The 121,896-nt window shown below is 39.8% G+C and overlaps 2 protein-coding genes across 9 annotated transcripts; one reads left to right on the top strand and one right to left on the bottom strand.

The window, feature by feature from the left end:
* Positions 1–43,776: 43,776 nt before the first annotated feature.
* METTL4 (methyltransferase 4, N6-adenosine) lies at positions 43,777–102,014 on the bottom strand. Of its 7 annotated transcripts, XM_054815922.1 has the most exons (10): positions 101,943–101,982; positions 101,384–101,462; positions 100,787–101,295; positions 99,946–100,008; positions 97,200–97,566; positions 94,960–95,029; positions 92,886–93,060; positions 92,569–92,675; positions 91,867–91,955; positions 69,116–69,434 (listed from the first exon to the last, which is right to left on the bottom strand). In XM_054815922.1, exons 3-10 carry the CDS (start codon positions 101,216–101,218, stop codon positions 69,151–69,153), a joined length of 1,587 nt encoding a protein of 528 aa, XP_054671897.1. In that variant the 5' UTR covers positions 101,219–101,295; positions 101,384–101,462; positions 101,943–101,982; the 3' UTR covers positions 69,116–69,150. The 7 variants fall into 7 exon arrangements, with proteins under 7 accessions (XP_054671900.1, XP_054671901.1, XP_054671897.1 ...); XM_054815925.1 differs by lacking the exons at positions 69,116–69,434; positions 101,384–101,462 and adding an exon at positions 43,777–46,087 and having other exon boundaries at positions 101,943–102,014; XM_054815921.1 differs by lacking the exon at positions 101,943–101,982 and having other exon boundaries at positions 101,384–101,918.
* A 71-nt stretch (positions 102,015–102,085) lies between these two features.
* NDC80 (NDC80 kinetochore complex component) lies at positions 102,086–121,473 on the top strand. Of its 2 annotated transcripts, XM_054815918.1 has the most exons (17): positions 102,086–102,196; positions 103,397–103,507; positions 103,976–104,062; positions 104,821–104,944; positions 105,070–105,242; positions 107,630–107,732; positions 108,573–108,662; positions 109,874–109,967; positions 111,113–111,219; positions 112,070–112,214; positions 112,495–112,700; positions 113,926–114,078; positions 114,349–114,438; positions 115,242–115,334; positions 118,044–118,174; positions 118,720–118,822; positions 119,188–121,473. In XM_054815918.1, exons 2-17 carry the CDS (start codon positions 103,407–103,409, stop codon positions 119,308–119,310), a joined length of 1,923 nt encoding a protein of 640 aa, XP_054671893.1. In that variant the 5' UTR covers positions 102,086–102,196; positions 103,397–103,406; the 3' UTR covers positions 119,311–121,473. The 2 variants fall into 2 exon arrangements, with proteins under 2 accessions (XP_054671893.1, XP_054671894.1); XM_054815919.1 differs by lacking the exon at positions 107,630–107,732 and having other exon boundaries at positions 105,070–105,129.
* The last annotated feature ends 423 nt before the right edge of the window (positions 121,474–121,896 follow it).

Consider the following 121,896-nt stretch of genomic DNA (forward strand, 5'->3'; position numbering starts at 1 on the left):
CAACAAAGGAGGATGTAAAAGCATTGTTCCAACAGTTAAAGACAACATCAGAAAGGCCAGTGCTCAGACAAAGCTAAAAATAGGTACATATTAGGTAACAGGCAGAGATTCCATGGGAGTGCTCAGAACAAAAGTTTGGAGAAGATGTTGGTCCATTGACAAACAGGAAAAAACAACCTCATGATGGCTGATACAGAAACGACTAAAACATTTAATGCCTTTTTTTGCTTCAGTGTTCACAAGCAAAGCCTGCTCCCAAACATCTCATATACCAGTCCAGTCTGGGAAATGGAGGGGCAGCCAGTAGTGGAGGGCAACATGGTTAGGGATGGCGTAAGTAGGTTGGATGTATTCAAATCCATGGGGCCAAGTGAGATCCAACCAAAGGTGCTGAAAGACATGACTGGTACACTGTCTACCATCTCTGAAAAAAAGTGGCTTTTGGGTGAGGTCTCTGATGATTGGAAGAAAGGTAACAATACGCCCGTCTTTAAGAAATAAGAGAATCCAGAAAACTGTAGACTGATCAGCCTTACCCACAGCCCCGCAAACACACAGAGGACGAAAAAGTCAGAAATGATCAGGGTGGGTTCACCAAAGGCAAATCATGGCTGGTCTGCCTGATTGCCTTCTACAATTAAATGGCTGGCTCTGTGGGCACAGGGAGAGTGGTGCATGTCATATGGCTCAGCTTTCATAATGCTCTTAATATTGTCTTCGACATCCTTCTGAGCAGGAAGCCGAGTAATCTTGGGCTGGACAGACTGCTAGATGGGCTACAAATTTGGCCAGACCATCAAGCACAGAGAGGGCAATATCTATTTGGTGACTGGTGACAAACAATCTACTTCAGATATCAAAACTGGGGCCAGTGTTGTTCAATATATTCATTGATTATGTATATGATGAGGTAGAAAGGAGGTCCCAGAAAATGCCATCCTTAATGAGAGGGAGCGGCTGACACCCCAAAGCACAGAGCTGCAGTCCAGAGGGACCTTGCAAGGCAACAGAACCTCACAAAGTTGTGCTGTCATTTTGTGATAGAATTCATACACTTATTTTTGTAATGTTAGGAATCGGATTTACTATTGGTATTGTTTGAATTCTGCTGGAATATGTTACCAACTTTAATATAAGTGATCATTTCCTTTATTCTTCTCTTTCTATTTCAGCCTGCAATTTGTCTTTATCAATTTTGTCACCCTTTAACCATTTCTGATGAAAATTAGACAGTCTTTTCTGAGTTTTAATGTGTTTGCTTCTGCACCAAAATGTGTTTTGTGAGTACGTTTTAACTTGGTCATAGTAGCATTGTGAAAAACAGCGGGTTTAGATTCTATGCATCAAGCTTGCTCTTTTCAGAAACAGCCAGTTTAGTCTGTCTCTTCATGTAGCTGTCTATTGCCACACACCTAATTGGCTTCCAGTTTGTCAAGGTGAACTTTTACAATGTCAAACTAATTTCTGAAAATGTGTATTGTTTTCTTTAAGAGTTTCTGCAGCCTGAAGAGACTGGAGTGAATTCTGTATCAGCTGCCAACGTTTTTCTGCATAAAAGAATAATCAAGTCCAATACTTTGAATGGATTGGTTTCCTGACCACATGAACTTGCCTCGTGGCGTGAAGCCAGCAAAGCATTTAAGCATGTATATAAATTTAAATGTATAAGAAGACTCATTCAGTAAGAGCTCTAATCACATACTTATATGTTTTGCCTTTATGCCTTTAATGCCTTTAAGTATGCTCCGTGAGCAAAGAAACAAGTCTAGGATTAAAACTAACCAAATATATGGGAGATAAAAACATTATCAAACAGACACTGTACAGAGTTTTTAAGTGTTTTGTTATCAGCAATGGACAGAGTTCCCTAATTTTCTTTCAGCACATCTCTGTCTAAGATGACTGAAATTTTCTGAGTAGCATACCATGTCTGAAGCATTAATTTCAGTGTCAACATCAATTACAGAATGTTACCCAAAGTGTTGTGGTATCACTATTATGCTCTAATTAGGTCTCTCAATCCTCCTTCTTGTTTTTATGTTATAACAACCGACTCTTAATGGATTTTCAATGGTTTTACCACAGATTTCTTGGAAAACATTATATCCCAATCAAACCGTTAAGGAATTTCTTTCATGTTGGTTTCAATCAGTTCCTTTTCACCCTTGTTACAGGATCAAACCCACCTTGCCTGTACCTGATTTTACAACAGCTGTAACTAATGACATTTTTAGACTTCTGAGAGGAGCAGTCATTATTCCTCAGAGATTTGTTTGTACTCTCAAAGAGTTTTCTTGGTTATGGTTTTTGCTATAAATACCATTTCTACTTCCTCCCGGTGCTGGTTCAACTATTGTGAAATAAAGTTGCTCAAGAGGAGCCCAGCCTAACATTTTCAGTCAAGAGGAATTCATCACGCCATAAAATAGACTGGCAGAAGGAAAAAAATGCCATTATGCTTCTGTAATGGTATTCTGTATTCTGTTAGAGGGACTAGCCTTTTTTTTTTTTCGTGTTTGAAATGTCTGTCATGTGTGTGCACGCGCGTGCACAGAAACAGAGAAATACTGTGAGATTTAAAAATGTAACTTAGTCTTCTCATGACATAAGCATGTCTGTCATCATTTTACTATTTAAAAATTTTAAGAAAGCACTCCAGGGAATATCTTTACAGAAATCAAATTTTTATGTGGATCTAAATAGCACCAGAATTTTATCTTAAGCATAAAATCAAATTTTACGTAAAATATACAGGCAGCATATCAACACTAGCATTGACTCACTGGAACTATATACAATCTAAAAACATCAGAAAGGTCAAAGAAGGTTGGGAAAAAACATGGACAGCCTTGTAGGGCAAGCACTTTTCTCCCCTTCTGAATAGAAAAAGCTGGGAAATTTCCCTAAAATAACCTTTCACTGCTCCCAGCATCAACCTTGGCAGAAACTCTCCAAAAATTATGTACTGTTATCAAAATTGTAACGCTACCTCTTTAGAAGTTTGTATTTATAATGTGAAAATCCTTGTTACGAACAAGAAGCAATATATTAAATATTCAGGAATATTGACTAACCGTGGCAATGAATTTAGTTACCTCCAGGAGAACCTAGGCTGTTTGATACAGTAAGGTTTCTTCAGTGGCAGTTCAGTCATATCAAGCAAATAGGGCTAGGTCTTTGATATAGCTTCTTTCCCAAACTCTGCCGTAGCATAAGCAGCATAATGAATATGAAATATATCTTTCCTGCGGCTGCAAGACAAAACTGATCTCTGCTTTTGCTGTTGCAGAAGTATGACACTCACATACAGTAAGCGAACTCGGGAGGTGTCTCAGAAATACCTACCTAAGAATTTTACTTCTTAGACACTACTAGGATTATAATAGGTATTATTATGTATTTGAAGCAGTATAAAAATCAAGGGAGGTACAGCTCCTGCCCTACACACTGAATAATCTCAGAAAAGCCCAGGGCTCTACACATATCAAGATGCTGTCACATCAGGATGCCCTGCTTTACCTCTGGCTGTAGAGCGGGCTGAGAAGACAGAGGATGCCCTCCTGAGCCGCAGCCTGCGCCGCTGGGGAATTCTTGGGATTATATAGCAAATACTCAGGTGCAACAAGCTCCCAGGGAGGTTCTCTGCTCGAAAGAGATAATTTGATAAACATTGGAATACAAAATATATTTGGAAGTTATACAAACTCTGAGGACTTTCCTGCAGCTCTTACTGGAAAACTGAGTTGTTTCCACACTTTAAGAGGCATGCTAAAAAACCAGATGCCACTCAGTAGCACAAAAGTCCAAAATCCCTCTTTATTAGTCTTTTGAAGAGAATGATTAGGTTATGCCTCAGACTGACCAAAAATGGCACATTCAAAAGCAGAAGTTTCAAGATAAAAGGCCCAAGGCAGGATGTGTCATACTGTTGCCAGAGGTCTAGCTGCTGGGTATCAGAAAATCTGATAGATCACTTCTCAGAGGGGTAGGTGACACACTTCTATAGATAAGCCAAACGGTAGTATTAAATGCTGTGTTAAGATGGATCCGTTTCTATCGAGCCAGTTTTCAGAATAGTACTGTACTGGATGTCATGTTCATCAGCAATTACAGGATGTGTGCATTTCACCTGTCAGTTCTGCTAACAGGTTGTGAATATATATTCGGTGTCCCCGCGTGCTCCCTCTGTGTATGACATGATAGTAGCAGGACCACAAAAGCCCTGGGAGGTTAGAAGTCTCATGACTTCTATTGCCAGAACATACTTTGCAAGTGTTTTCAGCAGTACGTATATCTCATCTTCTGGAAGTCCTGACACCTATTTCTACCAGTTAGCGCTGTGGCCCTACTTCTATAACTGTTGCACAACGTGTGTTTGTCAACTGACTGCCAGCTCTGCAGGCAATTAAAACTAGGACCTGAAAAATATTTCTAATACGATCATAAGCAGCTAGAGAGAGGCTAGGCATTCATGATAGCAGACTGTGGCAGATCTATTTAAGTTTTGCAGACACCTCAGCTGAAAAGATGTACACATGGGTGTTCACTTCAAGGCATGGATTGATCTGTTTTGTGGCAGCATAACAAACCAGCACCTCTCTCAAGCTGTTAGCTTGTTCTCTGATTTCTCAGCTTTTGATATTTTTCTGATTTTTTTTTCTTTTTTTTTTTCTCTTTTTTTCAATATATAGTCCTAGTAGTTACGGTTGTTAAAGAAAATGTTCGAAATTTTTCCCATGCAAGGATTTCTGTGTGAGTTTTCAGGTATTTCAGAAGAACACTGACAAGCAAAACTTAGAGAATGCAGGGGAACCAGAGGAGCCCATGCCACCATTCCTTCACAGTTAGTCCCATCTGTTTTGAGTGATGCCTTACTGGGATAAAAACCAGAGTGTATTCTGATTTAAGGTTGAGACTGTACCTCTCTTTGCTCTTCCTTGACTTGGCTTCTGGTTCACTGTGGATCATATTCAACCCTGGTTGAAGCCAAAGACAAAATTCTGTTCACTGCTGAGCTGGGGTCTTATTACCTGGAAACAGGATAAATCTTTTGCAGTACAGTGGTTACTGATTTCCCTGTGATGTCTTCACAGACTTTTTATAGCAGCATACCAGAGCAGACACAGATGTATTCATAACTCTGACTTATAAGATGCTATAGCATTGGATATTCTAGTACTCTCCAGGTTCCCTGTTATAGGACCAAGCAGCTGAATCTGGATTTGAGAGACACTCCAGACCCCTGGAAAATCCAGAGTTACCAGACCTGGGACCATTGTGCTGACAACTCAACCTCAGAGCCACAGAAATTGGAACCCTGGACATTCCTGGGACAAAACTAATCAGAATTCTCACCAGGTTTGTAAAACAGAGGGACTTCCTTGAAACACTCCCTTTTTGACGAATAAGCACTTTCTAGGGAAAATTCCTGAGCAGCTCTCACCTCACCTGCTTCCAGGATCAGTTTTAACACCAAAAATACCACTAGAAAAGGGATTTTCTCATGCCTATTCTAGCATATTGTCTATTCCAATGGAAAATATCATTTAACAAACCTAACAAAACACACATCAGGCATGCATGAATCCAAGCCAGTAGACCCCTTTCCAATTTAAAACTGCATTGGTTCCCACTGTGAGCTTATGGAGGACATAGAACTTGAATGGATGGAATATAAAAAGTATCATCCATTTCTTTTGCCCAGAATGTGAGCTGTTAAAGAAATTAACTGTACTCGAGCTGTAAATCATATTTGCCTGTTTTCCAAGCATGTGCTTTCCAAGGCACAGATGATGCACAGAAACACATCCTTTCTTTTATAATTCATGTTGTGCTGAAACATGGCTGCATAGTACATTAATTAGTGTTTTTAATTCTCTTTTTTTAACCCTTCATGACACGCTCAGTTCCAGCAATTGAGACAACCAATTAAACTGAAGCTGAAAGAATTTTCCCTTACTGAAGGTTGTCTTATTAAACTGTAGTCATGAAGTTGTTGAATAGGTGCCTGAATTTCCACATTGCAAGTGAAGGATGAATTATTATTCTGTTCAGCAAATCATACGCATGTGGTGCATTGGTAACCAAGGTCAACAGTTTGTTCTCAGGATGACAAAGTCATAAGACATAAACAGTAAAATTTCAGTATTGCCATGCAAAGGGAAATTTAAGAGATATTTATCTTACTATGCCTGTTGTGGTTTTCCTTGAATATTTGGAAAAACATGGAAATAACCAGAAAGACTAACTTCTGATTTGGTGAAAATTGGAAGAGCAGAATCCTGGCTAAATCTCTTCTCAGTCAGACTTTTGCTATCCCTGAGCTGCAGGTGAAAGATGTATTTAATGTAGCATTTCAAAATATGCCTTATATGTAACCTGACATCCAGTGCAAACTGAAATTGAGTGTCCACTGAGATTTTTTTCCTTTCTCACAACATAACACTAGGAAGCCGTTCCGTAAAGTGAAAGGTAATAAATGTGTGTATATCACAAAGAAACACTCCCGTTAAAATGCGTGACTGGACTGTCAAACTCATTTACCACAAAATTTTACTTAGCTCAGGCGCAGCAGCCTTCTAAAAGATTTAGAAAGCGCAGGCTATTTTGGTGATGTATAACACACGTTGTTACAGTGAAAGAATAACAAATAATATAATGGAGAGAAACATTTTTATTTTCAGTGCATGAAATAAGGAGTTTCAGGAAAGGTGCCCTGAATAACGTTCCCTTATGATTCATTTTATATTGTCTTCTGAAAATCTTGGCACTCGCCACAGGTAGGAAGAAGCCACTGAATTAAAGACCACTCACGCAGATCAGGCTGGTGGTTCCTGCGTTGCTGCTATCTGACTTTTTATGTCTTTCTTGTCAATTCATTCATCACTGTTAGCGGTATTTCTGTCTGTCTTTGTGGTTTTCAGCTTGTGGTAGATGGACCCCTGGGGTCCATATACTGCTTCTAAGGGACCTCAGAAGTTACCCACCGCAGCAGGCTTACCCTTCTTGTGCCTCCTGCGGCAAGTTCTTAGGAGGCTGCAAGTAATCACAAAGCTTAAAATTGCTAATTTAAACTAATAGATAGCTATGATATGCTTTAAAATTCCCACATCTGTATGGGTTAGCCAAGGGAGCAGCAACTCTATTTTATCATCTCTGAAATAGTATTGCTTATATAGTGGCTAGGACATTAAATGTCCTTTAATATAATTATATTAAACATATTACAGTGGGGTTAAATTTTGTAGGTTTTATTCCTGTAAAATTCCAATGCCTGAAGCAGTTTTATCCACACATTTCTAGCAACACAGGTATTAACTGCACATTAGCCAATTTAATCTACTCACTTTTAAAAATACCTAGGAGAAATGTTTAAGGATGTTTTATGAACAAGAAAAAAAAGAATTGATATTTCCTTTTTTTTTTTTCCCCTGCTTGTTACATTTTGATTTATTTATATTACTGCTGAAAATCTACACATTTGACTACTTGACAGATGGGAACCTATTCCAGAGCTGAGGAAGCTAGAAAACAAAGCCCTCTGTATTTCAGGAAATAATATAGTAACAAGAAGCCCGGCAGCCTTGGAATGGCATAACTTGGGAGAGGAAGGCCCTGGACAGATACAATTGGCCTAAGCTTGTGTAAGTAGCAATAGAGAGGGAGTTTTGGGGGAAGTCTTGTGCATTTGGCTCGTGCCATTTCCTGTGTCTGTGAAAAACTGCTAGACTCTACAGTCTTTGGATGGAAGAACATAATTCACGTGGAGAAAATAAATAACTATTGTCAATGAAGAATGGGCACAAGTGGACTAGGAAGACACTTAGTCTGAATAATGACAGAATTGTAATTTTTAACCCAGTCACATTGAAGGCAGAGTCAATATTTACATTGTCTGTGTGTAGGAGACAGTCTTAGATAGACTGGCAGCTGCTTTATCTGAGATGCAGAACCTGCACTCCCTTCAACACGGGCGTTTTAATTTAGGCACTAGCGGCAGTTTAGGACTCAGGAAGAGACACACAGCCAGAAGAGAAAGGAAACAGACCAGGCTGGAGTTCAGCTGACCAGCTCAAGGGTTCAGAAACTACTTCTTTACCTTTTTTTCAGTGTTCAGAATTTTTTTGGTTTTTTACCTTTTCTATATTCTTCCTCTGATTTCCCTATGGAATAAAGATCATCAATCTGCAAGTAATCAAAGTTACTGAAATGGAAAAATATTTTTGCTTTTTCTTGAAAATGTGCAGGGCTATCAGTTAGCATACCAAACTGATTTTCACCCCCTTTCACCATTAGTCGTGTTACAACTAATTGATATTTCTCATTTGCGCCAATGACTGAAAATAGTCAGGCCTACACGGTTCTGATGCCCTAAGTTATTTCAGTGGATCATCTGATGGGCTTATGAAAATTAATAACCATTGCAATAAAAGAATTCAGAGCTCTACTCCATGTAACTCAGCAAGGCTCAAATTAAATCATTGCAACTATATGTATTTACTCCTGGGGATTTGGTGCAAGATTATAGTTCTAACGTGCTAATACAACATTTTTAGAGCTTTTTCTCTAATCTGATCTTTATTCTAAACTGAATAAGGGAATTATACACAGATTAAATGGCACCGTGCACTGCATTGCTCTCTCTAATGATTCTCAGTATTACCCCAACCTGCAGGGAGTTAGGTCCTTCACAATCAAGGAGACAATGTGGTGACACTCCAAGCTTTAGAGGTCGTTCTCCTTTACCAGCAGTAGTGAGATACAACACTGAAAATGAATGGCAATTAAATATATCTGTCTCTCCAGACACTGAGGATGTTAGAAAGAAGAAAATGAGACCTTACACAGAATTTTGAGGGTAAAAACGTTTTCCGTTTAGAAGGGAAATTATATGGCAGTGTTGCCCAAGACGACTGGATTTAATGAAAAAGCCAGAGAAATTTTGGTTTTCCAGGGCCTCTTTTTTTCCTAGGCAATGAGTGCCTATGTATTCTTTGCAGACATGTCTATTAGCTTCAGAAATGCTTGAAACCTATACTCGTTTCTACTTACTTCACCTTTGATGGATCTTCAGTGGCTATAATAAGAAGGTATTGATTAATAGATATCATATGTACATAAACATAGGTTGAAAAAAGTTGATCTTATCACAGTTTCAGAAAAGTTATTGTATTCACTCTGCTGTCAGAAAGGAAAGAAGTGCACACAAGTATAAATATTTTATTCTTCTGGTGCACCTGTAATTAAAATAAAATTCAGAATGCTAATGTGTTCTTTAAATTATCATCATTATGAAAACATGCGCTGGGGTTTTGGGAAGGTTTTCATTTGTTTTTCATTTGTTTGTTGGGTTGGGTTTTTTTTTTCAATTTGTTGGACTAAAAGGGAAAAAATTAGATTGTTAAGTAAATGAGATACTTTCCTACCAGGCTGTGACTTCAGGTGCAAAAGATCATGAACTCACAGAAGCAGCTCTAAACACACGAATCAGTCACGGGGAGTGGGGAAGAGAGCAAATAAGCTTGTTAGTTTAGGGATCTCATTAATGACGACCTCACATAAAGCTGGTGATGAGAGCCCCAGGTTCAAGTGGGTAGTCTGAATCAGGTCTAGTGATGAACTAGCTGCTTCACCTGAGATGTTTTTTTCAAAAAGAAAATGTTGTGTCAAGATGATCTAATGAACTTTACATTGCAGGATATCGGTGGACTTCTACTCAGCTTCCCAGCTGATACAAGTATCTACAGACTGTCATGGGGGTTACAGAGGGGTCTGGGCAGGGTGCTGGGAGCATTATATTGGAATTGGCAGCAGAGATCTATTGGATTCATGCCGCAGGTTATGAGGATGTGCTGATATTGTACCCAAAACATAAGTTAACTGTTCTTACACTGTGCAGTGGGGAGGTCATGATTTATTTTTCCTCAAAAGGATCTTTAGCTTGCTTTCCAACTAGTCCTCCCTAGACACTCAGAGACTTTCTATGAAATAAATGCCCTTGAGGTTCTGTTCCTAAGCTGCTTCACAGAAAGTGTTCTGAATCTACCACAGTTCAGCATGACACCCTGAGGAACTGGGGCTCAGGGACATGCATGCACTAATAACACAGTCAAACCAACCAGCTGCCAAGCAGACAAATCCTCCATGCAATGTGTTGCAAGGAGCAGCCTCAGCATCAGCATCTCAGGCAATGACAGTGACCCTGCCGCGCTCAGGCCTGCGCAAGCCTCTCTCCCTTCCTGCCCCACAGAAGAAGTAAAAGTTCTCATGGCACTCAGGCTATGAGCCAAGTGAGACTTCTGCAAGCCAGAGAAGAGCCATGCATGGGAGCAGTGGCCGAGCGGTGTGCTCACCCTCACACTCCATGCACAGGATCCGCCCTCCTGACACCCAGGACGGGGCACTGGTGGTGTGATTGTCTGTCACACCTGCCCCAGTGAGGACAAAACTAGTGGCAAGCCCTCCAGAGAGTCACCCCGGATGTAGTTCGGTACATTCTCCCTGCTGGCAACCAGATTCAGTGGAAACCTTGGTCACTTATGCATCTTCTGCTTATGCATCCTGTCAAGATGCACAGTTTCTTCAACCCACTCCTATCTAGAAATTTCTGTGTCTTAAACCTCCAGGAAGAATCAACTGGCAGGAGATTGCACCAAAATTGCAAAAGTGGGGGTAAAATACCTGTCTTGAGGAACTGCTATACCACAGTTGTGACACGTTCATATTTCCTTCCTCCACCAGAGAAAAGCCATTGAGCTCCATCCCTTTCGGTAGGACTGATGTGTAGAAAATGTTCAGAAATGCCACTTAGGCAGCAATCACTGAAGTCACAGCCTGGAACAAGCCTAGGACTCAGCGTGAGCTCTCAGCACTCACGTATTCATCATCTTCTTGTCTTACGTAAGTGCCCAGACTGGCCTCTCCAAATGGCCCAAGACTGACCCTTCAAAAATTCCTTATTTAACCTTGCTGAAGTCTTTGTCTGCCTGTAAAATGTTATAGCCTGATTCATTAATGCCCATGAGATGCATTTTGATGGAAGGGATAATGGAAATATATAAGGGTTCTTGTCCTTTATTAGCTGCTTTTACTCTCAGTCTTCAGCAAGGCTGGTTGTACCTTACTATGACTGAGCAGCTTCATCAGCTCAGACTGCAGGAGAGTCTGCCACTAAGTGAAGATTCAGATACAGCAAGGACATGCATTTCAGGTTCAGCCAAGACCAGACAGATTTTATCAGCTTGTGCAATAATATTTTATGGTGACTGTTGTTCCCCCACCCTGTCTAGAGGCTCTTTAGTGGTGTTTTCTCCTGGACATGCTGGAGACGAGGCTGGAGCAGCCATCAATTCCTGCCTGGCCTCGGCCTCCCTTTGACGTCAGCAGTGCTGAGGTAGTGGCTGTCGTGCCTCGTGAGTTAAATTCAGATTTCCCACCACATCACTCTTCTCGACAAAGAGGATGACCATCGTCTCCACAAAGCAATTATAAAAATTCACTGCAGCCTCATAGCGTGTTTGGACTCAGAGCTAAAGTAGCAGAGCAAAAGCATGGACAAGAGGCAAGACCACAGAGAGAATTTCTCCGAAATATAAACCAAACTCACCCAGCCATGGAGACTGCTGACCCTACTGCAACAGCACCAAAACATGGGGTGTTTCGAGGCATGGTAAATGTCCTGAATGACATAAAGAAGTCTCCTGTGCCTTATCCCTTCCCCTTGGAGCACCCACCGGAGTGATTCCTAAACAGGCAGGAATTGCTTCCACGCATGTCCTTTGGTCCTCAGAGCTCTCTGCCACCATAAGCAGACAGCAGAAGAGGCCTGATACCTATCAAGGAACTAGAGCTAATGCATGTCAGATATGGGAGATCACACACAAAATAGAAGATATATCCCTTCACTTGCACGATTTCTACAGTTTTTCAAGAAGTAGTAATGATCCCAGACAAGATCTCATTGGAAAGTCCCAGAAGGGAGTGCATGTGCTCCCCACTGCAAAGCCTCCCCGATATCTACACTGCCCATATGATGGGCCAGTGGATATGGTCAAGCAACGCAAGATACAAGCCCACACTGTAGTCTGAACACTTGTCATCCAAAACCTTGATTAAGACCATCAAATTAACTCCAGGTGAACCATCAAACTGCCTTCAGCCTTGTCAGAGCTCAGCCCATGCCATGCCATGGATTTCAGTGGGCTTTGGAACTGGACCAAGAAGAGTAATTACAGGCTGGACTGGCTTTGAAGTAACAGCCTAGCAGTGAAACAGATCTCCAGAGCAGTTTTTTTCTCCATTTCTGTATGTCAGAATACCAAGGGATGCATTTTTCTTTGTTTTATTTCTTTGTACTAAAATTTTAGACTTACACCACCAAGGAAAAAACATTAAGGAGCACATGAAAGTAATTTGAAAGAAAGCAGCATCAGGAGGAAACAACTTCCAGAGAATAACAGCAGACTGTTTTAGTCCTTTTTCTTCAGAGTTTTTATGAATCTATAATTTCCTGATTTACTTTATATTACAGAGTGACATTTTATGCTAGTGTATTGTGTCCTTTTAATGGCCTCATTATGATTTGCTGTGACTTTTGCACAGAGATTTTGCCATTAGGAATTTGTTATTCGCACCTCAGCAACAGTGACTTTAGTTATCTGCTGTAGCATTCCGATTCACAGCTAAATGCTTCTAAAAGGACTGCTAAGACAGATACGTCCACACGGTTCAGCATCGCTCGAGACGGAAAGGTGAAAGACCACAGCAGCCTAAGCGACTTTGCTGCAGCCGTGCAGCGCCGTGCCCCACCAGAAGCCCTGCTCAGAGAACCCCACTGGCGTGACTGCAATGTGCTCAGCTACGAGCCAGCTTTTCTACGGGGTGGTGCACTGTGCCGTGGGGTACTGCAGCCTGGATGAACAGCGATAGCGCTGGCCGGGACTGCAGGTTTCATTGCGTGGCCAAGCCGTGCCCAGTGGCTGTTGGAACCTGCTTCTGGCTGTCGTACAGCCCCTCCAAGGGCTGCCTTCCTGAAACTGCCTTAACCTGCAGGTGCATGTCTCATGGGACTGTTATTTTTAATAAAGGCTTCTACAACATTAACATTGACTTTGACACTGTCAAAACGTGCTATTTTCTTATTCCAACAAACACTTTGGAGTGCTCAGAGGAACAGCACAGAAAGCTGTGCAGAAAAAGTGGCTGTCAGCCTTTTTCGCAATGTAAATCCAAGTTTCATCAGAAAACTGTCGACTAGATTACATTTAGCCGTAAAGACAGGTAGTTGCCACTTTCCTTAGACAGCAATTGCAAACCCACTACGTTGTCATACCTGTGACCCTGAACAACATGAAACACGTGCATAATGACCACAACACTCATCACCCGCATCAGCTCTGCTGCTTGGGGTCATGGGCGAGACTGCTATCCACAATAAAAAAAGAAATGTAAGCACACTACCCTTGTTATCATACTAAAGGGAAACATACACTAATAATGCCAAAACCAACTCAGAGGCTCCTGGTGAGGTGCCAGTGTTCCCCAGCACCTGGTTCCTCAACAAGCTTCACCTTTTGCCGGTGTCTTTTGGGAGTTGAGTCTTTTAAGGCCCAACTCTCCCAGGCTGGCCCAGAGTGTCAGAGGAAATTATATTTTAATGCTATAGTACAGGCTAGCCTTAGGAAGATGAAACGTGGCATCCTTTTCTCCAGGCCTTCATATATGAATTAACTAAAGGCAAAATTTTCCTTTCTTACCTTTCGTGCCTGTGGCTGACTGAATTTGATATTATTTCATTGTTAGCAAAGTTATATATATTTTATGTGGGCAGAAAGACAAAGATGATAGAAAACATGGGATTTATAGTATTTGCAGTCTGATAGTGCACAGGCATCCAAACATGGGTCATAAAACAGAATTGCCCAAGGCGAGCTCCTGTACCACTTGAGCTCTCTCAATTTCCATTTCTCTTTTTTTAAACTGGAATACTACACATCTGTCCCAGGGCACCAGCTATGTTACTGTCATTATTTAGTAGGAACCATGAAGACACTTGAAAAAGACCTGTGTTCAAAAAAGATTTTTTTCCCAGTCTGGTTCTTTGTTCCATGTGACATACAGCAAATATGGAGTTAACTCCATTTATCTTTGGTCCCAGAGAGTACCTCTCACTCATCCATACTTTCTTGAGTCTATGGCACCATGTGGTATTTCCCAAAAAACATGGTTCTAAGTCAGTAGGATAAACACCAGCCTTAAAATTTTTACATCAGAGGGATTTTGCATCCTGTTTGATTCAAAGAGCACAGATGTATGAAACATTCGGGCACAAGCTCGACCTCATGGGCAGGTATAAAATTGAGCCAGAGCTGAGTTCAAACAACGTTGATGCTTGAGTCACGTATGCCATACAAACCTGCTCTTAATCAGAGGCTTCCTGCCCTTATGTTTGTTCCCTTGTACTTAATAATGTAGCAGCAGAAATATTTTAAACAGCTGCAGCTCTCTCTTTATTTGCATTTTGGGGATCGTTAAGTGCTACCGAAAGCAGGAACATGGTTGTCTCCCTAATTAACTCTTCAGGTGAGCACTGGAAATGGAAGAGGCTTTTATGGAAACCTGCAGCAACACACAGAGGAGACCTGCCTGCCCCTGCTGCAAGGGGAGCAGCCCAGTCCCTGGCTGACTCACTAATGGCTCGCCCCTGATTAGAGGCAGCCATCAGGAAAAAATGCCTCTCCTGGTTTTGCTTCGTCCTCCTGGTCAGTGAACACACACCCCGCTTCCAGGACCACGGCTTTCTGGGGTGACATGAAAGAGCCCTTGCTCACTCCAGCCCACCCAAAGGGGACACTCTGCCCCTCTCTCTCCATCCCACCCTCCATGTGCGGTGACAAATAACTCGGGCCATCGCCGCTGCCAACGCAGGTCCCACCGACCCCGGGAGTTAAGCCTCGCTGCAGAGCTCAGGCATCGCCTGCAATCTGTCTGTGTTTGTCACCAAAATTGGTTCCACAAGGTGTTTTTCTTTTCTTGTGCGTTGCTCTGCATTTTCATATTGATGATGGTTTGAAAAAAACTTAGCAGAAAAACCCCTAAAACACAAAAACAAAAATACAAAAGGAAACCCCTTAAGTTGTCAGAGTTACTTTTAAATTTGTGTAACATCCATAAGGGCATTTCCCCACAACGATGACAAACCCAAAATCTCTGGACTTGTAAAAGATTGATTCATTACTTATAGATTACTTCACTGTTAAAGTCTTTTGTGTGTGTGTGTGTCAGGATTATATTATAGCCTTTACATTAGGGTAGAAGCAACCCTTAAGTCTTACCTTACTACCACTTTGCTTTTTTGTATTCCTTCACCTGTAACTGCAACATCTGCTGTTAAAAGAGGAAAATTTTGCTTCTAGCTTTTGAGCTGAGGTTAAATTGTTTTGGGTTGCTTCTTTTGGTGTCTCTGTGTGGCTCTTTTCTTTTTGTTTTTTAAGTAGGTTACCTACCTGTCTCAGTATCCACGGCAACAAATCTCTGGTTAATGATTCTCTAGAAATTCACTGCAGAAGGTTTATTAGTTTTATCAGTTTTTCCAAGAACTTGTGAAAGAAGCTTCCCTAAAATAAAAAAGATCCACCCCACCAAGTTGGGCGGGAGTGTTGATCTGCTGGAGGGCAGGAAGGCTCTACAGAGGGATCTGGCCAGGTTGGATCAATGGGCCAAGGCCAACTGTCTGAGGTTCAACAAGGCTCAGTGCCAGGTCCTGCACTTGGATCACAACACCCCCAGGCAACGCTACAGGCTTGGGGAAGAGTGGCTGGAAAGCTGTCCAGAGGAAAAAGACCTGGGGGCGTTGGTTGACAGACGGCTGAGTATGAGCCAGCAGTGTGCCCAGGTGGCCAAGAAGGCCAACAGCATCCTGGCTTGTATCAGGAATAGTGTGGCCAGCAGGACTAGGGAAGTGATTGTCCCCCTGTACTCGGCACTGGTGAGGCTGCACCTCGAGTCCTGTGTTCAGATTTGGGCCCCTCACTACAAGAAAGACATTGAGGTGCTGGAGCATGTCAAGAGAAGAGCAATGAAGCTGGTGAAGGGTCTGGAGCATGAGTCTTATGAGGAGCGGCTGAGGGACCTGGGATTGTTTAGCCTGGAGAAAAGGAGGCTGAGGGGAGACCTTATTGCTCTCTACAACTCCCTGAAAGGAGGTTGTAGCCAGGTGGGTGTTGGTCTCTTCTCCCAAGTAACAAGTGATAAGACAAGAGGAAATAGCCTCAAGTTGCACCGGGGACATTTAGATTGGATATATGGAAAAATTTCTTCACCGAAAGGGTTGTCAAGCCTTGGAACAGGCTGCCCATGGAAGTGGTTGAGTCACTGCCCCTGGAGGTATTTAAAAGACGTGTAGATGTGGTGCTTAGGGACGTGGTTTAGTGGTGGACTTGGCAGTGCTGGGTTAATGGTTGGACTTGATGATCTTCAAGGTCTTTTCCAGTCTAAACGATTCTATGATTCTTAACTTATGAGCCAAGTAACCCAAGGAAAGCCAACAACCAAATTTTCTGAAGTGAAAGTTCAGTGAGGTTTGGTTTGGGCTTTGTTTCTGGTTTTTAGGAAAGAGTACCCAAAATTGAATGTCAGAAAAAGAAATTTCAGTACTTGTGTGGTGGGTTGACCCTGGCTGGAGGCCAGGTGCCCACCAGAGCCACTCTCTCACTCCCCTCATTCACTAGACAGGGGAGAAAAGGCATAACGAAATGCTTGCAGGTCGAGATAAGGACAGGGAGAGATCACTCACTAATTATCGTCACGAGCAAAACAGACTGAACTTAGAGAGGGAATTCATCTAATTTATTACTAGGCAAAACAGAGTAGAGGAATGAGAAAATAAAATCAACTCTTAAAACACTTTTCCCCACCCCTCCCATCTTCCCGGGCTCAACCTCACTCCCGGCTTCAACCTTCCCCCCCTCAGCGGCACAGGGGGACGGGGAGTGGGGGTTACGGTCAGTTCATCTCACGGTGTTTCTGCTGCTTCTTCATCCTCAGGGGGAGGACTCCTCTCATTGTTCCCCTGCTCCAACATGGAGTCCCTCTCACGGGGTGCAGACCTTCAGGAGCAAACTGCTCCAGCGTGGGGTCCCCCACGGGGTCACAAGTCCTGCCAGCAAACCTGCCCTGGCATGGGCTCCCCTCTGCACGGGTCCACCGGTCCGGCCAGGAACTTGCTCCAGCGTGGGCTTCCCACGGGCCACAGCCTCCTTCAGGTGCCTCCACCTGCTCCGGCGTGGGGTCCTCCACGGGCTGCAGGTGGAATCTCTACACCCCCTCATTCTTCCTTCATGGGCTGCAGGGGGACAGCCTGCTTCACCATGGTCTTCACCACGGGCTGCAGGGGGATCTCTGCTCCGGCACCTGGAGCACCTCCTCCCCCTCCATCTGCACTGACCTTGGTGTCTGCAGAGTTTCTTACATCTTCCCACTCCTCTCTCCGGCTGCAAAAGCTCTCCCTCTAAGTGTTTTTCTTCTTCTTAAATATGTTATCACAGAGGCGCTGATTGGCTTGGCCTTGGCCAGCGGCGGGCCCGTCTTAGAGCCGGCTGGCATTGGCTCTATCAGACACAGGGGGAGCTTCTAGCAGCTTCTCATAGAAGCCACCCCTGTAGTCCCCCCTGCTACCAAAACCTTGCCACGCAAACCCAACACAACTTGCTAGAATTGGTTTAGAATTTGACCAGCTAGCAGAAGATAAAGAGTAAGAAAAAATAGACAGCTCTTCATAAGAGGAGATTGTGTCTCAAGATTTTGTATTAATATTGTTTTTATTTAATATATTTACAGTGCTCCAGGAAGAAAAAAAAAATAGAGTTGTCACTGCAGCACTAAAATTTTACAGGATTATTTAGGTTAACCATGCCAAAGTACCTCCATCTACATTTCCCCACCCAGCACAGGCAGTTCCCCTCCATAGGGCCCAAGGAAGCAGGAGGACCAGGTCATAAGAACACCAGACAGTCTGGTCTCTGCAATAATTAGTACTCACATCTTTTCCCTCAGAGAGCTATAATTTTTCCAAAATTGAGCAATTCTGGACCAACGAGAAGCCTCCACCAAAACAAGTTGTAATTACTGATGCCAAAGCACAGGGCCTCTAGAACTTTACAGGACAGAGGACACTAAAAATTAAAGAAAGGTTGTATTTTTTTCCTCATCTCTTCTTTCAACAAAAAAACTGCTCAAGTTTTCCAAAACATTTTTACTGGGGTACATAATCAGCATGAAAAAATCAGTTCAGACAGGTAGAGTTTAGCTAAGATAAAAACAGCTGTACATATAGTTTGATAATTGAAAGTATGATAATTGCAAGTATTGCAAGTAATTACAGGATAGGTGTAATAAATTTCCCTAATGTAACAGGGATGCACTGCAATTATACCAGAGGAAGGGAGAAAGCTCCTTTAGCTGATAGAAGTTGCTTCTCTTCTGGTTAGCATTGACTGTTATAACTCTTGCTTTAGTTTTTCTCCAAAAGTTCCCTTAAATTTCAACAACTCAGTAGAAGTACTTAATCCAGCAGGAAAACTTTGCATCTCACCTTATGCATAATTAGTGTCTTTAATGACGTCTTATGAAAGCCTTTGCCCAAGGATTTTTGAAAGCTTAATTCTCCATTCTTCATTATTTTTCTGAGCAGTCCAAAGAATTAAAAGAGGTTATCCAGGCATAGATTTCTACTGTGGAAATCCTATGGATATCCTCCAAGATATCATGTTCTTTAGTTGTTTTATTCTTAATTAACATTTCTCCTTATTTACTTGGTATTGTATAAGACTCACCAACATATTATTCCTAGGATATTTTGAAAGGAAATATGACATTTGATTCCCTTGCCCTTTCTGCTAGTATTAGCTCATTTAATGACCATTTCCTTGGTCACTAAGACAGCTGCACAGTCTGACATAGCTCAACCTTCACAAAATAAATAATCTTTTGCATTTAAGTCAGAATTTCAGCTGTGGCTTATTCCAGATTTAATTACTCCTTCAATTCCAGAAGCTAGGGAGATATTGTTCTATGTTTATTATAATTCATTAGAACTAATTACAGAAGCCTGTTTTCCCCCACCGCCAAACTAACCCTCAGCCTGGACTTCTCTCTGCTCACTTCCAAAGCTGTTTTCTTTTAGAGCCTCTCTCAGCTTGATCACTGCAAAACTCGTTGTCCTTATTATCGTCACTGGAGTTTATTCCACTTGTGTCTGAAGGCAGGTGAAGAACAAACACTAACATGATAGGCACTGATCTACCACTAGTGTGTTAAAAACAAACTAGTGCTCAGACAACTTAAAACTCATACAGACTTGGCAGACGCAGGATGGGTGAAAAGAAAAACACAGTTGTAGTGAATTCTACCTGATGGCAGCAAATGGGGGTAATGAGCACTGCCTGCTGCCAGCACACCTGGGTGAAGCAGGCTCTCCAAGGAGACCTGCTCTTGCAGATCAGGTTCAAGCACTTACCACCTCCTGCTGCTGGTTGCAGCTCTTCATGGAAGCTGTTCCTCCATGCTGATGTGAGTACTCGTGGGTCAATTTGGTGCAGGGAAGTTTAAACCACTGCTGAATAATACCATTCTCATTATTCACAGCAGTACATCTGCAGTTCAGACCTCTTCCTGGCTTTGCTTTTTTTAAGTCTTCTTTACTATGAATCGAAGTGGGATGTTGGGAGCTTTGTTTTCCTATCTACATGACATTCTCCTTGTCAGAGCTCTTTAGGTGTGCATGCACCTTGATTATATTTTTTTTCCTTGGCAATGACAAGCCTTGCAGAGATACCTACAAATTTGAAATTAGCTTGAATATTTTTTCTGTTGCAACAACATGCATATTCAGGACAGTGTCAACTTGTTTTCTCCCTGACTCTGGTTTTAGTACTACTTCTTTCAGCTCTACTGAGAATATTGCTATGTTCTGTAAAGGTGCTGAAAGCAGTAAACAAACCATTTCCCTGAGATTTTTGTTTGTGCAATGAATGTTACCTAGCTCATGATTGCTTTACTTCATGTGATCAGCGAACTGAAGCTGCTAAAAAAATTGCCATTAGTGTCTGAAGGGATAATAAAGGCTATCGCTATCCATTTACACTTTTAACGTTCATAGTTTTCTCTCTTACTTTAATGTCATATTTCTATAGCTGCTTAATGTGGTGAAAAACCTTTCTGCTATTAAGCAAGGATCCCTGAAACAGCCATTATTCACTTATCAGCAAAGTCAGACGTATATTGTGTGGTAAAGGGAATAAAACAGCCCAAAAGGTCTCACCAGATATCCAAGCCCCAGCAAACCATCCCACTCCAAGGTTGTCAAAGAAACCAAACTCCTGAGGGTTTGATGGGGCGCAAAGCAGCCCTGAGGAGACGGAGGTGTTTGCTTCCCAGCGCTGTCACAGCTCCATGGAGTCACTGCTGGATCTGAAAACACAGCAGAATGACAGAGACAGCTCTTCTGCACTCAATAAACTTTCCACACCTCTGGTTTCGCACAGGGCAGTTGCAGTACCCTCTGCATCATGCTGGGGCGCAATGTATGTTCATAACCATAGAGCAATCAATGCCAGCTTGAGGCTGCTGAAAAATTCTGATGGCTCCACATTTCTAGAGATTTGACAGTATAATATATTAAAATAACACCTATTTCTTTAGATGGGGGGGGGGGGGTTCAGCAGCAGAGCACAAGCATCCACTTCCCTACTTCCACTTCCCTACTTATAAAACACAGGTTTTATTTGAAGCAAAAGAAATATTTATTTTATATAACACAGAGCATTTTCATCCCCTGCAGCTGTGTCCATAGCTGGTTTTAGATCACTTGGACCCGAGTGGAGCTAATAAAATTTCTCTGGACTTGGATGTAAAGCACTAGCAGCCCAACCGGCAGCAATTTCCACCCGGGTTGCCCAGCCATGGGTGGCTTCTCAAGGCACAGTACAACACGGACCGACAAACTTTCCCCTCTGCCCATCATGACCAGATCCCTCCAGGTGGAAGTCATATTGTCAAAGAAATACTAGCCAATATACTCTTCAGCTTGCCTTTCACAATACTGCTGATTCAGCAATGCTATTGCCTTATAAAGTAGTAGTAGCTGTGATGATGTGATTAATATAATTCACGATAAGCACAGATAGCTGAGCTTCATTTGAAATTATCTCATTTCTAGACAATCAGGTTTTTGATAGTAGCTATGCCTGAAGCTGTCTATTCTCTTTTCTCTGGATGCTTGGCTACCCAAAACAATTGTTTACTCTTGATCATCTTGCAGTTGCTAAACAAACACCAGTCTGGTGTTTAATTTATGAGCAAAAATGCTGCAGGACGTGAAAATGCATGACATAGAAACATGAAAATCAACAAGGTATAATTTCCTAGATAATTTGTAGTGCTGCAGGTAAAAACTTGCAACAAGTAGGTCCAAACTTCAGCTGCACAAACTTGTCTCTCAGCATCATTTCATAATTCTGCACTGCAAAAAATTAACAGGAAAATTGGTTTTTCTAGTGTCTCACATTCCATAATTAAAGCATATTTTTTCTGTTCTCTGTGTTCCAGAACATTAACAGTCTTTCAGCAGGTCATACAAAAATTTTTCTGCAAGTTCTTGAAAAAAAAAAAAAACCCCACAATTAGATCTTCTAAAAAGTTACAAAATTGTAACTTCTCCACTCTTCCTATAAAACCCTTACACATCCTCTAGTCAAGCCCTTAGTAAAACATGCAATAATTATTGAACACACATGAGGAGAAGTGGTTGAAATCTTTAAAAAATAGCAAAAGGAAAACCCTCTGGGAATTCATGAGGGCACACCTCAAGGGTAACAAAATTTGAGGGGTGTATTGGATTTTCATCCTAAAGTTTATATCTGTATCTTGAAAGTAGAAGTAATGGATAAGAAAGGAAGTTGAAATCAGCAAAGGGCCCCAGGGTATATGTTGTTCCATTTGCAGCCAAGCTCTAGAAGTTCTACTATGTAATAACCTTTCTCCTACAAAAGGAAAGGTTAAAACAAAAGGCAGAGACTTTGTCTCTTCATTTCCCAAATGCCAGTTCCTGACTTTACACAAACAATGCCAGAGAGGAGTTACTCCATCAGGTGCTTTTCCCCCCCGTGCAACTTTCCAGCGTTAGACGTGGTGGCTCTAGTTTCTCCATACTACTGCTGCAAATACTGGCTTGACAAAAGCACTCACCCTAGACGCTCCTTAGAAATATTGTGCAAAAAGCAATAAAGACAGAAGTTTCAGAAGGGAAATAGGATTTCAGACACAAGTTTCCCAGACCAAACCTGGGCATGGTGGAAGCTGGAAAAGAAGTATCCATTTTTATTTTTAAGAATAAAAGAAGGTGCTAGTAAGGTCATGAAATACTGTGTCAGTTATTGTCTCTCCTGAACCATTCATCCTTCCCCCAGTCAACATACATGTTTTCTTTGTCTCCCACCATTGTCATTTAAAATAATATATTGTAACAGTTTGTTTCTTGTGCTTTATTACCTCTGGTATCAAATAACCTGGCCTAAGCTGTTCTTTTAAAACCTTTGCCTCCTACATTGACATTTCCTTCTTTTTTTCCCTTTAAGATATTATCCTATGTACAGTTTCAATTTTGCATTCAAGTCTCCTTCTAAGTACATTTCATCAGATCAAACAGACGTGCCTCTTAAACCAAATAGTAAAATATATTAACACTTGGGCAATACAGAGCCATTTTATCTGATACGTAAACCTGCGTAGATTGATTTCCCAAGTTAAAAAAAAATATTGGAGGATATCAGAAGCCTCCTTTCTTGTGATCAAGTCAGAAGAAATTAACCTTTTGGGACTCCCTTTCTTCTGTTTTCAGACTAATATTTACTGTGAGGTTTTTCCATCAGAAAGCTCTAAAAACCCAGATCTTCAATCTAGGTCTCTTACTTGATACCATGCAGAATAACTTAGAAGCACAAGTATAAAAAAACATTCCATAAAGATCATGTTGGCCACTTTATAAAATCTCTTCTACCAGCCCCAGACCTTAAACCCGGCTCCTACAGCTCAAATGAATGAGTATGATGTGTGTGAACCGCAAAACTAGTTGTGAACAACTCATTTCCAGTAGCATTCACGGTATCTATTCACATGCAGAAGCAACTCCTTCTCATACTTGCAATGCCCCTTTGCGTTTAATTACCCTTTCAAAATACATTTGAATATATTTGAGAAGGATTTGGTGCAAACACTATACAATGTTTACTATAATGTTAACCACTTATGCTATGGCGGCACTGTGACCTACAGGAACACAGTAATCAAAGCCCTGGACTTTCCCAAAAGAGAGGCAGAGTCCAAAGAAGAAACTAATCTATGAGTAATAACTACTGCTGGTATTAGTTGTCTGCACATACTGCACAAAAATCTCTCTTTAGCAAAGAATTATGAGCAACTTTAACTGAAGTAATGTTGTCTTTGACAGGCTGATGGCCTTGGTGCAGTGCTCCCCTAGGCAATAGCATATATTAGCAGCGATTTTTTTTTAGTGAGCCCCAAGAGTGATTTTTTTTTTTCCCCTCTTATGGTTTAGCTTGACATCTCCAAAGCTTTTCACAGGATTGTAAATTTTATCTTAACAGAGCTATATAAAGAAATTGTACCAGCCCACTTTCATGTGTGGCCAGCCTTTGTTGTCTAGAGGTTACACAAAAAACACTGGTGAAAGATCTGTGTAAAGATAGTGTCAATCAATTATGTTACCGTGATCGATTTCCACTTGCCTTTGATCCCATGTATAAGTAGCTTACACTTATTCACACGGGTTTCTGTGAAAGAAATGCCAAATGCTACTACCTCTTCCTCTGTGTGATTATTGTTACATTAGAGTGTATTGGGTTTGTGTGACAAAGTTTTGGTAGCGCAGGGGCTAGAGACATAGGACATAGAGATTTCACATTGCAAGTAGTCAGTGTTACTAACATTCCCTGTTTTGTCAAGCAGCGAGCTGGTGCAGTCACCTCTTCCAGCGCTGAACATCAGTTTCCCAACGTGGTGCTGCTGAAGGATGTACTGAAACAAAAGACTTACCTGTCTTTACTGACTTTACTGTATTGCAGATTAGTCACTGGAGGAAAGAAAAAAGTCATGTGGAATTAAGCATATAGACTGAACAGACATCGGTTTTGGTATCTGATAAACCTTGATCTTTGATAAATGCAGATATTTTTAATCCTGGAGCTCAAAACAGACCTAGAACTCCCATAGATTAAAGCATTCAATTGAAACGAATGCACAATACGCAATGTATTTCCCTTTGCCTCAGATGAAAGGTCTCAGTCTATCCTTTGTACAGTGCTCGGGGTAGTTCAGGGTCTTTGAAAGTTCTCCATCAATCTTCTCTGACAGGTCCCATGGCTGCTGGTGAATCATCCCTGTTAGATAAGACCAGAATCTTTATATGAATTTTAATCACTGCTTTTGGCATTTAGGCACTGCACAAATACCTAAAACAGGAATACAGTCAGATTACCTACATGCTGGAGTACCAAACTCATTCTGTTATGTCACATACATTTTCATTTAACCTTCAAGAAATCTGGGGAATCATTTAAATTATATTTCCATACCCTCTCTCTGGATACTTCCTGATCATTCACCCATCCCTCCCCTCTACTCCCTGCCTCACTGTCAAAGCTTCACTGAAGTTCTTCCAGGCAGAAGTAGAGTAGCAAGTGCTACAGTGGTAAGAGAGGTAGTTTTCTCAGTAGTTCACACTGTGATCACACACAGTGCAAAGGTGTGATTCGTGGCAACTCAAAAGCAACTCATCAACTTCATTGTAAACTAATGCACTACTGTGGCTTGAAATATCTGTTTCTTTCTTTTGTTACTTTTCTGTCTGCAGAAAAATACCATAAAAATAGAGAGAGGTTTTCATAGTTGTTCATTTTGATTAATATCGGGGGGGGGGGGGAGGAATCATTTGTCTCACTTTATATTATTTTCAGACTGACTTCCTACGAAAGGGAGGTTTAAGCACTCACACTTACTGTCCATCTGCCTGTTCATCTGTTGAGCTGTCTGTCAGTCCCTCCTCCTCAATAGTTTTTTGAGCCCACTAGCCACTTTCAGTCAAATTTGACAAATAGCATCATAAAATCAGTAGTGGGTACCAAATTAGAGCACTCACTGAGGGGATGGCAGCAGTCAGCTGGTCAACCAGCATGTGAATGCTGCCTGGCCAGTCAGTGTGCTCCAAACTAGCCAGAGAGGAGTCAGGAGAGGTTGGGGACATTGCGTAGGTGATGTGTAAGACATCTGTGCCATTTCAGCCACTAATGGAATACTTGTTATTGCAACATGTCAAATCTGTAACTGTTTACTTGGTACATAGCTGTACACCAACGTCTGTCTTGCTATGAGCACGAGATATTTGCGGCTGGATAGGATAGACAGTATCTGCTCCATGTCCTGCCCTCATTCAAGCTTAGGAGAGCATTTGCTCTGCATCCATTCTGCCAAAATGCCATGCACAGCAGCAGGGAGGAAAGCTTCCTCTGCCTTGCCAGAGAGGAGGGATTCCTCTTTTCCTGGAAGCAACCGAGCTCCCTTTGGTGGAGAAACCCTCTACTCTCAAGCAAAGATGAGGCAGGCAGGAAGAGCGAGCAGGAGAGGCAGAGGCAGGGACTGGAAGGCTCCTCGGCAGAGCAGGGAGTTGGCACACATGCAGGTCCTGGGTATGGGAGGAAAGGCTTGTCCTTGTGACCCAGAGCAAGAGCTCTGTGGGATTTGTATCAACTGTTGCTGCATTGCAGACAGACGTGGTCACCAGCATGGGAACAAGCTGGAGGTGAGGATCTATCTCACAAAGGCATAGGGGTAGTTTTCTGTGCAGCCCCCTCTTATTTCTAGTCTGATTCAGTCTGAGCTTTCTCTGGTTTAAAATGTTCAGTGTTCTAGTGTGTGCTCCAGTAAAACCCTTTTGCTGTTGTTCAAAAGCCATCTGGTGCTGCTAACATGCTTGTTTTAAATAAATTGTTAGGGCAGAGTCACCTCAAGGCTCTGGCTGGCTCTGGGACCCACGACATTGGCCAACTTTTCCTGACGTTAGTTTCCACCTTCCATATGCATCACCTTACCTGCTGGTCAGGGATTGAAAATTCAGATAAGGTGCTTGCTATTGGATGTAGTGGGAGATACAGGGAGAGGAATGAGTGGCAGGAGCAGTCTTCAAGGATTGCTGACATTGATTTCTCTCAGTTTTGATGTCATCTCACCCTTTGCATGCCTGTTGAGTCCCAACCGCCTTCCAAGTACAAAAATCCAAATTAAAATGCCAATCTGCACAACGATTCCAGCTATTCCAACCTGGTCATCAAAACTCCCAGAAATGTCTGGAAATACCTACAAAATACATGCATATTGTCAGCAGAGACCCTTGTACCACACAGAATTTAGAAGATGAAAGAAAAGAAAGTAAAATTTTAAGGCAGAAATGAGCAGGGTCAAAACTACACATAGATTTATAGGTGTGGGGGTTTTTAATAGGCTAGTATTGTTCTTGGAGAAATAAGAACTTGTTTTTGTTGCTGCTACTCTTTTGGTACAGTAATTATTGACAAGCCGTTGCAAGCAGCCGGAGCGGGGGGCATAGGGGGTTGCTTTCTGTCAAAAGGCTAAATATGGGGAGAAGCCAGAATAGGAAACTAAAAGGATGGTCTTACAAAAAAGCAGACTTCATTAACTGAGGGAGCAGGAAGAGATGGAAAGATGACCTGAGAGATATGACACATCAAGAAAACTGGAAAATTGAAATTTAAAAAGCCCAAACAAACAAACAAACCCAAAACCAACAAAAGACTATGATACAAGTAGGGTATGAATGCCATCTAGAAGGACCTGGACAAGCTTGAGTAGTGGGCCCATGTGGACCTCATGAGGTTCAACAAGACCAAGTGCAAGGTCCTGCACCTGGGTGAGGGCAACCCCCATATCAATACAGGCTGGGGGATGAAGAGATTGAGAGCAGCCCTGAGGAGAAGGACTGGGGGTCCTAGTGGATGAAAAGCTACACATGAGCTGGCCATGTGTACTCACAGCCCAGAAAGCCAACCGTATCCAGGGATGCATCAAAAGAAGTGTGACCAGCAGGTCAAGGGAGGTGATCCTGCCCCTCTACTCTGCTCTCATGAGACCCCACCTGGACTACTACATCCAGGTCTGGTGTCCCCAGTACAGGAAAGACATGAACCTGTTGGAACAAGTCCAGAGAAGGGCCACAAAAATGATCAGAGAGCTGAAACACCACTCCTATGAAGACAGGCTGAGAGAGTTGGAGTTGTTCATCCTGGAGAAGAGAAGGCTCCAGGGAGACCTTTCAATACTTAAAGGGGGCTTATAAGAAAGAGGAAGATGGACTTTGTAGTAGGGCCCATTGCAACAGAACAAGGGGTAATGGTTTTAAACTGAAAGAGGGTAGGCTTAGATTAGCTATAAGGAAGAAATCTTTTACAACGAGGGTAGTGAAACACTGGCACGGGTTTCCCAGAGAGGTGGTAGATACCCCATTCAAGGTCAGGCTGGACGGAGCTCTGAGCAACCTGATCTGGTTGAAGATGTCCCTGATCATTGCAGGGGGTTGGACTAGATGACCTTTAAAGGTCCCTTCCGACACAAACTATTCTATGATTCTGTGTTGATTTCTATTATTCTAAGTATAAGGGTAAATCATTCCAATGTGGAGAAAAGATGGAAATCATCATAGGAAACCAAAATGGCTGTATTAGGAACTTTCTAAGCACCTGCAGATGTTAATGGACTCATACAAAAGGGCAAATGAGAATAAATAACTTGCTGAAAAGCTTAAAGATACATAGATTGTGTCTTCTTTGCTTCTGTACTCACAACAAATATAAATTGTGAATGCACTTAATTTGGATAAGGGATTAGGCATACAGAATAAACCGGATTTTGAAACGGTTTTGAAAGCATTAAAAAGAAACTAGACATGTTCAACATGGCACAGGCTGTTCAGATTCACTCCTGTTTAAAATGCTACCCAAACCGACATTAGCAAATATCATTAGGTGTTTGACTAAAACAGGGACTGATCAGAGAACTGGAGACAGGCAAGCACAACATACACGTAAAAAGAACAAGAGAGAAATAATACGCTAGTCAGCCTATCTCAAAGTTACTAGATACAGGATACTAGAAACTGCAACAACTGAAAGCCTTTAGACAATAATAAAGTTACAAAAATCTGCCAGTCAGGGGTTGTCAAGAACCAAATGAGTCGAGCTGACTCAGTTTTGTCCTGAGACCAATTGCCCAAGCACAGAGCGTGGTGTGGCCAGGCAGGCAGCGGATCTGCAGAAGATGTGGGAGCTGCAGTAAGCAACGATTTTGTCCCTTCCTCCACAGCACGACGGTCCTATCAAACCATCAGATGCCCTGTTGTATTAACAGGGCTGGCACATCCGAAACGTGGTGGAAGTCATCGTTTTGCTCTAGTTGGTGCTATTTAGGACCCATCTCTAGGGCCTGTTATCTAGGAGAAAAGGAAGAATGGATTGACTTGAAAAATACAGCTTAGGAGAAAAGGTTGAAGGAGCTGGGCTTGCTCAGCCTAGGAAAGAGAAGGGGAGGGAAAGCACACTAATTTCCTTCCACTGTTGTAAAAGCTTCTGTGAAGAAAACTGTTACAGTTTTTTTCAAATTTACTGGGGATGTGACAGGAAGAAACTAATTGGATTTAAAACAAAGCAGATTTAGGTTAGCTGCTGCAAAACAGTTTTTAATGATAAGTACAGTTATATACTGCAATACACACACACACATATATATAAGCAACAGTACTGAGAAATTTTCTCTTTTGGAGATTTTAAGAATTATTAGACTGACATTTGTTAGGGACATTCTCTGTATTTTTTATCATCTTTTTACAGGGCATGGACTAAGTGACCTCTTGAAGCCTTTCAGCCCCATAATTTTTTTATTTCCATGCAATGATTAAGCACAGAATTTTTCTTGATAATCAAAGTGGCATTTTCACCGAGTTTGTTTAAACTGGGATTGGTTTATACACTGTATGACAACCACACTTCAAGGACTCTCTCAATAGGTGAAATTAAGCAGGTTATGCTAACAAAGCATCCATCCCAATCACTGAGATGAGATTTTCTTCAGAATCAGCCTACAAGGTCTTGACATCTGCCAATACTCAGCAGAAAGGCAGGCAAAGCTTTGAAGAAGACCAGCTTTAAGGTGAGGTTCAGCTACTGAGAAGTACTTTGTGGCTTGGTTTAGGCACGCATCCCCCTGGAAATGAGACTTTGGACTCAATTCAGAAATTGCAAATTTTATAGTAAGAGAAGACCCACAGAACTGTTTTATAGCGTTGCTGTGACTATTACTTCTCTGAGGGAGTTCATTTATTCATTATTCTTGATATGGTTATGCTGGCCAGGTAAAGATAATTTAAAGATGATTGTTCCTGAGGCAAAACCAAAAAAATCCCTTGGATACAGAGAGTTAGCTCTACTGCCTTCTCTACTAACAGTTAAATAGAGTAAGTGGTTCTTTGGATTCAAGGCGCTTAATTTCCCAGGCTGCAGCACACCACGTCTAATTGTATTAGTCACAAGGTACGAGATTCCCTGGTAGAACGTAACTCAATGTGACTGATGTAAGCAACTTTGATGCAGGCATGCAAACATGCCTCACTATTAGGCACGTCAACCATTTCAGACCAAAGCTTCCTTCCGTACAACGCAGTGCCGGTATCATCTTCTGTTCAACATTAGGAATTGAATTAGTGACCGCTTGAGGCTCAGGTTACAACAATGCTTGTACTCACAAAAGGAACAAACCTCACTGTACTAGGATTTCTCTTCTGCTATTTTTGGTTGCATCTCCTCTCTTAACGTTCCTTACCAAGCTTTTGAGCTTGTCATAGGCTGACAGTTATAGATCATATTAGTGTCAGAAATAAACCTGAAGTGCAATGCTTATCTTTCTTCTTCAAACAAGCAATGTGGTTGGGAAAGGAGGGAAATGGGGGATTTCTTTTTTTTTAAAAAAAAAAAAAAGAACAGTAAAGTTGGGATCTGGGCTTCCTAAAATATTGAAGTAGTTCTTAAATATTGCTCTGGAACAATCTCCAAATGCCACAACACACCAAAGAACTTTGAGACAGATTAAATTAAAGACATTATGTTCCCAGAAATATAGAGCCTATTCATTTCAATGTGCCGGGACAAACTGAATGAACAGACAGAGCACATTTCTAAACTGAAAGACATGTTCCACTTTTGCTTACATTCTTATGTATTTATCACTGTGTTAAATTACTTAAGTTGTTGGCTCTTCACATTTTGCTTTCCTATAACACCATAAATTAGACTAGAACATGCATTTTCTTCGACTTCAGTTTTGGTACATCAACCAGTGGAACTCTTTCAGTGTTTTCTAATCTTCACAGTTAAATACAGTAAAGCCATGCACAGCAGTCCATAAAATATTGGATTGTGTTCTCAACACAGTGAAGCATAAACCACAGTCCCCAAAAGGATGGAATGAGTAGTACAAGCAAGAGAAAAATAGTCCCTTTAAAAACACAAATTGCATGTTGCAGTAGTGTAGAGAAAACTATGCAACATGCTTTCATCATCAGCATCACTTCATCTTCAGTCAGCCATTTCTTTTGTGGGCTCAGTGTTCACTGAATATTTAAAAGTTATGCTAAAACATTTAATAAATAATGCACTAAACATCTGATGATCTGTCAACTCCAACTACATTGGAAAATGTTAAAAACCAGGCAAGTGCTTTTATCACAGATTGTGCTCTCCACCAGTTTGTTATTTGCACTGCATGAATAATCTGTGATTCTAAAAGTAATATTAAAATCCATTTCCCAATGGTATCTACATATATTGCACTGTACTGCTAGGTCCTACAACATAAAATATTTAAATAATTTGAATATTTTTTTGTGAGGCAGTAGAAGAGGCATTAGCAGTGGGGAAGAGGAAAGCACAGGATGTGTAAAATATTTCATAGTACAAGCTTTTTCAGACTGTACAAAGTACAGGAAATAAAACCATGTAATATTAATAGAGAGAAAGGAAACTTACTGAAAGGCCGTTTTTTTGTGCTCTCAGTGGATTTGGTTTTGGGTTTTTTTTTCTTTCTCAAGTTTTGTTCTGATTTTATTCTTCTAGATTCTTTCTGTTTACAGATCAAATTCTTTCAGATAATAGGCTGCAGTCCTCAGGACGAAAATGCACATGGTCAACAGACAAGTCACCACTCTTTTCAGTGGAGATGCCATGTTTCTCCTACTCTGCACAAAGATTTACAAGGCTAATTACCTTCCAGCAGCACTGATTTTCCCTAAAGACCCAGTACTAAGGAAGGACATTGCGGCATGGAACAAGGATCCGATAGAACGATGGTGGTGTTTCCTGACTTTTTTGTATACTTCTGTGTGAAAATTCCTACAAATTTTGAAACATCTTTTCCTTAAATACTTTGGCCCTAAAGGCCCAGGACCACCATAAGTCTTGGCCTGGTCAACTGAAAGTTGGCAATGTCTCAAGGTCCCTTTAGCAGTTTGGATTGCTTTACACCAAAAGCTCCCTGTGGAGTGATGAAACATTTAGAGTAACCAAAAGCCCCTGCATAGCTTCTCCATTAGACTTGCGAGAAATTACAAAACTTGCAGAACTACAAGATGTTACTGTGCATAATCTAGGTACGTTTTCCTAGATGCTTCTCAGTCACCAAAACCTGGTCCAGTCCAGTGAAGGACTTCTGTCTTCCAATGACCAGAAGCCAACTTACTGAACAGTCTTGCCAAGCATTATACATCAGAAGTTCACTACATTGTAATAGGACATTAGCTTGTACTTGCAAAAGAATAATCACCAAAGGAATTCATGTGGGAAATGAGAAAGACTGAGAAATTCATTAGCAACTGAAATAAAAGGCTTAGGTTGGAGAATTTTTGAAATAAGGCTGTTGCCAAAGTCCTGTAATGGGATTAGGATTCTAAGATTTCTCCCTTTGCCTCAGTTTGTGTTTCTGCTTTTCTTTTTAAACACTGCATTTCCCTTCTGCAAGCCTTTGTTTGGCTCTGTAGGCAGTAAAGTCCTCAGGGCAGAGCAGCAATTGCCTTTTATGATACACATTTACAATGCTTCACACAATGGGACCTTAATCTGCTAATAAATGACACTCCAACAGTAAATCTGTCACCTTTCTAAAAATACTTTGTTCATTAAAAATAATAGAGAAAAAAAATCATTACACACGTCGTACATGCTTGACAGCCGAATTGAACTGGTGCTTGGGTCTATTCCTAATGTTTGCATGAGATGAGGGTTCTTCTATTTCTCCCTTCTGTTCCCTCCCTTGTGAAAACAGACATATATTCTGATTATGGGCATTGTTTCCCTCCTAGGCTTGCATTTGGTGCTTTATCGCATATTCTTTTGTGATTTTATTAATAAGGTGTTGGGGGATACTTACAAAAACTGTAAGTATGTCTGTGTGTGTGTGTGTTTATTTATGGATACATGCAGCTACACATTAAAAAAGGTGGTTCTGCTGAGTGATTTGTTCTGACAGCTGTGTTGTCGAGCTACTGCAGAAATGAGAAAGAAAGATGTAAGCTGCACTGAATGAATGAGATCCTGCTGTAAAACATCTCCAGCAGCTTTTAAAGATCACAGCTGGCAAAAGGTCTAATGAGCTAAAAAAAGAGGGAGAGCGAGACTACATGAAGCAGCAGCGGTCCCCAAGGCTGAAGGCCCCCCTGAGAGGCACTTGGCACCCTTGTCACTGAGGGGGGAAACCCTCAGAAATGCTGCTCGGCCCATGGGGCTTATGTTCAAGGCCAGGTCTTACACCCTTCCCTTCTGCCCAGTGAGCTTTCCCATTGGAATTGCATTGATCCAGTGATCATCTCTTACTCTCTGTAAGGTCACGTACAGACTTTCGTACTCCTCTTACATTTTTCAGCCTGAGTTTTTCTCCTTGAGTAACATTATTAGTGACAGTGGTAATAGGACAAAAGATGCTCAAACTCAAATTGTGGAGAATGGAAGGAAAGCAGGAGATTAGTTCTCTCTATAATGTACAAACATTTCTGGAGAAAAATCTAGGGTCATTATAAGACAAAGAAGAGCTTGAGTCTACATAGTTTAAAGTTTCCGAATGGACAAATTACAGCACCTCTTAGGGAACGGAGAGGTTAAATGGCGGGCAGCTGACACAGCACCCGAGGAAACCCATGACCATTTTAAAGAGTGAACAGGACCCAGGGAGGTGCCTCTGCCCCACGACAGAGAGACGGATGTGACAGGAGAGGCAGCTTGAAGCACGGGGCTCATCACTCCCTTTGACAGATAACCCTGAGGACACCGCCACTGACACGGCCATGAGTTTCCAATGCAGATCAGCTTTGCTCCGGTCCCCAGCCCAGCCATTTTCTTTTTTGGAACAGAGGGAGAGAAGCAGGAGCTTTGCAGCCAAAATTGCAGCAAATGGTCTTTGGGGAGGCAACACCTCTAATAGAGCGCAGGGAGCAAAGGCATTTTTGGGGCAGTGACATTTAAGAGTAGCTGAGAGACCATGGCAGCAACAGCAAGTATAGGTAGATTATTAAAGGAACATTGTCAGGTTAAATATCATACTTTCTAACAAATTGGTTTGCCTGAGTTATAAAGAGATTATTAAAATCGAAAGAGTTTAAAGAATCTAATTTACTCTCCCTTGTCTAAGGTGTTTACTTCCTGCATTGCTCCCAGCTTGCACTATTAAACTAGACTAGTCCATTTCACTTTTACAGATAGTTTCTGGTGGATTTTATTTTTGGACTCTAATTCTATCTTATTACAAACTGCAATAAAGCCTTGAGGCTTCTCAACAGGTCATGGCACTCTTGTGTAGAGCACTATACAGATATAATATACAGCAACCCACAAGCACAGACAAAACCAGGTTTTTACAGATGAAACAAAGGGGTAAGAATGCAACAACAAAATGGTGCTAACAATATTTATATTATATTATACCATATATATTGTATTTACCTTATATTGTGAATATTTATTGTGAATATATTTATTAAAAATATAAATTATGTGTATCGCAGCTAGCCTACCACTAGTTATAATCACAATCTGCCATTCTCTTCATTCAGCTGCCAGTCACAAGACTCTACCAGCATCTAAGTTATATTTGGTCTTAGAATGCAGGAACACCAAGGAGAAAACTGCCTTGCTCTAGAGGTAACACCCTTATAACAGGTGCTACTCCAGGGTATTTAGCATGTTATAAAAATGCTTTACAACTTGCACTGAATAGACCTATTTCTTTTTTGCTTCTCTTTTCAAAACAATTTATGTTTTATTTTCACGAGACCTAGAGTTGGAAACTTAGTATACAAAACCTCTTCTCCAGCACTGAATCCGATCCTCTCAGTGGTACCTTCTTGCCATACACACCAATATGGCCTTCTCCCTTTGACCACTGAGATTCAAGCATATGCCTCCTATCACACTCCTGAAAGCCTTTAATGCTCCAAAATTGATGTAACAGGACTCTGATTCAACTGACCTGTGTCTCGCGAGCTCCCCGCCCGTGGGGACCTACTCTGCTGCCCCTTGGCTTCAGCAGTGGAGGTGCCTAGGAGCCAGGTGTTTCAGGGACCCCGTTACAGTCTCACCACTGCATTGGGTGAAGAAAGCTTTGCTTTTATACCTCAAATCACATTTGACTCAATCCAGGTTAAGATAAAGGAAAAGATAAAGAAAACAAGCATTTTCATACAATTTACAGGAAAGACTAATGAGTGTTTATAAAAGAAGAGGAAATAAAGGAAATTGCACTGAATCTGCCTACCCTAACTAGGTAAGAAAGATTTCTTTCCCTCGGCCAGCTGACTTAGTGTTTCTCTTCTGACAAGGTGGTAGCTGTGTTTCCGCTGCTGCGCTGCCTCTTCTCCTATCATCATGGCAGTTACCTGTTTCCCCTTTTGAGACTTCTGGTAAGGGTTGGACCATTCATTTTTTATCCTAAACTCTTTTCTGTTCTTTAAACAAACAAGCAAACAAACAAACAAACCAGTTCAACCATCCTCTTAATTGAAAGGTTTTCTTTTACTTATGAATGTGAAAGTCTCAGTTGGACTTGGAGCCATTTTCCATACCTAACTTGTTCATAAATGATTGCTGTGCTTCAGTAAGATGTAAAAGTCTCCTGTCAGCTTTTGATGACTACTTGGCACTCTTCAGTGTAGGAAGCGTCTTTACTGGAGTTTATATCAACTTACAGATCAAAATAATACAGGATAAAAAACAACTAAATATACTTATATGTTGCTTATTACTGGCTGTTGATTGAAGCTAGGTGTAACAGTGGTAACATTTTGGGACTACTGATCCCCAACTTCTACCTCCAAGGCATATTCCACAATCACGTTTTAATAATATCAATAATGTTAATGAATCTGTTTAGAAAGATTAAGGCAGAGACATGAGTGGCAGGAAAGATAAGGAGGGGTGAATACTAGAGATGAATACTTAAAGGAAAATGGGAACAATCCTGAAACACCTTAGGTATCGTAAATTATAGTACTGCTTTTACAGAAATATATTTAAAGCAACACAAGAATAATTTTAGTAACTATGTGGGAAGGTTTAAGGTTTTATGAAAAACTGCACAAACCTGAACAAACTGGATTCCGAAACTCTGGCAAGCACTAGCATTTCATATGTGTGTAATCCAGAGCAGTACCAAGTTTTCATGGAGCTCACCATAGCAAAATCAATGAATTACCATCTCTGAGGTAATCATATTGATGCGGTTCACAATTTTTACATTTTTAACATCGGCAGATTATGCCTTAGTAACCTGGAAATATTGACCAGGGTTCAAATCTTCTCTCCTTCCCCTCCATTCAGTTAAGAACAAGTTTTGAAACACAGGTTTAATTATTCTCCTTCATGAAAGAATAAACCTAGAAATAATTTGCTGAAAACAAGAGCTCCAAACATAGCTTCAAAGAAGAATAAAAAGCAACTGAATACCATCACAAATTGCCTATTTTCCTAAGGTACCCACTAATTTCTGTCTCGCAAGATTTCAACTATCAGTGCTAACTAAAGGAGTTCCTCACCGATGCTTCTTTGTTTCTCCATCTTCACGAATATGTTTTCTTGACAGGGAATGGAGGAAGAGTTGACTAATTTCCATTCACCAAAGGTTAGAAGACAGACAGATGTTTCAGAAAACATACTTTAGCTGAGTACCTATGCCAATATTGTAAAAGCTAGTCACAGTACTAAACTAATAACTAAAGTAGCAAAAAAAGGCTGAGGGCTCTACTAATGTAAAGAGCAAAGAAGTGAGAAGTCCTTCAGCAGAACTCTGTTGAAAAACGAAAGTAAAAGAAAGCGGAGTGAGATGAGAGGCTTGGAAGAGTTCACAACTGTATAATTAATACAATTTTCTGCTTGCCACCTGCCAAATAGAAGATTTAACAATGTTGCTATGAGGATGACAGCTCATAATATGCATTGGTGCATGTGGTAACTGCACGGAAAAAATTTTGGTGTCCCATATTACTGGGTTTAGCGAGGTTAGCTAAAACTCAAATGAGAAGAAATAATTTGCTTATGCATTAACTCCTTCCAGTGTTGTGAAACACTGGAAAATGGTAGGTACTAATAAAATGTTTAGTTAGGAGCTATGTTGCTGGCAGTAGAAAGGTGAGCTTATTCACTTAGGCCAGTAGTGATACATATGATTAGAGCTGGTTTGCTTGGTTAGGACCACAGAGTCTGGCATAAAGTAAAAGTAATGATGTTACAGTTGTTCCCACAAGTAGATGCTTAATAAATTATGCCATGTAGGTAGTTTCAATCTATACACAAGAGAAAGATTCAAATGAAAAATAGCTATTGTCAGCTACCAGTGTTTCAACTGTTATTAAAATTCACAGCTTCTACACTGACTGCAGGTGTAACAACCACCTATTACAATTTGTCAAAGTATTTGCCTGGAAGCAAAAAAAAATAATCCTGGAAGAAGATACAGACCTGACGTATCTAATGCTGAAACCACTTCATACTGAAGAGTTTTCAAATTTATTTTTTCCACCGTCACCACCTGTTAGAGGAATGAATAAACCTCAGCAGTTGACTTTATGCAGCAGATTAACCTCGGCTGAGGGCCAAATGCCCACCCAGCTGTTCATTCACCCCCCACCTCAGTGGGACGTGGAGACAATAGAAAGAGAAAATTCAGGGGCTGAGACAGAGAGGTTGCTTAGCAGTTACCAACAAAGACAAACATTAAAACATTAGAATGACATCTTTCCGCCCCCTTTTCCCTGGCTGAACTTCACTCCTCCACTCCCAGTCCCTCTCCCCTGTCAAGTGGCGCTGGGGCATGGGTAATGGGGGTTGTGGTCAGTCCAGGGGTCAGTCCTCTCTGCCACTCCTCCTCACACTTTTCCCCTGCTCCGGCATGGGTTCTTCATGGGCTGCAGTTTACTTCAGGAAACATTCACGTGCTCCAGCTTGAGGTCCTCTATGGGCTGCAGTGTGGATACCTGATCCACCATGGTCCTCCATGGGCTGTAGGAGAACAATCTGCTTCACCATGGTCCTCCTCAACGGCTGCAGGGGAATCTCTTCTCCGGTGCCTAGAGCACCTCCTCCCCCTCCTTTTCTGGCCTTGGTGTCTGCAGGGCTGTTCCTCATACTTTCTTCCTCTCTTCTCCCTGTCCAGAATTCTTTGCCCTTAACAATGTTTTCTGAGAGGCACCACCACCTTGGCTGAGGGACTCAGCCATGCCTTGCGGTGGGTCAGTTGGAGACAGCTGGAACTGGCTGTGTGTGGCATGGGGGAGCCCTGGCTGCTCCTCACAGTGGCCACCTTGCCACGGATATTCAATACACTGTGGTACTGCATATCTGGGATCTCCAGTCTCTCCAACAATTAGTAAAATCAAAACTATTACCAGTAACTTTTTTTCCAAAATTCTCAATTATTTTCTGGATAGTCATCATCTAGATATTTCATGCAAGTCTTCTAAGATGGATACAAAGTTGATTAAAGAGATCATCTCAGATCCTCTGGTTGTTACAGAATCACAAAATCACAGAACAGCAGAGGTCGGAAGGGACCTCTAGAGATCATCTAGTCCAACTCCCCTGCTAAAGCAGGATCACCTAGAGCAGGTTGCACAGCATCACGTCCAGGTGGGTTTTGAATAGCTCCAGAGAAGGAGACTCCACAACCTCTCTGGGCAACCTGTGCCAGTGCTCTGTCACCCTCACAGTGAAGAAGTTTTTCCTCATATTCAGATGGGACTTCCTGTGTTTTAGTTTGTGTCTGTTGCCCCTTGTCCCATCGCTGGGCACCGCTGAAAAGAGGCTGGCCCTATCCTCTTGACATCCATCCTTTAGATATTTATAAGCGTTCATGAGATCCCCTCTCAGTCTTCTCTTCTCCAGTCTGAACAGACCCAGCTCTCTCGGCCTTTCCTCATATGAGAGATGCTCAAATCCCCTCATCATCTTTGTAGCCCTCCGCTGGACTCTCTCCAGTAGTTCCTTGTCTGTCTTGAACTGGGGAGCCCAGAACTGGACACAGTACTCCAGATGTGGTCTCACCAGGGCAGAGTAGAGGGGGAGGATAACCTCCCTCGACCTGCTGGCCACGCTCTTCTTAATACACCCCAGGATACCATTGGCCTTCTTGGCCATGAGGGCACACTGCTGGCTCATGGAGAGTTTGTTGTCCACCAGGACTCCCAGGTCCTTCTCCACAGTGCTGCTTCCCAGCAGGTCAACCCCTAACCTGTACTGGTGCTTGGGGTTATTCCTCCTTAGGTGCCGGACTCTACACTTGCCCGCTCTTCTTAACCATAACAAGTGTTTGTCTTTCCACAGCTCACACCTCTGCACCTCAGTTTAGTTCATTGCCCTTCTTTCTCAATACTCTAAGGAAAACAAACTAACCCCCTCTTGTCCAAGATATTTAAAGGGAACAGCATCATTTCCGCAGCTACATGTCTCCAAATCTGCAAAAGATGAGACAGTAACTACTTGAATAACAATGGAAATAAAAACCATCCTCAGAAGTTCACCTCTTGAAGGTGTCATTTAAAGTAGATACCTCATGTTGATCTGTAACATAATACAAGGCAGTCTCCTGCTGCCCTTAGCATCTTTTTTATTCTTTATGCTATATTAGGAATCACCTCTCCAAATACTGATAATGGGATTTGGCACCTATCAGGAAGGCACTAGAAGAGCCGCATTTTTATCAAGCCTGTTCTAGACATCATTCTTGCACCCATACTACCAAGTCATTGAAGGGCTTGATTTCATTAATACTCGTATATTGTTGTTATTACTGCCATTAAATATATTGCATGAAATGTGGCAATAGTGGGTAGGTTGTATCCTGTAACTCTGCTAAAATTAAAGTTGAACAATGTTTGTGTGTTGCAGATATGCTTCTAGTGTATAATACATACATATCACCCAATAGCATTTTGAAAACTTTATTGCACCAGGAAGACAACTGATCATATGATACTTCTCTCAATAAAAAGATGATGGGTGGATTATTCTGGTAATGAAGTAGATATGAAACAAAGCCAAGGAGACTGTAGAAAAAGAAATTCTCTCTCTCCCACTGGTGCTACTTCTTGTTCTCACTACTGGCAGCGTCTTTCCCAACGCGTGTGTGTTCAGAAGAGCAGGAAGAGGGGATGGTGCTTTTGCAGCTGTTCCCTTAAGCATAACTGGCAGCAACATGAGATAGATTCAGTGTCCAAAGAGTTTCCTCTTAAACTCATAAAATCATCTCATGCTCCCATTTAGAAATTTAGGCAAATTAAATATGGCCCTGAAGAATGAATCCATAATAGCCCAACCTCACTTTCAGGTACTGAATTTACTCAGGAAATGAAGCAAGATTACAGTATTGACAAGAGATGTGAATTTGGAAAGCCATGGCAATGCTTTTCTATCCTCCATATTCAGTCATCCATATCAACAGTATCCTTCAAAATAGCCTTGCATCTTGCTTTCATATGCAAAAAATAGCTGAAATTGTGAACGCAGAAAGGTGGAAAGTGATTGGGTGTATGTGTGTGGGTGAGTGAGTGAGTGAACATCCACAGCTCAACCTCTGCACCCTCAAGCCTGCTACTTGCTACTGAGACCGGTATGCACTGGTTGTAAATTTTAACACTTGGACCAAACAATTGACACATCCCAAATCCTCTGATTAATAAAGAAACGTGAGACAGAACTACTAATCAGGACTCTTCTGCATACACAGTATGCAGATTGGGAAAGCCAGGGCTCGAGAAGAGGAATGTGAAGAAATTGCCTCAGAAATAAAAAGTGGTCTTGGTAAGAAGAGGAAGCTCTTGACTGGAAGAGACATCCTGAAAGTGTGGAAGATTCTAGAGATGGGGGAGATGCATTGAGACAAGTGTCGCAGCCTGCCCAAGGCCATTGGCCAGTGATGCCCAAGACTGGCAGCTGTGAGTGGTGGTACAACACGATCCGACACGACTCTCTGGACCTCCCTTTGGGAAAGGAACACACCATGGGAGTGTTATGTTGGGCAGAAGTGAGTGAGTGTGTGAGATAATCAAGAAGGGCAAAGCTCTGATCTCATTAGTATTTAAATAAGCTCTTATATCCAGATCCAGTACAGGTTGTCCTTTTGCTCTGACACTGCCGTGATGCTCACCTGCTGATGTGAACACCCAGTAGCTGCAAGTCCTTTCAGCCTGCTGCCCTCTTCCTCCCTGCAGCCCAGCCATGGGGCAAGCAGAGCCTCAGAGCAGAAGAGCAGAGCCAAGACTGCTGCCCAATTTACATGCAGAAATATTTTCATTTTACTTTTCTGCATCCTCTCCTGATGCGAGATCAGCACCCACAGGCCTGCCTGGACCCTATTGCTCTCTGGCTTCTTGTTAGTCTTGTGCTCTGTGGCAGATCTTGCTTCAGCCCTCAATCAGCATTACTGCACAGCCTTGTTGCATAATCTTCCCTGAGCCCAGGCACTCATGGCAGAGAAGCCTTTCTGGGCCTTTCCTCTCGCACTGTCTACAGACAGGAGCCTGAGTTAAATCTCTTTCCATCCTCAGCTGCTGGTGAGATCGTGGGGTGGAAGGAAAACTCCCATTGTTGACTTCCAAGAACCACCTCATCCCTAAAGCTCTGCCACCTGCTCTGGACTCTCCTGATTTCCTCTCTTCACAGAGTCCCTCAGCTATTTTTAAGCCTTGCGATTTAGCAGAAAACCCTTCTGTAGGAGGGTTTTAAGAGTATCACAAGACCCTTGAGCATTAATGCTGACTATTCAACAAAAATACCAACCCAATTCACGCTCCTTCCTTTTACTTGCACAGGCAGCTCACTATCCAGTAATGACTTCAATCAGCTTTAGATCACATATCCACAAGGATTTAGGAGACACAGGTGTTTGAGCTCACCCTTCATCTTTTCTTCATCAACACAAAGAGCATTTGCATTGCTTTTTCCATGCCCAACTTATTAAATATTACAGGTCATACAGAGAGGATGGAGAGGTTATTAAAGTGGTGGAAAGAAAAAAAAGAAGGGAGGAAAGAGACAACCAGATCTGCTAATATCTTTTTAAATGCACATAAAGATGCAAGGCTGAATGCCACTGACCTTAATCCTAGAATCCCGACTACATAGACACAAACTAAGGCATCATGGCTGAACAGTTGGCAACTACCATGCCACAGAAAGCAAATGCATCAGAAAATTTCATTCCAGCTGATTGTTGCTGCTGCAGTGATGCATATGGGGAAAGGAAGAAAGGATTAGCTAACTGCTGACCTCAGTACTCACTCAAAGTGGGTTGGAAATTTACCCATCAAATTGTTTTTCTTTTGAAAATGCAGATTGGTCAACCCAAAATTGCTGAGTGGAGATTAATATCTCTGGATTCAAAAAAATTTAGAAATAATAATATTTTTAATTATTTTTATTTCAAATTTGTAATTAACATAGTAAAATGTTCAGGTTTTACATTCAAATTGAAATCGTTCCAGTTCATCAAATGAAATGTTTTCATTGACTGACTTGCAAAATATAATTTTGTTCCACTTCAGGAAGAAGTCAGTCGTTTTCCACACAGGATGAATATTTTAGTAAACAAAAATATTTGTTATTCGAGAAAAAGAGGGAATTATATTTTAAGAATTTGTCCTAAGTATCCTTCCGTATTTCCCTCTTACTTTGCTAATTCTCAATGCTCTTGCTACAGTAATATGCAGACAAATCTTCACTGGTTTTGCTTTTCTCCATCTGGACTGTTGTTAGAGCCTGCTCACTTATTTCTAAGCTGATATTCTACTTTCGTGGTGGAGGAAGGGAGGGCAGGACAAAATTTATAACAGCATTCTCTGTGGGATGCTGTTCTCATAATGAACACAAATTGCTCTCATTTATCATCTTGTGATGTAATCATATAAAAGTCTTTCCCATCCTCATCCCTATAAGGTAACTGTTTTTCTGTATTGGATTATAATGACAAATGACAAAATCTTTTGCATGACTTCAACCATTACAAAATTCTGAAGGGATTGTTACTCTATAATGCCACTAAGGCTTTCTGATAGAGGTAGCCCATGCTGAAATCTGCAGTTAGAAGTGTCCAGTCTACCAATAACTTAACTATGCAATGTTGGCTCTTGGGGGGGGGAGGGGAACAACCAACAAAAACAAAACAAACAAACAACAACAACAAAAAACCCAACAAAAAACCTAGTTGTCTTTAAGACAACACAAACCACCACAGGGAGTAAATTGTGATTACATGATGCATCTGAATGGGAAATAAATTCAGGGGTTCCACTTTGGGGATGTTTTATTCAATAAACAAAACCCAGCTGGGCTTTTCAATATGTCGATGCTCACAGGCTACAAAAAACGTGGAGTTATCTGCAGGATTCATTTGCTTTCCGTCTTTTGGAAGCTGATAAATCCATTCGACTCACTTAGGGCTGCCAAAACGTGCAGAGCTCAAGTAAGAGCTGATGGAAGAAAAGGGTGCTCAGCAACGCAGAGACATGTTTACCATTTCTCAGGAACAGACCGTGTTGCTATTTTGAGTAGAAGAGACAGAAATCCTCCCTAGGGTTCAGGAGCAAACTTTATCATTTCATGTTTCCCTGGAGTACGCTACCAATGTAAAATTTGTCACGGACTATTTGCGAATAAGTAAGTACATAATTAATACACACAATGAACTCAGAACATTTAGTCTGTTCAGCACAAAATTTGCCACATAAATTAACTGCCCTTTTGGGAAAATCAAGAACAGCCATTTGCATAAACTGACAAGCATCTGCAAGAGTCCTCAGGTCAACAAGCACCCCCAAAGAAGTTGAGGTCTGATTTTCTTCTGTCTTCAATAAGTTTTTTGCTGGAGATTTCCATCGAGTTCCATGGACTCTTGCCTCCTTATGCATCAGTGTAAAAGAGATGAGTCAGCTTTCCGATATCATTTTCTTCATTTATATCCTCTTTCTGTAAAAAATGAACTACTCAAATGACTAAGAGACTGTACTGTTTTCTTTATTAAAATGAATAGTTATACTTTTAAAGTATACTTAATCTAAATCACATTGGAACACATAGCTCCCATTGAAATATATTGCAAAAAATATACATTTCTACTCTACATTTAATTAAAGAATTTTGCAGGCCTAATCAGCCTTGAATATACATTTGCTTTGGCTCTTCAGAAGATTAAAATAAAATGGTAACATAATGCTGTTCTCTAATTATGACATTGGCCTGAAATCAGCCATTGCCTCTAAAATGTTCAGTGAATCTAATCATGAGAGTATTGTGAATTTTTTTATATTGTTAGATGGGGAGATAAGTAGTTGACACAAAGCAAGCTGATCCTTTATCATCCAAGAAAGAAAAACTATGTTCCATATATTCTGCCCCTGAGTAAACATGACAGCAAAACTCTTGCCTATAACTTACATGTTTCTCTTTCTATAAAAATGATTCAACTTTTTTTCTCCTATCATTTAAAGGCTCTGCTTTGTGAGATGCCAAGCAGTGAAGTAACGGAAAATTGCAAGTCTTCCATGAAGTATCCCTTGTCCTATACTATACTTTTCTTTAGCATTTTCAATACCATGGTAAGCAGCACATTGATGAAACTAACAGTTGAAGAGATTAAGAAATATTAAGAGGAGTACCATGGTTCTGACGTCGATCTGCTGCTACCAATGAGAAAGTTTCATCTCCACATTCTCTGAGTCCTTCAGTTCATTAATTGATATTGATAATTGTCATGGTTTAACCTCAGCCAGCAACTAAGCACCACACAGCCGCTCGCTCACTCCCCCTTGGTAGAACGGAAGAGAGAATCAGAAGAGTGAAAGTGAGAAAACTCGTGGGTTGAGATAAAGACAGTTTAATAGGTAAAGCAAAAGCCATGCACACAAGCAAAGCAAAACCAGGAATTCATTCCCCACTCCCCATGGGCAGGCAGGTGTTCAGCCATCCCCAGGAAAGCAGGGCTCCATCACGCCTAACGGGGACTTGGGAAGACAAACGCCATCACTCTGAATGTCCCCCACTGCCACCTTCTTCCCCCAGCTTTGTATGCCGAGCATGATGTCATATGGTATGGGATATCCCTTGGGTCAGTTGGGGTCAGCTGTCCCGGCTGTGTCCCCTCCCAACTCCTTGTGCACCCCCAGCCTCCTCGGTGGTGGGGTGGGGTGAAGAGCAGAAAAGACCTTGGCTCTGTGTAAGCACTGCTCAACAATAACAAAAACATCTCCATATTATCAACACTGTTCTCAGCACAAATCCAAAACACAGCCCCATACTAGCTACTATGAAGAAAATTAACTCTATCCCAGCCAAAACCAGCACAATAATACATAACTGCTCAGTGGACATCACAGAGGAAAAATTACAGGCACATAAACTTGGGGCTCAAAGTGACTCTGACAACTCACCCAGTCCATTCCCTGCCCCAGTTGAAATCCTCTATGGGAGTCTTCGCAACCTGTTGTCTAAACTGCTCCTTAAACCCCCCCAAAAAGGAGTTTTTCCAGATATACTAAGCATTTTATCGTTGAGCTTAAATATACTTACTAAATATAAGTCTTATCAATGCCTAAACTGAATTGCTATGGCCATAGTTTAAATTCATTAGCAGAAAATGCTCCTTCTCTTAGCAGAGAATCTTTATAAAGACAGTTACAATCTCCATCCAAGTCTTCTCTGTAAATTAACCAAGTTTATTCAATCTTTCCACAGAAGTGGAAGAAGAAGGGCAGTTCGAAATAGAGTATTATTAAAGGTCCCTTCCAACCCAAACCATTCTATATAGAATCATAGAATAGTTTGGATTAGAAGGGACCTTAAAGATCATCTAGTTCTTATGTTTCTAGAGCTCCAGTTTCTCTCCTCAGACTCTCTCCTGCAGCTCCATGGGAAGTCCATGGACCACAATAGCAACCTGTTACAAACTGTCAACAAATATTTGTCATTTCACAAAAATCACTGTGGAAATAATAGCTGGTCCAGCTGATCCTTGCCCTTAAGGGACAGATACAAAAGCCTGCATAGAGGAGTATGTGAAGCACATCATCACCATTAATTTTTAACTTATTTTTACAAATTCAACTTCGATGGCAAATATTTAATTAGCTACTAGGAAGTAAAAGAGAGTCAGGATTCAGGATGCATGTTTTTGGATGACTTTCAATTTCAGGGAGTTCACGTTCTGCCTGCTCCAGCTGTTGGCACTGCCAGGTATTTGTCAGGGATCCCAGGCTGTTCTCAGTACCGTACAGGACTCTCAGTGGGTATGAAGTGGGGGAAACAACTTAGACATAAATGGAATCCACAAATGTGAGTTATCCGATGACTGAAAATTATATCCCTTCAGATTTTCAGAACACCAGAGGACTTCTGGTGACAACGTCATGCTATTCTCTTGAATCAGTGCATTTCTGTAAGAAATAAAAATGTGGTTTAGCTATTACTCAAGGTCCTAATATTTGGAATCCAAGACATTTGGAATTCATGCATACATTCATCACTTTGATTTTGCTACTTGTGTTATGAAGGTACACTTATCTATGGATAAATTACCCCTTATCTTTGGCTGAAAGATCTGTATAACAAATTATGCCAAAACTAATATTTTTTCTTAAAATATATCTACTTTTTCAACATCTGACTTTATGGCTGTCACACTTTTCTCTAGTAAGTGATTATCTGACCTTTTTGTAGAGTTTGTCTTTTACCATAAGTAGGTTTTATGGTCAGTTTTATGATTACAATGTATTCTTATCATGACATTCAAGCAAATCATTGTCATTTTGTAGCACAAGTACCCAACATTGACATTAACTGGAGGCTGGCAAAATATGTCTTTTTACACATTTGTCTAGAGCCTGTGCAAAGCATCCCTCTCATTTCCCAGCTTCTGGCCATCTTCCCTCTTGCTACTGGCAGAAGACGGAGGGATGGAGCCCCACAATCTACTTTTGCCAGATCACAGACTTTTTGAGTCAAAACCACCTTGGGACTTGCAGTGATGATCATCACAAGAGATCTGACACTAGCTCAGCCCTGCTCTGTTCTTTCAGAGTCAATTACTATTCAGCCACCAGTCAGATCTGATGCAAAGCCTAGTACCGGTATTTTACAGAAAAGCCTTTCTTAAAACCAGATACTGCTAGTTTGTTCTCCTTGGTCCCCAGGGAGATACTGGCAGGCAAATCCTCATGTCTGCTCAGGTCAGATGCTCTCATTTCTTACAGCTTTAATCCCTTTTGTCTTCTTAGCTCTCTGAAGAAGGTCAAAACAACCTGTATTGAGCCAGGCATGCAAAATTTCAAAATCTTATTAGCCACATTGTTTCAGTACTTTGAGATTTTCATTAATTATCCTCCTGTGCCTCTAGTGTCAGCAAGAAGTGTCCTTTGGGTTGACCACAGCTTCAGTGGCTGACAGATCAAAGATATGCTTATAAAGCTAATGCTGTAGCAAAATCCCAGCTTCCATACCACAAGTCACGTCTCAGTACAGCAGTTTTTAAATGTTCTGTTATTCCAGTGCACTGCGACTACCCCAACAATATTTTCAGCTTCAGAAGAAAACACTTCCTATGACAACTGATTTAGGTTTATATTTTATATTTTTATTTTCATGATTCCTCATCAGTGCCGGATTTTCAGCTACTCTTCTCAGAACCTTTGAAAGTCAGTTCCTGTTTCTTTCACAAGAACATTACTTTGTACCTAGAGCTGTTTTCACAGCTGCACCAGTGATGTGAGATGGAAGGTCTGTTCAAGAAAATCAGAACATCCTCACTGGGCAATGGGAAGAGTAGGTGCTGTATGGCTACCTACAACCTTTCACCAACCAGAAGTAAAAATTACCAATTAGATAACCACACGGCAGTGGAGGACAGAGTGAAATGCCTACAAACTTACTGGACAGAATTTTTGATGGCCACTCTCTTTAAAAACTTTCTCTGATGTTGCCTGTGTGATCACCTTGAACAAGCCACCTGAAATCTTTGTCATACACTATGCATTGTGCATCTCTACACAGTGCTATATTTGACCAAGATGAAAACAAACACTGAATCTTCCAGTGGTTGTGCTCCAGTTTCATACTCAAGTCAACAATTTTTATTATTTTGAAGAAATTTTAAACATCAGCTCTTTGTTATGCACAGGCATGGCTGGAAAAATAGATACGTATGGGGCTTAAACTTCTAAGCAGGGCACAACAATTATCTATGCAAACAGCAGTGGGCAACCACATGTAGATGGCATTTTGTTAACAGAGGTTTTTGGGAGGATCTGTTTATTGCTGGTGAGGTTTGCTTCTTTGATTTTTTGGGGAGAAGCTTAAGTCAGAAGATGGAACATAGATAATAATTTCCTAAACCACATAGATCATGTTACAAGAGCACATCTGACTACACCTTAACTGAAGCTGGTAGCTGTCATCAGCTGGGAAGAAACATTATCCACTAACCCAAGAAGGGGCTTGCAGGTCAGGATTTATAGACCTTCTCTCTCACTTTGCTACAAACTCATTTTGCAGTTTCATCCAAAGCACAATTTGCAGCACTTTAGGCTTTCCCAGTGTCATCACCAAAGTAGATCTGATGCTTCACAGCAGTGCATTCACGCTTCCGTCAACAAAGCTTATAGAACATTTGACCATCTTGCAAAAACAAATACTATACAAGAGCCAGATTTCCATACTTGTGGTAGAAGGTTTTATTCATGCAAGAGGAAAGACGAAACTGGGTCTACATACTTTAAAAACATAAATCTGTTTTGATACATTATGTGGGGTTATTTTAGTTCTGTTCTTCACTATACTTAAAACAAGCTATGGAAATCATCTATTCTTAAAATGATGGAATGCATGAATATGACTTTCGAGGCTTAGATCTAGCTATATGTCAAAGGAATAAAAAATAAAGTGTTTCTTAGATGAATAAATACAATGAAAGTGCAAAATTATTGTGTAGTCCAAAGCAACCACAGAAAATCAGCTATTCGTTGAACTAATTAAGGAAATTGGAAATGAGAAAATACCTTTCCTCACTTCTCAGCAAGCTCCTGAATTTTCTTCAGCAATTCAAACAGCCACACCATTATCTCAAGTAATCAACAGTGTGGCCTTTTGCACCATGGCATGTAATGTGCTCGCTCTTTTCACTTGGTGATGTGTTTCTAGGAAGCCAGCAGCCAAACCAAACCAAACCAAAACACTGAGAATTAAGGAAGGACTGCTGCCTCTTCAGGTCAATTCCAGGAACTTCAGTAAATCTATATGGCAATCAGAGATTATTTCAGGTCATACAGACAGACCTGAACTGGACTGGCTGGTAGGTACAATGAACTCTCAGTAGCATGGTTACCTGAGGCTGCTATGCCTATTGCCTCACCTTGGTGCAGTCCAGACATGCCCACTAGAATAACTTGAACTAGTGCAAAAACTGGTGTCAAACTGAAGATTAGTGAAAAATGGACTTCTCTCTGCAATCCCTCAAGCAGAAAGGGGAAAAACTAATACAGAGTGGCTCCAATAACAGAAACACAAATGCAGCCATCCTCAAAAAAAGCATTTCAGATGTAGGCAGCAATGACTGGAGGACAAGATTTACTTTGAGCAGACCCATCAGCAGCCAAAGCTGTAACAATACATAGATTATTTGCATGATCACCTATCTCATCTTTAGGGCTGTAGAAAACCTGAGGTGTACACACTGAAGTCTAGTGTCTTCATGAGCTTAGACCTAAAATTCTTCACAAAAAAGACGCCATCCTGTTTGAGTTTTGAAAAGAGATTGGAGGTATGTGTGTGAAATGTATGGACTGTTGCAAAAATTACATGTTTGCACATGGCAATAGGTGGCTGAATACACACCTGTGTGCCAAAATAAGTGTTTGTATACTCATATTGGAACAACGGTCCCAAGGGGCTGCAATTTGCCATTTTGATACCTGTGTAACCCCAGGAGGTGGCATCCTTTATAAGCGACAGCAGTTTCTTAGTGTTATTCTTCATTCTTCACATTATGTCATATTATGTAGGGTTAAGACATATGAAGACAACTTCCACCTTCAAAAGTCAAAGGCAGCACTAAACAAAGCCTGAATGTAATTACAAGCCATGTAAAGCAACATTATCACAAGTTTTCTCATAGAAAGTGATTATGTCTGAAGGTGGATTATCAAATCATTTGGTCTTGATTCTGTGGTTAATTGTGGTTCTTTAGGACAAGTATGTAAAAATTAAAGCAAATACTAAATGTTTTGTCCTCTGATACGCTCCTACACTTTGACCATTAGAGCTTTAGGGTCTTCCTGAAAAATCTGTTTGCACCTAGGCAATCTCACCTAATAGACATCTTCAGAAAATTATTCACAGCAACTCAAAGGTCTTTTTCATTAGTTAGGTAGTAACTAATATATTCATCACTGCCTATGATAGTTCAGGTTATTTTTCCCAGTGGTATTACTTCTTGACTATCAGATTATATTTTAGTCTTCCTTTTCCTCAGCCAGTCATTTGCTACTGTAATATCCTCATGAGTTTACAGGTGAAAAATCTCCCTTTCACTTATACCTCTGGAAATACTAGTGACCAGGAGTCTACAAGCACAAAGCTCTTTCAAGCAGAAAGAGCTTTTGAAATAAGAGGTTTCTGTAAAATATATTAGCTGTGCAGGTAAAACAGGTGTTAGAGCCAGTATGAATAGCAAGTTGCAGTTCTTAGGCAGTAGTACACAAAACCTGAATTTTTCATCATTTGCCTGCAGGCTAAAAAATGAGACAATTTGAAAAAGCTATTGTGTTTTTTGCTGGTTTTCAGGAACATGAATCTTTTGTTGAGATTTTAAGTTCAGTATATGTGGGAGATCATATGCAGTTGACTGACTCAGTATTTTGGAGCCACTTTGAAAAAGTGGTCCCTGGTAAGAGAAAAATAGTTAAGAAGCAGGATTAGCATCAGAACTTTTAGGACTATTAGAAGCTTTTAGAAAAATCAGACTATGGAAATATTTTTCAGACTTTTAAGAAGAGTTGGTCTAAGATGGCATCTTTATTTTACTAATGAAAGATTTTTGAGAGCTAATTCTAAATTTTGTTACTTATGGTTTCAAAAAAGATAGACCTAAAACTAGAACATTATTGACTATTAAATACAGGGAATAATAAACAAGATAATTTTGATCCCTTTTGACACATAACTTAGATAAGAAGAAACCTCTGTATGCACTCTTCTTATCAGGTGGGCAGTATGACATGTTCACTGTAGAACAGATCTGTATCACCATCTTTAAACAGTCTCTTACTAATATTTTCACAGTGGGCCACGTTTGTTTTAATCTTTTCCATGTGATATACATCAAGATAAGCCAATATTTCCACAAAACCATGCATTTATATCACTACCACTGACAAAAAATATTTAAAAATATTTATATTAAGCTAGGAACAAAAACTTTGCCATACAAAATGAAAGTTATGGTCTGAATTTCCCACGATGTTGTTAAATATTAGGAGGTAATTGGAAAAAGAACAGAAAAGTGAAAAGATTAAAAATATAAGCAATAGCTAGTACAGAGATACAAATCAAAGTAGAAAGATTTTTTTGCAAGAAAATACAAACACCAAGGTGAACTGAAGTAAAGTACCTCTAGACATAATCAGAAAGATGGAGAGGAAAAACAGATAGCAGGTAAACACAGATAAACAGAAAACAGAAACAGCTTTGGCCAGACGCAGGCACAGCTATGCCCACGCTGCCCTCCAAGAAAAGGCCAAGTCCTTGGGGACAGTTCTCGTCGCACTCCCACCACGTACGAGCAAACCTTTTCGTTGGAAAGGGGTCTGTGGAAACTGTCACTTGATGCTATCCCCACTAGCAGATACCTAAAGGATTTTCACTTATAGCCCACTGTATAGTGTGCGAACATCTGACTGATGCCAAGCAGGCGAACCAACACCTTAGTCTTGCCCAGAGAGACCTTGGTGTCGCGTGCTGTGCATGGACACCACCTACACCTGCCAGGGTGGATGCACAGTTATCTCGGGGCATTAGCCTGTTCCTTGGCTCCGAAATGTGGAGAAAGACTCACTGCTTTTGCAGTGCCCCTCGTTTCACAGATTCCAAGGATGGTGATGGTGAACGAAAGTGTTTGTTCTGCCGCAAAAACGTATCAGCAGCTGGCCCTCCAGCTGCTGTGAGAGCCATGTTTTTAATACCTGCCCAAATCATCAGAGAGCTACTTAGCAAAGTAATGCTGCTAATACGAATGGTGTGGAAGTGATTAACTGGTCACCAAAGAGAGTGAGTGAAGGGTTCACTAAATGATACAAAGGACTGGCCCTATCTGACAGGCACTGCAGATAAAATTGAAATAAGGTATTTCCACTTATCTTAAGGACTTTTCCCAGCACATCTGCAGCACCCTACAGAAACCGTCATTGCAATTTATTGCGTTCCAGCTGTGCGATGGGAGCTTGTGTGGTTTTGCATGCCTATATACTAAGACAGGTGGAGTCTTGATATCAGCCAACCACTTGCCTAATGTCCTCCATGGGGTAGCCAAGGTGCTATAGTTTAAAGCTAATATGCCTGTATACAGGAATATTTTATTCTAGTTATGTTGCATCAACTCATTGCAAAATCTTAGTGTCATTTAATGAGTACAATTTTTTCAAACAGCATTTTGCTGAAAGGGTCACTTACCCTGTCTTTTGAAATACCAGCTACAGGATGTACTAGCTGTTTCTGAACACTCACAAAAAAGGAGGGTGAAAGAAAATCAAAACACACAGACTTGGTTAGCTTTGTAAGGCCGTGAATGGCGTTGTGTTGTAAGTCAAAACAGCACGCTGCAATACTCATAGAAATCTATAAAACAGAGCTGAAGTTGTTATCTAGGTTATTTCTTCACCCTAAGGATCAACTGTCTTTCCTGACAGATGTCTCTTCAACCTGTTCTTAAAGGCAGTCTGACAGATTCCAACATTTCTCCTGGCAATCTACTTTGGCGCTTCACTGCTTTGTTGAAAGAATATTCCTCATCCTGAAGTCAATTCCTCAACTTAGTATTCTCTGTCTTAGAAAAACAGCAAATCTAGAAAAGAGTTTTATCTTCCTTCTTGTAGCTACTTCTTGCAGTTTTGAATTGGTGACTTGTGGGAAGATGAAAAAAATTAAGATTGTAGGAAAGAAGTAACTTCCATGTCTTTATCTGGTCAGTCTTACATCTGTATGATTCTACAGTTTATATATGTCCTTTTTAAATTTGTTTGTCATTCATATTCTTATTAAATTCAGCACTCATACAAGCCTCAGCTCTGCAGCAGAGGCTGTGCCAGTACACTACAGGACGGTATGAATTCATATATCTTAAGGATAGTGCATTATTTTATATACATCATAATGTGCTGTTTGCTTTTCCGCAAGACCATGACTCATGTTCAGTTTGTGAGCTATTGTAACCATAGCCTTCTCTGCAGTATTTCTGCACAGCCATCACGCTCCATTCTGCATCTGTACATGACTATCCCTAGCTATGCTTGCATCTCTCTTTTTTAAATTGCATTCTGTTTTTTTCTAAATCATTCCTCTCATTTGAACAAGAAAGTTTAAAAAAATCTAATACTATCCTTCAACAAGTTTTCAGCCCTTAGGAGCTCCAGATTTAGTAAGCTCCTAAGTTTATGGAGTGCTCCTCCAAAGATAAACCTTTGCAGTCCTTCCAGATCTTAGTTTCATCTTCTGTACAGTCCTTGCCCTTTCAAAAACGTCTGGGAAGCAGAAAAACAATCCCAAACTGATGATGTTGCATGTGTATATGCTGTGATATTTATATACCTACCAAATTAAATATTCAGGCATGCTAGAAAAATACTTATTGATTTTGTTCTGAGAACTAATCTAAAACCAGACTTATCTAGGCAAAGATGTATTTTGTTCCACTCCCAAACTACACATAAAGAAGAGTCTTTCCTGATATATTTCAGTCAGACAGACAGTCCCTTGAAACCAATGAGAAAATGGTTATTTTCAAGCAGTGTATGTGCTGATGCAGTAGTTGTTTGAAAGTACAAGGAAAGAAAAAGCTCCCATAATAAAAACGTCACAGACATTTTTTCATTCACAAGATGATTGATCTCAGGTTGTAAAAGTAATCTTTTTCAGGCACCTCTCATTCAATTTGAGTAATGCTTTCCTTTAGATGCCAATAGGAGTGTGAGTACTGAGGATGACCTCACTTTCAAATGGGGGGGGGGGGAAGCTAATTATCAGTGCTGGACAAAGCATGATCTACTTATCATCAAATTCTATATGAAAAAGCCTTTTTTTTCATTGAAAGGTACTCAAAGGACAGATGGGCAAGGGCTTTTTTAACATTTAAAATAGTCTCTTAGGTGTTTAGAAGCAATGATACTTTGGGCATTTGTCAGCAAATGGCCTAAGGCAGATCTCAGCAAGAAGGTAAAGAAGCTTGACAGTTGTTATAGAGGACCAAATATTATTTCAAACATTTTCAGGAATAAGCAAAATATTTTGTTAGACACACAAGACATGTACAGAAAGCATATCATGCACGGTATTTTTTTTATAATTTAAGCATGTGGCTTCCTTAACAGTGAGGGATAAATAAATTCTTATTGAATCCTCTTCTGTTTTTTTTTTTTATACACAGTTCTACAGATAACTCACATTTGTGTTATTCCTCCACAACCCCTTTTTCTGGTTTTGATAACATCAGCAGAAAGGAGTACTGAGCTGAAAGAATTGTTCCGCAGGCTGCAAGGAGAGGAGCTCCACATTCAGTGCAGAGACAACACACATGCCTCTGCATGTGAATGGACTATGCTCCAGAACAGACAATAAAGTCTCAGAAATTGACTCCAGAACTATCCTAATCAAGGTTAGTTTATTTGAAGCTACTACTCATGATTTCTCTTTAGTACAGTCTAGCCCATCCAAAGGAATAAAATTGTACTGGTCAGTAACAGCAGGATGGCCTATTCAAGTGGAAGACTTGGATGTGTTGAGGGCAACTAGGCCTAAAAGAAGCCTAAAAACTGAAATGTCTGGATATTTCTACTTAATACATGAGTAGTGACAAATGCAAGTTATGTGCGAATGTAATTCCTGTTCTCTTTCTGTTGCAGAGGACGAAAATCCTTCTTCTCTCGGAAAAAAAGTCTCTTCCTGCAGTATCCTCAGGACTTCTGGTGAGAGCAGTGGTCATGATCAGAGCAGGTACACATGCACCACATCCCGGGAGACTGCAGTGGGAAATATACCTTGGATCAAATCTTTTCCACAGGGATATCTAGGACATTCACGAGGGTCACGGAAGCACATTGCTTCCTGAACTTCCCAGAAGCATCCCAAAAAACTACTACCTTCAAGCTTAACTGAAAGTTCCTGTAGCAGCAATATTAATTTTGGGAATACCTAGCAATCGTTCCAGCACTTTGGCTACACTTATGATTATCACACTGCAAGTGAGAAACATATCTGATTAAAAAAATAGTAAAAAGTAATCACGGAGGAGATGGAAAAAAGAATATTCATGAGACACAATGAAAGTTATTATCAGCTTAATATGTGCCCCTTCTTAAAGGTCTTTTTTTTTTTTTACATTTTCAAGAAAAGCATACAGATGGTACCACAGTCATGAAAATATTTCAATATTTTCAAGGTGTGTATGGAAGACACAACAAAGCAGCTGTAACTTTAACTCCTGATAATTTAAAAGATGTTGCTCTGTCATTATTACAACTCATAAAAAATGTATTGTTGCCATAACAACTGCCTCATCACGTGTGAGACTGCCTGAAAAACTCAAGCTTTCTTTAATCAGTCAGATACATGGGCCCAAACCTGAAAATAATCCACCAATACATTCAAAATGCTTTCTCTCTTTCCAGTAAAAAGAACTTTAATGCACACAATTCCTTTTTAACAATCATTATTTTTAAAGAAATCTATAATCAAAAGAGTCTAACGGATTCTCTTTTTCCTCCTAGGCAATAGGAAATTTGTGTCTGGAAATGACTGCATTTCTTCAGATAGAATAGGGTCGATGAATGCATTCAATGTACATTCTCTTCGCCGCCATTATTTTCCTGAGGCTCCAACATGTATCATTTGAATAGCACTCAACATAAATCCCAGATGGTGGCAGGACTTGCAAATGATCTAGTGTGGCAGCCCCTGCATGCATGCAAAGATTCATTGAAGACAATTGCATTTTAATGGCAGTAGAAGGTATGCCACCTGGCTCCATGTGATAAAAAGCCTACAGTAATGCAACCACATTTCCCAGTCCTGAGGGCCTGAGACAGATGGCTGAGTACAGGACCTGCTACTGAAGCTGTATAGATCAAGCAGAAACATATAGTACAGCCGGTCACGCGGAAGGACAGACATGTCCCCATACCCTATGGCAGGCCACCCCACATGCTGCTGCAGGGCACAGGTGTCTGGTGAGACAGGGAGCCAGTGCAATCACGCTGCTCTTGGCTGCCCAGAAGTCGTCTCTGCAGCAGTGGCCACTTCATTCCTGTCCCAGAAATCCACAGAAAATGGTTTTCTTGGACTGTGACACACTTGGGCTGAAGCCCAAAGGAGCCAGAAGAGGGATTTGCACCTGAAATCCCATTTCCAGGTAGCTTAATCACCAAGTTAGTAGGTATCTGGGGACGTCGGTTGAGTTTAGAACAAACATTTCAGCTTTCATGAAGCAAGGGTGACGTGGTTTAGCCCCAGCCAGCAGCTGAGCACCATGCAGCCGCTCACTCACTCCACCCCCCTCCGCCTCCCCCGGCGGGATGGAGAGGCGAATGGGAAGGGAAAGGCAAAGCCTCATGGGCTGGGATAAGGACAAGTTACTGGGACAGCAAAGGGAGAGGGAAATAACAACAACAGTACTTAACAGAATATACAAAACGGGTGACACACAATGCCGTTTCTCACCCAAGGACCGTACAACTTGGACCACACGCTCAGACCCGTCCTGAAGCCAGACCGTCCCCTAGCCACATGTCCTGGAGCTGTGGTGCCCCTCCCCGACTAGCCCCCCTTTTATACTGAGCATGATGTCACATGGTATGGAATACCCCTTTGGCTAGTTTGGGTCACCTGTCCTGGCTGTGTCCCCTCCCAATTCCTTGTGCACCCCCAGCCGTCCCACTGGCAGGGCGGTGCGAGAAGCAGAAAAGGCCTTGGCTCCGTGTAAGCACTGGTCAACAATGACAGGTCCATATAACAAAAACATCTCCATATTATCAACACTGTTTCCAGCACAAATCCAAACCATAGCCCGATACTAGCTACTGTGAAGAAAATGAACACTCTCAGCCAAAAGCAGGACATTATCCACCCCTTATTCCGTACTGTTTATGTCATGCTCAGGTCCCATACAATCCAATACATTCTCATTAACCACCTCCACCTTTCTCATCCTATGATATGATATGATATGATATGCTGATATCATTCTCTTAGTCTGTGGACCACCCTTTTAAAATGTCCATAAAGGGGTTTGAGTTACCCCCTCCAAATTTTAGTTTTCACAAACTGGCATTTTCCAGCAAAACTGTTATTTTCTTGGATTTTGGTCTGCCAGCTCTCCTCTGCAACATAAATGATGTTTAATGTGCTCTATTTGATAATAAAGGTAATATATCCCTTCTTTCCATATGAGTATTTTCTTCAAAATTTGCTCATTTTCAGTCTTAAGTCCTCTTAAGTGACATCCAACAAGTAATTAAATTTTTCTCCACCATATTTTCCTCTTATTTAAATATGGTTAAATCTGATTTTCAACTTTGGAAACATGCTTTGAGTTTTACAGGTCAAAGTGTTTGCCTCAAATCCCATTGCTTTCTGTGCTTCTTTTGCTTTGTGTTTCCTGAATGACCTTGTGCTCATACACTCACCGGTGGTAAGTACCCAAACTAGCTTTATAAGTGGAAGGAGTGTTGTGCACTATTCATTATACAGTTCAGGCTTCAGCAGATACCCCTTTTCATGCATTTATTTATGAAGATGGAACAGCCCAGAAATATGTTTCTCCTTCAACTGAAATCCTATTGCATTCTGCTGCTACATCTTTGTTTCCATACTTCCACAGACTATGCAAAATTGACCTCTAAAAAGGAGGAGAAAACAGGAAACTAGTACAGAGATTTTTTTATGGTTCAGAGGAATGTATATCTGATGTCAGAGGATGGTGGATTAGAGAAATCACGGGTCTGATTCATTCTGGCAATTCCTGTATTTCCTGTGTTATTCTACAGAAATGCACGAGTAGTTGATAAAACACTGGTCCTTGGCATACAGCTGCCTCACTGATAGCTTCCACCCACAGGGGAGGTGGGGATTAGAAATGACTTTGGGAAAGTTTTATGGAAAAGAGAAAGAGAAAAAAGAAGACATGACAAAACCATGAGTGAATTCAGCCCACAGGTTCAGGGAATTGATAAGGACAAAGAAAGAAGGATGCTAGTCTAAGCCGCCAATAGATCGTTTCTCTCACGAGTCACTGCTAGAAAACACATGCTGAGTCACGGGCACTATAAGCAGTAATTTTAGGAGAGATGATTGTCTGCTAGTTGAACTGCTATGTGAAAGGTCCCTCAAAACAGTAACTTGCTTTTGGAAATGTTTTAGGTCATTCAAGAAATACACAAAAAAGTTTTCCCTAAAATCCAGTCCAGTCAGTTCTGGATCACAAAGATTTAACTGTTTATTTTCCCCATATTCCTATTAAAAGGTTGTATGTTAAACTGAGTACTAATGAGAGGAAAAATAATGGTGTTCAACCCCCACCCTCAAATGAATGCCTCCTAGAAATTTTTCATGTTAAATGTCGAGATCCTTATGCAACAGTATTTCATATTCACACACAGGCATACTATGCTTGCATATTTAACTATATTTTCCTATACAAAACCTGCTTTCTGTCTTACAGACTGAATCACTAGTTGAAATGTCCCTTCTGGCCACATTTAAAATCTTGATTATAATCCTTGATGAAACAGGGGAGTGAACAATCCTTGTATTTAATCAGAATAAATTAAACTAATGAGCTTTCCTGGCAGATTTATTACTTTTCTTATGGATGAAGTTCCACTGGCTGATCATATGCAAGCCAAAAAAAAAAAAAAAAAAAGGGTGAGGGCCATTATGTTTTAATTGAAAATCGTATGTTCCTGATATGCTCCTAAGAAAAACTGGGTATGTACTTTTTCTTCACCCTTGTATGAGGACCAGACAGGAAGGGTCAAAGGCAAAGTTCAGAGCTGAGACTCAGCAATGAAGTAGAGATATGCAGGACAGTGCCAGGGGTGGTTTTAGTTCATAGCAGTCCTGCCCAACACTAGGAGACAGGGTTTAGTTCTTTGCCATTGCATTCACATAGTGCCAGAGGCTGAGTCTTTTTGCATCACTGTAAAATATATACTGCAAAAGAAGTTTAATTCCACATATGTATTTAGGATTCTACATGCAAAAAGGTAATGTTGTCCACTTAAATCCAAGCAGCTGTTGAACAACCTTTCCTTTTACGCCAGGAGAAGCAGCTTAGGATGGAGTTTGGTCTTGCCGACACAGAGCTGTTTCTCTGTGGCAGGGGGACATCCTGGTTCCTGAGCTGCAAGAACAATCAGACGGAAAAGCTTTTCTTCTCGAGCTACCAGACTCTTTCAAGCTCTGTCTGAACAAAAGAACACCCTCTCTTCATGTATGTCTCAGGCACGTACCAACATTTATGAAGGATCTGACTGGAGTGTCCTGTGCTGTTTCTCTTTTTTTCCTACCTCTACAACCTACAATGTCACCTTCATACGTAACGCTAATGTCCAAGGAGATTCATAAATGCCTGCAGTTTGGGCAATGTTTTCAGTTTAGTTTAATCTTCTCTGTAACAATACCAGGAGGATCTTCGTGGTTGGGGCAAAGACTCTTTTCCATTGCACACTTGCCACACTACCTGAGACACTTTTCAGTAGCTGTCTATGTCCTTGATTCCTGAGCTGCAGATACGAAGAAATAAAAATGTGGGTTTCTGTGCCAATTGAAAAATGCGCAGAAAGACACCGATATTTGTCTTCTGAACTTCATGAAAAAGTACAAAGATGTTGAAGAATGATTTTTAATAACAGTTCAGAACAGGAGAAAGTATTTCCCAGTGTGAGGTGACAAACAGTCTGAGAGAGCTGTGACCATGCATGAACGTTGATGGGCAATAGTTAGCAACAGGACCACAGATGGTGTAGCAATAAAGATAAACAAAGTTCAGGGCATGAAAGGACACAGAAATCTCTATATCTGAGAAATATTAGTTTCCCCTTGCAATTCTTTCTCCTTTTCTTTTTCTCCTGACAATCAGATAAAGTGTGGGAGGCCAGTTGTCTGCAAGGGGAAGGCAATCACTGCTCTGCAGTCCCCAAGAGGAGAGACTCAGTCACTGCTTAAGGAGAAGCTCAGGTCTGAGCCAATTACTGTAGACTTTGTACACACCACACACTTTGTTCTTTATCCTACTTAGAAAAGTATTTTGAAGTGAAATTCTACAACTCTGTTTTCAGACCTCTGTCTGTGTGCTTTTAAATAGAAGAAGGGAAGTGCTTAATGTTTCTGCTTCTGAAATTTTCGCCATTCATACTCTGTCACTTCAGAAAAATATTTTATGCTGGTCCAAGGACATGGACAAACTTTGTAGGCATGCTTTCCACAGACCGTTTGAGTTGCAGGCACCTTGCTAAAAGAAGTGAGTAATGTTGTCTTCTATTGCAGATAGAAGTTGCTCCAGATGCTGTCCTCCGGCAGCAAACTTGTGCATCAAAGGACTTCTGGTCCAGTGGAGCCCTCACAAGCCTGATCAATAAATCAACTGGATATTGCCCAGCAGGGCACTGTATCTGTGATTATTTCCTTCTTTCTTCTTACCTCATGAAATAACAAAATCTTCCATCCAAAAGCAAACAAAGACACAGAGATACTTATCAAAAGCGATAGTAAGAAAGCTGGGCAACTGCTTCATTACAGAGTAAGAGGCTACCAACATTTGACTGACATTCCCTCAGCCAAAACCAAACAAGCTCTGGCTACTAACATTCATTTTTCTTTCTTCTGCATACCTCTTTCAGAAGTGATAATCCTCTGACAATTGCTGCTGGATTCTCCCTAAGAAATAGATACAACTGGGTTCCGAGCACGCTGTGCAAAGGGAAGCCCAACAGAAACAGGAGGAGTGATATTAAATTCCATGGCGTTCTCACTTTCCTTTTGTCTAGGTTTGCTCCGTGACTATGGTTTCAGTGTAGCATACATGGAGAATTTAATTAAGAAGGACCAATGGAAGTAAACCTTCCCCTGCCCAGCACATGTACTCTGATTTCAGTTTTAGAAGCTCGCGTGATTACTGCAGGAAGCAATTATACAGAAAAGCAAATCTTGGTTGTTCTTCATTCTCAGACTCTGTTTGATTACATCTGGTAAATATTGTGCCCTTAAGTCATTTAATAATTCAGCTTTTCCACTTTGAAATAATATTACTACTATACGAAAGGTTACCTGGAGGGTCAATTCTAATTACTGAATACATCCTGCATAAAAATATTCAAAATTATTTCCAAATGTTTACCAACCACAGCTTCAGTAATACTTTTTTACAAGGATAGTTTAATTACAACTTCATTTACTTTTCTGATTTAAATGCTAGGCTACTCCAGTTCTGGATTTCTGGATTTTTTGGAAACAGGTGGCTGTTAAACTAAGTTCTGGTTGAGAGGATAGTATTAATCAATATATTGTAATTTGCAAGACACTTAAGACTTGAATCTCCCATTAAATCCAAATCTATCCTCACAAGACACTAATTATGGAAATGCATTCATATATTTCAGTGATATTAGTTACACATCCACATCTGCCCCAAACAGAAAAATGAAAAAACAGGGCTGCAAGTTAAACATGGAGCTCTTAAGCACATGAGTAGGTAGACACAGCACTGCAGGCTACCACCTTATTACAACAGAATTCCATGACTACATAGTTATAATTGTTCCATGGCTGATGGATAATTTTCCAATACAATCATGGAATAAAAACACATAAAAATCAGAAGTTAGTTGTAACTTTTCAGGATAAAAATCTCTCAGTTTTACATTGATTACAGTCCCTGACTGAGCAAATATTCATTTGGAGTCACTAGACTATACCCTCCATCATTTTACATGCTGTTAATTTGTGTAATAGAAAGTATAGCAAGCATAGCAATATCAGTCAAGAGTATTTGCAAAAATAAGGCACTCAATTTCAACAATTTTCGTAGTTATATTGTAAAAAATCATCCTATTGCCATACCTATAATAAATAATAACCTTTGCAAGGAATTGGAAAAAAAAATACACGACAGTCATTTAGATTAATAACCCTTGGGGTATCTAACAGGGGAATAATATCTAAGGTAAGCAAAGCCTTCTGGAGCTTTCCCTTACAAGCTACAGTCATACACTGAAGACAGTGCAAAGTTCAGCAATCCAGCTGGAAGGCTTCTGTGAGCTTCGGGAAGGATTGATCAGACCATGACAAAAGCACTTCAGTCAAACATAAATAGAGCTCACATTCGTTCAATATTGGTACATCACCAGTTTAAAAGATAAAGAGGTTTTCTGTCTTCTAAAAAAGAGCATCTGCGTTGAAAGTGTGATGTAAGAACCCTTACAAGTAGACAAATCAAAATGGATTTTCACCAGGCTACCAGGTCACGCACCTGTAACCCAAGCCCCTTGGTTCCCATCAGATTTACAGTGTCTGTTCCAAATCATGAGGCACTTTAGTGTTTGAATTGCTTTACTTTTAGCACTGCAATAACACGGGTGGTTTGGGGGCAGGTCATTTTCTTCACAGAAAAGAAGATCTGCTGCAGCTCAAACCTCCTGACAAAAAAAAAGTGACCTTGACTGACAACTGCTATGCACTGTTTCAAAGTGAAAGGCAAATATTTGACAAGGTTATAATAGACTCAAATAGACCTCTCCAAACGAATACCGTGTGCAGTCTTAATGGCAGCAGGACTCTGCCGTAATGAATATACCTATACATTTCTTCAGGCCTCAGGAGCATGGCGGGCCTGGGGTAGGGGTGCCGGTCTCAAGCTGGGGTCTCACCTGGGGCAACAACAAGCATTCCCATTCGCATGACCAACAGGTCTCTGTGACAAAGATAAGGGGGGCTCTAGCACAGACACAAGCACAGAATCTGACGCTTCAACCTTATTTTTGTTATGATTTCTTAAGAAAATAGGTTCTATGTGAGGACAGTGTGCTGCTTTCTGCTAACCTCAACTGTAGCAGTGCAATGAAAGATTCGGTCCCACTCTGTTAACATGTTGTTAGACTTCACAGTCCTTGGTCTGTCTGGTTGCTGGTCTTAAAATCTGCTATTAGGAAATATTTTGTTTGTTTGCCACGGTTCCCTCTATGACGACCTCACCAGCTGAGGTAGATTTAAGCTTTCATTTCAAAGAAATAAAGAGAAACAAAACAAAATGAAAAAAAACCACACAAAAGGCAAATGTCTACATTTTCTGTCTCTGAAGTGAAATTCTCTAAAGTGATTTGATGTTGTTGACCTTCCTGGACAAAGAATGGACTTTCCCTGAGGTATCCCTTGTGCCCATTCTGAGGACAACAAGAGATGCTATGGGGGAAAATGAAGTTCTCTAAATAAATCTTTGCAGAAGCTCCAAGTGACCAGAACACAACTTGAAATGGTCACAGCCATTTCTTCCTCAACATACCTTATCATACAGATCATACATATCCAAAGTAAGGGCTAGAGCAGGAGAAGAATCCTCAGCCACCAGGAACCTCTTGGTTGAAAGCCCTTCAGGTTTTGCAGGCAAGAGAGAAGCCAAACTTTGGGCCTTCTGAGGCCAGTCATAATTTGAAAACTGCACCCCAAATTCTTCGTTGCTTTAAGACTTCACCTAGGGAAATCATAAGTTAATAGGGAATGAGGGTGAATGGTGCAATGAGCTGGCTGGGCAGTTTTGGAAGAGATTCCAAGCAGTCCTTCATATACTTGAGTGTGCAGCTGGCACCAAAATCTTCTTGTTTTATTCTGATGTTGCTTTGCACCTAGGAGAGCAAACATTCAACTTGAGGACAAGTATCACCTGACTTGTGAGGTTCTTTGTCTTCCAAACAAAGCCTTAGCTTTTTTTTCCTGAAGAATTTCAGCCTGATGGATACTGGCAGTGGAAGGCGTGTTAAATAATGCATGAAGAGAGGGATGGACACGAGAAGTGTCAGTTTTCCTTTTTATGCCCTTTTCCCCTGCAACCTTTGAAACATATTTTATGCAGTTGCTTTATAATTCATACAAATATCTAAAGGCTAACCCTGCACATTAGGCTCTGATGAATATACTGTGCAAATTCATATGCAAAGCAGATGCAACCCTCAGGCCATTGGCACATGCCCAGCTGCAAAAGAGGTACCACCATGTCATGCAGCATTTTGCCGTTTCTGGCAATCCCCCTGAATTTAAGTGAGGAATGAAACTAAATGGAACAAAGGCTATCTATTTTACACCAAAAGTACAAGCACAGATCAGCATCCTCTCTCTAACCTTGTGGGATTTTCAGCTTTCTCCAGAGTGAATAAAGCTGCCATTGCTATTGTTCCTTCTCTTCAAAGATATCCACAGTTCTGTTAATGATCTGCAAGTAGTGGTGTGGTAAGACAGTATCTCAAAATCCTGATTCCATATGTACAACAAACACCCTTTATTTCAAACACATGTACATTTGCTCAGAGCTACACTATGACTAAAACTAATGGATGACCACATTCAGGAAACCTTCTTTCTAGTCGTACATTGTGGCATCATATACTTTGACAAAGAAAATACCTTAGTTTACTAAGAACCTGCTGTAACACTAGTGTTAATATGGAACTGAAGAGAAGTATCTTAAAATATTTGTTCTGGCATAATCCAAAGCCAACTGAAATCATTGGAAAGACTTCCACAGTCTTTTCTGAACTTAGTCCTTTAATCCTCTCCAGCAATCACAGTCCATCACATATTGACACACCCACTCAAATAAAGTCGAAATATTTGTGCATCAGAGAACAATTAATCTGAGAAAAGTGAAAAAAAACCAATACGTTCAAAGAAAAAAAATTACTAAATGCTAAAAATTTAATATTAATATTTTACCACTAGGCTAAAATAAAACACCAGAGAAAACAGCATATTATAACCCTGAATGGTGACATAAGAAATCCATTAAAATCCTAATTAAAGTGCATTCTGCATAACAACAAGTCTTGGCAGTGCAAGTCATCTACCAAACTCTATGAAAAGTGTTTGAGATTTGCAAAAAGCATGTGCAATTCTTTTTTCAAAAAGATATAATTTAGCTCAAGAGACAAGGAAGTTTAATAGCATTCAACTTGCCCAACATTTTAAGTTTGCCTGAAATTACACATTCATCATATAATCTGATCCTTGTAAACATTATTATTTATCCTACCCAAAGCTATCAGGCTATCAAGCTTGAGGTCCCAGTAAACTGGTACCGTACAGACATAGACAAGTCACAGCTTTTTCCAGAAGGGCTTAGCACTTGTAGCTTTGATCCAACAAATGCTCTCCACCATACTCTCTTTGGCATTAATAATTTATTATACTTAATGAGATGTCTAACATGCAGAAAATTAGACAAGTCGTTATGTCTTCAAAGGATCATTTCCTGCATGGCAAAAGTAAGAAAGCAGCAGAGACAAGGTAGAGGAATGATCATTCTGGCTTAGACAAACAGCTCACTAATTCTTTTTTTAAGGGTATGAATTAATCACCTCCAGTTACCTCTTACAAAGCCGTTGTTATTTAGTTTTTATAGATAACTGTATGTCTCAAATATTTTTTCAAGTGTTGCACATCTGTCAATTAGCATTAATGTGATTCAAGGCTCTGTTAAGGTCTGTTTGTTTGATAGGCTTTTTGAAAGCTTGAAGTAGTTAATTTCCTCTCAGGTTGCTCCTTAGCACCGAGCCTAACTTCAAATCAGTAAAATCACTCTTCTCTCTCTTAAACATCCTTTGTTCATCTATTTGTCAGCAGTAATTCCATTTCCTTTACATAAATATTGGTATTTCTTGACACTGTGACAGCCAGTTCGCACAGCAGTAAAAATATGGTCCTTCTCCTCTTCCACTGCTTCTTTTCTTCCTTCTGATCTCGTGTGCACCAGACAGGAGCTAGACTTAAAGGATCTTCACCCAACAGAGACTACCACAGTCATCTTTCCACGGGAAGGCTGACTGGTTCAGATTAAAACCTCAGTCAGACACGCTTGAGTGAGCTCATCTGAGTCACACATAATCAGAAGAGGAAGTTCTTGCCATGTAAGAAGGGTTATTTCACCCTTGTGAAGAAATTTTAAGAACAAGGAGATTGAAATATCCTACCAGAGTCAACACCTGTTCCTGAACCTTGAGCCTCTGCAGATACGAACAAGAACATAAATTTTCTTCTGGCTCAAAAAGCAGATGCTAAAGGCTGGCAAAGCAGCAAGCACTGGCGCTGCAGAACGCTCTCTCGACTTCAGATCTCTCTTTCTCCAAAAAAGCAGCAAACTGGAGACGTTCAAACTATTGACAAAGCTGAGACGCAAAAGCTTCCAGAACATCTCTAAAAGCAGCAAATTGTCCTTGCAGGAGAGATCTGAAAAAGATGTCAGCAAAGGACCCTGCGGGTGCTAACTTTAATGGTTTTGTAAATATATTCCCATATTCATCTGCACAAAGGCTAAATCAGCCTGTGCACTCGTTGTGTTGTCTGGGTTTGGTTTTAGGTTTTTTTTAGAATGAAGCATACTCAATAAACCAGATAAAAGGAAGCCACGAGAAAAATGGGAAGATGCTAAATCAGGGTTGAGGTCAGCAAAGTAGAGATGCCACTGTAAGAAGGTAGGTCAGTTTTAGAAATAAAAGGATATGTATTTACACTGGGAAAACGGTATGATAGGATTAAATAATGCAGATGGGTATAAGACTCAAGTGCACAGATCTTAGATTTCTTAGATTTTTAGCTTTTTCTTATTTCCAAAAGAGATCAATTTTCAGAGTCTGTTCTGCTTTCCACTTTTCCATTAAAATATCACAGATCCAGGTCCCACTTCTTCTTTAGACTGTGGGACCAGTTTATGTGAAAGGAGAAAAGTGGGAGATAAAAATGGTCTTTACCCACTGTAGAGACTAAACATTGGCTTAGAATTGGCCACTATTTCCTTAAGGGACGTTGGAGGAAGAGACTGCAACCAAGATACGAGATTCAGCTGGTTTGTTTCAGCATCTTACACTGCTCCAAGGCAGCACAATTTATAGCATGTGCAGAATTAAGGAAGACCTATTGAGTCACCAACTTTTGCCGTATTTTGTGACCAGCATGGAATCGACGTTACATCTTTTTCTTTTTTCCTTTTTTTTTTTTTTTCCGTTGGGCAGGGAGGGGGATTTAGCATCTGGGATGGGGTTTTTTTGTGTTATCATTTTTTTAACTACTGCATTTGCAATGTACCAGAAAGAATGCAAGTGTCTCTGCTTCTTGTGGTTTCTTCTGCATTTACCTTTTCTCATTAGAATTTGTCTTAATACTCATATATTGCTCTGGAGCAGCAAAAACGTGCCCTTATTTCTGTCAGAAATATTGCATTTAGTATGCAAAGTTGTTTTTAATCTTCAGATTGGTCTGCATACGTATGGATAGAGCCTTACAGCATTGTTTTTGCAGCCTTAATGGGGAAAATGTACGCACTGGGGCAAAGTAATTGGATTTCAGCTGAGAAGCGGCATTTGAATGAAATCAATAAAGATTCTGTCATCTAATATTTTAAGTTGGGTACAATGTGTATACTGCAGGTCAGTGTAAATTCATTAAAAAGATCAATGCGATGGAATTTGTCTTGGGTGCCTTGAAATATCCTAGGGTGACTTGAGAGGAAGTTACCAAGGAAACAAGAGATGCAACTCAGAGAAACATTTAGGTGTTTTAAGTTGATGGCTGAAATCTACTGAGTTTATAAGATATTATAATATAGGAAGTTGTCATGGAAACAAAATTCAACAAATGGTTAATGAATAGCCAAGCTGGGCCATTATTGCAGGTGGCTGTGTCAAAACAGTTTGGCCTAGAACATCCTTAAAAAATGTGAACTCTCCATAGGTTCTTGGTTGTTGTTTTTTACCTCAGATAAAAAGAGTAAATGGTGCTTAGGCACCAAAATGGCAGATGCATTAGTAAAACTATTAACAGATAGACTTTTTTATAGCTGAGTTGATTTTGGATATTATAAATCATAACTCCTTAACTAGCATCTAGAAGCTCTGCTATAGATATTAAACCTGCTTTGAATTTCAAATATACTTCTCTTGTATTCTTGTTCATATTAAATGAAACATTTTAATTAGAAATACTTTTAAATCTCAAATTTGTGTCTTGATCAGTGTCTTTTATCTGCCAAAGGTTTTTTGTTTGCAGTGATGTTTTAGTTTTGCTTTTTTTCTGGGTTGTAGTCTCACATCTACTTTTCTTCAATAATAAATCCTTGCTGAAGTTATTTTAATTTCAGTAACAGAACATAACAGTCATTTTCCAGGATCATGCAGGCATCAATGTTTTTCTTCCTTTATTATTCCATTTCAACTTCTCAATTTCCTTTCTTATTAGGTATGATGCATTTCTTAGCTTGTGTACAGTGCTTTAGGGTCTCGACACTAATACAAAAACTCTTAGAACTTTCTATCAAATTCAAAGAAGAAATCCAAGAACATACACAGTAATATGCAATCCATACTCTTTTTTAATGTATTGGAGTAAACCATGACATTGGCACTCTCAGTGAGATTAGCTGATACAGACACTATAACTGAAGATGTAGAGGGCATGCTTTTGTTCTCTTGGATACAGACAGACTACATCTAATGTATAGATAAGATCAATAAGGTAACACTTCTGCATGGAAATTCCTTTCCCAAAGCTAGTCAGAATTTACAATAATTTTACTTCCCCGATTAAATCCCATTTTTAGCCCTCAAATACTTGTTCCTGGGAAGTTCTTCCTATCTATCTAGCATTCATGCTAAGAACATCATGCTATTTAATTTGCTTAAAAGCTCCCAGCCATTATGTTCTAGGATCAGCCTGTCACTTGTTAAAAATAACAGCTTTTTGAGATGTTTCATAAACATTTTTGTCTGCCTTAAATAGCAAGAATTTAAGATGCCAAATACTGTATAACAGCATTTGTAGCTATCTCATCTTTTTAAGTTACAGCTACAGATATAAATTTTACATTATGTCATTTCCCCCAGCTACAAACGCCCCCCCCCCCCAATTGTACAGTTCCAAGTGTAAAGCGCTTGCACAGAAATGGGGGTAAGGAAAGGTTGTGCCACTTTCTTGGCCAGTAGAAATGCCTTTAATGAGGTTTAGCTTTTTCCTGAACACACAAAAACCTTCCCTTTGACCCTTTCACCCCCTCCTCACCATTGTGCCCCAGGAGCGGCCTAGGGTGGGGGAGTACCCACACCCCCTGCGGTCCTCTCTGCCCTCCACCTGCGGCACCAGGTTGCTCCTCATCCCGCGCAGCATTGGCTGCTGTGGCAGTGATGGCTGACAGGAAAAAAAAAAAATAGGAAATCCAGTCCAAAAATGCAAAATTTTCTAGCTCAGCAAGACCTCTGCGGTTTCGTGTATTTGGACCTGAAAAAGGGAATGTAAGATGGAGTGTTACTTTCACATTCATCTTCACATCAGCCTCACACAGTCCAGATGGATGCTTGGGTAGAAGAAAAAGGAGAACCTAGCTCTCACGATTTCACTAAAAGTCTTGAAATTTCAGCACTTCCCCAGACCTTTGAGTAATGTTTTTCAGGAGAATGTCAGCTTTTATGTAAGTTTCTAGACTTCATGGTCATGGAGAAAAGGTGTTCAAAAAGGGTTTAGAAAGAGAGGACAAAGAAACTAACCCCTGTATTGGAAATTTTTTTTGTGTGCTTTTTTTAACATCTCCATTTTTTTGAGAGGCTTAAATAGTAATACATGAACGGTTGGGACTGGTCAAGAATCAAGTCTCTAAATGTGAAGCTTTTTTAGCATGAATGCATGCCCTTGGAAACCACACGCAATTTCTTTTACCGTCATCCCTCCTAGCAGAAAAACTAAATAGAATGAGGATTACACTGAGCACCAGATGCTGTCCCTGAGCTACAAAGGGTACAGTAAGACAGAAACAAGCAAAAAAATTCATTATCATTTGCAACGTTGTAGTGAAGCCGACCTTGCCCTTAAATGTATTTTGCAACCTGTATGATTTTGTAATTGTACAGCTTTGTGCTAAAGATAATAAAATAACCTTGAATTGTGCTTCATAGCAACACAGTCAATTAACTACTTACATATGGACAAATACTTGAATATGTTGTATTGCGTCTGGATGCTATGTTATACTTCTCTCCTATACTGCATTCAATTAACTCAAGGCTGTTGCTAGTTCCTGAGCATGCTGCAGAATAAAGTCCTTTAGAGAAAGGGCATTTGCCTCTTGTGCGTCAACATATACAAACTTTCAACTTGAACGAATCCTCTGAAAGTTTAATTTCAACACTGTTAGTGCTAGAAAGTCTCTTTTTAAGGCCTGTTGCAGTTTAAGGCAGCTGAGGAAGCAGATCAGACCCTGGCTCATTGCTCATTGCCCAAGGATGGTGCAGTCAGCTGGATAAAGGCAAAAATGCTTCTTTTTGTTTTCCATGTTTGCTATGAAGTCAAATGCCAGATGTTCTCTGTTTTTTAACAGAATTTACTAGAAGTTATTAACTTCTTGAGATCTTAATTAAAGGGGCATGGGAATAAGAAATGTTATTTTTTCTTTGTTTTCTCAACTATTTGCATTAACTAAGTGACAGGAAAAAAACCCAAAAAGCTCAGTTGTAACAGCAATATTTGCCCAGCAACTGATTTTAGTCAATGCTATGCAAATACATGCTGAAGAGATATTGAAGCCCTGGGAATGCCGGGATGCACAAAGTTACGCTACTTTAATAATTGTCCTTCTTAAACACTCATATGGGTTAGCACTTACTCATGCAAGAATTAGTGGCACCACTGGGGCTTCTTGCATACGTTTTAATCACCAGTGCTACTAGATTCACTGAGGGATAACAAATTGTACTTTACCTAACTAATATGACAAGCATTTCGGATGTTGACTCCTCACAAAAGGCTATTTGCATCCCTCAAAAAATATTCATGTTGAAATACGCTCAGAATTTTAATGCATGTACCTGTAAAATTTGCAGCAGGTCTATAAAGGAAAAGGCAAAACTCCTCAAATGGTTCCTTATGAATGATCTTTCCAACTGTAAATGTGAAAACTGCACCTTAAAAAATCAACAGTCCTTTTTCTATTAATGTAACTTTCAAAATGAACAGGTTTGTGAGCTTTTTATTCTTGAAAAACGTAGCTGAACCAACTAAAGAGGCCTGAGCTGTCTTCCCAGGAGAAGTCTGTTAAATAATAAATATAAAAACCAATAACTTTCAGGCACTTCAAACCAGGCACAAAATACGGAAAACTCACAGTAGTTAGTCACAATATCAGAACCAGGGACTCAGGCCATTTTTATTCAGTTGTGCAACACAGAGCAGTTTGTTTCTCACTGAAGCGCTGTTCACGCAAAGCATCCACAGCAGAGAAACATTTTAAACATTTCTGTATGGAACTTCCCATTAGGAAACACAGCTTGTGATATGGCAATTAAACAAAAAAGAAATTGAATCTGTGCATGATTTTTCTCAAAGGAGGAGCAAAGGAAGGTTTTGTCTTCCAGTGCTTTGGGCAAAATCCTCCCATTGCTGACATGCTCCTTCAGAAGGTTTCAACTCTTCTAATCTGCAGATCTCCCTGCATCTTCCCAGTGCAGACTCATGGGCAAGTGTAAGCCTGTGGCCGAAAGATCTAGCAGCGATCAAGCACGAAAAGGCCCGTAAAAGGGTGCAGGCTGGGACAGAGAATCCAGTTAGTCCCTTGGTTAGCGTCAAGATGATGGTCTTGCACTGCAGGACAGCGCACACCCGTGAGCTAAGTCTACAGCAAAGTCGGTGAGGTCTGGCCTCAGCGCGCGGCGGCAGGGAGGGAGGGCAGAGGCGAGGCTCTGTTCAATCCGGCTGCCTCTTGCTGGGGGGGCTGCAGCCTTTGGGGCGGACACGTCCAGCAGTGGCAGCAGCTTCTCCAGTTGAGAAACCAGACCATCAGGTCTCACGCCCATCTGGTGTGGGACCTGCCGAACCCACCAGCGGCATCGTTCATCCCCGGGGGAGAAATCCCGACATCCTTCATTCTCTCCCAGCACTTCCCAGCCGTTCCCTGAGCCAGACTGGGCATGGCACGGCTGCGTTGCCGAGTCGGATGTTCAGAGGCCGCCATTCAGCAGCTCCTTGGCTTTAGCCTGTGCCCCTCGCTGGGCCGGCAGATGTCTGTTCGGAGCTCAGATAAGCCCAGGTGAGAAGTTTAAGTGTGCTGCTGACAGAGAGATTTGTACTAAAATGTGGGCGGGAGCCCGAGTTAAGCCTGGGGTGAAGACATGCTCTCAGTCTAGATGATCCACCACAAAAGCAGCAGATCCAACACGTATCGAGGTGCTTTTACTGCCCTAAATCACACTGTTGCTAATGTCAGGAAAGAAAAACAAATGAAGCGGAGAGGAAACACCAGGTAAGGACAAAACGCGATGAGTGAAAATACATATGTACATCCATAAGCACATATGCACACCCCACATGTACACTGCGTAACATAATTGCATTTCCCCTGATAACAACTTCAGGGAGATGGTTCAATTTCAGCCATAAAAGATAGCTCCTGTTTCTTGGGTGTATCATAGATTTTGAGGGCTGTAGTTTCTAACTACCAGTTGCTAGTTTGGGGTTGAAAGAATCACCTTCATTCATTTCATGGAGAGTAATCACGGTGTGCAAAGCTGAGAGAACCTCTCCACTCCCTCCTGCCTCTACTCGCTTCCCACTCCTCGGCGCTGGATTCTTTAACCTTTGCCACAACTTGCTGGTAAATAGTCTGGGCTAAAATTAGATATATAGCAAAGGGTAGGTGTTACCATCTGCTGCATGTTGTTAATTCTTGATGGCCTGATAACATCTATTTTTGATGTTCTTTATTAGCTTTCTGGGGAGGAGAATAGAGGCATAGGCCTCTAGTGCCACCATCAGTGGTTTTCAGTATTTGCTGCTTTTCTTCAGTTGACAGCCAGCTTCGCCACAACAGTCGGTTTTTAGAAGAACGCGCTAGGTGAGACAGGAGACCATGGGTACTCATCTGGAGCACGCAGTAGAAGAACTGGCAGTGACATCTGGATAAGCTTTCATTTCATTTGGTAACCAGCACGTCTTCTTTCATGCAACTGTGGACCATTTTTTCTGCTGTGATCTTTTTGTTGCTGTTGTAAGCAATAGTCAGACTAGAACTGAGCAATAATAAAATGTCCATCCACCTTGGTTGCCTGGCAAGACAAAACCTCTCCCAGGTACAGAGCACATTTTAAAACCTATGCACACTGCAAATATAAGCTTAGATTGGCAATGAGTGACTGATCGGCTATATTATCTGTTAAGCAAAATAAAGTCCTTAAGAAAAATAATTATTATTCCATTCTATTAATTGGCTGAGGAAGTACCAACTGTACCTGCTAAGCATTTTTTATAGTTTAGAGCTAAAGAAATACAATACTCTTGTCTCAGATGGATTTTTAAGTCAAATGACTGTGTTTTCTGACATTCAAAATCACATGAAATTATAAATAAATCTCAAGCAAATCTAGGTTTAGCATGACATGAGCCCAATTGCTGTGACCACCACAACACACCACAACATTGTCTAATAGAACGATGTCCCTTTAAGTTACATTATTTTAGATGTCATCCTTTATTGCCGTGTTTCGAAACCGTCACTTCTGCTTTTTCTCGTCTTGTTCTGGACCATCCATTTTTATTCTTCACCTGCAATCATGCTCCCAAAGACGGAGTAAGTAAACCAGAAAAGTGACTTAACATACACGACTCTGAGACTCTTACTCGGTAATGAGCACGTGAAAGGTGGTTCTTTAAAAACAGCAGCTGAAGGCCTGAATTCCCTTTCTGATCTTTTCCATTTTACATGGCTAAACATTTTGCATCATGCACGGCTGAGCATACTGCCAACATAAACTGGGAGGAGAAAATAATTCAGAAATGAGCTCAGACCACACAAGCTAAACAGAATATTCATCACAGGTGAAATTTTCAAGAAATAAGTGAAAGTTTCATTAAATAGGTTAGCAGTGGAGACTTCCTTTTTAACACGAGCTTGGCATGCATTACAAGTTTTCACCAGGAATCCTAACCTTCATCCTGACCCTTTATTTTGGAATTCAGGCTTAATGTAGACTTCTTTCTTTTCTCTTGGAGATCCTCATAGAAGCTCCCTCATTGCATGCTACCAGTCATCTCTTCCTAGAGTGCCTGTTGGTCATACTTAACAACTCTCTTCTCCTAGGTGCTAGAGATTCAGTCTGACACCACCCATGAGTGCTTCCTCCTCTAATGAACCAGATGATGCAGGAGTCCAGCTCTTGCTCCACTGAGCTGCTGTCCTGGCTGGGTGCCTCTGCCGTCCTGACCCATCTGCCTGAAGCCCTTCCTGAGAAGGTTTTCTTTTGTCCTTCCAACTGCATGAAATAGCCAACCAAACAAGCACCGCTACCGGGACCAGCAAGTATATTTGTTTTCAGCATCTCTGTGGTGAGTCAGTGAGACAGATGTACTCTTCAGGGCTAGCAAAGTCATATTGCCTTTTTATGAATAGCTGAGGTATTCGAAACTGCAAAACAGCTTCCCAGAGGAGACGAGCGAGCCTCAGCCTGAGACAGCTCAGGCCCTCCTGGAAGACTCACTGCCTGGAAACATTAGAAGGTAAGAAATGGCAACAGCAACTGTAAATGTCAAAGAAGAGACTTCATACTCACAAGTGACACACTGAAGATCCCCATCCAGTGGGAGAACTGTATATGATATTAAGCTCTCCCCAGACATAGAGCTCTGTTAGGTAGAGCTGGAATATTTGTAACCGAAGTAGATAAACGCTTCGGCTGCTTTTAGAAAGCCTCCTAAAATATTTGGTCTTTTTCAATCTAAACGGATTTATATCTCAACATGAACAAGCTAGGAGAGTAGATAAAAGGGAATGTCTGCAGGTGAAAGTGTTACCCTAGAAGAGCGAGCATAGCTCCAACATACCCTGTGACCTAGAAGTGAGAATTGCTAGATACTTAGCTCACTATTTCTGAAACTGTGGTCTGTGATGTTTCTAAGGGTCAATAAAAGACATAAAAGATGTTAAAAATGTTAGATAGCAAGAGCAGCTGTAGTTCATTTCTACAGGAGGTGGGATACAAATACAGATTATAACGCGAGGCTGCAACGTTCACAAGACGGTGAACTGCAAATACCCTTAACTGCTAGGAGTAGCTCAGTTCCTTCAGGGCAAAGGATTAAGTATAAACATGTGCAGCCTGTAATTATGGTTTGGTTTGATTCCCCTGCAAGACATGGAAGGAGCTACTTCTGAGGCAGTGAGTGAAAAGGCTGGGGTCACATGGAAAAAGATGAGTCAAAAAATAGTCACAGATGGTTTAGAAAATACTACGCCTGCCTTATAGGGAGCTGTCTGTTGTTTTCTACAGTCCAAACAAGCGAGAAGGGATCATCAGTGATGGGGAAAGTGGACACCAGGAGCTGTCAGGCAAAGGGCCATGGCTTTGCTCATGTAAACTAGCACAATTTCATCAACTTCAGTGAAACTTCCCAAGTTCATACCAGCTGAGGACCATCACATGTACGTCCAAGAACTGGTATGCAGAAAGGTGAGAAAGAATAAAGGTCTTGCCAAAATGAAGTCATCATCTACAGTACTCACTGGGAGAAAGAAAATTAAATACTTGTATCTCTATATCTTACTCACATACCCCCTTCTCTCACAAACACACAAATACACAGCGCATGCAAAAGGATAAGGAGTGCTTGCTAATCCCTGGCTATTGCAAAGGAAGATAAGTAATCCCCTGTAATCAGATCTGTATGAAGCTTCCATTTTTTCATAAAAAAACATTCATGTTACAGATGCCCTGACAGATTTTACCATCTTGCCATTTTATTGATTCTTAAATAGGAAAGCTATCATACTTCTGACTGCTTCTCATGAGGAGACTAATTAGATTATTTCATCATCTGGTTCATCAAAGCAGGAAATACTTAAGTGTCACAGCTGGTCTCAGACTAAATATCTGCTACCAAGATTTTAAATGAAAACTATTACATCTTCACTGGGTAAGCATTTCATAAATGGCTAGACAGTAAAAAATTATGAAGACAACACATACCATCTCACATCTCCGGGCTGCAAAGGGAGTCTTAACTCTACCGGTGCATTTGGATTTATTTTCACTTGCTTTCGCTACTACTGTCATGCAAAGAGGCTTTGCATAATGATCAGATCTGGAAAACTCAGAGAGCTATTTAGATTTCCAGCAAAGATTTATGACTGAGAATTAAAAACTCAGAGGCAACGTCTTCATTTTAAGTGAATCCCCTGTTATTGATGCAACCTTTCCAAGCAGAGTACTACAAGAGGGATCAACCGCAAGGAAGCGCGTTCCCCATGGAAAGGATCAGTCCCATTGTCTGATCGCTCTTCTCTGCCCATCATTCCTCTCCAAATTTGTGGGATAACTTCCCACACCGCTCTGTACACACCGCTTTGTACAAAAATCAAATCCTCCTGAAAAGAAACACGTTTGACGAAGCCAGATACTCAGTTTTATTGTGCGTCACCTTCTCATATGCGTATGCAGGGGACAAGAATAGACAAGCTACTCCTGTAAAAGGAGAGGTTGTTCACCATAGTGATTTGCAGTGAAATTACCAACTATCACCAGCAGACAGTTAGCAAAAGGCCTAGGCTTTGGAGGTCTACTTAAGGCCTCAAAAAGAGCAGTGTGATAATGGGTAAATCATTTCCTTTAAATAGCATTCTCATGCAAACCACGTGTAAAAGCAGAGTCTTAGTATAATACCAAAAGCTCAGTAACTTTGTTATGGTATAATACAATTCTGTTTCTCTTACAGACCTATAATGTTATTATGTAAATGGCTATACAAAGCCATGATTATATCAACAAAATGAAATTGTTGTGTAAGACAGTTCCCAGTCTCTGTAAATTGAGGCTTTTCAGCACTATAAAACCAGAAAGTTTCCTCCTATAATGTTAAGAGGAACATTAACATTGTTGATTCCTGTGGCATTTTTTACTTTGAGGGTTATCACAATTAACCTTGACGATCACAGGACCAAAAAAATAATATGTATGAGTTGCACCATGCAGTGAAAATTGTAATAATATTTAGATTCCTCTTATGTTCTGCACTTCCTTGACCTTATTAGAAATTTAGAAATCCTTGTAACTTTGCCTGCCTGTTAGTTGGTCAGAAACAGCTCTTTGTAATCTAAACCCTCTTGGTTTTGGGGTTTTTTTTAATGAGTTAGGCTGTAGGCCTCATAAAATTTTAGATGGAAGTTTTGACTGGGTCACTTTGATGTGGGAAAATGTAATTTTTATGTCAGAACTGTCTCTTTGAAGTTATATGAACCGATAGATGAACCATGAACCTCAGAAAAGGACACATACTTCCTTTCTGAACTCAGCCTAACTTTTGGAGTGCACAAAGTAATGAAAGACACAAAGGTCACATAGTTAAAACCATGCATTGAACAGTTTGAGGGCAGTAACAATGTCATAAAAATATTTTCAATAAGCTGTCTCCTGAATTAATAGCATATAACTGTTACAAGACAATATTCTTAAATAAAACAGTACAATTTAGCTTCAAACTTCAGTTAATGATCCTGTAAAATCATGACCCGCGTTGCTGATATTTTTAGCCTACTACATTATTAGCAATTCTTTCAGTTTCTAACTGATATATAATAATTTCTGCCTCCTTTAGGCAGACAAGAACACTATGACATTTTTCTCTTTTTGACCCTCATCTTGCAATTTGCATGAATAACGCAATTGTTTACCTAGATCCTTCTTTAAGCAAAACAGTTTTTAAAAAAGGAAAATACGATAGGGAAAAAGGTCAGAAATGAAATTCAGCTTTTTGTACTTTCTGCAATTGAGCTGTACCCAGCAGTATGCAATGTCCACTGTGCCAACGATGCTGGCCAGGGGAACTGCACTCACTCGTGTTGAAAAATGCCACCTTTTCCAAAGAGGCGAAGAGATGAATCTTTACAGGTTGTAAAGACTCAAACACCTTTATGAGCTAGTCCACAACGGTGGCTTAGAGAGCCATGGGCATTGCAGTGGCACAAGCTGTGGATTAGACTATGAAAATGTACAATTCTCTTTTCCTTATTCCACTGCATTTTGGGCATCAGTTTCCACTTTGTATGTTATTTCCCCTTTACAGTCCCTCATTTTCTTACACATTAACTGTTAAAAAAAAAAAGCTGCTTACGCAGGGAAAGAGAATGGAAAAAAGAGCAGGTCTAAGACAGGCCAAGGTGAGGAATATCCCACCAGTTCTAGGTGCTTACAGGACTGTCAGCTCCACAAGGTTTAATCTGAGGCAAATAGGGGCAATATTACAAACCAAATGAGGATGTCTGACCTCCCTCTCCCTAAGTAGAAAATGTTGTTTGGTTTTTACAAAAGAAAAGGAAAGCTGAATAAGGGTGTCCAATATTCCAACTAGCAATAAGCAATACTGCTATTTTATTTTAAGGCAATTTACTTACTGACAGGAAAAAAGAACATGTGCCACTGCACATTGAATGTCAGGGGAAAAAAAAAAATCTTTCTCAAATATTTGCCTTCATAGCATTTTATTAGTAGTACGTTAACCATGAATACTATCTCCCTAGCTGATCTGAAAAAGTCACCTATATTCAGAGGCAGGGCTGTAATTTTCATCAGGGTCACCAAATGAGGGCTCACTTTGTTCTTTTTATATCAAACATGTATCACCAGAAAACTGATAAATAAAGTTCCAGTTGTGGAAAACAATCCTGCTACACCGCTACTGTTCTGTTTATCTTATTTGCTGCTGGTTCTTTTCTATCCTCATTCTTACAAATTAGACAACATACAGATTAACGGAGAAATGACAGCTCTCACGTGTGGCTTGCATGTTTTTATGTCCTTGTGACAGCAGCCAGTTTTGCTGTTGCCACAGTTTCAAATCCTCAGCTGCAAGAGTTTGGCCCCGTGGTGCTTCAGATGCCTGAGGACGGCTGCAGTTGCACATTCAGTGACGCTGTTGCTTGCGTCTCCTAAGCAGCCTCTCTTTCTTACCTCATCTCCAGCTACTTGTTTCCAACCCCACGCTACACTCTGTTATGTACAGTTTGTGTGAACAGGTGACAAATCAAGTCAAATTGGGTTTTCCTAAACCGTACCATTTTATGGCCAAGCCTTCTCAACAGTTACATGAAATCCAAGGCAATTCCAATAACACAAATGAGACTCTGACGTAACAAAATAAAGTTACTGATGTGTAAATGGATGTTTAATTGAAGCAAATCAGTTGAGAAACAGACGATGGAAAAGAAGAAAGGAAGAAGAACAAACAGCAATAACCAGAGCTTATGGAAAGTCAGACTTATTTTGTCTTAAGTAAATGGCAAACTACTGACTAAAATATGTAAATCCTCTGAAGCGAGTAATAGAAATTTCAGATTTTCTTTTCACAGGGAAAAGATTGAAAATGCCACATGAGGAAGCAACACTGGGATTCCAGTGCCAAGACCCCAGTGTCAATGGTGCATCCCAGCCCTTCTTCTCATAGGATTGATAGGGACCTAAAAAGCTCAAAAGCCAGAAGGGAGGACCACTGAGGAGGACTGCCTGCAGTTTGGCAGCCAGAGTGCTTCCAAGAGAGGATGCCTGGGAACCCCAAACATTTTGGGTCTTAGCCCCACAGAGCAAGGCCCATAATCCCAGGACAGCCCACACAGCAAGCTCAGATACAAAGCTGTAAACTCAGGCTCTGCAGCACACCATCGGAGTTCAAACAGTTTAATAAAAAATGTTTGCAAGTGAAAAGTAATTTTTTTTAGAAAATTTTCCATCCACCCAAAGAACAACCCTGATGAGGTGACAGCCTCACCTCCTTTATGCCGGTAATGAAAATCCTCATAGTTGGGGCTAGCAAGATGACCCAGCCTAGTTAGAGCTGCTCTGTGACATTTTAGTGATGCTAAGGCGAATAGCAGCTGCCATAGGACCAGCGAACCCACCCATCTGCCCAACCCTCTGCGCGCTTCCTGCGCTGTCGAGATGCGGCCAGCGCCATGGGAACCCACCTCAGCAGCTGCTCTGCTGTTCACTTATTGGTGTCAATGTCAGGTCTTCAAAAAAACACCAAGCAAAAATATATCTACCATGCAGTCCCCAGGCAAGCTTTTAAAGCATGTGCGTTATGGGGGCATCTCTAACCAAATACAAGGTACTTTTTCCCCATAAATTAGTAACATTAGGGGACTGATAGGTAAAAATGCAAAGGTACTGAATTTCTAGCAATGCACAACTCTGGTTGCCATTCAAAGGACAGTATACCCCTGTTTCACACTACTCCAACAGACCAGCTTTGCATGTACACACAAATACACACACACTTCTCTCTACAAAACACTGGCAGACCAGTCACCCTCCTAGCGCTGTCTGATCACTGCCTTACAAACGCTCTTCTCTCAAACCAGGCTGTAGACTTAGCATCTGTTGCCATGCCCTCCCACATCTGACCCCCAGGCCACAAACAGGACCGTACCCGTTCTCTTCTCAGGTGACCACCATTTAGTTTGGAATACCCAAGATGCCTTCTGCAGCAAAGAGCAATTGTGGTTGACCCATAGAAACAGCTTTCTGGGTGAGATCATTTCCATCATATTGTTCCATATGAAGCTCCCTTCTCTCCTTGGGAACAACCTGCAAGACCCAATTTAGGAAAGCTGTGTTGCAGAAGCATCCTCTCCCAAAGGTCTCTAGTTAGACTGGTCCATGCAAGTTTGCTTCTGACAACCAAACTCCCCACTCGCCCCTCCCAGCATGTGATTTTAAACTGTTTAATAACTGCAGGCTCAAGCTTTGCAAGTGCAACAAAGCAGATTTTGTCCATAAGCAAGACTCATTATGGTTAGTGACTTGGCCATGCCGCTGTTGTATGGGCAGAGGTTTACCTACGCCCACTAGTTGCTCTTCCTGGCTGTTTTTTCTAACTTCCCACTATTCCTGGAATAACATCAGTATTCAATTGCCACCACTAATGGCAAATACCTCAGCATTCTAGGGAAGGAATTATCGGGTGGTGCTTCTTGTAACAGCAGAGCCCTTGATTCACACTAGGTCTGGGCGTGCACCTCTTCTACCAATACCAGCTCTGACCAAAGTACAGTGGGGCTCCTCCTGATCCTGGGAGCCCTTCCTACGGGGTCAGGGTGTAACCAAGGCACAGCAGCTACATCGGAGAAGCGTCTTTCAGGTCTTGCAGTTTAGACATTGGCTTTGTAAAACAGCAGCTCCTTTCCATGGCCGTGTTCTCTGCAAAGAGCAATCCCCATCCATGTAAGGGCTGAAGAGCGTGGGATAGCAACATGCTGCCACACAAGGACACTCCTAGTCATTACAACCCAAACATGTTACTGTGGCCAAAGTCATTAAATCAAGCAAGCTCCACTAGACTGTCAGACCATTTGGAAAATACCTGCCAGCTGGGACACCACAAGACTTCTTTCAGCAACTTGAAGAAACCTCATCCCTTGGCTATTCTCTAGCCATCTTCCATTCCCTTACTGTTGTGTTCAACCCAAAATAAGCAGTAGGTAAGTCTTACATGGTATGTTGAGGTTATTGAACACAACTCTAGAAGCATAGTAGCATTTTCCTCCTGTTATTTGGTTTTTGTCTATATAGTTTAGAAATCGATTTCCAAAGTCAACTCTTTACAGCTGCTGACAGCTACCTGAGCTGAATCACATAAAGAGGTAAGAGCTGCTCGCTTACTTCACTTTTTAAATAATGTTTAATCTTGCAAAAGAAACTTTCCTGTTTCCGCAGTTCGCACCTAGCAATCGCTATTCCAAAAACATATCTTACTGGTATAACTCTTTTTACTTTATAAAAGTTTAAAAATACAAGTAAAGGTCATATGCTAATTTGACATTTCAAAATCATACTCAAACTGAAGCTTCATAAAAGTAAGTTTGATTATGACACTTGATGTACTCTACATATATGAGCAGCTTAAAATTACTTCTTACTGCTTTATGAACTGAGATTGTTTTTGCAATAAGACATCAATTTAAAAGGCCTTGAGTAGTGGAGAACATCTAGCCAAAGAAGTTTTTCATCATTGTCCTGCTAAAATAACAGCAGATGTACCAAAGTACTTTCTGAAAGTTCTTGAGCAATCACAGTTCTCACTTCACCAAACTGCCACAACTGAAAAAACCTTCTCTTTTGTCAATATTGTTAGTAAAATACACATTTCACCTATTTTTCCTTGGAATGTATGAATTTTAATGTACCAAAATAGAAAACCAGAAAATTTTCTTTAAAAATGGGGGACACACACCTATAATTTCTTAGGAACACTGAAGATATGCAGAATACCTAGGCTGCTACTTGTCATATTCACCTAAACATCTCATTACCATCCTGTATCCCTCCATCCTTATCTTTTCCCTTGTTCTTTCATTTCTTACCAAGTTTGTAAACTCTTTGGAGTAGGTTTCCTTTTTTGATACAAGGCTTGACACAACAGAGGGCATCTTTCCACCACAACAATTGATATAGATAATATCATTCTTTTATAAAAGGAAGTTGGATCTTAAATTGTCCTTTTATACTGGCTGGCTTCACTTGTCACTGATTTTTCGGAACGCTTCAGATTCTGCCTCAGAGGAATCATCTGACTGACACTGAAAGATCTGATGACTGGTTGGGGACAACCAGGATTTTGGACAGCTACAAAAGTGTAAGAGGCTATTTAAATTATGAATTAAGCATAAGAGGCCAATAATTATGTTTAAAAGATGAGCTTGAAATTATCAACTGCTAATACCACCATAAGATTTCTGCATTAGCAACAAACAGATACATTGAACCTCCTCCTGAGAAAACCCAATAGTTTCAGGTTGGCTGCAGATGTAGAACACCACTTCTGTCATATCCAGAAGGTTTTCCTCATAGCCAGAGCGCTGGAGAAGTAGCAAACAGCTGTATGAGGCACAATTTTGTAACTATTTATGACAGGATCAGGTATTAGACTCCAATCTTCAACTTTTGATTTCCAGTCTGAGAAGCTTGTGGTCAGCCTGCACATACAAACCATAGGCAGGAGGTTGGATTCCCAGCTGCTGGAATTAACTGCTCAGTTTCTGAGCACAGCAGCTCAGAAGACAGAGGAAAGGCTAGACAGTTGCGACTGGCAAAGGGACTCCACAGAAAAGACAGATTAAATAGGTCATCAATTCTTAAACAGCTTGAAGAAGGTCATTCCCTTAGAAGGGGTCTGCTGCTTAGCTCAGAGGAAAAAGGTGGTTTCCTGATCTAAGATTGTTCATCCCTTTTCCTTATTTGCAATTAAAACACAATCCAGAGCCATTCATAGAAGCGGATGTGGAACAGACAATATCGTCATTTCTTGGGCTGTCTTCTAGAGTACAAAGGCAAAACAAGATACATACAGCAGTTACAACTTATTCCATACTCAAGTCCCACACACTCCTTTGGTACTGGATGAGACCATCTTGGGAGGGGAGGGGAATTCTGACTAGGAACGCAGAAGCTGCAGGTAGGGAATGTTTTCTAACACCGAAAGCACATAAAGAACCTTCTTATCCCTTATAGTTCTAGGTAAGAGTGCTTACGTACTGACAGTTTAAAATGTAGGCTAAATAAAATCATGCAGCAAGAAGTGCTTTGCCTGGTAACTACCTTCACTGATACATTATGTACTTATTTTCAGTATATGTTTTACTGTTAGTGGGAGGAGGAAAAAAAAAAAAGGAGGAAAAAGCAAAAAGCATTTTCCTTGTTCTGTTAACTCTACTGCTCCAACAGGTAAAACCTGAAATTGAATAGTAATATAGAAACTGGGTCTGCAAATAAGACACTGACGAGTTTTTATTTTAAATTTTTTTACAAAATTATATAAAAAGAATAATCTGCAAACATTTAAAGTTTAATTTAAAAACCTTCACAACTCATAAGACTACCAAAAGGGAAATGAATGTAAAGAAGGTATGCAACGCGTTTTGTTTCCCATTATAAACAGTCAGAACTCTGGAGCTTGTTATCAGGAAAATCAGCATGTCCAGCTTGCCTCTACTACTGCAAATAAGTAAGTGGCAGAGGGTTCATTAAGTGTCCTTTTTCTTTTTTTTTTTTTTTTATTTTTTCAAAGCAAATCTAAGGGCAGAAAACACACACAATGTACCATTCTTAAAAAAAAACCATAATTTTTATGCTAGCTGAAAAATACAGCTCACTGTCATGGCTTTTTCATGTTCCAAGAACATAAAGATAATTTTTTAAATACTTATATTGTGTTAAAATTTCAGTTAAATCTGTTTCATATGCAGAATTTGTAAGATGTTGAGACTGATCATTTACAATATATTCCAAAGATTTAACATATACAAAAAGATGGAATTGCTGACTGTTTTAAAAGTGTAATTTTACACAGAATGTGGTCAGTCAACAATTCATTTGACAATTAGTACAAACACTGCTCCTTTTATTTCCTCTGAGGTACACAGATACAAACATGTAGGAAGATAGACCGCCTTCATAATTATTTTAGTTCAAAACCCACTGTTTTGCAAAAACACAGTCTTCTCTAAAAAAACATATTGCATTCAGAACCATTTACTTCCATTGCCACTCTTTAAAAATATTACATTATCATTCGTTAAAAACAATGCATTGCAAGTGCAACACTGTAGCACTTACAATGCTCAGATTTGAGAGCTGCACTGAGAATACTTTAAAATATCTTTCTTTTCTTGAGGTTTGAAAAAAACAGGGATAGACTTACACTCTAACATCAGTATTTAAATATCTCAGGATCAAAATAAAGGACAAGCTTGTACAGAGACATCATTAAACAGATATCCTGTGCCTTCAAGAATTTTAACTGAAGAGCAATTGGTTTTATTTCTGTTACCTTCTGAGTGCACCATCAGTAATAAAGGTAAGTTCGAGAGCCTGCTGGGAAGGTGCAGAATTTCAGAATTAAGCTACAAGACCCAACTCAGTTTTCCTTCTGCAGAAGGGTGAAATAATCGATGTGCTGAAACTTCAAAACCTCGTTTCCCCAGCTGGTCCAGCCAGGCTGTAGGTTGCGAGCAAACAACTCCAAGCACTCCACATCTGGCTTGATAAATTCTGCCAGAACTGCTGTGCAAGAGAAAAAAAAAAAAAGAAGATAACAGTGATAAAGTTACAAGTAACAATAGTAAACAAATAAAATCTCCCCTGTGCTGCTAGTCGATGAAAAATGGAATGTTTCATTTAAAAAGGGAGAGACAGCAAATTAATTTCAGGGGTTTCATCAAACAGCTGGACTATTTATAGTGAGAAAGTCATTTTAAATAAGTGCCCTTGAGATTCTGAACAATATTGTCAAGGCCTTCAATAGCCTTGATTTATTGGTTTTCATTTAGAGGAAGGGAATGAGGATTTATTTCAGCCTCTTCATAGATGAGTTCTGAACTTTTCACTAATATCAACCAAACACCTCCTAAAGACTCACTTAGCTCCTATAACACAGGGGCAACATTTCTATAAATAAATAAATAAATCCTTTCCTTAATTAAAATCACACTCCTTACTTTTGCATCTTAAAGGAGATAAAAGCATTTTTTTGATGAAAACTTTTAAAAGGTAAAATAAGAAACACCAGTTAAATAAGCATAGCACTAAAAGGGCTTTAAAAATACAAGGACTTCTTTTTCTGCAATACTAACTTGGCAACTGAAGGAATATTTATATAACTGCGTTCATTCATTCAGCAACAAATCTAAAATTTCTTCTACAGTTGGGCATTTTTACTGCTTAAATCCAAATAAATAGATGCCTGTCATTAAAATCAATTGTGTCACCAATTATGACTGGTATTCTTGGAATGATAGAAAAAGATCTTGCATTTTGCCTAAAAAGTATTATTGCAAACAATTTTTGCTAAATGTGTTACTTGGCATTCAGAGCCATTTAGTTTGTGGCTGGGTGAAACAAATTCTTAACTAGGTTTCAGGAAATAGCTACAAAGATATTACACATAAAAACATGCATGAGAAAAGCACAGGTTTAAGTACCACCCAACACAAAGGAGGCAGAAAGACTAAAAAAAATCTATACTACAAAGTACATGTTAATTTTTTACTTTTGTTACTGAGGAAAAAAAAAAAACTATGAAACTATTTGCTTTTCCAAAGGATATCTTGGTCATTTTTATTCAGATTCCCAGTGGTTTCTGAATTTCTATAGCTTAAAAATACAGCATACATCAAAGTGTGAGAGGGAATGCTTTTTTTGGTCTTGTGCAATCCAAGTTCTGACTTTTTGCATCAAGTTTGTCAGTCACAGACTCCCTGTGTGGGACCACATCTGATCTTGTCATGGATTGCTCCTGTTGCAGAAAAAGGAGCATCCACTTCACTTTCTAGTGAGCGTTAACCAACCCCAAATGCATTTCCTACCTACATGATCACCTCTTCCAAATCTTCAATCCATTCAAAACTTTTTTGTAAATATTTTGTAATGGGTTTTTCCAGACTTCCTTGTATTTTGGCATGGCATATAAATCTATTCTTCTTCTCCCAATCTTTAACAAATGTCAAATCAACATCTCCAGTTATTATCAAGTCAGCTTTTAATCTAAAAAATACTGCTACCAGCAGGAATTCTATTCTAGAAACCTCCTTCTTTTAGAAGCAAGCTAAAATGTTTAAACAAATCTAACATTTGCAGAGAAGAGTCTGCGAGGTTTAGAGAAAAACATACATTCTGACAGAAAACTTGCTGCACTGAACATTGCTGTTTGGTGTCACGGGAGTTCATCTAATTAGACACCACTTACAAGTAGCTGCTTTATACTGTTTTGCTAACCCACAATATTAAAAACAATGTGGTAAAATTTATTGTTTTTTCCATGCTCTGTTTAGTTAAGGATTTCTTGAGCACAATTTGCTGCCAACATGATCAGAGAGCTGGAGCACCTCTCCTCTGAGGATGGGCTGAGAGAGTTGGGGTTGTTCAGCCTGGAGAAAAGAAGGTGCCGGGGAGACCTTACAGCAGCCTTACAGTACCTGAAAGGGGCCTACAGGAAAGCTGGAGAGGGACTGTTTACAAGGGCATGGAGTGATAGGACGAGGGGTAATGGCTTAAACTGAAAGAGGAGAGATTTAGATTAGGTATTAGGAAGAAATTCTTCACTGTGAGGGTGGTGAGGCACTGGAACAGGCTGCCCAGAGAAGTTGTGGATGCCCCATCCCTGGTAGTGTTCAAGGCCAGGTTGGATGGGGCTTTGGGCAATGTGGTCTAGCGGAGGGTGTCCCTGCCCGTGGCAGGGGGGTTGGAACTAGATGATCTTTAAGGTCCCTTCCAACCCAAACCATTCTGTAATTTTAACAAAGGTCTTCCAAAAATCTGTTCTCTTGATTATCTAAGAAAGCCTATGTTGCTGGAGGTTGCAATTTTTCCACAGAAGAGAGGGGAGAGACTATGGAAAGCAAAGGTCCAAAGTGTTCAACAAGCTGTCTGTGAGCAGATCCTGATATCTGTAGGATATCTTTTTGACCCTAATGTGCGTAAGATCATGCAGAGCTTACTGCAGAGTAAGGCTTTATATGACTTTTTCCCCCCTGTTCAAAATAGAAGCCTATATAAAGTGTAAGATGGTTCTAAGTAGATGAAGCAATTATTTAGGTGACAAAATTTCATTATGAGCACACTAGTGTTTTTGACATTTGTTCTTAAAATGTCTAGATTAAAAATATCACCACAGCACTATGTCCAGTACTCAAAAGCAGTTTTACTAAGCACCAAAACCTTCCATGCCTGAGAGAACAAATTTTAAAAGCACACTTAGGAGGTTCAACCAACCTCAAAGACTGGTTCACCAGAAAGCAAAAGAGTGGTAGCCAAAAGATGGGTCAGTTCAGCAGAAGCAGGACACTTGTGCCAATCTTTTGATCGATTTCGATACAGAATTTAAAAAAGAAGTCCCAGGAATCTCCCCCTCTCCTGCTGCCAGAGAGCGCACCTTTTTTGAAGTCAGTTTTTTTTTTTTTAAAAACAGAGACAGATTATATATAATTCAAGATCACATTATCATACGGTTTTTCATTGCTAGGTTGTAGGTATTTACATAATCACATCAGGCAGTAACTTGCACTGCAATGGAAATTACCATATCAAGAGGGCAATAATGTGGCTGTATTTTGTTGGCATAAAATCTCATTACACTGGTTCCCTTAAAGTAGGAAAAGGCAGTGTTCAAGTTACAAGTTATAGCTTCTTTGTTAGGCTTTTATATCACCAGAAGGCTATCTTGGCACACGTGGATCTGACTTGCAGCCCTTAAGCAAACTGTGGAGTCTTTTCCTCCTAAAACAGGTTAGCAGATCTACATCCTCTAGTGGAAAGATTAAGTTTTTCTACCATAGGAATAGATTTTCAAAAAAAACCCTAAAAACCCACACAATTACTTTTATCTACTTCCAGATACCACTGATGATGAACAGCTTAAATAGGTAAATAGACTACTCTATCACTTGCAGATGTCAAATGCTATGACAGCAACTCAGGCACCTTTACTTGGGCATCTAATACCCCAGGATACACAAAGCTAGCACAAAGTCAGTTGGTAGATATAACACTGGTCTTCCAGAAAACCTACTGCCTTCTGAAGCGTAATCTGGCAGTCAGGCAGGATACCTGCCATGCCTGCCTACTCTTAATCCCAAACATGTATTGAAGATGCATGCTGCTAAAAATCTTTAAATAAACAAAAGAAAGAATCATTTTCAAAACAAGCAACAGTTTCCCCTTATCTTTTCAACTTCCATTACCTAAAGGGAGAGTTCTGCATGGCAAATTGGATGCACAAAGTGAAAGTGACTGTCTGCTTTTCACCGATTTGTGAACCATGCAAAACACAAAGCATATGATTGAAGGGTTACATTTCATAGTAACCCTTCAAAAGCATTTGCAAAGTAGAGGTCCTTATTGCCCAGTTTGTCTAATCCCTGAACAGGGTAGGACCAGTAAAAGATCTGAAACTCAGCACAAAGATAGCTTTACATCTCTGCATCTTTCCTGAACTTCAAGTTAAACCTAGATGTTGATGCACCTATCAGTCTAACAGTAAGGGCGCACAAGGTGCTTAAGGTAACACAACGCATTTACTTCTTTTTACTTCCAAGAAAACTTCTATAACATGGCCTAACAAGCCAGGGTTGCTACAGGAGGAAGGAGTTCCCAAGATTTCCCATTGCACTCTTCTGCTGGGGATATGCAAAGCGGCTAGAACATAGCCAAGAATTAGTTCCAATGTTTTTAGGCGTACTCCTATATGACAATATTGTTTTCTAACAATAAACATACATACTTAAAAACTGGAAGAGAAATGGCTATAAGAGGAATCTATAAAACAGGAAAAGCAAGAAAGGTGTTTGAAGTTCTACATTACTTCTACATCGTCTGTGTAATAGAATACCTTCTATGTCTTCTAAGAGAAACATTGAATTGAATTAGGAAGAAAAGCTGCTGTTATTTGAATCAAAAACCAAGAGTAAGAAAATTTCATTTTAACACATTTGCATAAAAAAACTTAAATACATTTACAATGACGTATTAAAGCTCTAAGCACTGAACACAGCACATGCATCACCAAAAACCCCTACAGTTGCAATTTCATGGTTAAATGCACTGTAGGAACCCAAACATCTCTTTTTGATGGCTTGCTTTAATTTACATCTTTCTCTTCCCCCAGAGAGATAAACTGTTATAATCAGTCACTAATTGACTACATATGTACCAACATACAGCCTTTATAGTAGTAACACAAAATAGAGTGCCAGACAGCATCAGTAAATACTAATATTTTTGGCTTTGTTACTACTTAAACAAAGCATAAAGAATGCATGTGACTCATCAAGTGTCCTTCTCCTCCATTGCCAAATCTCTGCTTCCATTCAAATTTCTCTGAACCACTCTAGGATGTAGCTCAGCTGCTCTCTACTGGCCACTTGAGAACAGTGTCCGATCACGAAAGCAATACTCTTTTACTGAAGTCAAAGTATCAGCAATTAGCTTTTGTCTTACAGTCTACCTTTTCATTCCATAACCATGTTCTAAATGGAGCTGCCAAAACAGTAGGATATGCCTAGATTTTTATGAAAATCTTATAAAACACTGATACAGCTCAACAACAAATTCATTTTCAAGCAGAAACATAAATGCTGCACAATGGTATCAAATCCCAGCACCCAAGTAAAGACTCAATCAATAAATCAGCACAGACAATTTCCTTCAAAACCCATTCAGGATCATCATTTATAAAGGATTCCCCAATATGGTTTCTAGATTCTGCCCTACAAAAGAATTATTCTGAGGACCATTCTAGCACTAGAATTCTCTGTAATACCTACAAACTGCTGTTTTGCACCCTTGGATACCTCACAAGTTTCCTGTTTGTGTCTGAGTGTGCTGCTAAGTATTGATTTTCTGAAGAGGCCCTAGGTGCCTGCCTCACAAGTCACTACCCTACTGTTCATTAGCTTAAATGAACACACATACTTCCTGCTGTAGCCCTAATTCTTAAAGATGTGGCTTCAGAACTGCAAAAAGATCCTCCTAGAGCTGCCTTTTTTTTTTTTGGCTAACCAAAGTGTGTGTCATCTACTAGTTTTTGAACAGGTATATAGATGTATGTTAATTTAATAAGTACAAGCCCAAAACATAAATTTTAGAGCCTCCCTGAATGTATAACAACTGTCCAGATCAGCTTCCTAACTGACGTTGTCCTGCTCCTTTGGAACAGAAAACGGAAAGCATTTCAGTGAAGCCAACTGTGATGGCTCTCCTCTCCAACAATATTATGCATTTCTTCTACCTGCCTTTTCTGATGTGATTACATAGCACCCACATGCACCTGGAATATTTGCAGATTCATCATGAGTTTTTCCCCTTGGTGGGTACGTTGAAACTGCTTGTGAGAGGTATTAAATATGTTTCTTACCATAGCACTGTATGGCACTCAGGTTCTATAATGATGAAAAAAGTACAACCTTCTATTGATAAAAATCAAAGTAAGCTTGCTCCAGAACAATGTGCAACAGGTAACATATCACACGGAAATCTTCAAATCCTTTGGACTAAACTCTGAAAAGTTGAATTCATTTCCACACTAACTGGCTGGTTGAAGTTACTCATCAATTTCAGTAAATTAAGTACAGCTCCTCAGAAACAAGCAGGGCATGCCTTATTTGCTGCCTATTGTTAACAATTTTAAAATTATTAGGTTTTTGGATTTAAAGGCACAATTGTACTGTAGAGGTATAAGCAGCTCATGCACAAATGAAACCATTTCTTTCAGGATGACATAATAAAACAAGGTTTCTGCTTTTATTAACTATTTTATATATTCCTAAAGTCACACCCCCCCCAAGGCACTTGAGGTCATTTGGCATAACTTCATGCATACAGTATCTGTGAACTGTTCCTGCAGCATTTAAAAAACAAACTTTAAAAATGCAACTTTTTGTAACATGTCTACCCAAAATATTCACACAACAATGCTTGAAGTTCTACTTTTCATATTCATTTCTAGAGACCAAGACTTAGGTGCCTGACAATATTTTCAGAAACATTGAGGAACTGCGAGTCCTGTTGAGCTAAATTGCTTAGCATATGGGAAATTACGGCACTTCATATATAAAGGTATCTCATTCTAGGTACATCATTTCAGACCTCCAAGTCCAATGCCCTACAGAAACATTACACAACAAAACAAAACGTACCAGTAAGAGGGGGTTTATGTGAATGCAGACTGCAGGGTACGCTGACAATTAACTTATGTTCTGGAATTGGAAGTACATCTTCAGATTTCCTGTTGTATAAACCAGAGCAAGAGGAAGTATGAGAATGAATACCACCAAATGTGATGCTGCAGCTCTCACAGAGCTACTTCAGATGGCAGGTAACACACAGAATGTTCATTCACAGTCAAACGAGGTAAGCCTAAGAGAAGTTAAATGTTGCTCAGCCATAATATATAAAAAGAAGAGTTTATGAAATCACTGAAGCTTTAGACAAAATGTGGTTAACAATAGCCATACAAAGCCATTGAGAACAAACAACGTAGTCCTGTATGTTTTCGTGTGCAGAAAAACACCGGCATGCCCACAATGGTGTCAGCCTCTGCCAAGGACTTACGGTCCAGGAGAACGTGTCGGCAAAGGCAGGCCTCTCCACAAGGCTTTTATCTAAGCCAGTTTCCCAGCACAGACAGATTTAAAGAACAAAGGTTTCCATCCTTTAATCTCACTAAAGCACTCCCTCATCCCAATGCTAATAAGGCTATTTTTAGGTCCAAAATCAGCCAAAAGATGACACCAAGAGAAGATTTTGGGACATTATGCTGTATAATGAACAACTGATATATACAATGAGAATCCTAGCAGCCTCAAAAAAAGACATTTACCATAAATCGTCTGGCATACCTTAAGGCTTCCTTTTCGCCTCCTTGAACTCTCCCCAATACAAGAACTTCATAGGGCTTTTTGTGTAAAGAATCCAAAGGCAATACAAATTCTCCAGTTCTAGTAACCTGACAAAAAGGAGTTAAAAATTGGATATAAAAATCTTTCCCTGTGTATTTCTGAGACATTTTCTTTGATAAAAAAAGATACTGATGATACCATATCTTTCAAATACAAAAGCAACATGGTAATAAATAGACAAATGATAAAAACATTAAGTATCATAGTGCAAGCCCTCTCGGTCTCCAAGAAAGCAAGAAAACAAATGGAGAACTTACTTTTACCCAGTGCCACTCAGCAAGCGTTTTCACAGACCAATAAGGATAAAGTTCATGCTTAACAAAACGTAAGTGCTTCTGTCTGTTGGTCACCCACGTGACTACAAGACAATTTGGAGCAGCTAGTGCTGGTACAGGAATCTGCTTGATTTGCCATGAAGACAAGTAACTGTACCTGTATGCCAATACAGTGAGAATGCAAGTTAGCGTATACCAAATAAAAACATTGCAAAGCAACACAAATGGATAAAGAAATCACACGACCAACACATTTCAAGAATTATCTACTGATAACACAAGTGGTAAAAATTGATCAAGACTGACACCCAGCGGCCAAATCTCATGGATTCTGATATCCAATCATTAGTGTATGAAGGTAGGCATGTGCCCAAATCACTAGCGTATGCAAGTTTTACCAAGCAGAACCTTTAACTGTGTATTTCTACTACTCCCTCCCCCAAATAAAGTATTATGAGTTGTGATTCTGAAGAAGTCTAAAAGCCCACGTTTAATTCCAGAACTATCATATGTAATTCAATACTCTTATCTTTACACCAAAACAAAGCTATTTAGTGAAAAGTAGCTCTTTAGTCAATGTAACATTCACTTTTCATAATAAGTAATCTCTCTTCTGAATGAAAATGACAAGTGAGTCATTTACAAGTGCAAAGGCAACACTAATTTGACTGGCAAGTTACAAGGTCATAAAAGAGTAGTCACTTCTCCAATTATTTGCAGAAGTTATTCATTATTTTTAAATTACCATTCATGGTAAAACTTCTCTAGGTTATTCAGAATAGTTGTGCACATTTTTGAGCTAAACTGTATGCTATATCAGTGAATACAGTATGCTTTCCATATTCTGTCTTGTTCTGCCATTTTTCTCATCATGCTATTCTACACTATTAGTGAGTCGCAATTTGTGGAACCTACACCTTGTAGCATAAAAAACATCGGCACACTGCCTACTGAAATTGACAGCCACTGCCTGGGCACCCAGAATCCCTATACAATGCAACAGTGAGAACAGCAGTGAGAAACAGGTAACAAGGATAAAATCCAAAATACCTCCTGGATAAGATCGCCTAGAGAAAACAAGACTCACAACCCAGATGTGAAATGCTTAACAAAGATTAGCCATCAACAAGGCAACTAACAGCAGTGATAGCTCTTCCACCTTTTGCCTTTATTTTGGAAGGCAGAGAGGGTCTTGCTGGTTAATTCATACTTGTGAATAACTACAATTTTCTTTTGAGTAACTTACATAGCTAAGAAATACACCTGAAAGTTTAACTCTGGGTTTCTAGAGGTTTCTGTAAGGCTTTTGAAGTAAAACATACTAAATCAGTCTCTGCATCTTCAAGTTATGTCTTCCTAACAAGCTTGAAAAGCTACAGGAGACATTATTCTAGGAAGTTGTAAGGCTCTATCTCCCATCTGCCCTTCTTTCATGTGGATACAATTCTATGGTAATCAAGGGAGCTCCACTGCCATAAGCCTGATGTTACTCAGTGGCAAAGGAAGCCAATAAAATTAAGTTAATGACTCCATAAACTACAGTACTCAGAAGGTTCCTATTGCACTTGAGGATTTTACTGCTGCAATAGCACTTTCCCTCTTCTACCCATCAGACTGAAGCCCAAACTACCACTCAAATTAAAAAATAAAATTAAAACCCTAAAACTTCTAAACTGGACCTCAGTCCTGGAAATACTTACACATTTATCTAGTTTTATGCCCACTAAAGTAACACTATTAATTTTGAATGATCTGGGCCTTACAAAACAGTTGACTTCAGGCTTTCCTTATAAGTCTCAAGGACTAACATTCTCTCGCCAGTTAGGCAAGTTAAGATCCTCTCTTACAAATATTTTGTATGCAAAATATCCAAGCCATTTCAGTGAAATCTGAGATATTTCACAGACTTGAAGGTAGGCATGTGCCCAAATATTTGCTAATTTAAACTACAGTCTCAGAGTTCTATTAATCTTGGATTGCATAAGTATATTAAAATGTTAATTACCCTTTGTAAGGTAAGATGACAAAGCGTGTTTGATTTTACTATAAAATTTACCTGTTACTCCTTTTAACAGACTTGTTCTCCCATGGTGGATCAATCACAATTACATTGTATTTTTTCTTGTCTGGGAAGTGAACAAACAAAAAAGTGCCAGTAAATTAGTTTTAAAATTAAATCTACTAGGTAAAACTGATACAGGCTTAGCTACCCAGGTACAGACAACATTTAAAGAGCCAACTATGCAGCAAAACTGCAACTTACTTCTGTTCTTTCCAAACAGGATGTTAAAAGGCTTCTAGCATGCTTGTTTTAATTCAGATGATTGTACACTTCAGAGATTTTTAGGCTGATCACCTAAAGAAAGGATGACCATCTTGGGGACTTTCAGAAAAAAAACCTGACAGCAGAGTGCAAGTCTCAAAGATGAAAATTTCTCCTATTTGCTATGTAATAAGGCACCCAGCTGAGTGTAAGGCTGCAGCCCTGAACGCAAGATTTCTGTCCTGTTTGATCTTTCAGCAGGCCACACACAGAGCTCCAAACCAGCCCTGTAAAAATGTGTTTCACACTAGTGGAGGTGAAGAGAGACAGAAAGCTAGATCCGGTGTATGAAATGGAAATTGGTGGACAGGAGGAAGAGAACTGGAAGAGTTTTCATGGGAGAAGCTGGGTTTACTTTAGTTAGAGGATAGAAAATACAGGACGCATCCATGAAAAAAACAGGACTCTCCAATTTTATTTTTTCCATAGAACATATCTGTTCCTTCATCAAATCTGATGCTAATTATTTAAATAAATAAATTTAAATAAGAACAACAGCTTAATATTTAATACCCATTAAATGTGCTTTCTAAGTCTTATTCCTTTATTAACATTGGAGGTGTTATCCCCATGGTGGGCTGACCAGCAAGAAATACTTCCCTTTTGGTAGGTGAAAGGGAAGATGAAAAATAACAATTAAAATGGACAGTAGACTTCCTCAAAAAAAAATCTAAAGTCATGGCATAATATTAATATTCATTGTTGGTTATTTAAAAAGCATTTTCTCAAATATCTTGGATTGCTCTCTGACCTCTGAAAGAATTCAAACTTGCTATATGCACAGCTGTGCACGGCAATAGCACAGCAACAGTGATCATCTTTCTTTCATACAGTTGAGAACAGCTAGCTGTCTAAATTCTGGGTTTCAAATATAAAATTATTATTTGGATAATAAGATTCCACCTCCTGTATGTCTTTTTAATAATAATAAAATCAGTGAACATCTAAGTCACATATCAAAAGGGAAGAAACGTATGTAGCTAACAAATCTAAAATTACTGAATAAAGGGTAGAGCAGTAATCCCCAGCTCTTGTTCACAGGCAACATATTTCCTGTAAGATAGTCTGATGAAGTTAAAATAGTAATGAAGGTCAAATTGAAAGCTAATGGAATGGTGAAGTACAGTGAAGACTGCCACATGTTGTCAGCTTAAAGCTTTCTGCATGGCCCGTTAACGCTGGGGATAATGCCTTGGATAGCTATTGATAAACTTTACAGAGGAGTTATTAATTCTAAAATCCCACCATTTCCCTGTCACTGATTTTAGCTTAAGCCAATACTCTCAGCTGTGAAATGTAGCAGCTGAAAAGACAACTCACATTTGCTACTCGTAATCTTGCTAAAGTGGTGTTCACCTCCAGCTGGGTACAGCAGCCTCTCAAACAGTTATCTTCTCTGGGGGACACCAGGGTTGGTTTCACAATCAGTTTATGCCAATCTAAATAGACTCAAACACTAAACAAGACAAATCTTTACACAAACCATTGCTTTAAAGTGCATAAACTCATCACTCTCCCATGGTCTAATTTACCTAAAAACCAAGACAGCAGGAACATCGCCCCAGCAGCAGCATGGACTTATCTATGTTAAAGCCTCATCGTGTGGGACAGGGACCTAGAGCACATAGCTAGTCCCAGTTTCATGCATTTACATGACTTCTATACTGACAGTGGCTCACACCATGCTCACAAACTGTCCTATTTTGGGCTTCAAGTAAAATGCTGTGGCTGCGATTTTTAAAGGAGCCTCCTGGAGACAGATGCCATGAGGTCCTAACCACTCAAGATTCCTCTGAAAACCCTCACCTATTTGCACAAAATTAGAAATACCACTCTGAAAGCTTGCACAGCACTTCCTATCAGTGTGACACTGCATATTAAAATCTGTTCATTGAGTCCTTAGTCATCTTGACATTAATTGCCCTTCTCAGGCAGGAGAGAACTGGTAAATTGCAATGCCTAAAGATACTTACAATTCAGCAGGGGCTGTAAACATGAAATATCAGATAAAAGGAAACTGCTTTTTGGTGGCACCAAGTACTTCTGCCCCATTAACACAACTATCTTTGCACAGTTCGAGCTGTTTTCTGCAACACACGAAAGCAAGTCCTGCTCTGGAATGGAGGTTTCATCATCTAGCACATGTACAGCTTGTTGGTCGCTTTCATTTACAGCTGGAAACTGCTTTGCCATTTCACATAATTCAGCCAACCCACAGCCAATGTGTCCAGGAACAACATTCCTCCTGCAACTGAGTTCTGCAGTAGCACGGTGAAGAAAACCACTTTTAAGCCCTTCTTGGACTAAATGCAAAGTGCCTTCCCAAATCAGCTTCCTCACCTGTATGGTCATAAAGAAACAGGGGAAAAAGAAAGGATCTTTCAAGTATCTACTTGATCAGGGAATGCAACAGAAATCAAAACATTTTCAGTCTGCAGAGTGGGAAAACGATCCTTGCCAAATACTAAGATAATTGACTTATCATGCCCTTGTAGCTTTTAAGTCCATGACAACTTTTTTTTTTTTTTTTTTTTTTTTTTTAAGTAAAGTGACAATAATTAGAAGCCTGGAGAAAGAAAGAGTGAGGGACTACCAAATAAAACATTTCATAGACAATAAAGGCGGAATGTTACTGTTCCAAACACACATCAATTTCAAAGCAATAATTTGAAGTATAAGTTAAAATTCTAATCTAATTGTGATAGTAAGAGTTCATACTTTTACTTCATATCTTTCAAAATGATAAAAGTTGAACAGCTGAACTAATGCAGATGACTTATTTTTACACCCATATGTTAATTCACAGGTAGACAAAGCCTCTTGACTATCAAAAAATTGAAACAGTAATTTTAACAAATAGCTGCTGAAGGAATTTAGCATATTTTGTACTGTTCCCTATGTTGACTCTGACTGAAATTCATAAATGGATTCAATGTCTGCTTTCACTGGCAGAAACAAATTTGGGTTGGGTTTTGTTTTTTTAAAACAATTCTAAAGATATGAGTAAGTTCCAAAATAATCTTGTCCTGGTTTCAGCTGAGATAGAGTTAATTTTCTTCCTAGCAGCTGGTGTAGTGCTGTTTTGGATTTAGGATGAGAACAACGTCGATAACACACTGATGTTTTTAGTTGTTGCCAAGCAGTGAAGGGCTTTTCAGCTTCTCATACTGCCCTGCCAACAAGAAGGTGGGGGGGGTGCCCAAAAAGCTGGGAGGGGACACAGCCAGGACAGCTGTCCCAGACTGGCCAAAGGGATATTCCATACCATATGATGTCACGCTCCGTATATAGCTGGGGGGTGGGCCAGGAGGCAGTTGGCTCAAGAACTAGCTGAGTATTGGCTTTGACTGGTGAGCAATTGTGCCGTGCATCACTTCTTTTGTATATTCTTTCATCATTATTATTTTCTTCCTTTTCTGTCCTGTTAAACTGTCCTTATCTCAACCCACAAGTTTTACCTTTCCTTTTTTCTTTCTGATTCTCTCCCACATCCCACTGCGGGGAAGGGGAGTGAGCAAACAGCTGTGTGGTTGTTTTAGCTGCCTGCCAGGTTAAACCACAAGAAATCTAAATTGACTTGCAGAGCTACAACCTTTAACACTACAAATACAGTAAAACCCAATACATTCTAATCTGTGAATGGTATCAGAGGCTAACTGGGATCATAGATTTTTTTTCAAAACAGTGTCTTTTTTACACATTCACCAAAAATAATTTGAAGTTATACAGGCCTCCAAGACACCAAATTTCTCTTCGTTTCCTCCCTTATTCCTGTTGTTGAATGACTGTATTTTAGCTTAGAGGATTTCATGCTCATAAACCTCTGTTTGATGTTGAAGTTCTCTCCTTTAAGGCAACTCTGCACATGCATAGCTTATTCAGAACAATAATTACAGGATCTCTATACCTTATCATAGCAAAATGTACGTTTGCTACAAAATTGTTGCCATGTAAAAGAAGAAAAATTTAGTCATTTAAATATAGTCCAAGAGGAACAGAATTAAACAAAAAGCCCAACATGACTGACACCTTTGTCAGAGGAAGGAAAGCAAGTGTAGGTCCTAGTTCAGGTTCACATCATTATTTAGGAAAGCAGTAAGACTACATCAAACATTAACCACAAATTACATTTCTAGAATTTACTAACATGCTTCAGTTGTAACTTCACCAGTAGATCAATGACAGGAGCCTAAACAGGGACCTGAATTCTAATTAATTCATGATGCTTTAGTATGACAACAAAAATGTTAGAGGGAATAATTCTCTCTCATTAGCAGAAGCAAGACGTCTTGGAGCACATTTGGTCAGACAAGCTTTGAATAACTTCAGCATACTGCCTTGATAAACTAAAGATAAGGTGATCTTCAGAACAGGTTATGCTGTTTATTTCAAATCAGTCACTTCCTGTTCAACTAATATTCAATTCATCACTATATAATGCTCAGTTATCCACAACTTTTAATAAAAGATATTTTGTGAATGCAGCTTCCAGCTCTTCGAAATGTCTCAGCTGCAGTTTCATGTCTAGTTTATTTCACTTATATCTACACAAAAGATACTCTCTGTATGCACTTACTCATTTGAGGACTGGAGAGATGACCTTCCTATTATTGGAACAAGCTACAAGAACAGAACTTGATTGCAACCGTGTCTTGCACTCTGTAAGTGCCCAAAGTCAGGTATCACGTACTTGCAAAACATACTTTTGTTCAAGCTTACCTTTGAATGGTATTCTAAAGCATCCTGTTCACCTTGGTTGAATGCACATTTCCTTCTACGTTTCTAGAGAATGAGCAAACAGTGAAAAAAAAAAATCCAGATTAATCCACGATGAAAGGGAAAAAACCAAAATTGAACATACCTGAATTACAAATTAACTCATTTAAAAGCAGAAGAAACTTTCCATCTCTTTCTTCTTCTATCACAAATTAAGTCCAATAAGCAAAAAGATGATCTCAAAATACCTAGGCTGCTGTAGGCATTCTCAAGGTACCTAGGCTTAAAGCTGCGTTATGTTACTCATGGTGCTGGATCTGAAGGTACCTAGTGCATGCCACAGTTCACGTTCATGCCTCCTTTGGGCCCATACTAGAAGGTATTTGTTCAGCTGCCAAGTGCAGTTTACCAATAACAGAAAATTAACTAGGTCTTCATAATTACATTTGTTGGTTTAGACCTGCAACTTTTTTTTTTTCTATAAGGAACAGTACTGAACATTCTACATATTGAAAGTAAATTCATAGTGTCCTTTCTTCCTTGTTAATCTGCACAATCTTGACACCTACCACAGTTTCAGCTCAAGTGCCTAACCACAACCAACTTCAGATGATTTTGTGAGCAAACCACTGCGTTTGGGTCACAGGATGCACACTACTGACATAAGGGACTCAAGAATATCCTTATGAGGGAGTGCTTGCATTTTCTGTGCATCTTGAAATCTACGGTGGAAAAGTTACTGCTCTCCTATATAACCTCAGGGAACTGAAACGTGCAAGTCAGTGTTAGTGGTGTATTACTTACCAGGGGATTATTGTCGTTTACTGTATTACAGACAACATACCTTCCTCGCACTGGCAACAGAATCTCCAACATCACTCTTGGCTCCTTCTTGGTGTTCCTCTCTGTTGCTGTTGGCCTTTGCTTCTGTGAGACTCACCTCAGGGCATTCCTGCCACAGCTGCTTGTCAGGAGCTGCAGCTATATGGGGCTTAAAAATGTCAAAGAACTCCTCCCGAAACACGTATCTTGTTTTTGCTGGTTTACCTTCTGTTTCTATTGCATCTCCAGGACCAGAAATCTGACCATCTCTTGAGGAGGAGGCGGCAGCAATGGTAGAAGCAGTATGGCAATCTCCAGTAGAAGTGACAGAAGTATCGAGAGTAACACTACCAGGGCATACATAAGAGTCACAGATCTCATAGCCGCACTGGTTGATGAAGGAGAGATGATCCACCAGCCACCCCGCTGTCAGCCGATGTATCACAGACATCATAGCTCCCCTTCTCAGGAAGAAAAATCAACTCCCTGAAACAGTAGTCGGTAATCATACGCACCTCCTGGAGCAAACTCCTGTGGGAATTTTTTTACAAGTTCACTTTTCAGAATTATTACTGTTAAATAAAGTAACACTTATCTCCTGACAGACACTTCCATGCACACACAGGGCACGCTGCAGAAACTTCTGACTTCAGCTGGTTTCCCCATTGTGACTTCTGCTTCATCTCTATTTCCCTTTTCTATTGTAAGTTTTAAGTAAGTTTCTATAATTTTACACAGTAGAAATTTACTCTAAGATGACTCTTTTAACGAGTTAGAAAATAGCATTATGACACAGCGATGATATAAAGCAAGACTTTATACAACAGCACTCAGGAGCAGGAACACAAGGGGTGCGGGGGCAGCCGCAGCACCAACTCAGCAGAGGCCAGGCCCCGTGTGCCTGGGAGCTCGGCTTTTCCCCCAGAACCACCCCGCCATATCCCACCGCCGCTCGGCGGGAAGAGCGGCCTGAGGCGCTGCACCCTCCTCACCGCGGCGGCGGGCACAAGCCCTGCGGAGAAGGGGCTGCTGCAGCCTGTGCGCGGGGCTTGGCACAACGGTTCCAAGCCATTTACAGGGGTGGACAGGGAAGGGGCTGCCCTCCGCCCCAGTCCCCCGCTGCAGGCAGAGAGAAGTCCCGGGGCTCGCCATAGCACGGCAGCACCTCACACGCTTACCACCGCTTCACCGTCCCCCGTGATCGCCGCCATCTTTTTGTACGGCCAAGACCGCTTCTCCTAAGAACTTCCGGGGGAGTCAAGCAGCTTGAATGTATAGCCAGGCAAACGGAAGTGGCGACAAACCCCCGCGTCCCTTTACTGCTTATCCTGCTTCTTCGCCGCTCCGCTGTGACGGGTACGTTGCGGCGCGCTGTGTGACGTAGTCGGCGGGCGGATTTGAAATTGACAGCAAGGAGTTGGCTCCGTTAACGGTAACGGCTGGGCTGTTAGGATGGGTCTTTCCGTGGCGCGGGCTTTCCCCACCGCGGGGGACTGGCGTCTGTGAGGCGGGCGGCGGGTACCGGGCACTGCCCCGCCAGCGCCCGGGGGAAAGCCGGGGCCGTGAGGGGGCCGGGCCCAGCGGCGCTGGGGAGCGTCGGGCTGTTGGTGTGTAAACGCCGCTGGCTGCCCCGTTCGCCTTTGGTACGGTTTAAACGCCCAAGTAGAGGTAGTTGTGCCGGGTTCTGCCGGCGTGTTGATTCTAGCAAACTCTGCTCTTAAACTAGTCGTTTGGTATGTTTATGGAAACAATTTACTCTGCCTGCTGTGGATCCCTGGTAAAGTAATGGAAGAATGCGGCATCTTCCCTAGAGAAAATGAGGTCGTGGATAAACTGCCCTATGAAGTGGGCCTAAGCTAAACTTCTCTCATGGTTTACAAGAAGTGGAACTAAAAGCGTGATCATGAAACACAATTTATATTGATAATGTGTTTTGGTAATGTTTGTAATGAGGGTTTTTCAATTACTCATCTGAGCCCACCCCACAAATAATATAGATCCTACATAGGATCTATATGCCAAAAGTTGGCACTTTTTGCAGAGTTAATTCTATTTACCTCAAAATACCACTGTGGAGACAGTTCAATTTTCCCAGTTTGATTTATATTTTTGTGTGTGTAGTTTGAACATAGCCCCAATATTATCTCAGAATAGGCTTTCCAGTTATCATGCTATGATACTGTGAGATCATTTGTAAAATCAATAAGAAGGCTCAGAATTAGTGGCTAAGGAGCAGAGTCATGTTAGTGTGGTCTTCTTCCTAGCTGACTGGACTGAAAAACTTCTTAAGCCATTTTGCTTTTGGAAGCTGTAGGTTAGAAATGGCCAGATATAAATAAAGACAAAATAGTAGGTTTGGAACAAGCACTGGCACTTTCATCAATAAAATAGTTAATTTGAAAGGCTGTGGCTGCTGTTATGTAGTTCTGACATACATCTTTTTTTTTTTTTTCCTAGTAATTTTTTTTTTTTAAAAAAACCCAATATTTTTGGAAACTGTCTGCCACCTTGATTGGTCCAAAGTACAGTTCTGCTTGCTTATTCTGACCCTTTAGAAAGTCATTGTGGTGTTTAAAAAAGCAAATAATCTTAGATCCTGGATTTTCCAATACTGACAGATTGTGATTTACAGTTTAGTCACAATGAGACGAAGCTCAATTATTGCTGGAAGCAGCGGTCGGCAATCTATGATGGCACTGAGAGTGCAGGACAGCAACAAGATGGGTCTTCAAACACCTCAGATGTAAGTTTTGCTGATCATCTTGCTAAGAATAGGTATATAAAACTAACTCTGAAGAGATTTACTGTAGTGTGTTTGAGTGTGTGAGTAGCAACTGAAAAAAAAAAATTAGGAGCAGGGAGGAGAAAACTCCCTACAGCCAAGGATATTTGCACAAGTGCTCCAGTTCTGCAAAAAAACTTTCTTTAATCTATTTGTGTACCTGTAACACATTTCAAATTGTAATACTTTTTCTTACTTATTTCTTAGGAGATGGCTGGGTGCGTGTGTGTATAAAATGTATACTTATAAATCTCCTTGCAGAAGTCATTTTGATAATGGATGAACAATGCATTAAAGTCAGTTGACTTTTCTAAGATGCTGCTATGCAGAAGATGCTTAGGCTTATATGCATGTGTTTATAGTTTTCTTACATGAGCAAAAGATGACATGGTAGAAATAGTCACTTGAATCCTTCTCCCTATCCTTCAGGAAGGACAAAGGTACGTTTGGGAAGCTGAGCATGAGCAAACCTACACCTGGAACTTCGGAAAGAAAAGTCAGCTTTTTTGGGAAGAGGTATTGATAGCTTTAGATCTTTGTACTATAAATTAAAACAATAACAGTCCCACATAATTTTGTAATTTTTCTGTCTTGACAGATTTTCATTATAGGGAATAATGGATCTGAGGCCAGCAGACCTTCAGGTCTACCTTCCTCCACTCTTTGATCACTAAATAATAATGCTGTGGAGTAGGAATTGCTTTGAGAGCTGTTCTTCCTCTTGGGAATGATCTGCACTGCAGACCTTAAGAGCTCCTCAATACATTTTCCTATTTAAGGAAGAACAGTATCTCCAGTACACTCTGCCTTAGTTTCTTCTTCTCTCTAAGATGCAGTCTTTCCAAAATTCTATAATCTTTCAGCTTAGTTCATGGCTTTCTGTGTTCTGATGTCTTGCAGGTATCTCCTTTCATAGGAGCCCACTGCTGGAGGGATCTATCCCTTTTAAATATTCCTTAAATATTTTAGTCTTTATTTTTAACCACCTACTTCATTTTGTTTCTTCATCTTTAGGGTATTTTTCTGCTCTATAAAACTTTATTTCTTTCAATAAACTCAAGAAAATATTCATCTAGGGTGCATCTGTTGTATGTGTGCATCATGGCTTCCAGGTTGTTGTTGTTTTCCCAATCATTCTAGATAAAGAGAAACCTTCAGGTATCCTTTTGCATGACAAATGCAAAAGAAACTTAAAGATAACAATTGTGGTGACTTTAAGAGAGTTGTTCTTTAGATGTATTGTCACAAGAACTGTATTTTTTTGTTGTTCTTAGAACTAGTGGGGCTGGAGGTTCACGCAACAGTCAGTATGGTGTGTTCGGTACAGAAAAGATCAAGGATCCCAGGCCACTTCATGACAAGGCATTCATCCAACAATGTATCAAGCAGCTTTGTGAGGTAACTTATTAACTATTTCTAAATGTACGTTATTAGGAATAAAAGATACTAATCAAAATATTTATTTTTCATGGTTTCAACTTGAGATTTTATTTAGATTAATATGCCATGTTTCTTTTTCTCAGTTTCTTGTTGAGAATGGTTATGCCCATAATGTTTCCATGAAATCACTACAGTCTCCATCAGTTAAGGACTTTTTAAAAATCTTCACTTTTATCTATGGATTTCTCTGCCCTTCTTATGAACTGCCTGACTCAAAATTTGAAGAGGAAATTCCCAGAGTTTTTAAAGAGCTTGGGTAAGATCATTATTGTTAGTCTGTTGTGCTAAGTAGATATGATACAGCTAGAATTTTAAAAGCTACAAATTCTGCATGATAGCTGGGGAGAACAGATAGGCTTCTTTATTCAGATGAGACTCTGAAACTACAGTGTTGTGATTATTTTGTTTCACTTTTGTTTAGCTCTAAGTTTACTTTCTGATTCTCAGACTCTACTATATATTTTATATTTGAACTTGCAGAACTATAGGCTCTTGGAAGCTTGATTGTAATGTAAAATCTAATTAATTATCTTTATTTGTATTAAACTTTGAAAGACAGACACGAATTTTTTGATGGACTCTTCTGGCTCATTCTGTTAAAATCCAAGGAGTGAAGTACAATTTCAGAATGTTTGATCTAGCTCATTCAGTTAAAATAACTTTTCCTGTAATTTCTCCCATTCTGCTTTTAAAGCAGGGAGTGGAAATAACAAAAATTACCTCTGAGATGAAAAACACACTAAGTAGCTGGGTGTTTTATTTCTAACCTTGTTCAGTAAGTGTTTGGAATCATTAATGCACCAACACTTTCCAAGAAAGAAAGTCTTCTGCCTGTTGATAACGGTGAATTTTCGGTCTCATTAAAAACAAGTTACTTCTGTAGATTTGAGCCAATGATGGTGTCAAAGCACCAGGGCTCCTTAGATGTAGATATGTCTGTTCTGTTCACTTCTGTTCTCTATTTTAATAAAATTTTGTTTCAACCTATAACATTTGAAACTGCTGACCTACCTGAAATATTGAAAAGGCCGTCGCTCTCAAGAGGCTTTACTATGCTGCACCAAGAGTGTAATCCTGGCTAAAAAGACTTATTTTGAGAACTCACTTTAAGTTGTCTTTTGAGAGTTAGAAAATGGACCTAAATAATTCATTTTAAAAAATTCTCAGACTGAATGGCTCATGAGTGCTTATTTAGAACTGTCAGTTTATTGGTAGCTTCTTGTCCTATGTTTTTGAAATAACTTTGGGGAGCTGCCAGTCTAAAGATGGAATAAAATCTGCACTTCTGTGTTCCTTGATTTATAGAAGATTTTGAGAGGTTGTCTGTAATCAGCAGTATAGCCTCTGTATGTTCTGTATTTATAGGTAATATTAATACTTTGATATGCAGCTGTTCTGAAATTCTTTTCTGTCATTGCGTGACATTAAGCTGATTGTCAGCTGCTTTTCCGTTTTCAAAGTGCATTTGACTCAAGCAAGAATCTTGCCCTCGAAGAACAGGACTCGTATCAATTAGTTTTCATATGTTAGGAAATCCTTCAGACTTGCACACCCAGTTTGGAAGTCTAAACATCATCCATTGGGCTATTACTCCCTCCTTTGCACTTGTTGCCTTTAAGGTCTTTGTCTCATCACAATTCACCTCATGCTCACAGGGCACCCACTCCTTTTTCCTTAGTACTGCAGTGCCCATCTCTCCCCTCATAGCAGCTTCAGCGGGAGAAAGATCTGGCTGCTACCAAGACCAAGGCAACATACTAAGCTGAATAGGAAGGGGCTAAGGAGTGGATGATGGAATGCACTTTTTTTGTACGAGGCCTTAATTGTTCCTAATCTTTGGATATGAAACAGAAAGAAGTCCATTTCTTCAATTATTTCTTCAATAGCTAGCCAGTCAAGGGAAGTGATTGTCCTACTCTATACCACACTGGTGCAGCCTCACCTCGAGTACTGTGTGCAGTTTTGGGCACCTCAATATAAGGAGGACATCAAATTATTAGAAAGTGTTCAGAGGAGGGTGACCAAGATGGTGAAAGGGCAAGACTTATGAGCAGCAGCTGTGGTCACTTGGTTTGCTCAGCTTGGAGGAGAGAAGGCTGAGGGGCGACCTCATTGCTGTCTACAACTTCCTCAAGGGAGGCAGTGGAAGGGGAGGTGCTGATCGCCTCTCTCTGGTGACCAGCAATAGGACAGGAGGAAATGGAATGAAGCTGCATCGGGGGAGCTTCAGGTTGGACATTAGGAAAAGGCTCTTCGCTGAGAGGGTGATCGGTGACTGGAACAGGCTCCCCAGGAAAGTGGTCACAGCACCAAGCCTGTCAGAGTTCAAGGAGCATCTGGACAATGCTGTTAGTCATATGGTTTAGTTTTAGATAGTCCTGTGAGGAGCAGGCAGTTGGACTTGATGATCCTTATGGATCCCTTCCAAGTTGAGATATTCTATGAATCACAAAGTGAGAAACCCATGATAATTGAATAAAATAGTGCTGTAAGAACTTAGCTGATCTCCCTTTGATGAACAGTATAAAGTACAATTGAGTTTGTTCTTCCTTCTGTGCCTTGATCTGCATGCAATAATGTGCTGTGTTGTTTTTACCACCGTTTGCCACAGCTATTAAAAATATATTTTCTTTTGCCTTCTAGGTACCCCTTTCCTCTGTCAAAAAGCTCCATGTACACAGTGGGAGCACCACACACGTGGCCTCAGATTGTGACAGCTTTGGTTTGGTTAATTGATTGTGTCAAGGTAGCATTTGTCTTCTTTAAGCCAAATATTTCCACTTTTCAGGCTGGAATGTTAGTTTCAATACAGATCTCTTAAATGCTTTCTAGAAATTTCTTCGTTTCACATTTATGTACAGAAAAAGGTAGGTGTTCTTACCTGCCATCTGGGAGCTAGCCCTTAGCCTTACTTTTAGTAACTTTTAAACTGAGTTTTTACTGTTATATTATGATCATATTTTTTTCACTGTGTGCACTGGATAAATTTGTGTATGAGAAAGGAGGGGGAAATGGCAACTTATACATACATCAAAATGTGAAAAGTTAATGGGTATAATCATGTATCTTCAGTGTAGATCTTGTGACATCTGCCATCTTCTCCTAAATTTGAAGTCTAAGGATGGAATTTTCAAGCAATTATTCAAGTGTCCTGTGATTGTTGTATAGATTGGGGGGTTTTGTGTTTGGGTGGGTTTTGTTTAGTTGGGTTTTTTAATAGTGGTAACTGTTGCTGCCAGCTCAGGTCTGAGCAAAATTTGGAATCTGTGACAGAAGTTCACCACTGCTGAACAGGGCACACATGAAAATCCCATCCTTTATGCTGAAAAGACACATTTGGCTTAGCAAGGCAATTTGGCAGTGTTGAATGTCCAGTTAATGCCTCTTTGTCTGTGCTTTTAGTCAACTAAACACAGGCTCATTACCCTGATGTGATTGGTCACATTCTGAAGCAGCACGGTTACACCCTGCTTGCTGAAATTCTAATCCAATGTTACTCTGCTTCTTATCATGAACGTGAAACTACTATGAAAACTTTTGGGGATCCTCACACTTGCTCTTTGTTATGTACACCTGTGCCTTTCAGTTGTATGCTGCCATGAGGCAAAATGCACCATCGTTTGATGATGGACAGAGCTGGGGAGGAGAAACGGATGATGGAATTGTACATAATAAGGTACCATAAAAAGTAAATGACAGTCAGAATTGTTCAATTGAATTTTACCATATGCTGTAACAACACAAATATGACGCAGCAATTTTAACTGTATTTCTATATTCTGTTCAGTTTTATATTCAGAGTTCTCTAGGAAGTATAGTAGCATTATATAAAAAGCCTGATCAACTAGTTCCTGAGCAGGCATCATGGCCAGTCTATTGGTGAAGACTGGGTATTAAATTGAAATGCCTTACTCTCTGAGTTGCTACTGTTTCTGTTCTCCTTTGTGGAGAAAGGGAGTAATTATGCTGTTTGTTTATTGTCTTATTAGGGTCTCCGGTATATTTCTCTTTAGGTTAAAAACAGTACAGTGTAAAGGCAGTGGCTTAATTATAAATGTGGTGGCTCCTGCTGATATCTACTCGGTTTACAATTTAAAAATTAGTTGTAATGTTTAATTTCCTAGCCACAAAATAGGATAGCAATGTAATTCAGGCACTTAAAAATCCAGCTGCTTGCTTTCTTTCTAATTTATCATAGATTATTAGTACTATTCAGTGTTAACTCACAGCAGATGTTTGGAAGGGGTTGTATGATGTGTGAGAACTTTTAATTAGAAAATTGCAAAAATCAAATTAAATCAGAATTTTGGACTAAGGTTACAAATGTGGCAGTTGACAAGTAGAAATGCTTTTAAACTAAATGTGTGCTTATACACTGATAGATATGCATATATGTCGAAATAAAATTTACAATACTGTGTAATTGCTTCTGAAAAATCTGTAATTTAAAGTCTCCAGTAAATTCTTTTTGGGTAACCTTTCTTTGATTCTAGATCAGTTCTCTGACATCTGTACATCTGAAGTATAGTGGTCATATTTACTGAAGAGGTCTGTTAAACAGACTTACAGTTTCCATAAACTAGCCTGAAAGGATAATATGCTTCAAGATAATAAATTCTTAAATATTGTATCTATTGTCCCTGTTAGGTATCCCAGAAAAATGCATCAAGTGAATTCTAGATGCCTCCTTCTGCCTGGATGTAATCTGTTGACATTCTATGTTTAAAGGGAGGAAAAATAGTTGATTTTTACAGAAGTGCAGTCAAACCAGTGAAAGATATTTTTGGTGTCTGTTTAATTCCATTAATGTTTGAATACATTTAGACTATCTAGATATTTTACAACCCTTTCAACTGTTGAAATGAAAACTTTTAAAATTGTTTTCAGCTTTTCATGGACTACTGTGTGAAGTGCTATGAGCACTTCATGAAAGGGAGAGATACTTTCGAAGATTTGGATGCAGAAGTGCAGTCAAAATTAAGTAAGTTTTCATGTTTTAATGAAGTATTTAATTGTGTTACTGGTTTGTTTTCTCCTAGTATCAGTTTTGCTCCGTTTACAAGTGAAAGTGATCTGAGGTAAGGAAGCCTGAAATTCCCAAGTACCTCTCAGCTAATTTGTCTTAATTCTCTTCTTTTCCTGCATTGTAACTAGTGCAGACAGACAGGTCATGCTCTGCTGTCAGCTGTACCTCTGTAACCCTATTGTTTTCAATGGCTTTGTGACAGAAAAGCAGTATGCAGTTCTTCAGATGCAAATTCCATCTATGCAGATGATTCTTGTTTCTGTCAAAGTTAACAATTTAAAAAAAGAACAATATTACCAGAGGATGCACATCTGATGAGTCAGAAAGTTCATCTTTTAAAACCTCTGAAAACAGTCTGCAAGAGTTCCAAACTCTGTTGTGAAGGTTCCCATATATGATTCAGTATGCACCTGTGTTTGTCTTCAGGGAGATGGAAAATTGCTAATTTTCTTGACTCAATCATTTCATCACCTACAGAAATACAAACGGAATATGGGAACAAGCAGGAAAAATAGTTCTTGCTTTCTGTGCCCTCCTGTGAAAAGCCAGACTAAGGACACTTCTGTTGCAAGCTGGAGCCATCAGCTGGAGAGGAAACAGAAGCTACCAGACTGTTACTAGATATTAGTAGGAAAAAGTAATCATGCCATTGTTTGGCAAAGACTGAGGGAAGTAAGGGAGAAGGTGTCTCAAAGGGCAAGGAAGGACGTGGATGAGAAAGGACTATATAAATCAGACTACCTTGTAAAACTGGAACAGATGAAATTTATCTAACAACCGCTATCCTGTAGTGTGGGCTGTATGGGAGTTTAGAAAGTGACCTCGCAGGAGTGATTTTGAGCTATTTTATGACATGAGGACTGAAAAACTAATTTCTTTTCTTGTTTGTTTTGGGGTTTTTGCCTATTAGCTTTGTAGTGAAAGGTTTTTTTGATGGCTTTGGTTGGGTTTTGGTGGGATTTTTTTAGTTTAAAATAATTGTCCAGATAATGGCTATTTACTGTGCTGAAGCTAAAGCACAAGTACTCAGATTAGGTGATGATATTCAGTGAGATTAATTTGTAACCACCCCCCTCCTTTTACTTCTTTCCCCCTCCCAGAGGATTTATTTAATATAGATGAATTCCAGATAGAAGGTTTAGCAGCTGACAACAAAAGACTTCATGAAGAGATTGCGAGACTAGAAAAAGAAAAGGAAAGTGAGCCGGTTAGTAAATTGTGTCTATGCTTGTTTATATGGTGGAGTTGAATTTTCTATTATTGACCATTATTGTCATTATTAAAGGAAGATACTGATGATACGTTATAACGAATGGAAAATTATTTTCAGTGCTCTATGAGATTTTAATTAGGCCAGGTTATTACAGACTCTATACCATTATAGTACAAGGCATTTACTGTGGAGTCTTCAGCCACTTTTTGTTTGATATCGTGCAGACATTTTCAGATAATGAGATCTTGCATTGGCTGAAATATTAATAAAATACTTGAATGACTTTTTTTTTCTGAACTTCAATATTATCTTTTCCAAAAGTGTTGGTTTGAGAAACTCTTAGGGGATGAGAGCATGAGATTCAGTGGTAACAATATATTTTAGGGGAAATGTTTTGGTTTAAAAGATGGATTCTGCTTTTAATACATCACGAGTTTAAAAAAGGTTTAGTGGCTGTGCAGCTGGCAAATTGAGACTCCTGCCTGCTGTGCAAAATGTGCTGCCTGTATTCCCAGCTTTCCTTGCCCTTAGTCTATCTGCCTTTATTATCCTTATTTTGTGAATTACCTGTAGTAAGAACATTCTTAATGCCATGTCTAATGCAAATCAAAATTAAATACTGAAACGCAAGAATTAAGGTACAAACCATCTTTTCAGCCTTTTTTGTTATTATTTTAAAGATGCTTAACTTGATTCAGCTGTCACAGACATAAAAATTTATTAAAGTTCTTTACTTTTATATTTATATCATTGAAGTTGACCAATATTGTCTTGTCTGGAAAGTAAGATCATGCATGACTTTAGATTAATATAATAGTGATTATTCTTTCCATCTATTTACTAGGATCGTAGAGTATCACTACGAAACCTGAAATCATCTCTTCAAGCAGATGTCCAGAAATACCAGGCTTATTTGGCTAATCTGGAATCTCATATAGCCATCCTTGATCAAAAAATGGAAGGTGTAAATGAGGAAGTTGAGGCAGCAGGTAAGAAGGCCTTGGTCACAAATCAGATAGTGAAGCTAGAAATAGGTTTAAAATAATTGTAATTCTCAGCTTCAGGACAGAGTGAGATACTTTGTGTATGATGATGCTACAAATAAACGTTCCAAACTGGTTTGCTAATGAAGAGATTTTTTTGGCTGATAGCTGTTTGTACAGTAGAGTGATGAAATACAGATATTTACTCATAAAAATATAGAGAGATTAGGTTTAACTATATAGGCTGATATTTTACACCCATTTCATAAATGTTTTGTGAACTTAGAAATGGAAGTAGAAGCGATGAAGCAGGAGAATGCCCGGCTCCAGCACATCTTTGATAACCAAAAGTACTCAGTTGCGGACATTGAGAGAATAAATCACGAGAGAAATGAGTTGCAGCAAACCATTAACAAGCTGACTAAGGAAGTAGAAGCAGAAGAACATCAGCTGTGGAATGAAGAGCTAAAATATGCTAGGAATAAAGAGGCGGTATGTGAAAACCCTACTATGCTGAGAGATGGCTATCAGTTTTCATAATGCAAGCTTTAACTTGGGACTTGGACTATTGCTAACTTCTTTCCTAAATAATCTAATAACTGCATAGATTTGTCTTAACAGGCTAAAGTAACAAGAATGGCTTCTGCTTAGAATCCCTCTGAAAAATGCGGTTGTTTTTTCCCCTCTTCTGTTTTGAGCATAATGGAAATGTATTCTTTTCATTTTTTCTGCATCATAAGGGACATAGCTAGAATATGCACCACTGTCAGCTCTCACTGTTATAGCATCAAGAGCTTTGATAACATTAGCTCGAAATGGCTTTGATAACACAAGCAATTTCAGGGGAATGTTAAGATTTCATAGCAAGGAAGTAATACAAAACTAATGCTTTGAATCAATATCTCTGCATGCGTTTAGGGCCAGATTGGTCCCTTACGTGGAAGTTCTAATAGGTTTTAAGGGCCAAATTCAATTCCCTGAAACAGAATGAAGGCATGTGGTCCTGTAAGAGATGGGATTTAAAAGCTTCTGCTTTGCTAGATGGAGAAGTTAAAAAAAAAAGTTTCAGATATGTTTAGTGTTTGGCAGGGTTACCCTTTATCAAGCACTTGGTATCAACTTAAGTTCCTTGTACTATGCAAGTATGAAGCACATAAAACTGGAAAAAATACTTTTGTCATTTGGTGTTTGCATATAGATGGCACTGATTAATCAGGACATAGAGCATTTAATAAGCTTTGTCTAGAGGTATGCTCAAGTTAAAGTTTGTTACTAGGATGTGTGGCTGTGTGGCATTTCCTGTCAAAACCAATGAAAGAAGGCATATCAACATGACAACTGATGATTCTTTTAGTTATTTGTATTATTTCCAAGCACATTTTTCCTTCCCTATCAACTAATCCTCAAAAAGCTGAGTCAGGAAAAAAATACGGCAGATGACCCGGGAACCCACAGGTGAAACCATTCAGTCTTACCCATACACACTGAGAAACCTTGCAGAACAAACTCTGAAAGAATCATAAAACAGCGCTTAATCCAAACAATGCAAGCTGCTGGACTGTCAATACATAAAGCTTTTGGGTACCGTGGCATGACTTGGAATCATGTTTGTACAGAGCAACTCGGAAACCTGTTTAAACATGCTATATGAACACTTTTTGCAAAGCTTTTCACTTGTATTTCTTCTGCAATTTTTGCCCTTTTCTCCTCTGAACAGATCGAAATGCAACTGGCAGAGTATCATAAACTGGCTCGAAAGCTGAAATTAATTCCAGTAAGTGCTGAGAATTCCAAAGGCCATGACTTTGAGATTCAGTTTAATCCTGAGGCAGGACCAAATTGCCTAGTCAAATACAGAACTCAGATCAAGGTAAGTAGAGTCAACACTGATTGTTTCTGTTACCACTCACAAAAAAATGCATTTCTTTGGAAATATTGGAAAGGTCTCAACCTCTCCGTGAAACTTCATTGAAAAGCTTGTGTGATGCATTGCCATAACTACATCATAGTATAGGAAGGACATTTGGTATCGGAGAGTACAGCAGCCTAAATAAAAATGAGAGAGGGAAAAGATGTACTGGGGCACATCTTAGTTCAGACTAACAAATTGCATTAGCCAGATTTTGCATGTGTGTTACAGGCTCCCCTTATGGAGATCATAAACCAGACCGAGGAAGAAATTAGGAAAGCTACTCAACGGAAAATGACTTTGGAAGATACTTTGGAACAGGTGTGTTGGTTAATGAAGATTAGGACTAAGATACCATAATGTTATCTGCTGGCCTCATTTGACCTTTTGCATGCATGAAGTCTGGTGGGTTGGGTTTTGTTTGGGTTGGGTTGGTTTTGTTGGGGTTTTTTGGGGGGAGAGAGGAAGCTGTGAGAAGATTGCTTTAGTTATGATGGAACCTAAAAGTTTTTGTGAAAATTAGGGTCTCCTCCTGTTGAAATAATGTGTATTCCCTGCAGCTTTACATATATTTGAACATAAACATTGGAAAGATTTGTTTTTAATAAGTTGCCCATTCCAGTCTGTTGTGTGCCTTACCATCACTGACAAGTTGTTATCAGGAAGATTTTTTAGCAATTTTGGGTTCGGGATGGATTGGAAAAAGGAGAATTTTGTTTCCCCATTCTTTTTCCCCTACCTCAGTTTTTATTGCTGAGCATGACAGTATATGGTATGGAATATCCTTTTGGCCAGTTTTAGTCAGCTGTCCTGGCTACGCACCTTCCCAACCTCTTGCCAGCCCCTACCCTACTCACTGAGGGGCCGTGGGAGAGAGAGAAAGCCTTGATGCTGTGCAAGTGCTATTCAGCAATAGCCAAAACATTGGTGTGTTACCAACACTGGTTTAGCCACTTATCCAAAAAAAAAAAGCACCATACAGGCTGCTATGAAGAAAGTTAATGCCATCCCAACCTGGCCCAGTTTAAATATTTGTGGGCTACCAGATGTTGCTTGTGATGGCATGGATTTCTATGTTGGAATTCTTTTTCAACTACATTTTCTTGGTCATGTTTTCATTCTAGGTGAATGTAATGGTAGTGGACAAGAAAAGCAGTGTGAAAATGCTGAAAGAAGAAGCTGAAAAGCTGGATGATCTTTATCATCAGAAGCTTAAGGTAGAACTTATAGCTTGATAATAGTTTATCCTTAATGATATCCTTAATCCTTGTATTTATACACAAGCTTTTGGTTTGCATTTTTGTTTGTTTGGATCTCTGCCCTTGCCTTCTTCCATTCCTCTTGCAGGATTCTTTCATTCTTTTCAGAAATATTTGAGTGCTACCTTAAGTGAGTCAGTTTTCACTTTCTCGTAAGAGAATCTGGTATCATACTTTAGCAGATCCTGTAAATCATAAGCTACTACATTCAGTAATAAAAGCAGCAGCAATCATCTCCTGACCTCAGGATGTCTCAGAGCATGTGCTTGAAGGAGATTTTAGAGTTAACAGTATCTGCCTTGTTTATTCAGTGTGTGTATAAAAAATATACTTAAAGTTTTTAGTAAACATGTTTAATCACATTGAAAACTAAGGAAAACATTATTTGACCAAAAGCACATTAAATGTTTTAATGATATGAAATTGTTGCTTGCTTTATTTTTCTTCCCCAGTGGGGGAGCAGTCCTTATCCTTTTCCTCGCTTCTAGTTTAGCAACAAAACAAACATAGCCTTCTCAGTTAACAGCTAAGTGGCTGCTTCAGCACCGCCCAACTTCTCTAACAGCATGGCTTTGATGAGGCTGTGGTGCCCAGGAGAAAAATGCTTTTTGAACTAAGATGGTGTCTAACACTCTTTCAAATCCAAACTTCTGTGCTATAACCACAAAACAGGGTTATTTCATTGCTAATAGCTGCTTAGGTGGCTGAAGGCAGTTCATTTAGTTTATTGCTTTCAAAAACACCTGTAATTTAACTTTTCATCTATGCTGTTGCATATGCTTTTCTCATAACGTGAGCTCATAAAATACTCAGTTGTAACTGGATGGTTATAGTAACACATAGTCATGTATTCATAGAGTCATAGAATACCAGGTTGAAAGGGACCTCAAGGATCATCTGGTCCAACCTTTCTTGGCAAAAGCTCCATCTAGATAAAAGCACTGTCTAGACAAGATGGCCCAGCATCCCATCCAGCCAAATCTTAAAAGTGTCCAGTGTTGGGGAATCCACCACTTCCCTGGAGAGATTATTCCAATGGCTGATTCTTCTCACTGTGAAAAATTTTCCTCTAGAGTCCAATCTGAATCTCCCCAGGAATAACTTGCACCCATTACCCCTCGTCTTTTCCATGTGCCTCCTTGTAAAAAGGGAGTCTCCATCTTCTTTGTAGCCACCCTTTAAGTACTGGAACATGGTGATGAGGTCACCCCTCAGCCTTCTTTTTTCAAGGCTGAACAAACCCAATTCTCTCAGCCTTTCTTCATATGGCAGGCTTCCCAGTCCTTTGATCATCTTGGTTGCCCTCCTCTGGACCCTCTCCAGCCTGTCCACATCTTTTTTTGTGTGGTGGGATCAAAACTGAACACAGTGTTCCAGGTGTGGCCTGACCAGTGCTGAGTAGAGTGGGATAATGACTTCTTTATCTCTGCTGGTGATGCCCTTATTGATGCAACCCAGCATCCTGTTGGCTTGCTTTGCTGCTGCAGCATGCTGTTCACTCATGTTGAGCTTGTTGTCCACCAGGACCCCCAGGTCCCTTTCCACAGAGCTGCTCTCCAGGTGGATCCCATCAATTTGTAAGGGTAAAGCTCCTGCAATAGTTCACATGCCAACTCTTCCTTCACTGACAGCAGGTCAGTGTTTGCATAGACCTGGGTTTTTGTTCCAAAGGCCTGGGACCCAACAGTGCTGGTGAAGAAAGTGTTGAGAACCTCCGCCTTTTCAGCATTGTTGGTGACTAATTCACCCCTCCTGTTTAACAACATGCCAGTATTATCCTTCTGCTTGTTTACGTACCTGAAGAACCCTTTCTCTGGCTAATTTCAATTTGAGCTGTGCTTTTGCTTTTCTAACTGCACCTCTGCATGCCTTGGCAATGCCCTTGTAGTTCTCAACGGACATTTGTCCATTTTTCTATCTCTGGTACGCTTCTCTTTTGTTTTTGAGCAGACTCAGAAGCTCACAATTAAGCCAGGGAGGTCTCTTGCTCCACGTACTTCCCTTACCTTTAAAGGGGATGAACTGGTTTTGTGCTTCTAGGAGAGCATTTTCCTTGTGTAATTTTTAAAATGTTATCCATAAGACTTCAGTATTCAAATTATTTTTGAAGGATAATGTTTCAGTAATTTACCAGAGTTGCATGTTGAATTGATGGCAGAATTTAGTTTGATTTTGTGCATTTAATTGTGCTAAGTATAGTGTCAACAGTGTCATCCTCCTTGCAGGGATTATTACTTATATTTTGTACTCCTCTTTCAGACATAAAAGGGAAAAGAAGTTTTCTTCCTCAAATGTGATTTTATTTTTTAAATCCAGTAGCAGTTGTTCATGATGTTCTATTTCTAAGCTATTAAAGTATGTAAATAACACTTTTTGAGATGAACTTTGAGGGGAAAATAGCTGTAACACAGACCTTGAAATACAGTTAGAGAAATAAAGGGAAGGTTAGGTTGGTTTTGGGTGGAAGAGTATACATAAAATACCTGAAAGTTCAGGTTTGGGGGGATGTCCTTGAGGTTTTTAGTTCTGAGTTTGGAGTTACTTGTGTAAATTCTGAATTCAAGTATCAGTATATAATAAGGTAATATAAAGGAGAAAAAATCTAATTATTCCTGAATTATGCAATTTATTTTTATTTATTTTTTTCCTCTTTCCTTATGTTTACAGGAGGCAGAAGAGGAAGAGCAAAAATGTGCAAATGAACTGGAATTGTTAGAGAAGCATAAACAATTACTTGAGAGTGGTGTCAATGAAGGTCTCAGTGAAGCCACGAATGAATTGCATGATCTTCAACGACAGTAAGGCCCATAACTTCAAGTTGTTTATGTAGTTTAGTTCGGGTTTGATGTGTGTTAAGGATAAAGACATTTTCTTGAATCCTAACTTAAAATTCTTTGGTGAGCAGGTATCCCTCTCAGTCTATCAATTTCAAAAATTCACACTCGAAAGATGTTTTTCCTCAACGCTTAATATTTTGCTAGAAAATTTGTCTGCTGTATCAGAACTCCTGTTTTCCATATAATATTTTTCATATATACGGTTGTAGTATGGAAATTAGTTTCCAAACTTATGTGACAGCCACATTTTACAGCCCAAAGTCTGGAAAGACTATTCTGACTCTATTCTGAATCTAAGGTATGTTGTTTCTTACTGGTTAGCACAATATGGTCCTTTTTCTTCTAAGCTGGGTATTAATATACAAATCTAACTTGGTTCAAGTTAATACTAATAGAAAAAATTATGGCTAAACATGATGATATATCAGACTTGGTGAAATGATTGTTTTAGATGTCAGGAATTTTATAATTACGGACGTGACTTTCTGAGTGTCTTTACTTTTTAGATACCAAGTTGTTATGCAAACAACAACAGAAGAGAGCAGGAAAACTGGTGATAACTTGAATCGTCTTTTAGAAGTGATTGCTACTCATGTAGTATCTATAGAGGTAAGCTAAAAATTGATATTCAGAATTAAATCTTTCTAGAGACATTTGCAACTGCAGTTAAACACATGGAAATTAGAACTCACTCTTTGCAATAAAGTATCAGTTACTTAGGGCTGCTGCACTGAGTCTGTGGATTCTAGTTAAATACATTTGTTGACAAAACTTTTGGTATAAATAATCAGAATTGATCATTAAATTTCAGCAGTAACATCCTGTCAGGTTTAATCTCCTTCTGGTAGAAGTCCTTCAGAGAAGTGTTTAACTGAAATCACTTAACCTGTGCAATGACTGCTTAAAATGCTTTAGCAGAACTAGTACAATAGAAACAATGATAGTTCTAATAAACTTTCTGTAACTCTTTTTAGAAATATCTTGACGAACAGAATGTGAAAATTGACAGAGACTATGAAGAATTCATGTCTGAAGACTTATTGTCAGTCTTGACCGGAATTCTAGACAGTTATAAAAAGAAGGCTGAAAGTCTGTAATTACCAAAAAGGTGAAGATGACAATGTTGCATTTGTGAAGCTCTGGTATGGTGCCTTCTAAAAGGATGGGTACTTCCTGTGTTTAGTAGTGAAACTGGTTTTAAGTGTAAGGAAATGTTTATGAATTTCCTTTCTTTTATTGACACAAATACATTAAAGAATTCAACAGTGTATTTGCAGTTTCTTAAAAAAGGCTTTGGCTTACACTTCCTCCTTGCAATATATTATACATGATTACAAACATCTGTGACAAGACAACTGTGGAACAACTTAATTTAATTTTTTCTTTATAATCGAAACATTTGTGCCCTTCTAAGAACATTAGTAAGATGAGTACAGTTAACTTGTTAAAATAACAAGCCAGAGTGGACTTAAAGATGGAACCGCAAGTGACAGCACAAATGTTGAGGGTTCTGATAAATTGAAATACTGTTACTTAAAAATAACTAGAGGTCTTTGTAAACTTGTAAGATTGCGAACTGAGAAAAGAATTACACTTTCCTTTCTGGAGCATATTTTGTGCATTTAATAATATACACATTTATTTAGTGCATATGCATGATAGCGCACATCCTTCCCATAGCCTTTCTTTTAGAGCAAGACCAAATGTAAATGTCTTTCAGTTCTCCTGCTTGTTCAGTTACATATGAAAGTGCTCAGTGACCCCTCTTACATGAGTAAGATTTAAAAAAAAAAAAAAACTTATTTGAAAAGAACAGTAGTAGTCATACAGTAGTCTTGTAAATATTCTAGAGAAAGAAAAATAGTTTGAAAACAAAGTTCTGTCTCTACCTGCTCATAGTCCCAGATGAAACTTCACTGAACTTCTTGAATATGTATACCAGAGATGGCTCTAAGTAGGACAACATATGGATTCTGGCAATATAGCTAATTAGTTGTAGATCTGGCTAATGTTGGATACATCAAAACAGTCTAAAATGAGTCTGCATTCTTCTTGTTAGACCAGTAGGACAGACACTATTTGATTTTTCTTCCTCAGGAATGTAGCAGTAAAATTATTGAATGGGGAGCTCCAGTCCAAATACATTGAAGAAAATGTAACGCCATGTCTTGAACATTTACTTCTTTGTTTAGTGCTAATGTGGAAGTAGTATCTTACCTACTCTGTATATTCCTTTGTTTAAAAACAAAAACAATAAAATCACCATTTATGTCTTGGGATAGTTCAGTTTATGATGGTATTTCGTAATAAAATATTGATGTATTTGAGTGTTTTTGAGAGTTCAGTGATAAATAGCACTGATTCAAATATAAAATGATAAAAACAACTTTGCAGTCTGTTAAAAAATTTTTAGCGGCTGATAGCTAAATGAGGTTGCTCCTTAATTCTATAATTAGACACAATATTTGAATGAAACGCAGATCCCTAGGATATACAACAAAACTTAAGTTGGATCATCTTGAACACAGACTGCAAATAAAAACTGAATTGTCTGTAATTCTAGGCTATTTTTGTAGAGCATGTATAAAACTCAGTTGTCCTTAAGATAGTGTGTGAATCTTCTGGCTCTAGTATGAGTATTTTGTTTCAGATGTTATGATAATGATGGCATTATTTAAGCGTCTAACTTTCTGTTCTTTTGTTGTACTCCAGAAGTTTAATTTGAAAGCTAGAAAAGTTTTCTGACAGGTGGGTAGTATTTCCGCTGTCTTCTGTTGTCCTCTTTCATTTTACCTTTATTATAAACTCTTACTTTGTGGTTTGGGTTTTTTTCTGTAACAGCCTAATCCTTATCAAATCTCACTTCCTTCTCTTTAGATCTTTCTAATATTTTTGTTATCTAAAGCAATATTATTCTAATTAAGCAAAACTGTGACATATACAGAATAATCATGTTCCTTGAAAATATGTGCTTATTTAGGGGCTGTGCTTTCTCTTGGCTGCCTGATACCTGTTTGTCTCTGCTTCTATAATGGACTATTCTTGTGTTTATTAATATCTGCAGGTTCTTTGCCATGTGGAGTAGTCAGATGATTGAGTAAATGAAAGTAAAATAAATGTAATTTCCGAGGACTAATAGTAACCCAGTGGTAATGGGTTAAAGAATCAAGGTCACAACGACCTTCCTTCATGTATTGGCAAATGTAATATTCTGAAATTAGTCTGAGTAATAAAAAGTCCATATTGGTATGTTGGCAACATGTTTTTGTTATTGGGCTGAGTTATTCGTCTGTATGTTGGTTAAACTGAATTGACTTTAGAACCAGCTCAGGCTTTGACCTAGATTCGATAAAATACTATAGGGATTTTTGTGTCGTAATATAACATAGATTAACATCTGCCAATGTTTACTAGGTAGTATGTCTTCTCATTGTAAAATGGAGAGAATTTTTCAATGCTTCTGGAACATGGCTCCTGTGTGATGTTTGAAGTCAGGTAGTCAGTTATTTTTGATTTGTATTCTGAAATATGGCTTTTAAATTTAGACAATAGACACTAGAACATAGTTACTGCTCTTGATTTTGGTTTCGTTTCTTTTTTTACCAGAATGTAAAGTCTTAATCACAATGTACCTGCACATTTCAGTAGTATGAGTCGTTTATAAATTTTTTGGCCTTTGTATG

This window comes from Grus americana, chromosome 2 (genome assembly GCF_028858705.1).
Source record: "Grus americana isolate bGruAme1 chromosome 2, bGruAme1.mat, whole genome shotgun sequence".
Lineage (NCBI taxonomy): Eukaryota > Metazoa > Chordata > Aves > Gruiformes > Gruidae > Grus > Grus americana.

Excerpts from the sequence above, each read along its gene's own strand:
- METTL4 (XM_054815922.1), bottom strand. The coding sequence starts at position 101,218 with ATGATGTCTGTGATACATCGGCTGACAGCGGGGTGGCTGGTGGATCAT. Across the intron at positions 100,009-100,786 it reads CTGTTGCCAGTGCGAGGAAG|AAACGTAGAAGGAAATGTGC; the intron begins GTATGTTGTCTG and ends CTCATTCTCTAG. Across the intron at positions 95,030-97,199 it reads TTTACAGCCCCTGCTGAATT|ACAAGAAAAAATACAATGTA; the intron begins GTAAGTATCTTT and ends TTCACTTCCCAG.
- NDC80 (XM_054815918.1), top strand. The coding sequence starts at position 103,407 with ATGAGACGAAGCTCAATTATTGCTGGAAGCAGCGGTCGGCAATCTATG. Across the intron at positions 112,215-112,494 it reads TGAGGAAGTTGAGGCAGCAG|AAATGGAAGTAGAAGCGATG; the intron begins GTAAGAAGGCCT and ends TTGTGAACTTAG. Across the intron at positions 118,823-119,187 it reads CTCATGTAGTATCTATAGAG|AAATATCTTGACGAACAGAA; the intron begins GTAAGCTAAAAA and ends AACTCTTTTTAG.